At 45.5% G+C, this 144,179-nt stretch overlaps 1 protein-coding gene across 3 annotated transcripts; it reads left to right on the top strand.

Annotated features, from left to right (window-relative positions):
* The first annotated feature begins 23,590 nt into the window (after positions 1–23,590).
* On the top strand, positions 23,591–131,729 carry CYB5R1 (cytochrome b5 reductase 1). 3 transcript variants are annotated; one of them, XR_012750184.1, is made up of 11 exons: positions 23,591–23,782; positions 31,847–31,993; positions 75,750–75,822; positions 89,455–89,558; positions 91,790–91,919; positions 111,781–111,864; positions 113,193–113,278; positions 123,143–123,242; positions 123,850–123,928; positions 129,962–130,041; positions 130,962–131,051. XR_012750184.1 is itself a non-coding variant. In XM_075333835.1 (10 exons), exons 1-9 carry the CDS (start codon positions 23,768–23,770, stop codon positions 123,894–123,896), a joined length of 786 nt encoding a protein of 261 aa, XP_075189950.1. In that variant the 5' UTR covers positions 23,591–23,767; the 3' UTR covers positions 123,897–123,928; positions 130,962–131,035. The 3 variants fall into 3 exon arrangements, 2 of the variants coding, with proteins under 2 accessions (XP_075189950.1, XP_075189949.1); XM_075333835.1 differs by lacking the exon at positions 129,962–130,041 and having other exon boundaries at positions 130,962–131,035; XM_075333834.1 differs by lacking the exons at positions 123,850–123,928; positions 129,962–130,041 and having other exon boundaries at positions 130,962–131,729.
* Positions 131,730–144,179: the final 12,450 nt, after the last annotated feature.

Below are 144,179 nucleotides of genomic sequence, written 5' to 3'. Positions count from 1 at the left end.
CAGCGTCCATTAACAGGAAATGAGGTTGCACAGGTACAGGGTATATAGGGGGTCATTGTCCAAGGGGGCGGGGCCTGATCTTCGTGTTCCCTGAGCTAGGAGTCAGGTCTCTTGGTGTTTATGTGCCTGTACTCACCTATCTGTCTTTGTAGAGCCGTACCTGCCTCGCCATCCAGTCTGCCGTGTCCTGATCCCCGCACGCTGTCCGTCTGCCATCTGACAGTCCGTACCATCCCGGATCCCTGCGGTGACCCGTCATCTTGCTCCAGAGGTTCCGGACCCCGCCTGATATCACCTCGGCCTCCGAACCTGAGCTACGTCACCAAGACCACCTTCTGTGATTCCGTGGTCCCTGGGACTCCTCCGCTGCCTTCACTTGCACGGACTGTTCTACTGCCCATCAGTGCTTCAGCTGCCGGACTCCCTACCACCATCTCAGAGAGTTCGGTCCAGTGGATCCACCTCCTGGGTCTGCCCGACCGCCCGGCCGTGACACCACTCCACTTGATTTTAATTGAGATCATTTTTAATAGCAGCTTGTCATCATGTAAGTGTGCAAATCACATATGAATGACTGGTCTCATGATGACCACCCAAACCGCTTGGAGGGGCGCCAAACTGAATTTTTACCCTGGGCGCTGGAAAGCCTAGATACACCTTTGATTATGGCATTCAAAGTGTTCAATTTTGGCCTTAAGCGGGCTTTACACGCTACGATATATCTAACGAGATGTCAGCGGGGTCACGTCGTAAGTGACGCACATCCGGCATCGTTAGTGATATCGAAGCATGTGACAGCGACAGCTATGAACGAGCAGAAATACTCACCTTCTCGTTCATCGTTGACACGTCGCTCATTTTCTAAAAATCAAACGTCCCGTTGATCATTGTTCCCGAGGCAGCACACATTGCTCCGTGTGACACCCCGATCGCACGACATATTGAAACGTGTAAAGCAGGCTTAATCTGAGCACACTATAGACTTCTAGTATTCAAGGGCTTGTAAACCCACTTTAACATGTTTTTGTTCAGCAATGGAATCTTCCATTGTGAGTGTACATACATGCCAAGGAGACTGAGTGCATTCTTTGAAACAATTGTACCTGCTGAATCCAGGTGCTTCTAGCTCTCTGTGGCACCTTTTTAATGATTCACCATTTTATAGGCCATCAGTTGAACCAGCTGATATTATTTTTAAATAAGTGGCAGGATGCTTTCTAACTACTGATTGATTTCAGTTGGTGTTATGATATTTCATGGGTTTTTGCACCTCACTTTCTTCATGTGTTCAATACTTTTTGTTTCATTTCTCATTATTACACATAACTAAATTTATGGACGTCTATGATTTGATTTCTTTTCCTGTGTGGCCTGGATTTATTCTTACCAACATCTGGTGAGAAAATCATGTCAATAGCACCTTTGGAAATACATTTTCTTAGAAAATTGGTGACGTGTTCCATACTTATTTCACCTGCTGTATATACAATGCTGCCAGCAGTTTTGAGAGCGCAAAACTGCAAACAGATGCCATTTAAAGTGAATATTTGTTTGTTTGGTTATCTCACTAATAACACAGTACATAATAGTACAAACATCCTCTAAGTACCATATTTTTTGGACTATAACACACACCAGACCATAAGTCACACCTAGGTTTTCGAGGAGAAAAATATAAAAAAGTTTTTTAGCAAAATTGTGGTCATGACTCACTGTTAAAGGCGGATCAGCTGAAATACTGTTATGTGGGTAATGTCCCTCAATTCTGTTCTATTTTCCCCCAATTCTGTGCTAATGTCCCCATCCTGGTGTATATGTCCTCCATCCTGGTTAAATATGTGTTCCATCCTGGTAAATATGTGGTCCATCCTGGCATATACTGTATGTCCACCATCCTGGTGTATATGATCCCCATTCTGAGCCCATTATAGTATATATGATCCCCATTCTGGTATATATGTCCCCCATCCTGGTATTTATGATCCCCACCCTGGGCCCATCTTGGTATATATGTCCCTCATCCTGGTATATATGTTTCTCATCTTGAAATATATGTTCCCCATCAAGGGCCCATCCTGGTATATAAGCCTCTTGTTATGCCACACACAGAAAAAAATAAAAGATTCTACTCACCTTCCCTCCACTTCCCTGCTGCACGTCATCCTCTTCTGCTGCCGGCAACTGACTTTGGCGTGTAAGTGACAGGCAATGCATGACATCACTGCCATGCGCCCCCAATCGCATTTTGACGTCATCTGCTTACTAATCCAAAATGAATATTCACTATGGGAATGGGGGCAGTGAATATTCATTCTCTTTAGGAGAGGACATAAGTGATCGCCCACTGCAGAAAGCCAGCTGCTGGGGCAATCACGTGTATCCGCTATTAATGAAAATGAATATTCACTGCTCCCCACACACTAAATCCCGCCCACCTCTTAGTAATGGCTTTAGTGTCCTGGTGGTCAGGATTACAGGCATGGGGACCAGTGAATATTCCTTATCTTTAATCGCGGATACACTGTGTCCCACTCGCCCCAGCTGCCAGCTTTCTTCAGCGACGTCCCTGCTCCTGCTTCGTGTGACCTGTTCCTCTGCCGCTCCCGCCCCCTCACGACAGCGAGCCAGATGCATCTGGATTATAAGATGCACCTCCTCACTTTCTTCCCAAATTTCAGGGAAAAAAAGTGCATCTTATAGTCTGAAAAATATGTTAGTAGTTTTAGGCTGACAGAATTTAAATTCTATGTCTATCTGTATCTATATACAGTAAATATTATTTGAAGCTCTATGTTAGAAAAAACAGTTCTGACTACAGTTATAGAAAAAAATATCTACATATATTTCTGTACATAAAAATTACAAACGTCTGAGAAGGGGAATATTCACTTGATGTTCTGGCTAGAATACTGTTAGAATGGCAGCATTATTTTATAAATCCCCTTCTTGCTGCTACAAGAACATGAAAGCAGTAGATATACAGAGGAAACAATATTACTAATTATAGGGAGTGATGCAAAGCAAAAAGATCAATGTATTATTAAAATGTAATGCTTCTGTTAATTACTTTGAATTGATTGACTGACATAAGCATCGTTTTAGGGCATCTCGTATTCCGGAACAGCCAAAAATTCCATTTATACATTTCTCTGAACAATTAATACAGAAACTAAAATACTCTTGAACAGGATGAGAAAAGCTCAGTTCCATGGAGACAAAGATTATCTAATGGATGAAGATCATGTTCAAGGAACATTACTAGCTCAATCCAGTTGTTGAGCAAAGTTTGCTATTATTAAATCATAGAAATATTCTTGAAAACATGCACAATCTGATTTACAGTATCTACAAAGATCATTTTTAGTAATATAAAAATGTTACTCACCTTTCAATATGTCCATATGTAATATAATAACTTATTTTAGCACCAATTTGTACTAGTGCTGGTATTCAGATGGTGGTGCCACCGCAACCGATTCCATGGCATCAGAGGCCTGACACTGGTCCTATGTGTACACAAAAATTCATCAAGGTAGTGAATGAAAGCCTTCATATCATAAACTTCCTTGACTACATACTCCAACAAGGTGCTAAACGTTTTGAAATTAGCGCAGTATAATTAACACCCCATTGGGAGACAATGGTCTATGAAAAAACTCCTTTCCCAAAAACAACCCAACAAGTGTACAGTATCTGGTTGCACTGTTAACGTCCTGAAGCCACCTTAATATCTATTAGTTTCTGCCAGCAAAGTCCCACTTCCGAATAGCTGAATCCACTCGATTGCTGGTTCAAATGACGTGTAAACCACTCAACATAACCCGGATCAATGTCATCATTTGCTGAAGTACCCTTGAGAAATGAAAAATGGTGTATCAACTGACATTTATTAGGTTTGCGGGGTTTCTTTGGCTCCACCCCTAGTGGTGACACACTAAGATTTTGAAACAAAGCCAAGGCAAAATATCCCACCATTCTCCCTAATTATTTCTCCTTATACAATTTTTCAGAAACTATTTCAGTAAACTGTAATGCCAAACTCGAGTTTTTTACAACTTAACTTTACCATCAACAAACGGAATCTTAAAGCCCTCTCTAAGCCATTTTCTATTAAAACAGTTGCCATCCTATCTGGGTATCTACTTACATAAAACATTCCATTTCTGCCAGTTGAACTGGTGTCACTCCTTTTCTCAGTGCTATCTCCCCCTTTTGGTTTTCCTCCCAGAAAGCATTTTGATGCATAGTGAATCCCAACGCAACAGGAGCATTCAAGCTTGAATTTGCATTTGGCTCCAAACTTACAAGCCCTTTTGTTAAATAAGAAGCACAATCTTTTTTGCATAGTCAACAAGTGTCCTGACTGTCCAGGACCGCCAGTATTCCCTGGAAAGGACTGACCGCCTTGACCCATTCTAATGGGAGCCATAACCCTTAGCCATAAGTTGATAATTTTCTGATCCAATGAATGTTGAAGTACACCGGCTTTTGCTTTCACAAAATTGTTCTTCATATCACGTCCACCCCTGGCCTTCATACACCCTGCTGACTTCACCGATTGCATCCATGTAGCAAAAAAGAGCGAAACCGTTTTTGGGTGCCTTCTCTCCAGTCACACTAGCCAAAATGGCAAATTCTTGCAATCAATTAGAGAAAGTATATTGAATTAGATGGTACCTCCCATTCTCCTCGTCCCCTTTTATAGTGTCATCTTTTTTGCCCTGTCCAGATTAAATTGCTCCAGAGGTAAATGTGAAAAAATATCAACGTACTAACTTTTCTATATTTTTCTTTTACTTCCTTTTTCAAAATGAATCCCCAGCGTCTCCTAAAATAAACCAAGGGAAGCGGGTATTATCTCTGCCGTTGATTCCAAATGAAGATCCAGGACAATGTTTAATGAAAGTGGATTATTGTCAATGTGTTTCAAAATCAATCTGACTCCTTCCTCAGGATACCCACATAAATTGTTTTATATGTGGTTGTTCTGAGGAAGGAGTCAGATTAACTTTGATATACATTGACAATAATCCACTTTCATTAATCATTGTCCTAATTCTTCATTCGGAATCAGCGGGAGAGATAAAATCCGCTTCCCTTGGATTATGTCTATGCAAAATCATGGATACTGCAGTGGCTGGTATATTCTTTTGACAATTGTTGTGTCTCACACAACACTTTAAGGTGAGCACATCCCTGCCTTTACTCCCCAAATCATACATTGGATAAGACCCTATAGCGCTGTGTGCTCTTGTCTTTTCCAACAGCCCCTCTAAGCACACATACACCTCCCCTTTTGCTGAATCTTTAAGACTTACTGTATCTTCTTTCTCATTGTCTTCCCCCACCGTCTTGAACAGAAACTGAAACCCTATCACCCACGCTAGCCGCTTTTTCCCTGAAACCAAAGTGGCACTACAGACCCTATTACAGACCCAACACCCCCCAATCCTGAATCTAAGTTCCCCAACCATGCAGCTGCAGGGGATATCTCTCTCTGCAGTCCCCTAGACCCTAATACTGCCATAAAATCTCAAAACTCCTGCAACAACCTTCCCATGCTCTCACCAACCCTCCCTGAAAAATCTCTTCCCCACTATTGTCAGGGGCAGGTATCAATGACCCACATGAAAACATTGTGAAAACTCTCCTATCTGCCTCGTGCTGTTTCTCCAGCAACTGTCTGTCCATAACCCAGAAGTCACCATCCATCAAGTGATCTAGAAAGATGGCTCTCTATGGGTCTAGCAGAGCTCCCTCTACCAGGAGAAGGGCTAGATGGGAGTACAGCCATACTTTGGTTGTTGGCGGCAGGGCCAGAAAATTACTGCCCACTCATCTCAGAGGGGTTCAATGAGAGCATAGCCATACTTTGGCTGTTGGGGACATCAGGGAAAGTGATGGCACGCAGTGAGGGCCCCTCGCAATAATCCTGACCTTTTAAACCCCATCCTCCTCACAGTGGCCCTCCCAATCTGATATCACCCCTTACTCACGCTCTTTCCATTAACCCTTCATTCCCCTGAATCCTCATGTTCACTATATTCATGCCCCAACTCTGTCATGTCAGCCTCCCTTTAAAGCCAGTGGCCCACTACTACCTCTCTTGATAGTAAATGACTACTTTATGTGGTGCTTTGCTCCCCTACAATATGCAGAGTCAGACGGTGGTAACACATGTAACATTATTGACTGCAGTAGCGTGTCAGATGAGCATATGCTATGTGAAGTGGAAGGAATGTTGCAAAGGAGAAACTGTGGATGAGACAATATATTTATCTTGACACCAGAAAAGTCTCTATATGGTGCTATATATGAGGAATGGGCAGGCACTGAAGGAGGGAGTGTCTGATTTGTGGGACAGATAAAGCTCTGCCTCTAAGGAAATGTAGTCTAGACACAGAGAGGGAGAGTTCACGATGTAAACAATAGCAAACCCCAAATTTAATTGCAAGCAGCGAAAGGGGGGCAAAATAATAAAAGGAAGAGTAACAGGCCATTTAGAGAGTCATCACAGGGATAGCCAGATTTATTTTATTTTTTTCCAATTTTTTTGTACTTAGAAAACCCTTTTAGCTCTTCCATTCTACCTTATTCTAAATAATATGTATACTTTTGTTAAGCTTGATGTTCATTTAACCTATAATCTATATTTACTGTAATTAGTGGCTTGGAATGGGAATACTGATCTTACTAGCGGATAATTATCTGAAATTGTCATAAAAGCTAAGAATTCAAAAAGGGAGCATTAAATTACGGTACTTATTAACTATATACAGTTGAAACCAGAAGTTTACATACACTATCTAAAAAGACACATCTGCATTTTTTTTTCACTATCTGTCAAGAAATCAAAATAAACCTTTCCCGTTTTAGGTCAATTAGAAACCAAAATCTAATATATAAAGCTGAGTGTATGTATGTATGTATGTATGTATGATTGTATGATAGCTAAAGGAATCCACACCGTCGCATTTACAATTACAAAATTTTGCACAGACACCTTATGTGACTCAGGGAACATCATAGACTATGTTTTGATGGGAACATTTAACCCTGCCCTTTACAGTTACTCTCCAAAAAACCTGACTCCATTAAAGTCAATGGAGGTGCAGGCCACAGATTAATAATAGCAGCTCTGATTGGTTGCTATAGGAACGAAAGACATTCATAGTATAAGAAGCTTATGCGTGAGGTGATAAGATGTCGGTGGGGAGACGGATAGAGACAGACATAGACAGACAGACATAGGCACAGACAGAGTAAGAGGCAGACAGGGAAAGAGACAGACAGAGACAAGGAAAGAGACAGAGAGAGAGACAGACAGACAGACGAAGAGACAGAGGCAGAAAGACAAACATGGAAAGAGACGGGGAAAGAGACAGATGGGGAAAGAGACAGACGAGAAAAGAGACAGACGGGGAAAGAGACAGAAGGGGAAAGAGACAGACCTGGAAAGAGACAGACAAGGAAAAAGACACAGAGATAGAAACAGACAGAGACAGGTAGACAGGGAAAGAGACAGACAGAGATACAGACAAAGACAGACAGGTAAAGAGAAAGGGAAAGAGACATGGAAAGAGACAGATGGGGAAAGAGACAGACCTGGAGAGAGACAGACACACAGGCTGACAGGGACAAAGACAGGCAGACAAAGAAAGAGACAGACAGAGAGACAGAAAAAGACAGATGGGGAAAGAGACAGATGGGGAAAGAGACAGACCTGGGAAAGAGACAGACCTGGAAAAAGAAAGACCTGGAAAGAGACAGACCTGGAAAGTGACAGACTGGGAAAGAGACAGACGGGGAAAGAGACAGACGGGGAAAGAGACAGATGGGGAAAAAGACAGACAGGGAAAGAGAGAGATGAGGAAAGAGATAGAGAGAGACAGACAGACAAAGAGATAGAGAGAAATAGACAGACGGAGATCGAGAAAGACAGAGAGACTGATACAGAGACAGACAGAGAGATAGATACAGAGACATAGACAGATACACAGAGACAGACAGGGAAAGAGACAGACAGAGACTGGGAGAGAGATAGTGACTGTTACTATCCCAGGCAATGCCGGGTACTACAGCTAGTTATTTATATTTGCCAAATGCCAGAATAATGAGAGAGAGAAAATGTCTTAAAGCATTTTTACTACTTTCTGCAAAGTCAAGAGTTTACATAAATTTCATTAGTATTTAGTACCATTTTCCTTAAACTGTATGACTTGGGTCACAAATTTTGGATATCCTTCCACAAGTTTCTCACAATAGTTGGTAAGAATTTGGGCCCATTTCTCTTGACAGAACAGGTGTAACTGAGACATAGGTCGACTTGCTCATACCGGCCTTTTCAGCATTACCCATAATTGTTCAATAGGATTGAGATCAGGGTTTTGTGATGGCCACTCCAAAACATTGACTTTTTTATCCTTAAGCCACTTTGTAACCAGTTTTGCATTATGCTTTGGGTCATTGTCCATTTGGAAGACCCATTTATGCTCAAGCTTTAAGTTCTTGGCTGATGTCTTCAGATGTTTCTTCAGTATTGCCACATAATCTTGTTTCCTCATGATGCCATCTATTTTGTGAAGTGCACCAGTCCTATGTGCAGCAAAACATCCCCACAACATGATGCTGCCACCCCCGTGTTTCACAGTTGGGATGGTGCTCTTAGGCTTCAAAGCTTCTCCCTTTTTCCTCCAAAGATAACAATGGTCATTTTAGCCAAACAGTTCAATTTTAGTTTCATCAGACCACAGGACATCTCTAAAAATTAAGGTCTTTGTTCCTGTGTGCATTTGCATTTGCATTAATCTGGCTTTTTATGTCTCCTTTAGAGTAATGGCTTCTTACTGGCAGAGAGAACTTTCAGCCCATGTTGATACAGTGCTCGTTTCACTGTGGCTAATGACACAATCTTACCAGCTTCCGCCAGCATCTTCACAAAGTATTTTGCTTTTGTTCGTGGGTGGATATGTACATGCTGACTAAGGCCTCTGACACACATCCGTGAAAAACACACATGTGTGTTACGTTCCGTTTTTCGGGTCCATTTTTCGTTTTTAAGTCCGTTTTTATGGTACGTGTGCCATCCGTGTGAATTGCGTATGCTAGCCGTGTGTGCGTGTTGAATGTCCGTGTATGCGTGATATACGTAAGTGACATGTCCGTGTGTTGCCCGTGTGAAATGTTCTGTGTGTGATGCACAATGACGTTGATACATGTCGGCTGACAGCAGACAGCGATGCGTGCTGAGAATGAACTCGGGTGAACTTCACCCGACTTCAATGTCATACCGCGGCTCTGTCTGTGTCGCGTACTGATTAGCGGTCACCTGTGAAGGACTCACCGGTGAATGCTAATCCCCTGAGTAACTGAAGTGAGCAGCGCGATTAGCGCTGCCGTCACTCAGGTTACCCGCGGCTAGCTGGATCCTCCACCCGTGACCGCAACTCACCTGTGACTTCATCGCTGTCACTCAGGTGACTTGCAGTCACAGTTAGAGGATCCAGCGGTGGCCGCGATTGACCTGACAGACGTCATCGCTGATCGCACTTCTCACCTCAGTTGCTGTGTGGAGCTGACAGGAGCGGCGGTGTTCTTCTGCAGCTCTTGTCACCTTCATGTAGCAAAGCTGAGAGCATCGCGGCACCTCCGTGGATTACGCCGGACATAGAAGGCTTTTTCGGGCTTAAAAAAGTGGTGAACGAGGGCATTTGTTAGTGTTTATTATTCCAAATAAAGGATTTCTTCAGGTGTATGTGTTTATTTACTGTAACTTACAGATCAATCATGGAAGGTATCGCGGGTAGAAGCCTGACATGATTAATCTTGGACTTAGTGGCAGCTATGGGCAGCTGCCATTAACTCCTTATTACCCCGATTGCCAACGCACTAGGGCAAATCGGGAAGAGCCGGGTAGAGTCCCAGAACTGTTGCATCTAATGGATGCGGCTATTCTGGGCGGCTGCTGGCTGATATCGTTAGGATGGGGGGCTCCCCATAATGTGGGGCTCCCCATCCTGAGAATACCAGCTTTCAGCCGTTTGACTTTACCCTGGCTGGTATGATAATGAGGTGGACCGCACGTCGTTTTTTTAAAATTAATTATTTATTTATTTTACTGCTCGATATTGACACGCCCAACGGCGGTTGTGATTGGTTGCAGTGAGACAGCTGTCACTCAGCGTGGGGGCGTGTCTCACTGCAACCAATCATAGGCGCCAGTGGGCGGGGAAAGCAGGGAATACGAGATTGATTAATGAGCGGCCGGCTTTTTCAAAATAGTAAAAGCCGCCGGAGTTTTTTTAACAGCCGTGCAGCGCCGCGCCGGTGATCGGGAAACGGTGACTATGAGAGAGGGGGGAGACTGACCGACAGACTGTGAGAGGGACAGACAAGACAGAGAGACCGACCGACGGACTGAGGGAAATTGACCGACATACACAGAAAAAGTAAGAATGACCGATATAGCTAGAAAAAAGCACAAAACGTACACGGAGCATACGGAAATGCATCCGTGTCACGTACGTGTGCTCACGAACCCATAGACTTCCATTGGGTTCGTGTGTGCGTGTTCCGTGCAGAAAACGGACATGCTTCCATGCAAAACGGATACACATACGTATCAGAAACACGGACACATGGACCGTATGGAATAACGCACGTGTGACCTCACACATAGCATAACATTGGTGCACATTTGTCCGTGTCTCTGGTATATATGGAAACGGACCAAACACGCACGTGTTTCACGGATGTGTGTCAGAGGCCTAAAGCACCTTCATCTCTGGTACAGAAATCCCACATCCTTCCTGAGTGGTATGATGGCTGGACATTCCTATCTTGTTTGTACTTGCGTATAATTGTTTGTACAGATGAACAAGGCACCTTCAGTTATTTGGAAATTGCACGCAAGGATGAGCCAGACAATTCTCTTCCTGAGATCTTGGCTGATTTCTTTTGACTTTTCCACATAAAGAAGCAGTGTGTTTCAGATGTGCATTAAAATACATCCATAGGTGTGTCTCTAATTAATTCGGATGTTGTCGATAAACCTATCAGAAGCTTCCAAAGACATGACATCATCATATGGGCTGTCCCATATTGTTTAAAGGCATAGTACTCTTAGGGGTACTTTGCACGTTGCGACATCACTAGCATTGGCTAGCGATGCCGAGCGCGATAGTACCCGCCCCCGTCGCATATGCGATATCTTGTATCTTGTGATAGCTGCCGCAGCAAACATTATCGCTACGGCAGCATCACACGCACTTACCTGCTTTGCGACGTCGCTCTGGCCGGAAACTCGCCTCCTTCCTAAGGGGGCGGGTCGTGCGGTGTCACAGCGACGTCACACAGCAGGCGGCCAATAGAAACGGAGGAGCGGAGATGAGCGGGACGTAAACATCCCACCCACCTCCTTCCTTCCGCATAGCTGGTGGAGGCAGGTAAGGAGATGTTCCTCGCTCCTGCGGCTTCACACACAGCAATGTGTGATGCCGCAGGAACAAGGAACAACATCGTATCTCCTATTGATGCGACATTATGAAAATGACCGACGCTACACAGATCACCGATTTTCGACGCTTTTGCGATCGTTTATCGGCGCATCTAGGCTTTACACGTTGCAACGTCGTTACCAGCGCCGGATGTGCGTCACTTTCGATTTGACCCCGACGATATCGCAGTAGCGATGTCGCAACGTGCAAATTCCCCCTTAGTGTATGTAAATATTTGACTTTGCAGAAAGTAATAAAATGCCTTAAAACATTCTCTCTCGCTCTCATTATTCTGGTACTTCGTAAATAAAATAATTTTGGTAATCCTAATTGATCTAAATTGGGAAAGGTTTATCCTGTTTTCATGTCAGATAGTGAGTCTTTTAGATATTGTATGTAAATGTCTAGTGTATCTGCTCTTAATATAGTAACTAATCTCAATACTGCTCTGACTTTTTTTGGAATTAGAGTCCTACAGCGGTGTCCAGCTGATTGCTTCCAGTAAATAATGCAGCTCTATCATTTTATGATACACTTGTTACATATAAATTTAACCATAAAAAATTGAAAATTAACGGTCAAATTTCTTTTCTTTTCTTTATGTGGTTTAAAATCAATATCATAATGGTTGCATTGGCTTCAAATCAATAAATTATAAGAAATCTCCACCAAGAGTTAAATAAAACCAAACTTTCTGGTGCTGCCGTACACCCACTTATATAAGGTATAAATCTCTGTGTTTCTAGTTTTTATATAAACCTGTGTTTGGAAACTATTATAAATCAATATATACAACAATCCTACTTTTGTGCCGTTTGCTATGGTAGGTTACAAAAGTAAATAAATAAAGGCATGCCTTATTATAACAATAATTAGAATTAGAATTATTGCTTAATCAACTTACAATCTCTTAACTTTGGAAGTGTGGTTTCATTTTAATTGTTTTTGGTTTTAATTAAGAAGACATACATATTTTCACCTCAGCACAATTGCACATTAAGTAAATTTCTAGCTTTTCAGTGAAGAGACTGTTATTATTCATTAATGAGCAATGTGATTACGAGTATTCAATTTGTGAGTAATGGGGAAGCTGCTAAAGTATTATTAAAAGCATTTAGGAAAATCCATTTAGCATGCCAGAATATTTAATGGAAACAGACCACTTAGTGAATTCTTTTTGAGATTCTCTCTAAAGAGATGTCAATTCCAAAAATGTACTATTATTCTATCTCTGACTAAAAAATCCCTTGTGTTTATAGTTATACTGTATACACTCCCCTCTCCACAAAAATGTATACACTGTGCTGTAAATATATACAGTACAGACCAAAAGTTTGGACACACCTTCTCATTCAAAGAGTTTTCTTTATTTTCATGACGCTGAGAATTCTTTTTATATCGCGAGAATTCTGTTGTATGGCACCACCCCTGACGCAGGCATCTGCCGAAACTGACGTCCGTCGGGTGGGGGGCCTCGGTGAGTGTTATATGGTGTTATGGTGGGTTTCACATGTAATATCGTCTGTGTACTATGACTTGTTAGGCCAGCTGATGGTGTGGTGGTCCTGTGGTAACCCTGGACAGTTATATGTGTACTATACCCCATGATAGGGGATCTAATATGGATATTATGATCATTGTCTGCTGGGTTTCCCAGATACCCCCCACCACCAGTGGTCCCATTAAGCAATAGTTGCATTATTGTAAATGATTGACACCACCGTTGGATGCCCTCTGTTATGCCTTTTCCCATGCCATGCACTTGTATAAATAATAACAATAAAATATATATTAAGTTGCACTGGATGTCTGATCGCGCTTTTTCCTTGTTTGTTGTTTGACGCTGAAAATTGTAGATTCACATTGAAGGCATCAAAACTATGAATTAACACATGTGGAATGAAATACTTAACAAAAAAGTGTGAAACAACTGAAAATATGTCTTATATTCTTGGTTCTTCAAAGTAGCCATCTTTTGCTTTGATTACTGCATTCTCTTGATGAACTTCAAGATTATTCATCACGGACTGAGAAGGTCGTCATTGGTAACAATCAGAACCACACTCAACCAACACATAACACGGGGGTTCTATCACTGGAACTGAGCTAGGGTAGGTGCTGGGGTAGCCATCACGAGGAATGGGACTTCATGCCCACTAGTTCAGGGACCTGGGAGGCCGGGCGCCCACAGGGGAAGTCAGGAACCATCTGACACACTAGAGGCAGTTAGCACCGGAGGGCACCCGAGTCAGGTCGGACTCTGGAACAGACAAGCAAGCAAAGACATGGAAAGTTCGGGGCCCGTGGTCTGGAGCCGGAGGTTCCTCCTGGGTTCTGAGTCAAGAAGGGAAATCCCAGGGTTCACGGGGAGTGCAGAAGGCACTCGTGACCCGTTCCACAGCCCAGGAGCTGGGGTGGGGGGAAACCATCGAAGGGAGACACACAGAAGGAACCACCGACCACGACCTCTGAAGTATCTGGGATCGGGTGAGGCCCATCAAAGAGTAGCCAGTAGCCAATGGCAGTGTGTGACCAGTGAGTAAAACACCTTGAACTGTTCCGCCTGTGTCATCCTGTTACTGCCGGCGCCCTCTCTATCGCGCCACCATACTCCATCAGCACCTGAAAGACGACTCCCACCATCATCCTCCCTGGGGCCATAGCTCTGCCTGTGGAGAGCTGAACCATCCGAGCTGCGTTGTTATCCACCCCAGTAGAGAAGTTTCGCAGCGGCGGCTAATACAGGCTGCACACCACAGGTGGCGTCACAAACCACTACCCCCATCATCCCAATACCCAGCCTTAAATTGACACCCGGGGTCACAGAACTGAGCAAGGCCACTGCGGCATCGCAGGAGAAGCACTGCGGCCCTTTCCCGAGTAACTCCCGACCCCGTGAGCGCATCAAGTTGGCGTCACGAACAGGATTCCGTGCCCGCAACCCCGGGTACTGTGCGCCTTCAAGAACGGTGTAAAATGTATTTATTGAAAACATTGACCGCCATTAACAATTTGGCGTGGGAAGAAAAAGGGGTGTAACATAGTGGGCGGAACCCAAGCAAAGCGCGCAAAAAGGAACCTCGTTGCCGAAAACTGACAAGAAACGCCATGCCTCCAGGCAAGGTTGGGAAGAAAGAACATGTCCACTGAAAAGGAAAAAGAGACAGACTGGGTTGGGTGCGAGCCATGGCAAGCAACAACCTAGAGCCCGGGGTAGAAGCAATATGCTCCCCTGGCTGTTCAGCTGCAATGCAAGTAACACGACCCACACCAAAACCGGAGCTCATCATGGAGGAGTTCAGACCAAAGACTATGTTCTGCGACCAGGAGACTCAGACCATGGTGACCATGTCTTACTTGCGGCCCCAGTAAGCTTCATTGGAACTGGAAATATGGAATCACCTGGTCCCTGTAAATAGTTTGATTAAAAGAACTTCAAAGATCTGATAAGTGTTAAATTGACAGCTGGGCCATCGGACTTGGAATGGCCAGGACATTTGCTTGTAAATAGTTGCACCTGTTGTGCACTCTACCAGAATTAGTAAGAAAAAAAAAAACAGTCAGTGTGCTGAAGAGGAGAAGAAGGGTCCTGAAAGCTCTGAGCACATCCAGAGCCCACGTTGGGGGTTCAGGGCAGGTCACCCATGCAATTGTTATTCTTATGTTGCACTTAATTGAAAATGTTTTTTTCATATCAATTGAAAAATGTAATGTGATATGCAAAGTGAAGGTTTTAATTGCACAAGTGAAAGCTCGATGAGAAAGGAAAATGTTTATTGCCTAAAAGTGAATGTTTTATAACGATGTTTTTTGCATTTACAGTGTCAACCGCTTCCATGTGACAAATGTGAAATGTGTAATGTTTGTAACATTTAAGAGTCCATACCTCCCATAAAGGGAAGAAAAGTTGTTACTATGTAAACCAAATTTTGCAGTATCCACTGTATCGGCTATTTACAGCCCGCGGATGTGCTGTGATTCGCTGTGGGGGTGTGTGGCGCCCCTGCAGCCTCAGGTGCCACAGGGTACTGCACCTCACCCGAGGTGCAGTATTCATCATGGATACGCAGGAGGTTGTCACTGGTAACAATCACAATCACACTCAACCTACACATAACATGGGGGTTCTGTCACTGGGACTGGGCTAGGGTAGGTGCTGGGGTGGCCATCACGAGGAATGGGACTTCATGCCCACTAATTCAGGGACCCGGGAGGCGGGGCACCCACAGGGGAAGTCAGGAGCCATCTGGCACACTAGAGGCAGTTAGCACCGGACGGCTTCTGAATCAGGTAGGACTCCAGAACAGACAAGCAAGCAAAGACACGGAAAGTTGGGGGCCCGTGGTTTGGAGCCGGAGGCTCGACCCGGGTTCTGAGGAAAGAAAGGGAATGCCAGGGTTCGTGGGGAGTGCAGAAGGCACCCGTGACCCGTTCCATGGCCCAGGAGCTGGGGTGGAGAGCAACCATCGAAGGGAGACACACAGAAGGAACCACCGACCATGACTTCTGAAGTATCCGGGATCAGCTGAGGCCTATCACAGCATAGCCCGGTGCTCCAACTTCAGTGTGTGACCAGTGAGTAAAACATCTTGAACTGTTCAGACTGTGTCGTTCTGTTACTCCCGGCGCCCTATCCATGGTGCCACCGCGCTATCAGCGCCTGAGAAACAACTCCCACCATCATCCTCCCTGCGGCCATAGCTCTGCCTGTGAAGAGCTGAACCATCCGAGCTGCGCTGTCATCCGCCTCAGCAAAGAAGTGCCGCAGCGGCGGTAAAAACTGGCCACACACCACAGGTGGCGTCACGAACCACTACCCCCATCATCCCCATCCCCGGTCTTAAATTGACACCCGGGGTCATGGAACCGGGCAAGGCCACCGTCCCAGGAGAAGCACCGCAGCCCAGTGACGAGTAAACCCCGAGCCCGTGGGCGCGTCAAATGCAGTTGAATGTATGATGCGGGGGACAGCATCGACAGTGTCAGTGCTGGCATAGACCTAATAGCGGCTGTTTGGTCCGCCGCTATTGGCGGTATAGCATTGCCAAGGACTGCTAAACAAATGAGTAAATAGAATCAGGGGTGTACACAGAAATCATGGGGCAGGCTCCATAGCAGAAGTTCTAATTTGGCACCTCCCGTCCAAAGAAAATAATCTATATATATAATTGCCTTATTCTGTCTGTCTGTCTGTCTGTCTGTCTGTCTTGCTCCAAAATTGTGTCCTTACGGTGACAACCGTCTGATTGGCCGCTGGCTCGGCCTGGCCCCGCCCCCCCACGGATTGGTCGCTCGCCTCAGCCTGGCCCCGCCCCCCCGCACGGATTGGCCGCTGGCCCCGGCCCTCCGCACGCATCGCCAGACATAACCTTGCGCTGCTGGGATCGTGATGGAGCCGGTGAACGCTGGTAACCATTATACACATCGGGTAACTAAGGTCCCTTAGTTACCCGATGTGTATCATAGTTACCAGTGTACACCGGCTCCCAGCGGCCTTGCCCCGCCCCCCCCACGGATTGGTCGCTCGCCTCGGCCTGGCCCCGCCCTCCGCATGGATTGGCCGCTCGCCCCGGCCCTCCGCGCGCATCGCCAGACATAACCTTGCGCTGCTGGGATCGTGACGGAGTCGGTGAACGCTGGTAACCATTATACACATCGGGTAACTAAGGTCCCTTAGTTACCCGATGTGTATCATAGTTACCAGCATACACCGGCTCCGTCACGATCCCAGCAACGCCAGACATAACCTTGCGATGCTGGGATCGTGACGGAGCCGGTGAACGCTGGTAACCATTATACACATCGGGTAACTAAGGTCCCTTAGTTACCCGATGTGTATCATAGTTACCAGCGTACACCGGCTCCCGGTACACATGTGCAGGGAGCCGGCATTATACTCCTCTCCCCCCAGGACTACTCCTCCTATTATAGTCCTCCTATTATACTCCTCTCTGAGTATAATAGGAGAACTATTATAGCATGGGGGATGGAGCACGATGGGGAGTGCGCAGCATGGGGGATGGAGCAGGATGGGGTGCGCAGCATGGGGGATGTAGCACGATGGGGGTGCGCAGCATGGGGGATGGAGCACGATGGGGAGTGTGCAGCATGGGGGATGGAGCACGATGGGGAGTGTGCAGCATGGGGGATGGAGCACGATGGGGGGTGCGCAGCATGGGGGATGGAGCACGATGGGGGGTGGGCAGCATGGGGGATGGATCACGATGGGGGGTGGGCAGCATGGGGGATGGAGCACGATGGGGGGTGTGCAGCATGGGGGATGGAGCACTATGGGGGGTGCGCAGCATGGGGGATGGAGCACGATGGGGGGTGCGCAGCATGGGGGATGGAGCATGATGGGGGGTGGGCAGCATGGGGGATGGATCACGATGGGGGGTGGGCAGCATGGGGGATGGAGCACGATGGAGGGTGTGCAGCATGGGGTATGGAGCACGATGGGGGGTTCGCAGCATGGGGGATGGAGCACGATGGGGGGTGAGCAGCATAGGGGATGGAGCACGATGGGGGGTGAGCAGCATGGGGGATGGAGCACGATGGGGAGTGCGCAGCATGGGGGATGGAGCACGATGGGGAGTGCGCAGCATGGGGATAGAGCACGATTGGGGTGCGCAGCATGGGGGATGGAGCACGATGGAGGGTGCGCAGCATGGGGGATGGAGCACGATGGGGATTGCGCAGCATGGGGGATGGAGCACAATGGGGAGTGCGCAGCATGGGGGATGAAGCATAATGGGGAGTGCGCAGCATGGGGGATGGAGCACGATGGGGGGTGCGCAGCATGGGGGATGGAGCACGATGGGGGGTGGGCAGCATGGGGGATGGATCACGATGGGGGGTGGGCAGCATGGGGGATGGAGCACGATGGGGGGTGTGCAGCATGGGGGATGGAGCACTATGGGGGGTGCGCAGCATGGGGGATGGAGCACGATGGGGGGTGCGCAGCATGGGGGATGGAGCACGATGGGGGGTGGGCAGCATGGGGGATGGATCACGATGGGGGGGTGGGCAGCATGGGGGATGGAGCACGATGGGGGGTGTGCAGCATGGGGTATGGAGCACGATGGGGGGTTCGCAGCATGGGGGATGGAGCACGATGGGGGGTGAGCAGCATAGCGGATGGAGCACGATGGGGGGTGAGCAGCATGGGGGATGGAGCACGATGGGGAGTGCGCAGCATGGGGGATGGAGCACGATGGGGAGTGCGCAGCATGGGGATGGAGCACGATTGGGGTGCGCAGCATGGGGGATGGAGCACGATGGGGGGTGCGCAGCATGGGGGATGGAGCACGATGGGGATTGCGCAGCATGGGGGATGGAGCACAATGGGGAGTGCGCAGCATGGGGGATGAAGCATAATGGGGAGTGCGCAGCATGGGGGATGGAGCATGATGGGGGGTGCGCAGCACAATTGGGGATGGAGCACGATGGGGGGTGCGCAGCATGGGGGATGGAGCACGATGGGGGGTGCGCAGCATGGGGGATGGAGCATGATGGAGGGTGCACACCTCCCCCCAAAACACACACACACCGCCACACACGCACTGCACAACACACCACACACACACTGGGAACCACAAACACCGCCCTACACAGACACCCAACACACAAACAGCGCGGCACACACAAATATACGCACATGCCGCACAACACACACATTGCACAAAACATACCTCCCACCAAAACACACACACACACCCCACACCCACACAAACCGCGCAACACACACACACAGCGCTCCACAAACAACGCAACACACACAACGCAACACACAAACAACACCGCTCTCACCCCCCGCCACACCCAAACAACACTCAGAACATGTACAGTGCCCTACACAAACACTTGGTAACTACACACAACAACATCTATATATATATAACAAAAATCATACATTAACTACACAATACGTAAATTCTAGAATACTCGATGCGTAGAATCGGGCCACCTTCTAGTAATTAATATTTGGCTGTTTCACAGAAGAGCATATCATAACTTTGCAGCCCTTAAAAAGTAATTTTCCTCCTATTGAAGCACCTAGAATTCCTTTTGATTTCACCAATAACCATGTCAACAAAAGTGCCCCACAAACGCTGTATGATACCACCACAGTGAATTCCTCTGTAGTGCCCTCCACACACACAAGATGATCCTACTTTACCTCCCTCAACTACCTCAGCAAAGTATGGCGACCCCAACACAGTATGATTCCTGTACTGTGACCCCCACATAGCCTTCCATGCAGTATAATCAGATTACATGCAGTATAATGACCGCACACCTCTTCACACTATATAACAGCATAAAAGCCCTCACACAGTCCTCCGCACAGTATGACGGACCCTGCACAAACATTTACACTGTATAATTGCTTGCATATAGTATAATTGCCCTCAAATATCCCTCCATAATGTATAAAGGCTCCCTCATTGCCCTCTAAATAGTATAATTGCCTTCACATAGCCTTCCATATTGTATAATGGGCCCCCCATGGCCCTGCATGTAGAATAATGCACACCCCATAGTTTTCCATATACTATAATGCACACCCCAAAGCATTCCATATAGAGTAATGCACATCCCATAGTCCTCCATATAGTATAATTCATACCCCATTGTCCTACATATACAATAATGTGCCCCTATGGTCCTCCATATAGAATAATTCACCACCATAGCCCCCCACCTGGAATAATGCATACCCCATAGTCCTCCATATAGTATACTGGACCCCCAGAGTCCTCCATATAGAATAATGCACCCCCATAGTCCTCCATATAGTTTAGTGCACCCCATAGTCCTCCATATAGAATAATGCACCCCATATCCCTCCAAGTAGAATAATGCACCCCCATAGTCCTCCAAGTATAACAATGCATCCCATATTCCTCCAATAGAATAATGCACCCCCATAATTTTCCAAGCAGAATAATGCACCCCCCAGTCCTCCACATAGAATAATTCACCCCCATAGTCTTAAATACAGTATAATGCACCCCCATAGTCCTCCATATAGTATTATTATTATTATTTATTATTATAACGCCATTTATTCCATGGCGCTTTACAAGTGAAAGAGGGTATACGTACAACAATCATTAACAGTACAAGACAGACTGGTATAGGAGGAGAGAGGACCCTGCCCGCGAGGGCTCACAGTCTACAGGGAATGGGTGATGGTACAATAGGTGAGGACAGAGCTGGTTGTGCAGTGGTCTACTGGACTGAGGGCTATTGTAGGTTGTAGGCTTGTTGGAAGAGGTGGGTCTTGAGGTTCCTCTAGTATAGTATAATGCAAACCTCATAGTCTTCCATATAGAATAAAGCACCCCCATAATCCGCCATATAAAACAATGCACACCCCATAGTCAATTGTATACCAGTGTACTAAATAATTTAAAAAATACTGTACTCCCATTGTTCCCCCTGTGCTCTGATCTCTTTGGTGCGAGGTCTGTAGCTTTACCCATCTCAGCACAGCAGTATGCTTTAGTAACATTATTGTGCTCACTGTGCTGAGAAGTCAGCCGCTGAGGGAGAATAATGGAGGGTGGAGCGACAGTGGAGTGCTCCCTCTTTCATCATTGCTTTTAACTGGATGCTGATACAGTTTAATAGGTGGGCAGGGGGAGCCCAGTGTTGGCATGGGCACCTGGCTACCCTTTATTCATAAGTTCCATAGCGACAATCAGGTTTGCTGCCATTGGCAGTTTGCCACTGAATAGAATAGAGAGAATTTTACTTAAAGCACTCCAGCACTTTGGTTTGGTTTGTTTTCAGGGCAGGAGTGGAGCTTTAAATGCAAGTTTTTCCTCCCAAACTTATACTCACCCTCTGGTGGCTTCATTGTATTTCGGTGCTGTTCCGTCCTGTGGTGCCATTTTGTGCCCTTAACTTCTGACTGGCCGGAAGTCAGAAGATACATCTCAAACACTCAATTCAACTATATGGGAGCTAGAACTAGGCCCTAATAGAATTGTATTGATTTGTAACCTTCTGCACGTTACATGAACTCTAGAGTTACAGGAATATCACAAATCGCTGGAAACCAACAGAAGCAGTGCTGGAAACAGATTAAGATACTGGAGGGTGAGTATAAGGCAGTGGGCAGGAGACTTAGATTTAAAGCACCACTCCAGAGGTGTAATAAAAATAACCGCTGGAGTGGTGCTTTACAGGGAACTTGTTGTGTGAAAAACTACTTATAACCTTCAGATTTGGGGTTAATCTGCAGGTTAATAGTTTACAGAACCTGCCCAGTGCCCGCACTATGTGGCCCACTGCCAGGAGGAAATTACCTTTATTCCTCTCTGCAGTGTTCGGCTTCCAACCATAACGGTGGTGGCTGTGCGGGTTTTAATCGCCGCTCAGTATACAGTGAGCAGCATTAGAGCCAGCCGTCACTCAGTACTTGGGGCACAGTTACAGCCGCTGCTCACTATACACTGAGCAGTAACTGAACCAGTACCACCCCTATAACTGGAAACTGAATGCTGCAAGAGAAATAAAGGTTATGTCCTCCAGGCAGCAGGACTGTAAGTGTGATGCCCTGGCAAAACCAGGTAGTCACACAGGTTGTACAAATCTCTTAGGTACAAGACTCCATCCTCCTTGGCTTTCCAACACAAAACCCAAACCCAGGTGCACAACACCAGCCAGTAAAGCCTAGTCACCCCCCATGACAATAGGGACACACCAGTGGGCAGGACCAGGAGGATGGGAGCACCCACCTAGGGGTCCTGAGGTGTTTTGGGAGGGAACACAAGAGTCTGGAGCAGAACAGTACTGACAGTTGAGGAGAGTGGAGTGTGGCGTGACAGCGGAGTCAGGGGTTGGGGCCCCTGGACTACGGGACTAGGTGGCAGACGGCAAGCAGGACAACAGGCGACGGTCGCAGGGAACCTTAGGTAGACCGGGGCAGGGTTGTAGCCTGCCGGTGCCAACAGAGGGGATCCGGTCCGGAGAACCGTTTCAAGCGGACTAGTCCAGACAAGAGAGAGACAGACAGAAAGTGCAGAAGAAAGGGCCCCTGGCTATATATCTGTGTGTAGGACCCGAATGCAACCGCCGGAGGCTACCGGTCACTGGCAACTTGGTTTACAATACGAACTGTGTGTGTTTACTGACCGTCCAAATCAGCACCAGCTCATCCAGCACCACGACAACAAACTGTGAGTTGCCTGCTCCCTACAATCTCTCACCATCCTCTGGGCCCCGGGACTACACTTCCCCTACCCGTGGAGGGGATCCCACCTTGCTGCCCCGCTCCATCAGCCCTGGGCACCCACATACCAAGGCAGCGGCGGTGTCACTATCCCTCACTGCAACCCACGGGTGGCGTCACTGACAAAGACTCTGTCCCCTGTAAATAACCCCTTTTCACTTGTGGGCGACGGACGGCTACACAAGCCCCGGATCCGGCTGCCACTCGAGCATCAGCCACCGCCCGAGTCCGAGTGCCTCGAGCGGCCCCCCGGATGTGGTCTGTCCCTCGCCCGCAACATAAGTGTGGGCCCTGAGCAGATTCAGAACACAATTAATCTGCAGATTAACCCCATATCTACATGTTAATAGCATTTTTTGACATGACAGGTTGCCTTTAGGGAAAGTTCTAGGGAGCTCTAATACAAAGTGTTTGGAGTTGGCCCTCTATTATTCTTATATAATTTATATCTCTTTCACTTCGTAAAAGTTGTGAGATATGTACAGAAGAACAACAAAGTGGTTTTCTTGAACAAAGGTATCACTTTAATCTATATTACAGCGCCATAACAGCCATGTCTTTACTTTAGGTTCTAAATTCGCTCTGACAGATCCTCTATAATGTAATACAGCTATGAGAACAACATAAACTGGATGATGTTTGCAAAAACATGTGTATTGACAACTTAAAATCACAGAAATTCATTATTACTTGCACTACTTACATTAAAAACATAATCATAAAAATAGAAAGCCAGAGTGAATACTCGGTGTATCTATTTGTATTACAGAGATATAAAATGTGCGCACTATGGGACAGTGGAAGGAGGAGCGTTAGCCGTGCCAGACAACTTAGCATGTTAGTCAATCATCTAATGCTTTCATTAAATCAGATGTCTTTCTTGAGAACACAAGCTGTACCGGGTGCACTGACATGCCAGCTCCGACCCTTGCCAACACATTATACACTTTCTTTCAGTTAAATATCCTCATCATAATCTAGTTAGTTAAATATAAATCACAGTTTACAACCTGATTTGTCCTCCTAAACTATGGGTTTTCTCCAGGTAAGTAAATTTAATTTTACATTATTTTTCATCTTGTGTTAAGTGCTGTCTGTTTAGTTCTACCTGCTGGTGTGCGTTTGGCGATATGTGAATATATCTTGAACACGTTATTTTGATGTATGTAGGGTTTCTCAGGGTGCTTTTGCATTGTGTGTTTTGTAGTGAAAATTTACACTTGAAAAACATTTTGCAAGTAGTTGGCATTAAAGTTTTAAACAAGTATTAGAGACTTAGGATTGTTTATCACTCAACATTTATGATGCATTTCTTTTATCATAGTATGTTTTAATAAATTTTATGAAAATCAATGGAAAATAGAATAATTAGGCCACGTGCACAAATTGAGTATTTGGTGAGTTCTTTATCTCAGTATTTGTAGCAAACACCAGGACAGGAACAGAAAGAGGAAACGTATAATAGAAACACAGGCACCACTTCTGTAATTTTTACCCACTACTGGTTTTGGCTGGATTTGGTGCGGTTTTGGTAATAATTTCACCAAATACTGAACGTGGCCTTAGCGTATGGTAACAAGAAGGGAAGATCTGTTGCATAGACCTGAATTTAGCTTTAAAAAATCAAAGCTCTTGCAACGAAAACAGTCTCATTTAGGCTATGTTCACACGTAGTGTTTTTGCTGCATTTTGTCTACAGCCCAAACCTGCTCTCTTGTCGGTAAAAACACTGCATTTAAAATGACCATTTTCAGTATTTTTGTGGCTTTTTTAAGCATTTGTGACACATTTTTTGCAGTGTTTTTCAGGTGAGGATTACATGTGAGCTTTGTCTACAGTACATGTTCAATAAAGTTAGTTTTATTAAAGCAAACTGCTAATAAAATCAGGAAAACAGTGAATAAACACTTGCATTTTGCAGCTTTCTCGTTACTATGTGTGAAAAAATTTTGAAAAAAAACCACTCAAAGAATTGACTGCAGATGTTTTTGATGCAGATGTCAAAATGCTGTAGTTTTCCAAATCAGTTAGGAAAAAAAGAAATGTGGGCATGATAATCCTGAAGTCTCATGTCTTTGGCTGTTGCAGCTTTTTATTTGCATTAAAATACCTTAAATAAAACCATCGCAAAAATAGATTTTATTCATTACTGGCTAATCAATGCTTGTGATTGTTGTGGTTAATCGTCATTTACAGCACCATGATGTCCATACTTGATACAGCGATGGAGCAGGCACAGGAACTGTGTGAGCCAGCAGGAACCAGCTGTTACATATAGCTGAGTTCCGTCTGCAATGTCCAGGATCACAGCTACAGTATGCGTGATCTCAGCCATTTTAAAAGCTTGGCTATTTATGTGTCATCTAAGGTGTTCCTCTGTCACTCCAATGCAATTGGGGACTGCTCATGTCATCCACATAGCTCCCAACTATCCCACTTTTCACTGTTCTTGTCCCAACTACTCCTCCTCACGGTGCAGTGCATAAATTTAACATTCTCCGCTGTTCCTCCTCCTCACAGAGCCATGAATAAACTAAATTTTCCTCTGCTCTGGTTTCCCCAGGACAAAAGCTCATGAACTCAGTCAGACCTCAGGAACTATTTGTCCATAGGCAGCAGCCCAACCATTGAGTCACTACCTGGACTGAGATGTATAGGGGGATTTTGTCACCTGGATCTCTATTGCAGGCAGTGAACCCGAAAGCAGATTTTTATATATATATATATATATATATATATATATATATATATATATATACAAATATATATAGTGGTCCAAAGGTAGGTGGACAGAAAATAATATTTATTTTGATCTATATATAAAATGATATCTGCTAACACAAGCATAACATTGACAATTACATTTTATTCTGAACAATAATATAAAATACATTTTATCAACGCAGGTGCTCAAACTGTTTTCCATTACAATTTGCACAGCTTTGAAGTCTGCCTCTTAGGCTTCGACAAACATTTTTGCACAAGTATCTTTGGGTATCAATTTCTTGAAATACATCTCTTATGTAATTTTTCAAATCACTGACACTTTTTGGTTTTCAACTATAAACTTTGTCCTTGAGTACTCCCCAAAAGAAAAAATCCATTGGGGTCAAGTCTGGTGAACGTACCGGCCAATCCAGTGGGCCTCTTCAGCCAATCCATTTATTAGGAAATGTTTCATCAAGATACTCGCGGACTACTTCTTGAATAATGTGGAGGGGCCCCATCTTGTTAGAAATAAAGGTCATTTGAATTAGGCTGTTAATGTAACTGGGGAACAACTTGATTCATTAGAATTTCAAGATACTCATCTCCTGTGACTGTTCCATCAAAAAATATTGGTCCTAAAACATCAAAACCTGAAATACCACCCCAAACATTGACACCAGGCTCATTTAGTTGTTGCTCTAATGTTAAATGCATGTTCTCATTATACCAGTAAATACAATTATGTCTGTTAATATGGCCAGATAATTTGAAAGAAGCTTCATCACTCCACATAATGTTATCTAAAATTACTGGATTTTCTTCAATTTCGTTAAGCATAATCTCACTAAATTGCAGCCGCCTGTCTGGATCATTCTCCAATAAAACATGAATTAGACGCATGATAGAAGATCGTGAAATTCCCAATTCTAAAGAGACTCTTCTGGTGGACTTTTTTGGACTCTGAACAAATGTTTCAGCAACAAGTTGTTTATTAATTTTGTACAGGCTGTCTTTGGTCGACCAGTTTTTGGAGCATTAAGGATTGAGCCAGTGTCATCAAATTTGTCACGAAGGCGGTAAATGGCTTGTCTCTTTGGGGCTTAAGTACCAAATGTTTCAACCCAATTTGCTCTAACGGTTTTAGCATTTTGACATTTCCAATACTCTTTTAAAATCCATTTTCTTTGATTTGTATTTCAATTATTTGCCATTATGGTTTATCTGAATTATCTGAAAAGAAAACAGATTTGGGGGAGATTTATCTGTGAAAACTGGATCTGTGAAACTGACTCAGTTGACCTTAGCAACCAATCAGATTCCACCTTTCATTTTCCAACAAGTTTGTGAAGAATGAAAAGTGGAATCTGATTGGTTACTAAGGGCAACTGAGTCAGTTTCACTTTACACCAGGTTTGATAAATCTCCCCCTTCATAACCCTGGTACAAGCAAAAGAGGGAGTATGCACAGCCGCAATAGTGACAAAAGATATAAGGGTGCACTATTGTCAAGCAATGGCAACAGACAAGGGAGAAAAAGCGCTTGACAAAATATGGCACTCACTCAATGAATAAAAATTACAAAGTTTTATTAGTGCATAATTAAAACCATACAGCAATACATAAAAATTGACACCACCATATAAACCAAGGGCCCCTTATGCACCCAAGTTCCTTAAATATATAATAGTATAAATCTTGCCAAAACCAAATAGCAGAGAAGGCAACTAATAGAGTACAAGAAAATATAGGGGAATATCTCAATACTATCAGAGAATGCAAGATAGGACAAGGTCTACAAAACAACCATATAAATATATAGAGGTGAAGCACACCAAGCATATAATATAGCTGATATACAGTGTATTCCCACTATAACCAGATAAGGTATAGAAAAAGCCTAGCTTGTGTCAAGATTAGCAGAACCCTATTTCACATACTGTCCACCTGCTTTTGGACCACCCTGTATATATTTAAAGTAATACCTTGACTTACAAGTTTAATTTGTTCTGTGAACAAGCTCTTAACACAGTTTGCTCTTATGGCAAATTAAATTTCCCCATTAAAATTAATTGAAATGCTATTAATCTGTTTCAGTCCCTACTTATGGCCCCCATCCTGGCATATTATCCCCATCCTGGTACTGTAAATATGATTCTCCAACCTTATACATGGCTCACATACTGGCATATATGATCCTTATCCTGGTACATGGCCCACATCCTGTTATATATGATTCTCTATCCTGGTACATAGATCTTTTATTCTGGTGCATGGCCCCGCATCCTGTTACATGCAATTCCCCATCCTGGTACATAGCCCCCATCCTGGTACATATGATCACCCAATCCTGGTACATAGCCCTCCATCACCTGTAGCTGAATGTCTGATTCATAGCCCAATATCTTGGAAACACCTTCTGATGGTTTATGTAGACCAGGGATCTCAAACTCAGCTGGGTGTATGACGGGTACATAGAAAAAAAAATTTGAGGGGGCCGCATTCTTTGCAGGACAAAGTGACATTTTTAATGATTTTATGTTTTTTTTCTACACACCTTTGGATCACTTTTTTGAAAATGTTTTGCTTGTTTATAACAACAAACCTATACTTTTTTGTTTAGCTAAGAATATAAATAAAAAACATTTTTAGTGGCAAAAAAAATTAATGCTTTATTTTGATTTTTTTTTTACATTTTATCAGCTTCTTGTAAGATTGTTTTACAATTACAGCATCATATAGTAATCTAATCTTAGCCAAGATCTTGTAGTAATGTCCCTCCATCCTTGTAGTATTGTGCCCATCCTTGTGCCGTGTAGTTTTGTGCCCAGTAGTATTGTGCGCATCCTTGAAGTATTGTGTCCATCCTTGTGTCCTTTAGTATTGTGCCCATCCTTGTAGTATTGTGTCCATCCTTGTAGTATTGTGTCCATCCTTATTCCCTGTAGTATTGTGCCCATTAGTATTGTGCCCATGACACGCCCAGCTCCAGGGCCGGGGGGTTCTTGTTATCGGGCCGGACTAGTTGGGTGATGTAGCATGGTTCCGTGACCCTGGCGGTGTCTTTCAATAATAAAGGGATGATGATTATGATGATGGGAGTTGTAGTTAAAAGTAAAGGTTCATGACACCACCTGTGGTACTGCGGCTATGTGGGCCGCCGCTGCGCTGTGTATTCCCCGGGGCAGATGATGATGGCGCAGCTGAGGTGATATTGCTCCCCACAGGGTGGAGCAGGACCCCGGAGCAACCATTGGAGAGTCTATTTCTGGGCAACCGGTGGGCTTCAGGGTGCAGGGTAAAGGAATGTGGACAATAACGGACAAGGACTGCAGTTTCGTTACCTTTCACTTTACTTGGTAACCGGTGAAGAAGTCCTAGGAGACTAGTACAGGTGGTAATGATGGTGGTCCGAATAGCCTGGAAGCAGTCAGGGAAGCCAACCTGGCCAGGTGAGTGTGAGGCCTACCCGCTATGCTTTTTCCTGGTTTTCAGGGCCCACCCTTGTAGTATTGTGCCCATCCTTGTAGTATTGTGTCCATCCTTGTGCCCTGTAGTATTGTGCCCATCCTTGTAGTATTATGCACATCCTTGTAAATTGTATCTATCCTTGTTCCCTGTAGTATTGCGCCCAGTAGTATTGTGCCCATCCTTATAGTAATGTACCAATCCTTGTAGTACTGTGTCCATCCTTGTGTCCTATAGCATTGTGCCCATCCTTATAGTATTGTGCACATCCTTGTGCCCTGTAGTATTGTGCCCATCCTTGTAGTATTGTGCCCATCCTTGTGTCCTATAGTATTTTGCCCATCCTTGTAGTATTGTGCCCATCCTTGTGCCCTGTAGTATTGTGCCCATCCTTCTGCCCTATAGTATTCTGCCCAGTAGTATTGTGCTCATGTTTGTGCCCATTCTTGTAGTATTGTGCCCATCTTTGTTCCCATCCTTGTAGTATTGTGCCCATCCTTGTGCCCTGTAGTATTGTGCCCAGTAGTATTGTGCTCATCCTTGTGGTATTGTACTCATCTTTGTGCCCTGTATTATTGTGCCCAATAGTATTGTGCCCATGCTTGTGCCCTGTAGTATTGTGCCCATCTTTGAGCCCTGTAGTATTGTGCCATCCTTTCACCTTTCCTCCATTCCCTCAAGGCTCCGCCCACTATCAGTGTTTGCAGCATTTTAGATTCAGCATGTTTCAGCAACGTGCAAAACGCTGCCAGCATAGTGAATGGGATTACTAGAAATCCCATGCCACTATGCGTGTGCGACCTGCAGCAAACAGTGACCTTTAGTACAACTTTCAGAGGCCGCAGCATATCAATTGTTTGCTGCGGAGTCGCATGCGCCCTCCGTAGGGAGAACACAGCTGCGGTCTCCTGCGTTTTCCTCAGAGGACACTTGTCCTCATCATGGGCATTTCCCTTATCTGCTTGTTGCAGCCCACAGACCCTATGATGTTTGCGGCCCTATACCGGGGTTCAGCGCCAGCAGGGCTTTACTACAGTTGAATCATTTGCGGTGTCGCGCGCAAATGAGCTGGCCAATCAGATGCAAGGAGGTGATGTCATACAGTCACTTCACCTCCTTGCATCTGATTGGTGGGCAGCAGCCATTGGTATAGTGCAGACAGCTCCTCTGCGAGGCACCGCAAATGATTCAACTGTAGTAAAGCCCTGCGGGCACCGACCCCCGGCATAGGGCCGCGATGGTCACGGGGTCTGCGGGCCGCAACAAGCAGCCTCAGGGGCCGCATAAGGCCTGTGGGCCGCGTGTTTAAGACCTCTGATGTAGACACTGTTCGACACCTGAGTCTTGGAATGTTATTAATTTCACTTGCAGTATAGAATGGATGACTGCACTTTATTCTTCGAATTTGAAAAGATCACGTGGGTAATGCCATAAAAAGATTTTCACAAAAGAACATCACAATGGTCTTACTTCCACTCCCAGGTTTATGATGTGGAGTGACAAAATTTAAGATAGCTGTACTCCTCTCGTTTTCACTCTAGCTACACTAACAACTTGACATCACATTTATTTGGTCATGGAACCAGTGATCCCCAAAATGTTGTTGGTTCTGTTATTAAACAACAACGCCTGGCCTAAACATACTAACATGAGCAGGACATATCTTCTATGGAGCACATCAGGGACATCATTAGTCATCAACTAGCAGCAGAGAATTTTGATGGTTTGTGTGCCCAACTGCATTCAGCATGGTAGAACAGTCGTCATATACTGCGTGCAGCTCATACTTGATGGTAAATAATTCAATATATTTAAAAAAGTTTGCTTTCATATTTTTCATCATTTGCACATCAAGTCTGTGTATCCTCTGACTTCCATAATCGTATGACTTATCCTTGCAATTGCAATGTTATAGAGTGTATACAGTGTGTCCACCCATATCCTTTCCACCGCCATTAACTTGAGAACGGCGGCAGCTATAAGCATAGAAGTAGTGTCTAGGTATAGTAAAGTAGCCATGCGCTACGCAATGAAACCACCTATAGAGCCACCTGGTGGAAAACAACGGAGTTAGCATTTTTGTCTCAAAAACAGAACGAGATAGAGAAAAAAAGTGAATTAAAAACTTGTAGGGCATCATCAATTCAATATGAATCGACACCTTGCATACAGAAATGTTATGATTAGAACATGTAAAACTCACAAGGCTGCGGACGTGAAGCGATACCTCATGGAGACCTTCCTACAAGTCATTGGGTATGGTGGCTGCGTGGAGTGGCCTCCACGCTCACCTGACCTGACCCCATTGGACTTCTTTCTGCGAGGTCACATCAAACAGCAGGTGCATGCGACCCCTCCACCAACATTGCAGGACCTACAACGACGTATTACAGATGCTTGTGCAAACGTGTCACCTACCATATTGCACAACGTGCAGCAAGATACAGTATGCTGTGCAGAGTCCAGATGTGCATTGCAGCTGACGGTGGCCACTTTGAGCTTCAAAGTTAAATGAGCGCCATATGCGTGACCAGCATTCAATGTTTTGGGGGGTCATGGATTTAACATCATAGCATTTCTGTATGCAAGTTGTCGATTTGTATTGAATTGATGATGCCCTACAATTTTTTAATTCACTTTTTTTCTCTATCTCGTTCCGTTTTTGAGATAAAAATGCTAACTCCGTTGTTTTCCAACAGGTGGCGCTATAGGTGGTTTCATTGTGTAGTGCATGGTTACTTTACTAAAGCTAGAAACCACTTCTATGCCTATAGCTGCCACCGTTCTCAAGCTAATGTCGGTGGACAGGATATTGGTGGACACATTGTATAAGCTTTTACATGTTTTACTATTTTTAAATTCTGTTTTAATCTTTTGTGGTTAATCTAGATATCATAGTTATCTTTATTTGGGTGTTTTTGTTTAATTTTTCCAGATAAAAGGGGCATTTGTTGCTATAGGCATGGTCTTGTTAACTATGTTTGGTGTGGCTGCTGGAAATTACATGATCAATAAAAAAAGGAAATGTGTGACACTTCAGGATCCAAACAGAAGGTACAAGTTCAGACTCATAAACAAAATAGTAAGTATTTTTCATCTATAAGCAACTCTGCCTATTAATAGATGTCATATTTGCAATTAAAAATGTATCCTGTTAATAAGTAGAGACTTCCTATATTTGAGAAATGAATCCACGCTCCTATTAAAAGTATTTAGAATGTGAATTACAATTTTCTGGAACCATGAAGTTTTTTACGTAGTGAAACGTTGGAGGATTTGTCGTCAATTTGTAAACAAAGGAGGGGAAAAAATACAAGGTCACTATCTGAATTGATACTGAAGAACACTCGTTTGACATTAATTTTACAGACAGACAAATTTTCAATGAACAAGCAAAATAATGATCTTTTGTGCAATGCAAATTATCATCTCCCCCCCATATAAACATGACTTTTGGATATGGGATGGAACCTTATTCATTAGCAACCTGCACTTACTGTATGGCCCAACGAAATAAAACATGAAACAAGGTATTTTGAAATGAAAAAGACAACAGCTTTATTTAACCCCTTGACAACCAAGGATGCACTATGTCTGGCCTGCAGTTATCCCCGCACATGTCTGCTGATCTGATTAAGTAGATTAACTCCTTATTACCCAGATTGCCACCGCACCAGGGCAATTCGGGATGAGCCGGGTAGAGTCCCCGGGACTGTCGCATGTAATTAATGTGGCAATTCCGGGCGGCTGCTGGCTGATATTTTTAGGCTGGGGAGCTCCCCATAACATAGGGCTCCCCATCCTGAGAATACAAGCCTTCAGCCGTGTGGCTTTACTTTGGCTGGTATCAAAATTGGGGGGGACCGCACGCCGTTTTTTGAAATGATTTATTTATATATTGTACTGCACGATATAGACCCACCCACCGACGGCTGTGATTGGTTGCAGTGAGACAGCTGTCACTCAGCATGGGGGCGTGTTTGACTGCAAACAATCATAGGCACCGGTGGGCGGGGGAAGCAGTGAATAAGAGGTGGAATAATGAGCGGCTGGCATTTTCAAAAGAGGAGAAGCTGCCAGAGCAGTGTAACAGCCGTGCAGCGCCGCGCCCGTGATCGGTGAGCATGAGAGAGGGGGTGAGGGGGAGACCGACAGAGAGAGTGAGAGAGACACCGACCAACCAACAGATAGAGAGAGAGAGACCGACAGAGAGAGAGAGACTCGGTGATCACGCCAGGCTAGTTTCTGCCCAACAGGATCCTGTCTATCAGCATGCCAGCATTCACATGTGTTTGTGTGCAGTATAGTCAGGATCCAGTGACAAACAGTATTTGGACGCAGCTCAAAAACGCTACAAGTAGCGTTTTTGAAAAATGTTAAAATACTGCAACTCGCTGGATCCTCACTATACCGCATGCAAACGCATGTCAACGCATGTTGACGTGCGTCCATTGCAAATGCATTGAAATAAAAACATATTTGCACTGGATTCACTTTTGCTGCAAAAAAACGTTCAGGACGCATGTTAAAAAAACGTAGTGTGAAAGCAGCCTTAGGCCCCCCTTCACACGCACGAGTCTCCGGTACGTGCTAGTTCCGTGCCCGCATGTACCGGAGACACGGGCACACATAAACCCATTAAAATCAATAGGTTTATGTGCACGCACGTGTGCAGCCATTGGCCCGTGCCTCCGTGTGGAGCAGACATGAGCCCGTGTGATCCACACGGATGCATGACCGTTTTTCTCCCGCAGCACGGGTGTCACGCGGCCCGCACACGTACCACACGGATGTTGTGTGGATGCGGTCTCGTGTGACACGCGCCGGAGAAACACACGTGTCAGAGAAAAAAAATAACAAACCTTTACTCACCTTCTCCAGCCCTGCTGTCTCTGCCGCTGCTGTCACTTGCTGCCGACCGCCGCTCATTATGCTCATTTAATATTCACTTCACTGCGGCAGAAGCAGCAGCAGCGGGGAGTCTGCAGGGCTGGAGACCGAAGATCAGCACCATGGACAGCGATGCCAGGGACAGGTGAGTTGAAAGTTCTCGTTCTCCGTGTGTTATCATGAATAACACATGGAGAACACACGTATAAACACGGCACATGGAGGGGAAAACGCACCTTTGACACGTCCGTGAAACACGTGCATGATTTTCACGGACGTGTGAAAGAGGCCCTGTGCGCACTAGTGCGTTTTACCCGCGGATTTATCCGCGGATTTGCCACGGAAATTTCTTGAGAAATGTCTGCAATCTTTGTGCAGACATTTCCCAGCAAATCCTATGTGAAAAAAAATAGCTGTGCGCACGCTGCGGATTTTTCTCAAGAAATTTCCTTGAGAAGAATTTTTTGAGAAAATTTCTTGAGAAAATGAGCATGTCCATTATTTTCCGCAGGTACCTGTGGTATACCCCCGGAATTTCACTCCATTAACTGTAATGTAATCGCGAAATTCCGGGGGTATACCGCAGGTAGCAAATGATGTGCGGCATACCCCCGGTATAGCCGCGATTTACCTGCGGTAATGCTCATCGTTGCCTGCGGTTTTGCAGGAAGCGCTGTCATTATGCCAGGAAGAGGAAGCGGAGCAGAGTAAACACACACTTCACACTGCCTGGACGCCGCACAGAAGCACTTCCGTGCGACCTCCAGGTGCCCGTGCAGTCTGTCTCCCGCTCCAGCCTTGCGGCTGCCCGCCCTGTAGTGTCAGTGTCTGCCCGCAGTATCAGCAGCTTGTCACGCTGCAGCGCAGGCAGACACTGACACAGGCAGACACTGACACTGCACTGCAGGGTGTCAGTGTCTGCCCGCAGTGTCAGCAGCCTGTCACGCGGCAGCGCAGGCAGACACTGACACCCTGCAGTGCTGGCAGCCGCGGGGATGACGATCGCTGCTGTCAGGAGGTGAGATCATTACCTGCTGTGATGATCTCCTGCCTCCTGACGTCACCGCGGTCACTGCTGTCTATGCCCGTCTCGCGAGCGGCCCGAGACTGTCACTACCGGTGACGTCATGGGCTCTCGCGATACTTCTGACAACGCGGCGGGCATAGAAGTCAGTGACAGTGCTGATGTCAGCAGTACAAGAGATGATCACAGCAAGTAATGATCTCATCTATCCTCCTGGCAGCAGCGCTCGGCATCCCATGCAGTGACCTGGGCTATTGATGTTAGCTCAGGTCACTGCATTGCTCTCCCAGCCAATGGGGAACATTCTGTTCTTCATTGACTGGGACAGCAACTATGGTATGGATCGCCGTGGGACCACCCCTTATTGGATTACGCCGGACGTGGAATTGATTGTTCTTTTCAATAAATTGGTGAAAGAGGGAATGTTTTGGGGAGTGTTTTTTCAAATAAAACTTTTTTTGTTGTCTATTTTTTATTTCTTACTGACTGGGTTGGTGATGTTGGGTATCTGATAGACGCCTGACCTCACCAACCCCAGGGCTTGATGCAAGGTGACATTACACATCTGGCATCAACCCCATATATTACCTCGTTTGCCAACGCACCAGGGCAACGGGATGAGTTGGGGCGAAGCGCCAGGATTGGCACGTCTAATGGATGCGCCACTTCTGGGGCGGCTGCGGCCTGCTATTTTTAGGCTGGGGAGTGTCCAATAACAGTGGACCTCCCTAGTCTGAGAATACCAGACCACAGCTGTCCGCTTTACCTCGGCTGGTGATGCAATTTGGGGGGGATCCCACGTCTTTTGTTTTAAATTATTTATTTAATGTAAAATAACAGCGTGGGGTGCCCTCTGTTTTGGATTACCAGCCAAGGTGAAGCTGCCAGCTGTGGTTTGCAGGCTGCAGCCGTCTGCTTTACCCTAGCTGGCTACAAAAGATGGGGGGCCTCACGTCGGTTTTTTTTTAAATTATTTATTTATTTTATGGCTAAATACAAGGCTAAGCACCCTTTAGTGCTACATGAAAGTCACTAAAGGGTGCCAGCTTAGAAAATGCAGGGAGGTGGGACATTATATAGGTCTTTCTCATCTATCTATCTATCTATTCATCTATCCATCTTTCCCTCTATCCATTATCTGTCTATCGATTATCTATATTATTTATTGCAAAACCGCAGGGACCAACCTGCGGTAAACCGCAGCAAATCCGCATGCGTTTTTCCCGCTGATTTTTCCGCAGGTGCTGAAATCTTCAACTCCCAGAAGTTTGTCAAGAAATTTTCTTGAGAAAAATCACTTTTCTAGTGCGCACATAGCCTTAAAGAGGAAACACCCGACCTAATACCATCAATACAAATATAGATAATAACAACCAAAGAAGTTGATGCTCCCACCATTTCTACAACAGTCCTGGATTCAGCAGGACTGTCCTGATTTGAGCCCACAGTCTCGCTGTCCCAGCAGTCACTGCTTCACTGCACTTGTCCTGCCTCCTCCTCCTCTCAGTGCACTGCAGAAATTAAATATTCTCTTCTGCTCTGACCAGGTAAAGAAGTTATGAGTTGTTTATCTATAGGCAGCAGAGCTGTATCATTGATCCACTGCCTGAATTTAAAAGTATAGGAGAAGTTGGTCATCTTGACCTGTATTGCAGGCAGGGAACTCAGAAGCAGATTATTCTGTTACATAGAGATACATTGTAAATATAGCTCCATGTCACTAGAAGTGAAGAAAAAGTCAGATTTTATGTTCCTAAAAAACAACTACAAATATAATGACAAAAATGTCAACTTTGCATATTTTCATCCCTAGCTGGGACTCGAATCAACAACATTCAAACGTTTTAGCAGGAGCCCTTATCTTTGAGTCTCAGATTCTGATGATGTCATAGCGAGAATTTAAAGTACTTGAAGCTGCAGTGCAGCCTCTGACTCCACAGGCAGATTGCACTGGACATAGCGATCCATTAATACAGAGCAGTGCATCTCTATGTGCTGTAATCTAGAGGGAGAATAAAAATCTTTTTTTTTCTATTAAAATTAATAAAAATAAAAAAAATGAATAATGTATTTTTGAATGCGCTTTTTTACAAAAAATAATAAATGTCACAAATCAGCAAATAACATGGACATCTTTGGTATCCCTGTAATCGTAACGACCTGCACAACACAGTGATCAGTTAGGGATTGGTAAATGGTGTAAAAACATGGTGTGATAGACTATTTTTCTCTACTAAACCCATAAAAATAGTAATAGTAATAAAAATGTAACAATGACGCTGTGTTCACATGTAGCATAAATGCTGTGGGGTTTTTTCTCCACGTGTCTGCACCAAACAACGCAATAACAATTTCTCCAATTATTACACCTTTGCTGTGATTTTTTTTTTATTCGTTTTTACTGATATTTGATACATGTTTGATGCAGATATGAATCTGAGATTGTTAATGCATTTTAATACTAGAGAAAAGATATGATACTGTATTTAAAAAATAAACTGCATTTTTTTTGCTTGCGTTTTTTTCAGGTCCACATAAAAACCTCTGGAGAGAAAAAAACAAGTTCAGGAGTGTCTTTAGATGCTCAGTGGGTGGAGATTTCATGAAATCACATCCATTTTGCTTGGACATTTAGTCCGTGTTCACATGTAGTGTAAATGTTGCGTTTATTCTGCTGCTTTTCTCGCACAGAAATTCTGTTCTAACAAGCAAAGTGGATGTAATTTCATGAAAACTTCACCTGCTGTGCATCTGTGGAACTCGGCCTTGGTGCTTTTTTTCTCTAGAGGCTTCTATGTGGAACTAAAAAAATGCATGTAAAAAAACTGCAGTAAATTTTTTAAGTACAGAATCAAAGCTTTTCTGTAATATAAACACACAGGTTCACATCCACCAAAAACGGATGAAATAATGGGGAGAAGCATAAAAAATACAGCAAAAATGCAATAACCGGAGAAGATTGTTATTGTGTAGTTTGGTGCAGGCTAGTGAAGGGCGAACCCGCAGATATCCAGATTGGAGGATCCAAACAGATTTTAAAAAAGAAACAGGTTTGGGCCGGAATTAATCCTGGATATCTGCCCGGATGCCGATCCCCATATAAGCATATGGGGACCCAAATCATGCATTTTAAAATGGTGGTAGTAAGGGCTACGGGGATTAGAGCAGATGCCGTCTCCACTCAGCTGGAACACTACTTCTGGGACCGCTCATTATCCTCATGCATATGCACTGCTTCCCCGCCCACCGGCAGTCCTGGCATCTGTGATTGGTTCAAGTCAGACCATGCCCCCACCCTGTGTGACAGTGTGTCTCACTGCTTGGAAACTCAGACACTGTGTGATTATCTATAGTGATATAAAACTAAGCAAATAAATAAATTGGCAAAGGATCCCCCCATATCATGATACCTAGCAGAAATAATGCATATGGCTACAGGCTGCAGCCCCTAGCCGTGTGCTTATTTTGGCTTTATATCAAAATAAGAGGGATCCCATGCAGGTTTTTTTAATTATTGAAATAATTAATTTTAAAAAATGGCATCCAGTCCCCCCAATTTTGATACAAAGCTATGATAAAGCCAACTGATGGAGGCTGGTATTCTCACGCTGCAGAGGCCCATACATATAATCCCGACACTTTAACCAACTCATCCCGATTGACCTGGTGTGGTGGCAATCAGGATAATAAAGAGTTAATGACAGGTCACAGCTGCCACTAAACCCTAGATTAGTAATGGGAGGTGTCTCTGAGACCCCCCCATTTCTAATTTGTAAGTGAAAATAAACACAAACACCGAAAAATAAAAAATTATTGGAAATAAAAAAAAAACAACCTCCTTCATCCTTTTATTGACCCCCAAAACACCCAGGTTCAACGTAATCCTTCCAAGGTACCACTATGGTTCCAGTTCTGCTACATACTGAAGTCATAGAGCATGGGCGCAGAACATATCCGCGCACTGTGGGCTTCAGGCAGAGACTGAGCTGCTGCAATGAGCAGTGATGTCACTCAGGTTATTTGCGGTCATAGGTGGAGAAAATAAACTTAATGACATCACTGCTCACAGCTGAGGCTCAGTCAGTCTCTGCCTGAAGCCCACACCATGCGGACATGTTCTGTGCCTGCGCTCTGTGCCTTCAGTATGTATCTAGCAGAGCTGGAATCGTCGTGGGACCTAGTATGGATTTAGTTGGACCTGCAGGGGTGTTTTGGGGGTTAATAAATTGGAGAAAGAGGGTGGGTTTTTTTTGTATTTTATTTACAATAAAGGATTTTTTTTGGTGTTTGAGTTTTATTTCTCTTCAGTTATAGATTACTAATTAGGCGCATTCACGAGGCTTAGGGGCACTTTGCACACTGCGACATCGCAGGTGCGATGTCGGTGGGGTCAAATTGAAAATGACGCACTTCCGGCATCGCATGCGACATCGCAGTGTGTAAAGGCTGGATGATACGATTAACGAGCGCAAAAGCGTCATAATCGTATCATCGGTGCAGCGTCGGCGTAATCCATGATTACGCTGACGCGACGGTCCGATGTTGTTCCTCGCTCCTGCGGCATCACACATCGCTGTGTGTGAAGTCGCAGGAGCGAGGAACGTCTCCTACCGGCCTCACTGCGGCTTCCGTAGGATATGCGGAAGGAAGGAGGTGGGCAGGATGTTTACATCCTGCTCATCTCCGCCCCTCCGCTCTGATTGGCTGCCTGCCGTGTGACGTCGCAGTGACGCCGCACGACCCGCCCCCTTAACAAGGAGGCGGGTCGCCGGCCACAGGGACGTCGCACGGCAGGTGAGTGTGTGTGTGAAGCTGGCGTAGCGATAACTTTCGCTACGCCAGCTATCACCACATATCGCTGCTGCGACGGGGGCGGGCACTATCGCACTCGGCATCGCAGCATCGGGCTGCGATGTCATAGTGTGCAAAGCCCGCCTTAGGATAGTGCACCACAGGGATGCTTGTGAACAAACTTTTAGTACCTTACTCTTTACACACAGATCTTCTAAATAAATTACATGATTCTGTCTTGGCCGGTTACCCAGGTTTTTCTGCCACTTTGGAGAGCTATTTTGAGGGCTTTTTGGTGGCAGAAGGTTTGTAAAGATGTTGCTGAATATGTCCGTAAATGCAAGATTTATGCCATGGCTAAAGCTTTTCACCAGTCCCTGGCTGGTTTTCTTATACCTAATGAGGTCTCAGCCATGGATGCACTTGTGCATGGACTTTGTCAATCATCTACCTATTTCTGGTGGTAATGCTGTAGTAAGGGTGGTGGTGGACCATTTCACCAACGTGGTTCATTTGGCTCCTCTTCAAAGATTGCCTACGGCTAAGAGTCTCGCATATTGTGAAATTACATGCAATGTCAAAGAACATTCTTACTGATAGAGGTAGAACAGTATTTAAGATATTTTGTTTCATTTAATCAGGAGGACTGGGTGGAGTTTGCTCTCAATAATCACACCTCTACAGCTACCAATGTCTCCCCTTTCTTGTGCTGTGGAGGGTTTTATTCTGTTTTTGCAAATTTTTCCAGTTTGCAGTCCTCTGTACCAGAGGAAGTGAGATTTTGTTCACGTTTGATTAAGCTATGGAGGGAAGTGGAAAAAAGTCTTATGGTAACTTGTGACCAGAACAAGAGAACTGCAAACCACAAACACAAGAGGGCTCCTGTCTCTAGGGAGGGATAAATTGTTTGTTTATCCTCAAAAAAATCTAGACATTAAAGCACCATCTAAGAAATTTTTTCCCAAATTTGTTGGTCAATATAAGGTGATTAAAATCTTTAATCTTGTGACGGTCATACTCCAACTCCCAGTGGTATGGAGGATCAATAAGTCTTTCCATTCCTCTCTCCTTAAAAGGTTTGAGGGGACACTGGGACATAATTGAGGTGGATTTGGAAGAGGATCGGGAGTATGAGGGGGAGCCAGTATTGGATGCCAGATGCATCAGACGCTGGTTGCAGTATCTTGTTAAATGGAAGGGTTACGGTTCTGAGCATAACTCCTTGGTAAAAGAGGAAGATCTGCATGATGATCTTGTAAAAGAGTTTTATCAGTTTGAGGATAAATTGTTTGGAGAGTTCGGTGGCCCATCATGGTGGGGGGGTACTATCATGCCTCAGATTTGATCCAGCAATCTACTGTGCTGTGGTCCTACTCGTCTCCACTGAGCCATAGTCAGGTCCAGTCACTGACCTGGATCTGATCTGTTTGTATTCATTGCCTTTCTGCCAAAAATCAAATAAACAAAAAAATTTTTTTCAGCCTGCCATTCACTATACGACCTTTTCATCCAGGTGCACGGAAAGAAAGAAGGAGGGCAGTCCACCTCCACAGGAAAATACAAATACAAAGAAGGAATTCCAGCACCTGCAGTCCAATCTTCAATTTAAATAAAACATCCTTTTATTGGAAACTTGTTAAAATATACATGTATAATAGGAAATCCTTACGCGTTTCAGGTCATGGTGACCCTTACTCATAAGTAATATGTTTGAAATAAAGTAGACATATATACAAACTTTGAAGAGGGAAATACAATTCACGTTGAATGAATAAGTTTCAACAGCTGTGTTCTGCCAAAAGTGTTTCCAATGCTGTAATTCAGTCTACACTATCACCTGGTGGGTGTAATTATTTAAAGCTCTCTCAGGCTTGCACTTCCCGCTGGTGATATTTTTTATTTGGACCCTGCTTGGAATTACAGCCTGTTTGCCAAGTGCTTTCCTGGCAGACTTTTGTCTGTCTGTTACTTTTGTTTACCTTATTTTTTACTCAATACCTTCCCCCGGATTCTTAAGGAGGTACGTGATAGCCTCAATTACTGCTTAGGAAGCAAAGGTCTGCTGTAGCGCCTGGTCCCAGCGTGTCTTCCCCGCACGCCCCCACTCGCAGGCTCCAATGGGGTGCCCTCCCTCTCATCTGCCCGGTCTCAGGACAGTATCCCTGCATGCTCCTGCTCCCAGGCTCCAGTGGGTGCACCTTCACTCTCACTTGCCCGGCGGCTCCACTTGCTTCTCTCCTGCTCAGGGGTCTGCTGCAGCCTCCTCCTGCCTCCAGGCTGCGCGCAACCCTTTTGTGTGTGTCCGTAGGGTGTGCATGGCCATGCCTCCTTTCTTAAAGGGCTGACATTCCATTACCCAGAAGCGATCTCTGAAGTCACCTGTTACCTTAAAGCTATTTAAGACTGCCTCCCCTTAGGAGGTGCTTGAGAAATGTTGCCTATCAGTTAGTGCGTTGCTAGTTCTCAGGTCCCATTACGCTAATGTGTCTAGTTTTGCTAATTGTGTCCTAGTACAAGTCTTGTGTTCCTAAGCTGTGTCTCGTCCTAGAGCCCGCTCTTTACCACCACCTCCATGCTGCCATGTCTGAGCCATCACCTCTGTGCTGCCATGTCTGAGCTACCCACTCCATGCTGCTACGTCTGAGCTACCACCTCCATGCTGCCACATCTGAGCACACCAGCACCGAACATTAAGAGACTCTACCAAGTCCATAAGGGCCGACCACCACTGGTTCCTGTCAGTCGTGCATGTAGGTCTCCTGTTGCTGCGCCAGACAGTCCCTGTATAGGAGTTCGCTACTGGTTAGAACCTTCTGGGGAGTCCGATGTACAGTCCAGGGGATACACTCCTGGACACTCGCCGCTCCTCAGCGACTGTAACATCTGATTAGTCATCTTTGATATCCATTTAGAGTTGTTTAAGTCTGAATATTCACCAAAGAGTTACCCACCAATTTATATTTTTACTGGTAACTAAAATCAACATATCAATTTAACAACCACAGAGATGAGTATATTGTACCAACATTTTGAAATAGAAGTGTGGCGCCCCTGGGGCTTCAGTTGCCACAGGGTACTGCATCTCACCAGAGGTGCGGTACTCATCCCAGGTAAGGAGGAGGTCGATGCCAGTTCCCAACATACACAACCACACATAAGCCAGTTGCTCTCTCACCGGGACGGGGTTAGGGTAGGGTCATTTAGGATAGTCACCATATCATCTGGTGCCTCTCACCCACTAACTCTGGGGCTTGAGTGGGCGGGGCAACTGATCTGGGGAGCAGGAGCCACGCACACACTTATTCAGTCCGGGAACCAAGTGAGACAAAGGAGAATACAGTCGCTGAGGGTGCATATCTCAGAGTGCGGAGCTCTAGGCTGGTGGGCACTTCAAGGCCTGCCAGCAGAATCCACCAGGCAGACGATTCCATGTCGTCCTGCCCACAACTGCAGCCGGAGAAAAGCAGCATATAGAGCCAGGAGCCATGACCATAGGGCGGCCCATCAACGGACTTGCGCTGCCTGCTAAACGAGATAGGGAACAAAACCACCCCAAAGGACAGAGGTCCCTGTGTAGCTTCAAGTCACAGGGACTCACACAACAGAGTGAAAGGAGGAAGGACTCACGAAGTATCCCTCTGGTACCGGACCCTCGAACTATCCGGGATCGTCTGGAGCCCATCACAGCGGAGTCTGGCAATCCAACGGCAGGAGCAACTCAGTGAGTAAACAACTTAAACTGCAATCGCTGTGTCGTCTGAGTCTTACCGTGCCCCACGCTTCCCACACTGGGGTGGACAACTACTCTCAACATCCTCCCTGGAGCTCTGCTTGTGGAGAGCTGCAACATCAGAGCTGCGTTATCATCTGCCCCAGCTGAGAGATACCCTGCGCAGTGGCAGCTCCCATTATAGCCGCATACCGCAGGTGGCATCACGAAAGACAACTACGCCCTCCATCACCACCATCATCCCCACCATCCCTCATCATTCTTGGTTGACACCGCGAGATCACGGAGCCGGGCCAGGCCACTGTGACAACCCAAACTCCCCCAAGCACCGGCCCAGTGACGAGTAACCCCCAAGACCCCACGAGTACGTCAACTTTGGTGTCACGAACAGGATTCTGTGCCCGCAACAACAGGTACTGTGCGCCTAAGACTGGACTGTAAAAATAAATGTATGCTGGTGGCCATTAATAGACGCCATTTGAAATCACCTAGTCTGGATGTATGCGCCCTTCGTAGGCTGGGTTTAAATAGATAGATAAAACAAGCGCACTATGAGAAGCACCCGTGGAATCCTTTTAGCGTTTAAAATATTAGAATTGCTCACCTTTGTTGGTTGTGCGCCCCCGCACAACTTCAGTGTAAGCTTATCAGTCTGGAGTTCCTCCGAGCAGATCCTGTAACCAGGCTTCAGGAGTCCAGATTTGGGGTAACGTTGTCAGCTACTGATTTCCACCGGCACCATGGAATTCAGGTTTTTTTTCCTTCAATCCTCCAGCTACCAGCTGGATTTTTTGATATGTCAGCAGGTCCTTTGCAGCTATTACCGATTCCCAATGGGGAGGGGGTATATGAAAAAATTCTTTCGGTCTAATATAGCGCAATAAGGATATATGCTGATATTAGTTATTTAAACTTTATTAATTAGGCGCTCCTATTATTACAACGCGTTTCAGCGGAATTGCTTTCATCAGGTGCTCCTATTTTACCTGATGAAAGTAATTCCGCTGAAACGCGTTGTAATAATAGGAGCGCCTAATTAATAAAGTTTAAATAACTAATATCAGCATATATCCTTATTGCGCTATATTAGACCGAAAGAACTTCGTAGGCTGGGTAACAGTTTGGCACCAAGGGCTGCAACCGCCCCCTACAGCAAGGGACCAGAAACGAAACGTAGGAGTAAATGCAGAAGTCCCGCCTCCAAAAATCCCGTAAGGAGATGGGATAACTGGGCAGTCAGCGACAGATCTTAGAGGAGGCAGCAGCAACTGGAGCCACCCGGAGCACAGGGGCCACAAGATGATGTCCCCTGGCTGAGCCGAAGGCAAACCGGAGCTACTCACCATGATTGATGCCGAGTATCTTCAGGCGGAGGTAGGGCGGCTGAGCCGGAGGCCAGAACAGATGCAGTTGGATGCCATCCAACTTTGGTAGGCGTCCATACTGGGAGAGGTGGAGGAAATGAGTGTCCGCCAGCGGGAGGCAACGCTGACCCCAGAGGAGACCGCTGCCGAGGTAATGCCAGATCTTGTTGCTCCGGTAGCTGGTGATGACTTAGGGGAAATCCCTACCTGTTCCCCTGCATCCAACCCTGACCTGGTAGCCGACGACCCCACACCTCGCCCGGCAGTTGATGACACCGAGCTGCCCGATCCTGGGGCTCAGACCTGCGTGGCTTGGGGGGATAGTTGCCCTTCCTCGTCAACAACCACCATGTCCCAGAGCATGGAAGATGGGAGCAGCACCTCCTAAAAATGGCAACCATGCGACGTGCCAGACCATGATGGCCCAGCCGGTAGAGGAGGAACGGCGACGGGTCCGCTGGGAGGTGATGGAGGCCCGGAACATTGTCGCCAAACAGCGGATCCGCAAGGCCTGTCTATCAGCCCGGGGACTACTGAGAAAGGGGATAGTCATCCAATTTGATCTCCAGAAGGGATGGAGCTTCATTTCGGAGAAGGGACTCTTAAAGGAGATCTTTGTCTCTCGCCAGGATGTGGAATCCCACCTGGACAGAGGAAAACCGGGATGTGACCTATACTCCGGGGACGCGGTGATCTATACCCAGCACCAGGGGAGCGGGGCTGGTATGCACTGGATGTAGGACTGTGTCGCCCGGAGGTGGCTGCCTTGACACAGGAACCTGCTCCAACTCCTCGCCAGGAACCACCCCCCCACAGTACGCACTAGGTGTGCAGTGGTTAAATGTACCCAAACCCTGGGGGCAGACTCTGGAAAGCTGAGTGGTCCAGGGTTCCCATACCCCAAGTGAGATGCTTTTGATCCTTTGGAGTTAAAATATTGTGTTTTGTTTGATGGACAGCCAGCTCACTGAGCTATGGGTGGCTGGAACTTTACTTGTAAATATTTGCACCTGTTATGTACCCTATCAGAACTAATGCGACTACAGGGCCCAAAACCTGTCATGCATACCCAAGCAATGAAGCATGGTCAGGAACGCTCTGCTGAATGCTAACAGCCTATGTTGGGGTGGCAGGTCCCTCAGTTCCATATTGTGGATGCCGCATTTGTTGCACATCATGGGAGCAGTGCAAGGAAACCTGGCACTGTGGACTCCAAGGAAAAGTGCAAATGCAAAATGTCCAAATGCCAAATTCTATGAAAAAAAAATGAAAAAATGTTTTATAGGAGTGTAAAGCCAAGTTTTGTAAGTCTTTACTATGCCAAAAGTTTTATTGAAATGCCAATGCTAAAGGTTTTATTGATATGACAGAGTTGCAAGTGTTTGTAACGTTCAAAAGACCATGCATCCCATAAAGGGAAGATATGTTATTCTTTACAGCATTTCAAAATTTTGCAGAACATGCCATTGTATTGTCTTTCTCTTTCCAGCTCGCGGACGTGCTGGGATTCGCTATGGGGGAGTGTGGTGCCCCTGGGGCTTCAGTTGCTACAGGGTAATGCATCTCACCAGAGGTGCGGTACTCATCTTGGGTAAGTAGGAGGTCGGTGCCGGTTCACAACATCCACAACCTCACATAAGCCAGTTGCCCTCTCACCGAGACAGGGTTAGGGTAGGGTCATTTAGGATGGTCACCATATCATTTGTGGCCTCCCACCCACTAACTCTGTGGCTCGAGTGGGCGGGGTGACTGATCTTGGGACCGGGAGCCACGCACACACTTATTCAGTCTAGTCACCACCAGAAACCAAGTGAGACAGAGGAGAATACGGTTGCTGAGGGAGCTCCCTCAGGACCGGCGCACATCTCAGGGTGCGGAGCCCTAGGTTGGTGAACACTTAAAGGCCTGTCAGCAGAATACGCCGGGCAGGGGATTCCATGTCGTCTGGCCCAGAACCATCACAAGAACCTCGTGACCATAGGGCGGCCCATCAACGGACTTGTGCTGCCAGCTAGACGGGATGGAGAACATAACCAGCCCAAAGGACAGAGGTCCTTGTGTAGCTTCATGTCACAGGGACTCACAAAACAGAGCGCAGGGAGGAAGGACTCACAAAGTATCCCTCCGGTACCGGACCCTCGAACTATCCAGGATCGTCTGGAGCCCATCACAGCGGAGTCTGGCAATCCAACGGCAGGAGCAACTCAGTGAGTAAACACCTTAAACCGCAACCGATGTGTGGTCTGGTTCTTCCCGCGCCTCGCGCTTCCCACACTGTGGTGGACAACTACTCTCAACATCCTCCCTGGGGCCTAGCTCTGTCTGTGGAGAGCTGCAACATCAGAGCTGCGTTATCATCCGCCCCAGCCGAGAGAGACCCTGAACTGCGGCGGCTCCCATTATAGCCGCATACCACAGGTGGCGTCACAAAAGACAACTACTCCCTCCATTACCACCATCATCCCCACCATCCCTCATCATTCTTGGTTGAAACCGCTGGATCACGTAGCCGGGCCAGGCCACTGTGACAACCCAAACTCCCCCAAGCACCGGCTCAGTGACGAGTAACCCCCAAGACAACGCGGGCGCGTCAGAAGTATTATTAAAAAAATCTTATTTATGGACTATATGTCCATTTTATGCACATATTTATATATGGTTAACATGGACACTATCTGTCTTACGGACCATATGTCCGTTTTATGCACATATTTACATACGGTTAATATGGTCACTATCTCTTTAATTACTATGGAATCTATATGGTCAGTATCCTAATATAGACTATCCAGTTTATATCCTTGATTCTCAATGCAGTATAATTAATGATTAATTAAGATATTTGATTCAGCTGTGCAGTGTGAATTGTGTTTTCATTAATTATTCCACTACAAATCCTGTTAATCTATAGGTAAAAACATTTTCTAATCTTGCTCCTTAAGGATGTTGAGGTTATTAAATGTGTAGTGCGATCTAATTAGTAGTCTCCACGTTGTAAAGATCGCATGCTTCGGTTTACCTCATTTAGCGGTGTTCATCTCGTATCCAAGCAGAGCCAGAGCACATAAATTTGGGTGGCCGGTCCCAGGATCTTCTGATGGTGGCAAACCCTGAAACGTCCTCTTTCCAACGGCCACTCTTACCCTGGCGCATTTGCCGATACAGGCTCTGTAATTATGCTCCTATATCGAGTTAGTAAGCTTGGTTTTGTTCATGAACCTTTCTAATAAACTTGGTTCTGCTCATATACCAACATAGTTACAAACCTCAATTAGATTATTTCTCTCACCATAAGGGTATATATCAATATAAACAAAAAAAGCCCCTTATAAAAAATATATATACTTTATTAATATTCTCAGAAATCAGTGCAAGTTAAAAACTGTGGGTGCATAGATTATGGTTCAGGTATGGGTTCATGGGCTTGTTCCCTGGTCTCCCCCTTCCTGACCGTGGGGGTCGACACCCTAGTATAGACGCTATGGTGCCCCCACTCAAACCGTAGACTGGCCCTGGATGTCCCTTTGCTGCAAACTTGTTCGTGCTGCTATGCTAGAGTGAGGATCTATCTTACAGGATATATAAGGTGATACACATTCATGCCTCTCACAATCTTGGTCTGTATGGATCAGGTGTGCTAATGACACACTTCTCTTTCTGTTTCCCATAAACAGACATGTGATTCTCAATGCTGCAAATTGAAATATAATTTTTTGAGATACAAGGAACTAGTCAAGGGTACAGTCCATTTGCTATGCAGCCTCATATAGATATGTCATCACAAGTGTCTTGGCTCAAATGGCCTGTCCTTTGCCGTCAACTGCGGCTCTCTGCCCAACGCGTTTCCCCTCCAGGACTTCCAATAAAAACGGAGGTTCCTCAGGGGCTGTCCAAATGGGATCAAAAACATGATTTGCTGAAACAACAATTTGTCTTAGTCAATACTTAGACTGGACTTAATTATACCTAGATTCCAGAATTTCTCCCCAGTGCATCTATACTCACATTTTGTTTATAACATCATTGGATAGGATTGACCCTTCAATGAGGTTTTTTCTTTGATCACTGTGAACACACACATGTATATATAAAAATTACTTTGGCGTAGTGTTGGGGCTCTAATGCATTGATCAATTCAGTAGCTAAATTTCTCTTGATTCATATGTTCATGGCAGTAATGCAGATTCCATATTTCACATTTTCACTCTTGCATATAGCTATTGGATTTTTCAAGTCAGTATTCACACAGCAGTTTCTGCTATTTCATGTATTCCCCTTACATAGTCACTGGTGTGCATACCTTATCTCCCCATAGTGATGTTTTTTTAGGTTTTTGCACCCAGTTCGGACTTAGAATGGTGTTCCAAACGTTATTCCTATTTGCCAGTCCTTTATATTGACCACACATGTATTTATACATATAAATGAGATCTCCTCTGAGACGTCTTTTTTCTAAGCTAAACATATCTAACTTTTTCAACCTGTCATCATATGGGAGGCCTTCCATTCCTTGTAGTAGTCTAGTTGCCTGCCTTTGAACTGACTCTAACTTCTGAATGTCCTTTTTAAAATGTGGAGCCCAAAACTGAATCCCATATTCCAGATGTGGCCTTACAAGTGATTTATAGAGGGGTAACAATACGTTTGGATCACGGGATCTAATCTCTCTTTTTATACACCCTAGCATCTTGTTTGCTTTTGCAGCTGCTGCTTGACATTGAGTGCTGCTGCTCAGCTTATTTGTAATGAGAATACCCAAGTCCTTCTCCTGTTCTGTAGTCCCGAGTTTACTTCCATTTAATGTATACGCAGTTATAGGATTACTCCGTCCTAGGTGCATTACTTTACATTTATCAACATTAAATCTCATTTGCCAAGTATCTGCCCATTCTGACATCTTATCCAGATCTTTTTGTAATATTATACTATCAAGGTCAGTTTTTAATATCCTACATAGTTTGGTGTCATCAGCAAAGACTGACACTTTACTATCAATCCCATCCACAAGGTGATTAATAAAGAGATTAAAAAGAATTGGTCCTAGCACAGATCCCTGTGGCACCCCCCTGCTGACTATGGCCCATTTAGAGAATGTTCCATTTATGACTACTCTTTGTTTCCTATCTTTTAGCCAATTTCTTACCCAGTTGCATATAGTTTCCCCTAGTCCTTGCTTCTGGAGCTTTAGTATAAGGCTATTATGTGGTACAGTATCAAATGCCTTTGCAAAGTCCAAATAAATCACATCAGCTGCATTACCAATATCCAGGTTTGCACTTACCCCCTCATAGAACCCCAACAGGTTGGTTAGACACGATTTATCTTTCATGAATCTATGCTGTTTGTCAGTTATTATATTATTTTCTGCAACATATTTTTGCATGTCATCCCTTAAAATGCCCTCAAAAACTTTGCATACTACTGATGTCAGGCTTACTGGACGGTAGTTTCCTGGATCTACCCTCTTACCTTTCTTAAATATCGGTACCACATCAGCAATCCTCCAATCCTGAGGCACCAACCCTGTTACAAGCGAGTCTAAAAAGATAAGATACAGCGGTCTGTCAATTACGGAGCTCAATTCCCTCAATATTCGTGGATGAATGCCATCTGGCCCTGGGGATTTGTCAATGTTTAATTTACTCAGACGTAGGCGTACTTCTTCTTGTGTTAAATTAATTATATCGGGTGGTGAACTTTGATTTTTCACTTGTTGAATGATGCCTGGTACAGTCAGTTCCTTGGTGAACACAGAAGAGAAATGCCTATTTTATATCTCAGTCTTTTGTTTGTCCTCTATAACTAACTTGTTATTATATTTTAAGGGGCCAATACTATCCTTTGTTTTCCTTTTGGCATTAATGTATTTATAAAAGATTTTGGGATTTATTTTAATGTCATTGGCGATTTTTGTTTCAGTAGCTAGTTTTGCTTGTTCGATTTATTTTTTGCATTGCCTATTGATATCTTTATACTCCTGAAATGCTATTTCTGTATTCTCAGCCTTCAAGATTTTAAACACCCTTTGTTTTTGTTTTATTATACTTTGTACAGTCTTATTTATCCATAGTGGTTTCTTTTTATTCCGGGACGTTTTATTACCAGAGGGTATAAGTTTTTTACAGGACTCTAGCAGTATATCCTTAAACTTTCCCCATTTATGTTCAGTATCCCCAATTACCATGACTTTGTCCCAATCTACACATTTAAGCTCTTCCCTTAATTTGTTGAAATCAGCTTTCCTAAAATTCCAGGTTTTAGCATTTCCCCTTTGAAATGTTTTATTGAATATTACGTTGAAGCTTACCATATTATGATCGCTGGTGCCCAAGTGCTCCCGGACCTGTAGATCTGAAATTGTATCCGGTCTATTTGACAGGACCAAATCTAGCAAATTATCTCCCCTCGTCGGTTCATCTACCATCTGAGAGAGGTAATTGTCTTGAATGGTAGATAAGAATTTACAGCTTTTAGCACAACCAGAAGTTTCTATGTCCCACTGTATGTCTGGATAGTTGAAATCCCCCATAATAAGAACCCGATTATTATTATTAGCTGCCTTTTCAATTTGTTCCAGCATTTCACCCTCTATTTGTTCAGGTATGTTAGGAGGCTTATAGCAAACTCCAATTAGCATTTTTCCATTATTCCCCTCCTCATGTACATTTACCCATACTGACTCTACATTGTTGCAGTTCCCCCCAATGTCATCATTCAACACAGGTTTTAGGTTAGATTTGATAAATATACACACCCCACCACCTTTTTTGTCTTTCCTGTCCCTCCTAAATGTACTATAACCCTGTATGTTTGTCACCCAGTCATGGCTTTCATCCAGTCAGGTTTCCGTAATGCCGACCACATCATAATCCATGGTTGACATAAGAGTCTCCAATTCATTCATTTTGTTTGCAAGACTTCTTGCATTTGCCAGAAGACATTTAATCCTATTAACACCTTTATTACTCCTAGCCTCCCTACGTTCCTTGCATGTCACATCCCCCCCAATCCTTCATTGACCCCTACCATCTCACTGTCTCTATCTGCTCTATCTATCCCCTTTTTTGCTCCACTACCCTCCCTCCCCCCAGATCCTAGTTTAAAAGCTCCTCCATCCGTCTGACCATTTTCTCCCCCAGCACAGCTGCACCTTCCCCATTGAGGTGCAGCCCGTCCCTACCGTAGAGCCTGTAGCCGACTGAGAAGTCAGCCCAGTTCTCCATGAACCTGAACCCTTCCTTCCTGCACCAATTTCTAAGCCACGTATTTATCTCCCTAAGCTCCCGCTGTCTTTCTAGTGACGCTCGTGGCACTGGTAGTATTTCTGAAAACACCACCTTGGAGGTCCTGGACTTCAGCTTCTCTCCTAGTTCCCTGTAATCATTTTTAAGGACCTTCCACCTGCCTCTAACTTTGTCATTAGTACCAATGTGCACCATGACCGCTGGGTTTTCCCCAGCCCCACCCAGCAATCTGTCTATCCGATCCGTAATATGCCGAACCCGAGCACCCGGCAGACAACACACTGTTCGGCATTCACGGTCTCGGCGACAGATGACCCTGTCTGTCCGCCTAATTATAGAGTCCCCTACCACTAACATCTGTCTGGGCTTTCTCCAAAAGAGAGCCTCAGCACCACCAATGAATAATATGAAAACCACTGTGCCAAGTATCTAACAAAACATTGGAACAACAATTGATACAAAAAGGCACCAGGGTTCAGGATAATAAATAACAACTTGGCATGGACCTTGATTAGTGCGAATAGTATAAATTTTATTATACATGGGGTGAAAAAACACTCACATTTAAAATCATTTAAAAACAGACATACAAAATACTGTTTCCTGCATGGTTCAAACCTGGCACATGTTCAATAATTCAGGGAAAACATATACAATCCAAGATGAAGAATGGACTCTGTCCCCTAGGGAACTCTAAGTACTCTATATATGCATCCCATATACAATCAAGTGTGCCTGCATTGCACCTACTGGTTTTGAAAAGCCCGAAGACTACCACCAAGTAATATAAATCACAGCTGAAATAGCCAGATTTAAGTCTAAATAACGACTATACAGGATTACCCAGGCAGCAATGCAAGGTGCAGGAAGCTCAGTACAGGACCCGACGCGTTGCGCCAGTCAAGCTGGCTTCATCAGGAGAATATCACCCTCCAGTGTTCCTGGGGCTATATATATATCAACCCCATATAGCATTCGCCCTATCAGAGCACAGGAGTAATAATTATAACATAGAGCACAGGTGTCCTACCAGCCTACCTGGTAGGAAACCTGTGCTCTATGTTATAATTATTACTCCTGTGTTCTGATAGGGTGAATGCTATATGGGGTTGATATATATATATAGCCCCAGGAACACTGGAGGGTGATATTCTCCTGATGAAGCCAGATTGACTGGCGCAACGCGTCGGGTCCTGTATTGAGCTTCCTGCACCTTGCATTGCTGCCTGGGTAATCCTGTATAGTCGTTATTTAGACTTAAATCTGGCTATTTCAGCTGTGATTTATATTACTTGGTGGTAGTCTTCGGGCTTTTCAAAACCAGTAGGTGCAATGCAGGCACACTTGATTGTATATGGGATGCATATATAGAGTACTTAGAGTTCCCTAGGGGACAGAGTCCATTCTTCATCTTGGATTGTATATGTTTTCCCTGAATTATTGAACATGTGCCAGGTTTGAACCATACAGGAAACAGTACTTTGTATGTCTGTTTTTAAATGATTTTAAATGTGAGTGTTTTTTCACCCCATGTATAATAAAATTTATACTATTCGCACTAATCAAGGTCCATGCCAAGTTGTTATTTATTATCCTGAACCCTGGTGCCTGTTTGTATCATCTGTCTGGGTTTGCTGCACTCCTATTTCCCTCCTTCCTACAGCAGTTGTTTTCCTGGTTGCTAGGAGCAACGTCCTGCTGTAGTGACCCTAGTCCTGGCCCTTCATTCCTAATATCAGCCAAACAGGCATATTTACTAGGTTGTGCCAGGTCAGGACTAGGCTCCCTGACACTTTTCACCCTACCTCTTCTTCTAACTGTTACCCAACTACCTACCTCTGGGTCCTGATCTTCCCCACCTCCACCCTCCTCCATATCACTGGCCCCAGGCAGAGAAAGCTCAGTGAGCTCTAAACTCCTCTCCAGGTTTGCAATGCCCCTGAGTGTTGCAAGCTGCTTATTTAGATCAGTTACCTTGGCTTCCAAATACGCAACATGCTTGCATCGATTGCAGACATATTCACCCTCGAACGGCTGCTCAAGGCATGGATACATCTGACAAGATACACACCTGGTAGCATCGTCCATGGAGCACCTATTTAATGGGGATAAACGTTAAAGTAAAAAAACAAGAGGAAAAAAAAAACAAACAATGGGAACGTATAAAGATAAATTCAAACTATGTTCTTGTGTCAAACTATGTAATTGTGTTGAAACTATGCCAGACGGTTTGGTCTATTGATTTGCCATGATGCCGTCTATCTTTAGTAGAGATTGTTACATTATCTTAGATCTGGTCTATTTACATTTATCAATTTATTGTATGCACTTGCACTTTTATTTAGTATGGTTATCACATTCTATTTTATATAAAAAATATGTTTGTTAATTGTATATTATTTGTTTCTTCATCATATTTAAGTGTTATATGCTCTTCATCATCATTATTTTACAGAATTTTGCATGTGCGGTGGCATTTTTGGGTTTGAACATACATAATAGGGGTATAAAGGTGGGAGGTATTCCCTTTTGTGACTGCACCTATGCACCGTGACCCCACCTACTCCACCATATATTTTTTTATTTTCAGGACGGGGTTTGGGGTGGCTCAATTCAGACTTTTGCCATGTGTGTGTACCGTATGTGTGCATATGTGTTTGAAGAATGTGTGTATGTGTTTAAGTAAATGTGTATATACAGTGCATAGCATAAATGAGTACACCTCTCAGTAAAATAAGATTTTCATCAATATCTTACTGAACAGAAAACCATTTTACAAAACTTTGACAAGATTGAGTTTCATAGAATAGTTTTTCAAACGATAACATAAAAGTAAGTTCATAGTATAACTTTCATTACAAAATCTTCAGTTCTACTCAAAATATTCGATGCATAAAGGAATGCATGCAACATCAAAAACTTACGTTTAGTATTTTGTATGACCTCCATGATGTTTATGAACAGCATCAAGTCTTTGAGGCATGAAATGAACAAGTTGGCGAATGTTCCTTACATATACATTATTTGTTTCTTCATCATATGGAAGTGTTATATACACTTAATTATTTCTATTTTAAACTATCTTTTTGGTTATTTTAGGACCTAATTTTCAGGGCTTATATTTCATTTTATTGTATCTGTGTCTTTTGGATGTCAGTGTTGTATAAACTTTGCTTTTAATTGGTTTTAATTGTGGAGTGTCTACTTATCACCTATAATAAAATATCTATTGTATAGTGGTGTACTTATCAATAATGTATGGCTTTTTCTTCAGTTAATTGGTTCAAAATATTAGCAGTCTAACATCACTAATGTGTTTAGTTTTTTTGGTTTTGGCAGAAAAAATCATACAACATGGGAAAAAAATCATGAGTAGGTGTAAGTGAGTAGTGGGCAACCAACAGAATCAACTTTCATGACATGTACACTGCTAATTGGGTGTAATTGACTCATTTAATGAAAGGAGAGTGTTCTAATTAATAGCAGTGCAGAGTTCAATTAGTGAGAACATTTGTTCTCTGAAGAAACAGGTGTCAAATATGGCCCTTATTTAAAGAAGGAGGGCAGCAAATGTACCTGCTGGTTTTAATCCTTGCTCAGTGAGTAAAATGGATCATTCCAGACATTGCATGAACAAGGAACAAGTAGTTAATTGGAGAGGAGAAAACATATAAATAAGTGCAGAAAATAATCAGCTCCTCAGCTAAAAGGATTGTAAATGCTTTAAAATGGCAAGCAAAACCCAAAACGGGGTAGAAAAAAAATACTGCCATCCGCATAGATCAGAGAATAACAAGAATGGCAAAAAAGCATCCAATCATCAGCTCGAGGGAGAACAAAAAAGATCTTCAGCTAGCTGTGAGTACTGCAACCCTCCGACACCTTGTGTGAAGGCAAACTGTTTGCAAGAAACCCTTGTAAGTATCATTGCTGAAAAATATACAGACTGAAAAGGTTGCAGTTTGCCAAAGAATACTTTGCCTGGCCTAAAGAGATGTGGCACAACATTCTATGGACAGATGAGAGCAAGATTGTTCTTATTGGGTCTAAAGGCCGCAAACATTTTTGAGATGACCCATAAACACTGTATTCAATTCACAGTACACTTAAAGACTGTAAAATATGAAGGTGCAAGCATAATGGTTTGGGGATGGTTTCGGCCCTTATATCTCATCCCAGGACCCATGGACCAGTTTGAATGTATCAATATACTGGCAGATGTCATATAGTCATATGCTGAAGAAGAAAAGACCTTGAAATAGGTGTTTCAGCAGGACAATGACCCCTAAATACATCACCCGTGGGCAAAATCTTCGTTCCAGACCAACAAGATTGATATTATGAAGTGTAGAAAGGGAAAAACGACAGTTCTGGAGATATGATTGGTGCCAGGACAGGGTCCAACGCTGTAAAATTAAATTAAAGAATCTGCCACTCAAACGTATTGGATGAAAAAAAGATCCCTTTAATGGGTGGCACCATACTAAGTGTATAAAATAATATGACATTTCGGTGTCACTGACCTTTATAAAAAAAATACACTGTCATAAGTGCCCACAATGGATGATGGCTCTGGCTGTGAACGGTGCACAATGTAGGGATCGCGGTGGCGTGGATGAGAATGCGATGATGCCTAGGTAATGCATCTCAATGCTAGGGAATAAGGCATATGACTGAAATGTTATATTTTTTTATACACTTTGTATGGTGTGACCCATTAAAGGGATCTTTTTGATCTTAGGAAGTGGCCAGCCCAATGCCCAGACCTCAATCTGATTGAGAATTTGTAGTGTGACATCCAAAATGCTGTTTTTGATACACCTAATAATGCAAAAGAACTGTGGAATATAGTCCAGTCCTTCTGTGCTTGAATATCTCTCTGTAAGTGTCAGATGTTGGTAGACTCAATGCCACACCGATGGAAAGCAGGTATCAGAAATATAGGTTACACAACTAAATATTAGTCCAGTGATTAACAGAAAAGTTAAGTCTGTAAACAGATTTTAGTTTATACTGAAAATTCTCGAGTTTGGAAATGAAAACGCAGACACTGCTATTTTTTTAACAGCCTATCATTCCTTTTTCTTCATTTCCAGTTTAAAAAAAATAGGTTTTTTTTTTATTAAGTTTTTAATTTGGAATTGAATATGGAAATAAATGCTTTCATGTGGATTGAGCTTTTTCTTAGTTGTTTTAAACACACTGCTATTATTTTTCACATAACTGTGTTTAAACTAGGAATGAGTAGGTTTATGACTTTATTATCTGATATTTATTTTTTCATATATTATATTAATGAATACATGATTTTGATTTTTTAACTTTTTTTAAATAAAGAATTTTTTCGGTGTTAGTATTTACTTCTTTTCACTTACAGATTAGTAATGGGGTTTCTCATAGACACTTCCCATTACTAAATTAAGCTTTACAGGCAGCTGTGAGCTGTTATTAACCCATTATTACCCCGATTCCCACTGCACCTGGGCAATCGGGAAGAGTCGGGTAAAGTTTAATGGATGCAATAATCCAGGGTGGTTGCAAGCTGCTATTTTTAGGCTGAGGAATCCATTAAGTATGGGTCACTACAGCCTGAGAATACCAGCCCGCAGCTGTCTTGCTTTATCTTGGCTGGGTATTAAGCTAAGTTTTTTTAATTATTTATTTAATATTTATTTATTTTAAAAGCCGCATGCAGTTCCTCTTATTTTAATACATAGCCACGATAAGCACACAGCTGGTGGCTGCAGCCTGTATCTGTGACTTTCTCTGTAGTGGTATCAATACATGGGGACCCTATGCCAATTTATTTATTTAGCACCAGTATAAGGACACAGACAGAGTTTGTGATTCCAACCAATCACAGACGCTGTCTAAGAGGGTGGGGGCATGGTCCTACAGCAGCCAATCAGAGACGCCGGTGGAAGGGGAAAACAGTGAATACGTATAAAGGATAATTAGTGGACCCGGAAGTAGCACTGCAGCACCAGGTAGACTCAGTAAGTATGTACTGCTTTAACCCTTTTTTATTTTCTTTTACAGCCCCCCTACACGATTTTAGAATACATCACTTTTGCCTCTCATTGAATTTAATGGGTTTGTCTAGGATCAACGATCAGATCAGCTAGGAACACCAATCTGATCGGCGATCTTAGGCAGGATCAGCGATCATGAGCCAATCTGATCCTTGGCAGGATCGCTCATCTCTTGTAGTGGGCAAATCAGAAGATGACAATGCTGTTACTGAATAAAATACACTATTCAAAGACAAAGAGCAAGACCGATATTACTGCCATTTAGCGATTTTATAGTGGTAGGTACAGATCCTCCAGACACCCAAAATTGAACAAAAATTATATAGCCAAATAATAAAGTAATAAGAAATTTGATTTGAAAATTATTAAAATACAAGGTACAAAAGTGATTGCAGCACGGCAGGAGATGAAACAACAAAAGGATAATGATTACATATTATCTTATGGTAGAGTGACCAAGTAGCAAATACTAAATATACATATAAAGAAGGGGGATTTGAATGTATAACAGCACAGTGCAAATGCACATATAGTGCAATTAGTGCACATAGTCATAATAGCATAATTAGGTAACTGAAAGTAGTGGGAGTAGTACCTGATGACATCTCCTCTCTCCCCTTGCTGGTGCTGGTGCCTGGTCTTGAGGCGCGTTTCAGTGCGTGGCCTTTGTCAGGGGGCGAGGCAGTAGACCAGCAGGTAGCACGTTAAATATGATGGACAGTCAATGGGAAGGCAGACATCAAATTAGGTCGTAGTGGGTGTGCCGCGCATGTTCCCAATCAGAAAGAGGCCGAGATTGGTCAGAGCCAGGTGATCAGGACACACCCACTCCAGGGCCGGGGGTACTCGGAACCGGGCCAGACTAGTCCGGGGGTGTCAACGGTGGCGGGGTCCGGCTCCATGACCCTGGTGGTGTCTTTTAAATAAAGGGGAGGTGATGATGGGAGTTATAGTAAATATTAAATAAAGTAGGTGATGCCACTTGCGATGTGCGGCTATTATCAGAGGGAGCCGCCGCTGCGCAGTCTCTCACGGCTGGGGCTGTTGGTATTGAGCAGCTCAGCTGTTATGGCCCTCCGTAAGTAGAGCTAAGCCCCAGGGAAGAATGATGATGGTTGTATTACAGTGAAAGTTGGTGATGCAGAGGTGCGGGAAGAATTCAGATGACACAGGGACTGCGGTTCAACTTATTCTTTACTCGCTGGTTCTGTGGTACTGCCACCCGCGTGGTGCTGGTCTCTGCCAATGTGGGTCTCATGTGATCCTTTGTTCCTTTGATCCCGATGCCGGTGTTATCACCTGGTGAGCTCTTCCTTCATACTGTCACGCTCCCCGGGTCCCGACGTCGTTTCTCACTCACCGCTCCGGTCCCCGGGTCCCCTGCCTCCAGCCACACGTCCTCCTCAGCACCGCTCCCTGCTCTGGCCTCCGGCACCCGGGCTTCACGCATGTGCATTAGGGCGCGCGCGCGGTCACTGACTTCCTCTTAAAGGCCCTGCACTCCCTAAACAGGATATTACATCAGTCAGGGTCAGGTATATTAGGAGCTCCCTGCCTGGAGGGCGTCGCCTGTTCGTCAAGTTCTGCAAGCTAGGAGTCCAGGTCCCCATGTGCCTTGCCTGTGCTAACTCTGTCTCTTTCGTAGAGTCTGCTCTGCCTCCGTAACCGGCTCCTGAATCTGGGTTTGCCTAGAGGTCCTCCGGTGTCCGTCAGCGGGGAATCCCACCACCGTTACATCTGCCTGTGCCTGTCTGTCTGTGATCCCCGGCTTCACCCGGATGCCTCCCCGTCACATCCAGCTAACCCGGATCCCGTCTGAGCTTCCTAACCAGCACCCGTACCAGACTCCCTTAATTGTCTCCAAGAACTCTGTGGTTCTAAAGACTCCGTTCTTCCCGTTCCCTGAGGGACGCTATCCCGGTCCCGCTAGTACTCCGGCTACCGTGTACCTAGGCCCTCTGGTGGGGTGACCGGACAGTCCCTGTATAGGGGTTAGCTCCAGGTTGCCTCACTGGGGGAGTCTGGTGCACGGCCCAGAGGATCCACCATCACCCGGACCTAACAGAACGAACAGGCCATGGATCCCGCCGAAGCACTAGCATCCCAACTGGCCGGATTGCAGCAGGAGCTGGTACGTCAGCGAGAGACCCAATCCCGTATGTTGGCCTTCATGACGTCAGTGGACACCCGCCTGAACACACTGCAATCCACAGCCACGTCCCTGTCCACTTCCGCCACATCCACGGCTTCCGTAGGGACAACTTCTGCGACCTCGCAACTGAGACTAGCCTCTCCGCCTCGGTTTGCCGGGGACCCCAAGAACTGCCGTGGGTTCTTGAACCAGTGCTCGCTGCACTTCAAACTGCTCCCACATCTTTTCGCTTCCGACCAAGCTGAGGTTGCCTTCGTCATGTCTCATCTGGAGGGTGAAGCACTGGCATGGATGAACCCCTTGTGGGAGAGGGAAGATCCAGTAACCACCAACATCCAGGACTTCCTGCACACCTTCCGCACCGCGTTCGATGAACCCGGACGTGCTTCTTCATCCGCCTCATCCCTCCTCAGGCTACGCCAAGGAACTTTGACAGTTGGTCAGTATGCTATCCGGTTCCGCACGCTGGCATCTGAGTTGGGGTGGAACAATGAAGCCTTGACTGCCGCCTTCTGGGAGGGGCTTACCGGTTGTATCAAGGACGAGCTGGCCGGTCGAGACGTCCCCTCCACCTTGGACTCCCTGATCGCCCTCGCAACCCGGATAGACCTCCGCTTTCAAGAAAGGTCTAAGGAAATGTCCCGCGAGCGGCGCCCTGTAAGGCACTCCGCTTCTCCACAGAAGCCTACCCTCTCCTCATCCGGGCTCTCTGGCTCCTCCATCCATGAGCCCATGGAGTCCATGCAAGTGGACCGGCTACGGTCCTCCGAGCAGCGTCGAGCGGAACGAGCCACCAAGGATCTCTGCTTCTATTGTGGAGATGGCACACACCAGGTGCGTGCCTGCCCAGCGAAACCGGGAAACTCCAAAGCCTAGGGTTGGTAGGAGAGGCCACCCTAGGTACTGGGAAGCTCTCTGACCCAGTGACATGGACTGTACAGGTGACAACAGGAGAAACCTGCTTCACGGCAGAGGCATATCTCGACTCCGGGGCAGCGGGTAACTTCATCCACCAGGCCACAGTTGACAAGTACCAGTTACCTGTCACCCCGCTGCAGACACCGCTTGTGATAGCCTCTGTGGATGGGAAACCCCTCTCTGATTCCGTCCTGTTCGTCACTAAACCTGTGAAACTGCGTATCAGTGCGCTACACACCGAAGAAATCGCCTTCTATGTTCTACCACGCATGTCTCATCCGCTTCTGCTGGGTTTACCCTGGTTACGGGTACATGAACCTACGGTCAGCTGGCGTACTGGAGAAATCATCCGCTGGGGCCCGTCTTGTCATGAGAACTGCCTCCAGTCAGTCCAGCCCGTCCGTCGTCCTCCGGCCCCGGACTCCTTACCTGGTCTTCCTCCAGCCTTTTGGTCCTTCGCGGATGTGTTCGATAAAAAGGAGTCGGAGGTATTGCCTCCACATCGACCCTACGACTGTGCCATTGACCTTCTGCCGGGAACCACACCCCCTCGGGGACGGATATACCCTTTGTCCCCTGCTGAGACTCGGGCCATGTCTGAATACATCACCGAGAACCTGGCATGGGGGTTCATTCGCAGGTCCTCGTCCCCGGCTGGTGCGGGCTTCTTCTTCGTCAAGAAAAAAGAAGGCGACCTACGGCCCTGTATCGATTACCGGGGACTAAACCAGATCACAGTGAAAAACAAATATCCCCTGCCTCTCATCCCTGAACTCTTCGATCGGCTCCGGGGAGCCCGTATATTCACCAAATTGGATTGGGGCTTACAACCTGGTTCGCATACGCTCCGGGGACGAGTGGAACACCGCCTTCAACACCCGGGACTGGCACTATGAATATTGCGTGATGCCCTTCGGCCTTTGCAATGCTCCGGCAGTCTTCCAGGAGCTGGTGAACGACGTGTTCAGGGACCTCCTCTATGTCTGTGTAGTCGTATACCTGGACGACATCTTAATCTACTCCCCAGACCTACGTATCCACAGAGAGCACGTGCAAATCGTGCTACAGAGGCTGAGGAAGAATCGCTTATACGCCAAACACGAGAAGTGTGTGTTCGAACAATCATCTCTCCCCTTTTTGGGCTATGTAATATCGGACACCGGACTGCAGATGGATCCCGGGAAGGTCTCTGCTATCCTCGACTGGCCTCCTCCTTCGGGACTAAAAGCCATCCAACGTTTCCTCGGTTTTGCTAACTACTATCGCCAGTTCGTCCCTCACTTCTCGACCCTAACTGCTCCGCTCTCCGCCCTGACCAAGAAGGGGGCCAATCCGAAGGCTTGGACACCCGAGGCCGAAGCCGCCTTCTGCTCTCTGAAGCGGTCCTTTGCTTCTTCTCCCATCCTTCACCGTCCTAAGTTGAACCGCCAATTCACCCTGGAGGTTGACGCCTCCTCCGCAGGGGCAGGAGCCGTACTTATGCAGAAATCCGCCACCGGGAAGATGGTCACCTGCGGCTTCTTCTCCAAGGTCTTCTCAGCCCCAGAACGCAATTATACCATTGGTGATCGAGAGCTCCTGGCCGTCAAGATGGCGTTGGAGGAATGGCGATATCTCCTGGAGGGAGCGGTTTACCCGGTGATTATCTATACTGACCACAAAAACCTGGAGTATATACGCTCCGCTCAAAGGCTGATTCCGCGCCAAGCACGTTGGTCTCTCTTCTTCGCCAGGTTTGATTTTCGGCTACACTATCGGCCTGCGGACAAGAACGTACGAGCAGATGCCCTGTCTCGGTCCTTTGTTCCGGTAGACCAAGAGGAGGAGCCAAGCCAGCCCATCATCTGTCCTAGAAAGGTCATCCCGGTGGCTCCCGTATTCCTGGCACAGATTCCTCCTGGGAAGACGTACGTCACGGAGACCGACCGACTCAAGGTCCTCCAATGGGGACACTCCTCGAAAATGGCCGGACACACCGGCCAGAAGAAAACCTGGGGCGTCATCGCCCGTCACTATTGGTGGCCGTCTCTTCGTACGGATGTCACCGCCTTCGTCTCTGCATGTTCCTCCTGTGCCCGGAACAAGACGCCTAAGCACCTGCCCTTTGGCCCTCTTCTCCCTCTGACGACTCCTTCCATTCCATGGCAACACATAGCCATGGACTTTGTCACGGACTTGCCCTTGTCCTCCGGTCATACGGTCATCTGGGTCGTGGTGGACCGATTCTCGAAAATGGCTCATTTTGTTCCTATGGCCGGATTGCCCTCTGCTCAAGAGCTTGCGGACGCCTTCATACAGCACATCTTCCGGCTGCATGGCTTTCCTGCCCATATCGTGTCCGACAGAGGAACCCAATTTACCTCACGCTTCTGGAGGGCTCTCTGTGAACACCTGGGGGTGTCTCTGGACTTTTCCTCTGCCTACCACCCTCAGTCAAACGGACAAGTGGAACGAGTCAACCAGATCATGACCACCTTCCTTCGTCACTACGTCAATGTCCACCAGGACAACTGGTCCTCGCTCCTTCCTTGGGCTGAATTCTCTCATAACCACCAGGTCAGCGAATCCACCTCCAGTTCTCCCTTCCATGTTGTCTATGGTCTTCAGCCTTCTGTGCCGTTACCAGTCTCTCCAGCTTCCGATGTACCTGCAGCAGATGCCCTGGCCAGAGACTTCTCCGCTATATGGGCCTCAGTCAAGACCTCCCTGGGACATGCTGCTGCACGAATGAAGAAACATGCGGACAAGAGACGTCTTGATCCTCCTTGCTTCTCTCCTGGGGACTTGGTCTGGCTTACCTCCAAGTACGTCCGACTCAAGATTCCTTCGTACAAGCTGGGTCCGCGGTACATCGGTCCCTTAAAGGTCCTCAGGAAGATCAACGAGGTGTCCTACAAGTTGCAGCTACCACCCTCCATGCGGATACCCAACTCCTTCCATGTGTCCTTGCTGAAACCTGTTGTCCTCGGTCCCTTCTCCTCTGATCCCTGTCCTCCTCCTCCCATAGCCGATGATGACATCTATGCATTAAGAGATATCGTGGCCATGAAGACCGTCAGGGGACGGCAGTACTTCCTGGTCGATTGGGCAGGTTATGGTCCTGAGGATAGGTCCTGGGAACCCCGGGAGAATGTGGGTACTCCTCTGATTCGTGCCTTTCTGTCCCGGTTGCGGGGAGGGGGGCCTGGGGGGGGGGGGGTACTGTCACGCTCCCCGGGTCCCGACGTCGTTTCTCACTCACCGCTCCGGTCCCCGGGTCCCCTGCCTCCAGCCACACGTCCTCCTCGGCACCGCTCCCTGCTCTGGCCTCCGGCACCCGGGCGTCACGCATGTGCATTAGGGCGCGCGCGCGGTCACTGACTTCCTCTTAAAGGCCCTGCACTCCCTAAACAGGATATTACATCAGTCAGGGTCAGGTATATTAGGAGCTCCCTGCCTGGAGGGCGTCGCCTGTTCGTCAAGTTCTGCAAGCTAGGAGTCCAGGTCCCCATGTGCCTTGCCTGTGCTAACTCTGTCTCTTTCGTAGAGTCTGCTCTGCTTCCGTAACCGGCTCCTGAATCCGGGTTTGCCTAGAGGTCCTCCGGTGTCCGTCAGCGGGGAATCCCACCACCGTTACATCTGCCTGTGCCTGTCTGTCTGTGATCCCCGGCTTCACCCGGCTGCCTCCCCGTCACATCCAGCTAACCCGGATCCCGTCTGAGCTTCCTAACCAGCACCCGTACCGGACTCCCTTAATTGTCTCCAAGAACTCTGTGGTTCTAAAGACTCCGTTCTTCCCATTCCCTGAGGGACGCTATCCCGGTCCCGCTAGTACTCCGGCTACCGTGTACCTAGGCCCTCTGGTGGGGTGACCGGACAGTCCCTGTATAGGGGTTAGCTCCAGGTTGCCTCACTGGGGGAGTCTGGTGCACGGCCCAGAGGATCCACCATCACCCGGACCTAACACATACACCCTTCTGTAATTGGTGGATCCCTGTGGCCTGAAGCGTTTTGGGGTCTCCTCCTGGTCTCACAATCCTGGTCCATATGGCAGGCAGCTTGAATCTCTCAATTGGTTGGACTTCTGCCCCAGTTCCCAGGTTCCCTCATTGCTGCTGTGCCCCGGACTCTAAAGTCAATCAGGAACCTTGATGATCCCCTCACCTGGCAGATTTAACAGGTGAGCCTAAAGCATCTTCCTGTACTAGGTCTCTGCACCCCGTCCGTGCTTGGTCCTGTGAGTACTGACAGCATACTCTCCTGGCAACCGTACTCCTTTTGTCCCACTGAAGTCACTCCGTCAGCCGGTCATCTCCTTCCTCCTCAAAGTCCCCCGCTGACTGACTTTTCAAACTCCCTCTAATAGTTCTTTAAACTCCTCCCACTCCCTGAGGACTCTTCCTCCCTGATCCTGAGTCCCGGACCCAGTGGGTTGGGAGTCCCTAAGTGCAGTGGCACCACATAGATCCAAACGCTGTGGTGAACCCCTTAGTGACCCGACCCCGGTCCCAGTCCCCATTAGGGAAGGAAGTCTGTAGGGTTTAGTTTATGGTGTGGTGTAGATCTGGCACTGATCACCCAGGAATCCGGGATGAGTACAACACCAAAATTAGGTGTCGTACCCTGTGGCGACTGAACCCTCATGGGCGCCACAATCAGGAAGGCGAAGTGGGTGATATGTGAATTTTTATTTTTTTTTAACTATAAGCAAATTAAACAATATAAAAAAATATCTATATAATATAGCAGAGAGTTCAAATAGAAATATTCTTAATGTGGTAAAACATTTCGCCAGTTTTTATAATGAAACAAATAATAGTTTTGAAGTTTTGCTACAGAAATAATGTATAAACATTTTTAGGAGATGATTATGAACAGTTGTTGTGAGATGATTTTTTTCATGTGCAGCGGGTTGAGATCATTGATATTTCCATCATTTTTGTCCATTTAGCTGGTATTTTATGAAAAGTTTTATTTGTTCATGTTATGTGTTTTTTCTGTGTAGGCTGTCTCTCACAGACGTCACTAATTTCTTATAATGAATGAGATTCATTTAAGTTGGTGGGGTGACCTATTCACATACTCACCAAGTCTAAGATCTTTTTCTGATCGAAACGCGTCTGTTTCTGATCAAAACTCCTGTCTTTTTCTTGTGAGATTCACTATTTTCTATGATTTTAAAGAATCCAATAAAGAAGCAGATTCTATTAAAATTTTTCCCAGAAGCTGGTTCCTTTTTCTCACTTGTTGATTAGAGATGAGCGAACTGGCCGTGGTTCGGCTCGAGTTCGGTTCGTCGAACGGAGGTCTCGTTCGAGTTCAGTTCGGCGAACGTTCGACGAACCGAACTCGAACCAATAGGATATAATGGGAGGCAATCACAAACACATAAAAACGCATTATAAATGTACACATACAGTTAATAAACATTGCCATAACACTTACCGGTCCCCGCGATCCCTCCTGCACTCTGTCTCCTGCCGCTATTCCATCCGATGATCGCTGAATCCTCCCGGTGACCAGCACTGCCAGCAGTGATGCAGGACCTATCGTGACGTCAAAATAGCCATGTGACCAGTCACGTGGCTATTATCTCATTGGCCACAGACTGGTCACATGACTATGACGCGTCATGTAGGAACTGTCATTGCACTCTCCGGTACACGGTGAACATTTGTGTATCGCCGTGTTCCGGCGACATGCTCTAGCACACGGTCGACTCCCCGTTCCGTTAGGGACCGGCTGTCACAGCCGGTCATTAACAGAGATCACCGTTGCCATAGCAACGCAGTTAGCGGTGATGTCACCGCTAACCGCGGCTCCGGGAATCACATGATCGGAGCCCTGTTGCTATGGTAATGTGTCTGTCACCGCCAGCAGCCAGCAGCACTGATCTCTCACGGAGTGAAGGCTGCACGCTGCTTCCCGTGCAGCCTTCACGGAGTGAAGGCTGCACGGGAAGCAGCGTCTTCCCCCATGCAGCAGTGATGGAGCAGAGCTGCATTTGTTGAATGAGAAAGACAGAAGACCATGGATCGTGGAGGGCTGACAGGGGGTAATAAAGATGGAGTCTCTAATGTGTCTGTGTATTTATTTCTATTAAAGTATTTTTTCTCTGTGTGGTGTGTTTTTTTAACCCTTTATTGGAGATTCTTAATGGCCGGGTCAAACGTGCCTGACATTAAGAATCTCTGGCTTAATACTGGCTAGTAAAACAAAGCCAGTATTAACTCATGATTACCCAACAAGCCACCCGGCTCCAGGGCTGTTGGAAGAGTTGGATACAGCGCCAGATGATGGCGCTTCTATGAGAGCGCCATTTTCTGGGGCGGCTGCGGACTGCAATTCGCAGCAGAGGCGCCCAGAAACCTCGGGCTAACCTGTGCTGTGGATTCCAATCCCCAGCTGCCTAGTTGTACCTGGCTGGACACAAAAATGGGGCGAAGCCCACGTCATTTGTTTTTTAATTATTTCATGAAATAAGTGAAATAATTTAAAAAAACGGGCTTCCCTATATTTTTGGTTCCCAGCCGGGTACAAATAGGCAACTGGGGGTTGGAGCCAGCCCGTGGCTGCCTGCTGTACCTGGCTAGCATACAAAAATATGGCGAAGCCCACGTCATTTTTTTGGTGGGCAAAAAACTTCTGCATACAGTCCTGGATGGAGTATGCTGAGCCTTGTAGTTCTGCAGCTGCTGTCTGCTCTTCTCCATACAGACAGACAGCAGCTGCAGAACTACAAGGTTCAGCATACTCCATCCAGGACTGTATGCAGAAGTTTTTTGCCCCCTGAAAAAATTATGTGGGCTTTGCCATATTTTTGTATGCTAGCCAGGTACAGCAGGCAGGTACGGCTGCCCCCAACCCCCAGTTGCCTATTTGTACCCGGCTGGGAACCAAAAATAAAGGGAAGCCCTTTTTTTATTATTTCATGAATTTCATGAAATAATTAGAAAACAAATGACGTAGGCTTCGCACCATTTTTGTGTCCAGCCAGGTACAACTAGGCAGCTGGGGATTGGAATCCACAGCACAGGTTGGCCTGAGCTTTCTGGGCCCCACTGCTGTGAATTGCAGTCTGCAGCCGCCTCAGAAAATGGCACTTTTATAGAAGCGCCATCTTCTAGCGCTGTATCCAACTCTTCCAGCACCTGCCTGCTATACCTGGCTAGCATACAAAAATATGGCGAAGCTCACGTCCTTTTTTTGTAGTTTTTTGGCAAAAAAAATAAAAAATGCTTCCCTGGATTTTCCATTGCCAGTGAAGGTAACACCAAGCAGTGGGGGTTAGCAGCCAGTAGCTGCTTGGATTACCCTTAGCTAGCAATACAAAAAATGCAGCGGGAGCCCATATATATTTTTTTTAATTATTTATTTAAATAACTAAAAACAAAATGGGCTTCCCTGTATTTTGATTGCTGGACATCACAGTGCTGTAAAAATAAATCTTTAAAAAAAATGACGTAGCACTCCGCGGTATTTTTGATTCTCAGCGCAGATAAAGCAGACAGCTATGGGTTGCCACCCCCATCTGCCTGCCGTTACCTTGGTTGGCAATCAAAATACAGGGAAGCCCATTAATTTTTTCTATTTAAAAAATAGTTAAAAAAAAATGACGTTGGGTCCCCCCATTTTTGATAGCCAGCTAGGGTAAAGCAGACAGCTGTAGCCTGAAAACCACAGCTGGCAGCTTTGCCGTGGTTGGGGATCCAATGTGGAGGTCCCCCCAGGCTCTTTTTTTATAATTATTTTATAGATATTAATAATTACACAAAAAAAGTAGGGTCCCCCCCAAATTGGATCACCAGCCAAGGTAAAGCAGACAGCTGTGGTCTGGTATTCTCAGGGTGGGAAGGTCCATAGTTATTGGGCCTTCACAGCCTAAAAATAGCAGGCCGCAGGCACCCCAGACATGGCGCATCCACTAGATGCTCCAATCCTGGCGCTTCACCCCAGCTCATCCCGTGCCCTGGTGCAGTGGCAAACGGGGTAATAAATCGGGTTGATACTAGCTGTAAAGTCACCTGAGATCAAGCCCAGCAGTTTGTGATGTCATGGCGTCTATATAGATCATAAACTGTCAGTACTAACAAAAAAAAAACCGACAACAGAAATTTATTTGAAAAAACAGTCCCCAAAACATTTCCTCTTTCACCAATTTATTGTAAGAAAAAAAATAAAGGGGTCCCACGACGACTCTGGACCATCTAGAATATGGGGGGGAGACACTCAGGGAACGTATCCCCCATTTTCTAGGAGTGCAGACCCTTCATGTGAGGAGTGTGGGTGCAATGAATCTTCACTCACTCTCCCCGGGTCCACAGCAGCAGAGTCCATGTCGTAATGGTTGCTATCAAAGCTGCAATGCCCTGCTCATGAGGTAAGGGCATGCCTAATCAGGAGAACTATTCTACATTTCCAAATATTGGTATTTGCTGATATTATTGCTATTCCACCTACTATATATTGGGGATAGGATCTTGGAGATGGAATACCCCTTTAAGTCCAGTTATCCAGCTGAATGAATACTTAACAACAGAGCTCGCTATTTAGATGTGTGTTCTTGTGGCGTATAACGGACTCTCATGTTTGGTAGTTGTTCATAATAATAATAATAATCTTTATTTCTATAGCGCCAACATATTCCGTAGCGCTTTACAATTCAGGAGGATCATATACAAACAAGTAACAGTTATAGAAATACAATATTTAGAGGGGAAAAAAATACAACCCTGCTCGTGAGAGCTTACAATCTACAATGAGATGGGGGGAGAGGCAAGGTTCAAGTGCTTATTTACAATGACAATCCAACCATCTCACGGAAATGGGGCTGGATAATGGTTTCCTGGACCAGTGGGCCCGAGCCTTGAGATGCCTTTGGGTGCCATGGAGTTTGATGTGGAGCTATGTTGTGAGAGGTTGTAGGGGGACTATGTGAATCGAATCTGATTAGGGAGTGTGATAGGCCGCCCTAAAAAGATGCGTCTTTAGGGTGCGTCTGAAGCTGAGTAAGTTGTGATTTGTCCTAACTTCTTGGGGTAGAGCGTTCCAGAGGGTTGGTGCAGCTCGGAAGAAGTCTTGGATCCGGGAGTGGGAGGTTCGAATTAGTGTGGATGTTAGTCGAAAGTCGCTTGCAGAGCGTAGAGAACGGGTGGACTGATAGACAGAGAGGAGGGTGGAGATGTAGGGGGGTGCTGCACTGTGGAGAGCTTTGTGGGCGAGAACAAGCAGTTTGAATTGGATCCTATGATATATGGGCAGCCAGTGCAATGACTGGCACAGAGCAGAGGCATCCGAGTAGCGGTTAGCCAGATAGGTGACCCTGGCTGCTGCATTAAGGATTGACTGTAGAGGAGAGAGTCTAGTTAGGGGGAGACCAATTAATAGAGAGTTACAGTAGTCCAAGCGAGAGTGGATCAGGGCCACGGTGAGGGTTTTTGTCGTTTCCATTGTGAGAAAGGGGCGGATTCTAGAGATGTTCTTGAGGTGCAAGCGGCAGGTGCGGGCAAGAGATTGTATGTGGGAGGTGAAGGAGAGATCAGTGTCAAGTATAACCCCCAGGCAGCGGGCTTGCGGCCTAGGACTTATCGTTGTGCCACACACAGAGAGGGAGATGTCAGGTTGAGGAAAGTTGGAAGATGGAGGGAAAAGAAGAAGTTCAGTTTTGGAAAGGTTAAGTTTCAGATAGAGAGCAGACATGACATTGCAAACTGCAGTCAGGCAGTCACTGGTGTTCTGTAGTACAGCGGGGGTGAGCTCAGGGGAGGAGGTGTATAGCTGTGTGTCATCAGCATAAAGATGGTACTGAAAGCCAAATCTGCTGATGGTCTGACCAATTGGGGCAGTGTAGAGGGAGAAAAGAAGAGGGCCAAGGACTGAACCTTGAGGGACCCCAACAGTGAGAGGAAGAGGAGAAGATGTGGAGCCAGCAAATGATACACTGAATGAGCGGCCAGAAAGATAGGAAGAGAACCAGGAAAGAACAGTGTCCTTTAGGCCGATAGAGTGGAGCATAGAGAGAAGGAGATGGTGGTCAACAGTGTCAAAGGCAGCAGAAAGGTCAAGAAGAATAAGCAGAGAGTGGTCACCGTTACGTTTTGCTGTCAATAGCTCATTGGTCACTTTGACAAGGGCAGTTTCTGTTGAGTGTAAAGGGCGGAAGCCAGACTGTAAAGGATCTAGAAGAGAGTGAGAGGAGAGGTAGCGGGTGAGGCGAGAGTAGACCAGGCGCTCCAAGAGTTTAGAGATGAAGGAGAGATTGGAGACTGGTCTGTAGTTGCTTGTGCAGGACGGATCGAGAGAAGGTTTTTTTAATAATGGAGTAATGATGGAGTGTTTGAGGGAGGAGGGGAAGATACCCGAAGAGAGAGAGAGATTGAAGATTTTAGTTAGGTGAGTGGCGACAACCGGAGAGAGGGACTGGAGTAGAGGTGTGGGGAAGGGATCAGTAGGGCAAGTTGTAGGACGAGAGGAGGATAGGAGCCTGGAGACTTCCTCCTCTGTGACTGGGTCAAATGTGGAAAGTGAGCTGGATGGAATATGGGGAGGGATGGGATTCACAGGGCAACTATAAAATCAAATACCTCCATTTGGAAATGTAGTATATAGCTCTCCTGATCAATTATGTTCCTTACCTCATGAGCAGGGCATTGCAGTAATAATAATAATTTATTCATTTATATAGCGTTATTAATTCCATAGCGCTGTATGTCTTTGGAGTGTGGGAGGAAACCGGAGTGCCCGGAGGAAACCCACGCAAACATGGGGAGAACATACAAACTCCTTGCAGATGGTGCCCTTGGTGAGAATTGAACCCAGGACCTCAGCGCTGCAAGACTGCAGTGCTAACCACTGAGCCACCGTGCCGCCCATTTAGCTTACAGCTGCATAACCACCACTCACTGTGTCTGAACACAGGAAGCTGAGCTGACAGCCGCTCTGTGCATGCGGCAGCGTCTATTGTGAAGGAGAGGGCCGTGGGGGGATCAACGCTGCACAGGTACCGTGGGACACCGGGGAACACTGGTGTGGTTATAGGGGGTGACCTGGCAGGGCCTGGGGAGGAGTTTTCTGTCGCATGTGTCATGGCGTAGGGTTCCCCCTATTTTTGTAGCCAGCTAGGGTAAAGCAGACGGCTGCAGCCTGCAGACCACAGCTGGTAGCCTCACCTTGGCTGGTAATCCAAAACTGAGGGCACCCCACGCTGTTATTTTAAATTAAATAAATAATTAAAAAAAAAAAAACACGTAGAGGTCCCCCCAAAATTGGATCACCAGCCAAGGTAAAGCAGACAGCTGGGGTCTGATATTCTCAGACTAGGGAGGTCCATGGTTTTTGGACTCTCCCCAGCCTAAAAATAGCAGGCCGCAGCCGCCCCAGAAGTGGCGCATCCATTAGATGCGCCAATCCTGGTGCTTCGCCCCAGCTCATCCCGTGCCCTGGTGCGGTGGCAAACGGGGTAATATATGGGGTTAATGCCAGATGTGTAATGTCACCTGGCACCAAGCCCTGGGGTTGGTGAGGTCAGGCGTCCATCAGATACCCGACATCACCAACCCAGTCAGTAATAAAAAAAAATAGACGACAACCACATTTTTATTTGAAAAAACACTCCCCAATACATTCCCTTTTTAACCAATTTCTTAGAAAGAAAAACAAATCCAGGTCTGGTGTAATCCAAGGGGTTGCCATGACGATCCAAGAGCAGGATGTTCCCCATTGGCTGGGAGAGCAGTGCAGTGACCTGAGTTAACATCAATGGGTCAGCCCAGGTCACTGCAGGGGATGACAAATGCTGCTGTCAGCGAGGTACATTACCTGCGCTGATCTCCTGCACTGCTGACAGCACCTGTCACTGAGTTCAATGACCGCCACCTTCACAGCCAAGTATCGCGAGCGGCCCGTGACGTCACTGCTAGTCAGTCTCGGGTCGGAAGCGAGAGAAGGTGATGTGAAAAAGCGGCGGCCATGGAGGACAGTGACAGCGCTGAGGTCGGGATTTCATCACCGCAGGTAAGCCGAGCGGGACCATGTGTGCAGAGTGCCAGGAGGACGTCAGTGTCGTGGACTGCATGGCTGGGGACGTGTGTGTGTGTGTGTGTGTGTGAGTGTGTGTGTACATGCCGCGTGCAGGAGGGGGCGGAGTGAGCTGAGCGGGGAAGTGTGGGCTTCCTGCACGTAGCTAGGATAAACATCGGGTTACTAACCAAAGCGCTTTGCTTGGATACCCGATGTTTATCTTGGTTACCAGCTTCTGGCAGACTGACAGCGATGGCTCCTGCACACTGTAGCTGTAAAAAGCCCTGCTTTTTGCTGCTAGAACCGTTCTCGAACGTATGTAGAACTATCGAGCTTTAGCAAAAAGCTCGAGTTCTAGTTCGATCTAGAACAGCCCCCAAAATCACTCGAGCCGCGAACTGGAGAACCTCGAACCGCAAACCGTGCTCAACTCTATTGTTGATCCATACGCTGATAACAGCAGTAGGATCCCACGCTTCCATGGTGTTGGAGGATTAAGCACAGAAGTATGAGCTGGACTATTTCTATTATAATCACTAGAGCAGACTCGTCTAATGCGGAGGAATTGACCAGTCGGTGTACCTTTAAATGTCTGTGGAGGATGAGAGGATTCAGCATGAAGAAATAGGTTAACTGATGTTTCTTTCCTATGGATGTCTGTTTGAAGTTGGTTATCTTTATCTTGTTTTATCACCACATCCAAAAAGTCAATTTGATAGACATCAGACTTAAATGTGAGGCGGATGTTATAGATGTTTTTATTCAGTTGGGCAAAAAAATATTCCAACTCACAATTGGAACCCTTCCATATAAGGACATATAAAACATTGTCTATGAAGCGTGTCCGAAATATGACATGTTCCATAGGCAAAGAGGAATCCTCTATAAATAGTTCCTTCTCCCACAGCCCCAGAAACAGGTTGGCATAGGACAGGACACAGCAGCCCCAATCACTGTCCCGTGGAGCTGCATGTAGCAGGAGCCATTAAAGGTAAGGAAGTTCTGGTATACAATAAATTCCAATAGTCAGAGGATGAAATTCACCTGCAGACAGTTTAAGAGATTACAGTATAGTTAAACATGTAGTGATTTACATATGATATCCTTTCTAATGGAGTCGTTCAATTTCCCATCTTTTCCATCTAGCTCAGTCTGACATGACAGCTTCTTCCAGCCATTATTTTGCAGATGTCATATGAGTGTAGTCCAGTTTACGAGTAAAAAGACAATAGAGAAGATGGAGAAATGATATTCTCCATTTGCTCATCTGTGCTCTGTTTTTCTCATGCAAGAGAATCATATCATAGAAAATGACACTTAGCTTAATCTGTGTTCATGAGGGAGCATACGCTCATGTGACTCCAGCCTCCTTAATATTCAATTCCTTCCTGACATATGAAGTACAGCAACATGATATGTTGGGTCCATTTCTTTGAGAAAACTCAGAAACTAAGCTTGCATCACTGATGGCACATGCCTCTAACACTAACAGCTGTTGTTAACCACTTAAATGCCCCTGATCGCTGACACTCGTATTTACAGTAACTGGCAGGGGGCGTGCCTTTCCACATGACCCATCTGCCTCCTCACAATGTAATTGTGAGATACCGATAGGTTGCCTTGAAGCCTGGAGTCTACAGAAAACCCTTTTACTTTTATGATGGAGCACCATTAGAATTTAGCTACTACTGGGTTAACATCCCTAATGGGCACTTGAAAATAAAGTAAAAAAAAAAATTGAAAAAAAATATTGAAATAAATAAAAAAATAGACAAAATTGAAATTACTTCCTTTTTCCACCTCTAAAGAATAGAAATTGGAATAAATAAACATACATTATATTGCTATGTCTGTTAGGTCCAATCTCACAAAATATTATACTAATTAACATGTTTGGTAAACATTGTAAAGAGAAACAACATTTCTTTTGTCGCAAAAAAAGGTGCAAACAAAATGCAATAATTAGTGTCAAGTCTACCCCAAATGGTATCAATAATAATATCAGACTGCAAAAACCAAACCCTCATACAGCTCGATTAATGGAAAGTTGAACATTTTATGGGTCTACGAAAATGGTGACACAAGTAAATATTTTTTTTTTTTACAAATTTTATTTCGCCATTTGAATAAACTAAAAAATATAAACAAGTTTGGCATCTTTGTAAAAATACTGACCTCAAAAATTGTGTTACAAGGTCATTTTTACAGTACCATGAGCACAGCAAAAATAAATCCCTCCTAAAAATAGAATTATTGAGCAACTTCACCGTACATGGAATTTTTTGTTTACCATTTTCCATTACACCGGATGGTAAAATGGTATTATTGAAAGGTAAAATTATTCTATGTGGGGGCAATGGCCCCCTGCTCTACCAAAACTTAGTTAACAGTTGGCTTTGGTCCAAGTGGTCCCCACCAACGTGCCCTTCTTGCCTTCTTGGTAGTTACGCTTCTGATGTAGGCCAACACTTGTATGTTCATTTTCTTGAATAGTTTGTGTTCACTTTATCAAATTAATGCTATAATACCTTACCTCAGCCTTCACTCATCAAGCAATGATATTGAGGGCTGTCATATCCTCTTCCAACAGCTGACAGCATATTATATGATTGCAATAATCTAATTGTTATGTCCTTCCTAGCATCTTCTGATCTACTAAAACCTTTACTACATATTAACTATAATTTGAATTGCAGGCTATAAATCATAATACACGGATATTTCGATTTGCTCTTCCATTCATGAATCATACATTGGGACTTCCACCTGGTAAGCATGTTAATCCAAGAATCATGTTTTAGAATTATCTATCCTCAGGATAGGCCATAAATATTACATTGTGAGGGGTCGTAGTGCTCAAGCATTATTCTGTACTTCATAGTACCTTAATTTTCTCGTTGGCAGTACTAGGTATTGTACTTCTGTTCTATTCACTTGAAAAGGACAAATATTATACTGTGGCATATAAAACTTTGGGCACCCCTGGTCAAAATTACTCTTATTGTGAACAGTTAGGCAAGTTGACGATGATATGATCTCTAAAAGGCATGAAGTTAAAAATGACACATTTCCTTTGTATGTTAGGCAAAAATATTGTATATATACAGTATTTTCATTGCATACATTTTAAAATTAGCAAAAAAAGAAAATAGGCCCATGCAATAGTTTGGGCACCATGCATTTTTAGTACCTATAAAAAGGAAAAGGACAAACGATCAAAAAGCCCATATACTGCAAAAGATTAAAGTTTATTGACAGAATAAGGTTGATAAGTAACAAGATTTGAGTGAATGTGCAAAATCAAACAGAATTTACATTAAAATCAAGAATCTGGACCTATCTACCATATAAGGCAACGATATATAGTTGTAAAGAAACAATCAGTTGCATTATATATAGTCACCACTGCTGGTTGCCAAACACATGGCAGATGAAACTTGTGCCGCAATATAGCTACCATTCCATATAAAGGTAACTAGCAATTGGCTATACACCCATAAATTAGTATATAGCGCACAGATCCAAAAACAGTTCCATAAAGAGAAAGATTATAGCTGGGGCAATGTAGCAGACCAGGTCCAGAAGCTTCAATCCTACGTACGTTTCGGTAACGTAGATTACCTTTGTCAGGGGGCATGGTTACTGGGGCATGGAGGGAGTTTAACTACTCCCAGGATTCAATCAGCGCGCAGCACCCAGGATGATGCACACGTCATCATGGCGATATTCTGACGCCCAGCTGGCCACCATATCACCAGTCAGCTGTTCCCAGGTAACATGTGACCCGGCACCAAGAGACCAGGAGAGATACAGCGGACCAGACAGGCATCGGACAACCACTGATGCACACGCGTACAGGTGCATACCGCAGACCAGATACCAAACACACGCATAGCATACCATTATATCCAACTCAGTGGCTCAGCAAGGACGTAACTCTGCCCCACTACAACTTACAATATATGCTGCACTGGATATCACGGTTCGATGTCCAGTGTCTGGGAATCTGACCCCACTGATGTTTCGTTATGTACTCCTGAGCCCACAGTTGTAAATTACTTTTCTCTCTCAGACCCCGAGAGAGAGTGGGTAGGGATTATAATCTCTTTGCTTAGAGTGGGACTTCAGACTTGGGCCTTTTCATTACCCCTGACAGCCCATCAACGTACATCTATTGACAGATTTTTTTATGTCTCTGAGACTAATTTATGACGAACTGGACCAGGTCATGGTAGTGGAGGACATGATTATGGGTCTCTCTCAGGGTAAACGCTCTGCTGAGTGTTACTGTTCCGAATTTAGACAGTGGTCTACAGAAGTACACTAGAATGACTCTGCTTGCGAAGCCAGTTTAGAAGAGGTTTGTCACCCCTTCATCCTCCCCCCCAGTTCTTTGGAGGAGGTCATGACTCAGGCCGTGCGGATGGATTGGAGACTTCATGAGAGGAGTGACCCAGCGGGAAATCTCTTTGTGCCCAGTAAATGCCGAGGTTGTTCCTCTTATGGAGCCTATGGAGGTCGGTGCAACCAGTACCAAGGAAAGGGAGTGGAGACAACGGCGAGCGTTAAAGTTGTGTTTCTACTGTGGTTGTCCAGGATATTGGAGGAAGGACTGTCCAGCTTACTTTCTTCCAACAAGCCATCTGGAAACGCGTTAGTCTGGGTGATAATCGATAAGGTCACCCAGACTTCCAGGAACCCTTTTTGCCTCCAGTAAAGTTCTTTTGAATGTGTAACTACAATTCAGGAATTGCTGTGTCTCATCTTCTACTTTTCTGGATGTGTATCTTTCATGAACTTTATTGACTCTGGTTTGGTTGCTAAAGTTAAGTTAGGGACAGTTAGGCTTGAGACTCTGGTTCATATTATCGCCATCGATAAGACACCGTTATCACAGAATATTTTAAAGTTTATTTCTGAGGAGTTTACTCTCAGAGTGGGATGTCTTCATGCGGAACATATTTCCTGATATTTTATGGATAACCTCCCAGCAGGCCTGGTTTAAGTTTTTCCTTGGTTACAAGTACACAATACTATGATTGATTGGGGTTCTTGTGATATTGTAAAATGGGGTCCCAATTGTTATAAAGGCTGTCTTAAAACTGTCTAAGTGTTCTCCTCCAATCTGGAGGGTATTCCGGAGTACCTGAAAGATTTTGGAGACGTGTTTTCGGAAAAAGGGGCTGAGGTTTTGCCACCACATCATCCCTATGATTGTGCTATTAATCTCGTTCTGGGTGCTAAATTGCCCAAAGCCCAACTATACAATCTTTATGGTCTGGAATGTGATGCCATGAAAAACTACATCGCTGATAGCTTATGTAAGGGGCATATCCATGCTTCTGTCTCGCCTGTTGCTGCTGGGTTTCTTTTGTTAAGAAAAAGATGGTGGCCTACACCCTTACCTCGATTTCCAAGAACTTAATAAAATTACAGTAAGGAATACCTATCCCCTTCCATTCATTAAGGATCCCTATAACCAGTTGTCTGGGGCAAAATTGTTCTCCAACCTCAATCTCAGGGGAGCTTATAACCTCATACGGATCCGTAAGGGTGATGAGTGGCAGATGGGGTTCCTTACCTCCGAGGGTCTATTTGAAAATGCTGTCATGGCCATTGGGTTGACCAATGCACCTTCTGTTTTTCAGAATTTCATGAACAAATGTTTTTCTGATTTTATTGGGCGCTTTGTTGTCATTTATTTGGATGATATTCTCATCTTTTCATCAGATAAAGACTCTCACATTGATCATGTGCGTTACGTATTAAGCAGGTTAAGGGACAATTTCTTGTTTGCAAATCCTGAAAAATGTACATTCCTAGTACAGGAAATTTCTTTCCGTGGGTTCATTTTGTCTACTGATAGGTTTAGGATGGTTTTTTGTTTTTTTGTCCTCTGAATTTGAAGCTGCGATTCGGGGAGCACAGTCATCTGTTTCATCCTCCGTACCCACTACTAAGTTATTTTTTTCCATTCATCTTATGTTGCGAGTACTTCATGAGTTTTACAATTCTGCTCTCAGTGGGCATTCTGGTATCTTAGCTACTCATAAAGCTATAGCTCGATTATTCTGGTGGCCCTCCATGTACTCTGATGTCACCACATTTGTGTCTGCATGTATTACTTCTGCACATGCTAAAGTTTGTCATAACCAGCCGGCTGGTGAGTTGGTTCCTTTGCCAATTCCGGAGATGCCATGGACTCATGTGGCCATGGACTTCATCACTGATCTGCATGTTTCTAATGGTAAGACTATTGTCTGGGTGGTTGTGGACCGGTTTAGTAAACAGGCGCATTTTGTTCCTCTGGCTGGATTGCCTAATGCTGTCTAAATTGTTTATTGAACAGGTGGTGAGGTTGCATGGCATTCCTATGAGTATCGTGTCTTACAATTCATTTCGAAATTTTGGAGGGCATTTTGTAAAAGGTTTTGTATTGAGTTAACTTTTTCTTCCTCTTACCATCCCGAGACCAATGGGCAGACGGAGAGGACCAATCAGTCTCTTGAACAGATATTGTGTTGTTTGGTTACGTCTCTGCAAGATGATTGGTGTTCTTCATTGCCCGTGGACAAGTTCGCCTTCAATAGTCGGGTCAATCAGTCCACGGGTACCACACCTTTTTTCTGTAATTATGGATTTAATCCTCATTTTATAAAGTTTTCCAGGCTTGATTCTGGGTGCCTAGGGCCTGATTCTGCTGTTCAACGGTTGAGCAAGATTTGGAGGGAGGTCCGGAAAAACATTGGGGTGGCCCAAGGACCACATAAACGTTTCGCCGATAAAAGACGGTCGGTGGGGCCTAATTTTCTTGTGGGGGACAAGTGTGGTTATCGGCCAAAAACATCAGATTGAGGATTCCCTCCACTAAATTTAGTCCCAAGGTTATCGGTCCGTACGAGATCATCGAGGTGGTCAATCCGGTGGCTTTTCGTTTACGACTGCCGAAGTCATTACATCTCCCCAATGTTTTTCACAATCCTCTGCTCAAGCCCTTTATTCTTTCTAGTTTCTAACTCTCTAACTCCTCCTCCTTCCGTCTCGGTGGATGGTCAGGCTGAATATGAAGTCAAGCGTACTATCGATTCTCGGAGGGTCCATAACTCGCTTCAGTACTTGGTACATTGGAGGGGTTATGGACCAGAGGATCGATCCTGGGTCCGCAATGGTCAGTTCACGCTGATCAACTTGTTAGTGCCTTCCATAGAAAGTTTCCTGGGAAACCTGGCAGTCTGGTGGCCCACCTTGAGAAGGAGGTACTGTCATGATCCATGCCTGGCTGAGCAACTGCTGAGCCATTGCTGGTGTCTTATCTCAGGGTTAAAATTCATGGGATGGGTTAATTCCATTTTGCCTCTTTCAGGAGGACAGGCCGCTATATCCTGGCGTTGCTCCTCTGGAACAGCACCAGTAATAGTTCCTGCTCTGCAGCGTGCGTGCCTGGCTCCCATGAGTTAACCTGATCTGTCCTGACTCCCTGCTATGTAGTCCTGACCCACGTCCTCCTCTGTTCGTCCGTCCCTCTTTCTTGACACACCATTCCTGTCTGTAGTTGTTGTCCCAGTCCTGTACGCTACTTTGACTCCCCGGCCTCTGACTTGTCTCCTCATTCCCAACCTCGGGTCCGTCTCTCCCTTTTGCTGTATACGTGACATCCTGGCTCCTGACCCCTGGCTATCACCTGACTATGATTTGTTTACCCCTGTACTATTGACAAAACCTCCTGTTACAGACCCGGGTTGCAGACCACTCTGTCGCCCTCTTGTGGGTTATTTGCTAACTGTACTTTGGCGATCTCTTTCCATTCTGTCTCAGTGCCTCTACAAGCGAGCGTGACAGTTTGCTTGGTATTCAAGACCTTATCTTCACCTTCACTGTTCATGTTAACTGCCATTTCGAACTTAGGAAATTGCAACTTAAAAATGCTTTGCTACCTTCTTATAGCCTTCTCCTGCTTTCTGGGCCTTCACTGTTTTCTTTTTCAAACTGCTAGGCAGCTGATTAGAAGGGACCCATTCCTGCAGTTTTTAGTTATAAGGTTAGAGGAGGCTGGCTTTTTATAAAGCTATGAAATTTGCATCACCTGGTCTTTAATAACGATAATAGTGAACAAGCTATAATCCTAACAGGCTAATTAAGGTTTGAAACCTTGGTCAACGTTATCTAAACACACAAGTCTCTAAGGGTGCCCAAACGTTTGCATCGGCCCATTTTCCTTTTTGTAAAATATTTAAAATGTAAAGGATCAAAATTTTTTTTTTTTTGCTTAAAATATAAACTAAATGTGTCATCTTTAACTTCATGCCTTTTAGAGATCATTTCATCAACTTGCTTAACTGTTCACAATACCAGTAATTTTGGCCATAGGTGCATAAACTTTTACATACCACTGTATATGTTAGGATGAGTAAATACTGTGGGCCATATTTTCTAACATTGGTGCACTGAATTCACAATTGAGCATGATTCAATATTCCTCAACATGGTACTTATTTTATGCCACATTGCATGCTACTTTGACTTCATCTTCCCTTATTTTGCCACTTTGGTGTTGTCAGACAAAATGGTGCTGTTATGTCTCATCTGGTAACATTGATTTATTAAGGCTGCTTTCACACATCCGGTTTTTGCTGTGCGGCACAATCCGGCACTTTGCAGAAAAAACGCAACCGTTTTTTTGCCGCCGGTTGCGTTTTTTCCGCATAGACTTACATTAGTGCCGGATTGTGCCGCATGGCCTTGCGTTCGGTCCGGTTTTTGCCGGATGTGGCATATTTAGCCCATGCGGCGGCCGGATAGAACGTTGCCTGGCACGTTTTTTTGTCCAGCAAAAATAAACGCATCGCGCGCTTTTTACAATGCATGCCTATGGATGCCGGATGCGGCGCGATGCGGCAAAAAACGCATCCGGCCACCGCATGCGTTTTTTTTTGCACTGCGCATGCTCAGTAGCGTGCCGCAATCGGCAAAAACCGAACGGGACGCATGTAAAAACTTATGCAAAGGATGCGTTTTTCTCGCTGCATCCGTTGCATAGGTTTTAGAGCCGGATTTAGCCACACTGCTAAAACCGGATGTGTGAAAGCAGCCTTAAGGTGTATTCCCATCTCCAAAATCCTAGCCCAATATTAAGTAGGTGTAATAATAACATTAGCAAATACCTCCAATTAGAAATGTAGTAAAGTTCTTCTGAAAAGCTGTCACTTACCTCACGTGCAGGGCCAGTGGCAGACATACCACCGGTGAGAGCCGGTACAGTTGCACTGGGCCGGGAGGTTGCTAGCTGGTTAATAATGAGGGCAATCTGACCTGTTGTCTGGAGCTCCAGGCTAACCCTAACCCTGGCCAGATTGCCCTCATCACATGCAGAGTGCCGGGCAAGGAGTAATCCTGCAGCTCCGCATAGTGCAGGCAGCAAAACACAGGTGTCTGGCCTCTGCTCCCTGCCTGGTACTTTCTCAGTACGGCACGCGCGTCTGTCATTTGAAAAATACCCAGAAGGAAAAGAAGCATCGCAGTGGGGGCCCGAGTGGACAGGTGAGCAGTGACTTTTTTTGTAATAGCCTGAGGATGGGACATTAAGGAGGGGGTGGTGAGTGGTGACTAATAACCTGAGGAGGGGAAAGTGAGTGGTGACTAATAGCCTCAGGATGGGACAATGAGGAGGGGGAGGTGAGTGGTAACTAATACCCTGAAGAGGGGACAATGAGGAGGGGAAGGTGAGTGGTGAGTAATACCCTGAGGAGGGGAAAGTGAGTGATGACTAATACCCTGAGGAGGGGACAATAAGGAGGAGGAGAGTGGTGCCCAGGCAAAATTTCTTGCACAGGGGCCCCAAATTGTCAGTGTCCGCCCTTGTGCAGGGCATTACAGTAGCTTAGATAGTCATGGTTACAGCCATGTGTAGCACCCACTGGGCAAGGGGTTAACTTTACTTGTCGCCGGGCCTGGTGATGTCGGGTCAGGGGGATATCACGAGTGACTGTACCGGCTTTGTCGCCCCAAGGTGTACAATAAAGAGAAGGGGGGGTGATGATGATGGAGATGATTTGTCTTGTGACGCCATCTGCAGTACACAGTCAGGGAATAGCCGCCGCTGCTGTCGCTGTCCTCCGGGGCGGATGGTTGTAGCAGCTAAGATATTTCTGCTTCCCACATAGTCCTGGTTTACCCGGGAGATTCCGGTCATCGCCGTGATGGGCCCCAGTCGATCCCAGATCCATGGGAGGTCAGAACTGGTATGGTGGTCGATGAGCCCTTCCTCCTTGCGCCTCTAGAGGTGGATCCTCATGGCCTGAAACTACTTGGGGACCCCAGTTCTTGAAAAGTGAACTTCCGTCCCGTATGCAGTTACCACAAATCCGTGATCAGGCCTGACTTAGATCACGACCCCGGACCCTATGTAGCACTGTTCTCCGGGAACTGTGGTGGCTGGAGGGACATAAAATCTCCCTGGCCTGCAGATTTTGGTGATACAACTTGAAGTATGTTACACCCTAGGATTCTGCACCCTGCACTGTGCCGGTCCTGAGGGAGCAATGAAGCTCTCCCCTCGGCGACCGTTTTAACTCCTGCGTCCCACCAGAGCCACCGGTAAACCCATTTGCTCTCTTCCTCTCCTGTTGGAGAACCCAACTGTCGTGTTGACTCCTAACTCCCCCTGGTGGCTGCTCCTCCCCGATTCCCTGTCACTAGTGGCTAACAGCCCACCATGTTTGGTGACTACCTTAAGACCCAACCCTAGCCTGGTCCCCACTGGGGAGGGCAACCTATTGGTGTGTATGAGTTGTGTGTTGTGAAACCGGTACCTACCTCCTCTGAATCCAGGATGAGTACCGCACCTTATGTGAGGTGCAGTACCCTGTGGTGACTGAAGCCTCAGGGGTGCCACATTCCCCCACAGCAAATGGCAGCACTCCCGGGCTGCAACCAAACAAAGTTAGTACACCGACATTTTTCGTATGCATATAAACAAGTAAATATTCTTACCTTTATGGGAGGCACCATACATTAACATTTCAAATATGTTAATTCTGTGCAGTTCACTGTTTCAACATGATAATTAAAACGTTTTTCAAGTACTGGTTATTAGCAGAAAAAGAACACCGACATTATAAAACTTGTTCGAGTATCAAACACATAAAACATTTTTGTCAGCATTATTAAATTTGTTCACATGTAAAACTTTCTTACTATGACACGATACAAGGAAGTTTAACGACGGAGTCCATCTGTGTCACCCGTCGGTGCACCGCTCCCGGCTAGCAGACATCCTCTGTAGAATCACAAGTCACCCTAATTCTGGTAGGGTGCACAACAGGTGCAACTTATTTACAATTCAGTTCCAACCACTCACAGTGTCGTGGCCCGGTTGTCCATCAAATGCAAAAATCAACCGATCAAAAATAAAACACAATTACTGGGGGTATGGGAACTCCTGACCGGCCAGTCTCAGGAAACTTTCCCCCACTATTTGGGTGCATTTGTCCTGCTTTCCAGGTGTACAAAGTTCTTGGCGGGAAGTGGGAACTGGGTCAGGACGTACCTCTGGAGTGGGTTCCGGTGCTGCAGAGGCTGCATCTAGGTGACACAGTCCAACGTCCACGGCATACCAGCCTTGCTCTCCCTTGTGCTGGGAGTATGTCACCTTGTCTCCCTGCAGATTCCGTCCAGGGTGACCATTACGGAGGCGGGACTCCACATCTCGGCGAGACACAAAGACCTCCTTGGCCAGTCCCTCCTCAGATATGAAGACCCACGCCCCCTCCAAATCAAATCGAGTGACGATGCCCACCCATAGCGGTCCCCGGTCCAATGGGTTGATCTTCCGGAGCTGCTGTTTAGCTGCCAGGTTGCAGATCTCCATTTCCACCATTCGGGTCTGGCGCTTCCGTTCCTCGGCAGCCAGCTGGGCAATAGTGGCCGGGCACACAGTCCGCGGGCGGTCTCCCACACCACTTGGCACAGTGGAGGGGAACTCAGGAACGGCATGGCACTCCCGCCAGGTTATCCCCGGGAGAACGCCTTCTAGCTCACCGGTTTGTGTCCCAGTCCCTGGCTCCAGGTCAGAGGCAGCCAGGCTCAGGGCCACTGGAGCCTCCACTCTCCATCCACTGTTGGCTGGTCCTTCAGCTCCTCTTTGCATAGTTTTGTGTTATAGGCCTTTGACTGTTGGGGATCCAATAAAGTCAAATTATTGTGGTTCCACACCCTGTTATAACGCCTGCCTGGTTCCACAGACTCAGACGGCTGTAATCAACAGGCTAGAGGGAAGCGACTCACCAAGCAGGACCCCTAGAACCCTGAAACCCTTTAACTCCTATACAGGGATTTGGAATTACACAGGGCCCAAGGTGATCACCAACTGTGGAAGGTTTCAGTCTGAGAGAGTAGTAGTCAGGCAGGGTCAAACCAGGAATTGCAGAACAGGGACAGAATCAGCAGGCAAGGACGTAATCAGAAACAAGCAGAGGTCAAATTCGGATCGGGCCGCGAGGTACAAAAACAGCAGGCAGGAGACGTAGTCAGGAAACAAGCGGTAATCAACACACAAAATCACAGAACAGGACGGAACAGGAACCAGAATTTTCAGAACTATCTCTGGCAGAGGTCAGCAGACAGGAGGGGCATTAAAAAGGGTGTGATGTCTTCCCATGGGCTGTAGCTAAATGATGGTACTTCAGCTGGGAGACACCCGCCACCTACAGTCAGCCCGTGGCACTGCAGATGCCCAAGAAACCCAGACAAGTGGATGAGCGGAGCTTGCGCCCACCAGCGCCGCTGGCATCGACTCCTCTCCCATCACCAGCACTATCCACGGCAGGAACACAGCTTCGCCTGGCGATCGGAGTAGAAGTCGATGGAGCGAACTCCGGTGGTGACATAACACCAGTGTTGTCTGAGTAGTGTTCTGCCCACGGCTACGGAGTTCGGGCATTCAGTTGGGATGAGCCCTAGTCCATGCAGTCTTTCTCAAGGCGGCTTGGCCAGTGGACGGCAGCACTCACTGACCCCGGTGTCTCCACAGGGCACATTACTACAGGATGGAGATCTGGATGGGCAGATTACTATGGGGACAAGGATGGGCACATTGCTACAAGAAGGTGAGCATGATGGGCACATTGCTTCAAGAAGGTGAGCAGGATGGGCACGTTACTACAAAAAGGGGAGCAGGATGGGCACATTACTACAAGATGAGGACAAGGATGGGCACATTACTACACATTACTACAAGAAGGGGTCCAGGATGGGTACATTACTAAAGGATGGGGACATTACTACCAGATGAGGACCCCATAGGAAAATAACCACGAGACGTTGAACAAAATTAATATATAGTGCAAATTGTAAAACAAGATTATTTACAAAAAGGGGATAAAATGTAAAAAAAATTATAAATGATAAATCATAAAAAATGATCCTAAGTTGAATAGAAAAAATAATATGGTATTACTAAATATGTCACTTTGTCCTGCAAAAAATGCAGCCCCACAAAAATAGAAATGTTTCTATGTGCTGGCCATATACCCAGCCGAGTTAGAGACCCCTACCTAGTCTAGCTCCTTAAACAGATTAGGGTCCAGATAAGCAGATTTCCTGAATATGGTACTCTTTCCCTTACAACTTTTTCTCATAAGAAAGATATATACTGCTGTTTAGCAAGATAGATAGATAGATAGATAGATAGATACAGAAGGTACGGAAAGTATTCAGACCCCTTTAAATTTTTCACTCTTTGTTTCATTGCAGCCATTGGGTAAATTCAAGAAAGTTCTTTTTTTCTCATTAATGTACACTCTGTACCCCATCTTGACAGAAAAAAACTGAAATGTAGACATTTTTGAAAATTTATTACACAAAAACTGAAATGTCACATGGTCATAAGTATTCAGACCCTTTGCTCAGACACTCATATTTAAGTTATTATTATTATTTTTTTTATATTATTATAGCGCAATTCCATGGCGCTTTACATGTGAAAGGGGTGTACATAATAGGGACAAGTACAATAATCATAAACAATACAAGACTCAGACAGGTACAGGAGGAGGGCTCACAGTCTTCAAGGCATAGCTGAGGATACGTTAGGTTAGGGTAGAGTTGATTGTGCAGCGCTGTATCAGACTGAGAGTTATGGCAGGTTGTAGGCTTGTCAGAAGAGGTGGGTCTTCAGGTTCCTTTTGAAGCTTGTCAAGGTAGGCGAGAGTCTGATGTGTTGAGGCAGAGCATTCCAGAGTATGGGGGAGGCATGGGAGAAATCTTGGATGCAATGGTGGGAAGAGGAGATGAGAGGGGAGTAGAGAAGGAGATCTTGTGAGGATTGAAGGTTACGTGCAGGTAAGTACCGGGAGACTAGGTCACAGATGTAGGGAGGAGACAGGTTGTGGATGGCTTTGTATGTCATGGTTAGTGTTTTGAACTGTAGTCGTTGGGCAATGGGAAACCAGTGAAGGGATTGGCAGAGAGGAGAGGTCGGGGAGCAGCGGGGGGACAGGTGGATTAGCCGGGCAGCATAGTTTAGAATAGATTGTAGGGGTGCGAGACTGTTAGAAGGGAGGCCACAGAGCAGGAGGTTGCAATAATCCAGGCGGGAGATAGCATGTACTAGGGTTTTTGCAGCTTCTTGGGAAAGGAATGTACGGATCCGGGAAATATTTTTGAGTTGGAGGTGGCAGAAGGTGGAGAGGGCTTGGATGTGTGGCTGGAAAGAGAGATCAGAGTCTAGGATTACTCTCAGGCAGCGAGCACGTGGCACTAGGGAAAGTGAGCAGCCATTGACATTGATGGATATGTCAGGTGGGGGGGTTGAGTGAGGAGGAGGAAAGATGATGAATTCTGTTTTGTCCATGTTCAGTTTTAGGAATCGAGCAGAGAAAAAGGATGAAATAGCAGACAGACATTGTGGGATTCTGCATGTCACATGCTGTCCATTTCCTTGTGATCCTCCTTGAGATGGTTCTACTCATTCATTGGAATCCAGCTGTGTGTAATTAAACTGATACGACTTGATTTGTAAAGGCACACACCTGTCTATATAATACCTCACAGCTCACAGTGCATGTCAGACCAAATGAAAATCATGAGGTCTAAGGAACTGCCCAAGGAGCTCAGAGACAGAATTGTGGCGAGCCACAGATCTGGCCAAGGTTAGAAAATAATTTCTGCAGTACTCAAGGTTCTTAAGAGCACATTGGCCTCCATAATCCTTAAATGGAAGAAGTTTGGGCCCACCAGAACTCTTCCTAGACCTGGCCATCCAGCCAAACTGAGCAATCGTGGAAGAAGAGCCTTGCTGAGAGAGGTAAAGAAGAACCCCAAGATCATTGTGGTTGAGCTCCAGTAGTAGGGAGATGCGAGAAAGTTCCACAAAGTCAAGTATCACTGCAGCCCTCCACCAGTCAGACCGTTATGGCAGAGTGGCCCAACAGAAGCCTCTCCTCAGTGCAAGATATATGAAATCCCGCATAGAGTTTTCAAGAAAACACATGAAGGACTCCCAGACTATGAGAAATTAGATTCTCTAGTCTGATGAGAAGAAGATAGAACTTTTTGGAGATAATTCTAAGCGGTATGTGTGGAGAAAACCAGGCACTGCTCATCACCTGCCCAATACAATCCCAACAGTGAAATATGGTGGTGGCAGCATCATGCTATGGGGGTGTTTTTCAGCTGCAGGGACAGGACGACTGGTTGCAATTGCAGGAAAGAATAATGCAGCCAAGTACAGAAATATCCTGGAAGAAAACCTCTTCTAGAGTGCTCTGGACCTCAGACTTGGCCGAAGGTTCACCTTCCAACAAGACAATGGCCCTCAGCACACAGCTACAACAATAAAGAAGTGTCTTCAGAACAACTCTGTGACCATTCTTGACTGGCCCAGCCAGAGCCCTGACCTAAACCCAATTGAGCATCTCTGGATAGACATGAAAATGGCTGTCCACCAACGTTCACCATACAACCTGACGGAACTGGAGAGGATCTGCAAGGAAGAATGGTAGAGGATCCCCAAATGCAGGTGTGAAAAACCTGACGCATCATTCCCAGGAAGACTCATGACTGTACTTGCTCAAAAGGGTGCTACTACTCAATACTGAGAAAAGGGTCTGAATACTTATGACCATGTGATATTTCAGTTTTTCTTGTTAATAAATTTGCAAAAATGTCTACATTTCTGGTTTTTTTCTGTCAAGATGAGGTGCAAAGTGTACATTAATGAGAAAAAAAAGAACTTTTTTGAATTTACCAAATGGCTGCAAAGAAACAAAGAGTGAAAAATGTAAAGGGGTCTGAATACTTTCCGAACCCAGTGTAGATAGACTGTTGTCTATTTATGTATATAATTTACGGTATTTATTTATGAGATGTTTTGACACAATTCTTTTTTTCTGTATCTTCTCACAGGTAAAAGTGTCTACATATCAGCTAAAATAAATGGCAATCTTGTGGTGAGACCTTACACTCCATTGTGCTGTGATGAAAAAGGATATTTTGATCTGATAGTAAAGGTAATGTCATATGTGTCAATTACAAATTAAGTCTTACTTTATTTACAATATTCAAATGGCTTAAAATAAATTTAAAAATGTGAAATTCATGTAATTGATTCAGCCTGTTTTATTATACTATTTATTTAATTTATTTATTTACTATATTAAGTTATATTGTTTATTTTACCAGATAGTAATTTTGTTTGGTTTTTTTTCAATAGGGGGTGGGGATTAATTAATTAAATATATGGTGAAATTATTTCTGAATTTTATCTTTTTCCTCTCTTCAGTTGATGCTCCGGTGCCTGATTGCTTGATTTCTTTTACTTATTGTTTGCGCTGTGTACAGACGTCTATTTTTGGCTGTAATTCCTTGTTCACGTTTCTTCCAGCTCCATTGTGTTTTAGCCCAGACACCTGATATCCATGGTGTAAACATATGAATAATAGAGTTACTTGTAACACCTTGCCAACATTATTGCTAGGAAGTGGCAGAGGCTTTTTAACCCTTTCACTGACAGGTTGTTTAGGGATATTTTGCATTGGGCTTGTTTTTTGCAGTACGGGTTGTACTTTTGAATGACACGATTCATTCTGCCACATATTTTACTGAATAACTGGAAAAACTTCCAAGTGCGGAGAATTTGCAAAAAAGTGCAATTCCACTATTGTTTTTTGGGTTTTTACTTACCATGTTCACTATATGGTAAAACTGACCTGGCATCAGGGCCGGGCTGGGACTGAAAATCAGCCCTGGCATTTGAGAGCAGACAGGCCCACCTACTATGAAGTGAATGTGAAGTATATTTGTTTGTTTGCGGCTTGCTTGAGGTCTATAGCACAATTACAGCGTCCAAACTACTGTAAAGCCAGAATTACACTATATGTAATTCAAGTCTCAATGGTCTATATTAGATGTTGTCAAAAAACAATTGCAGATATGTTGCCCCCTCCCTACACACATACTTCCTAGAGGTCTTTATTACAATTATGACTACAAACAACCAGTCAAATAGATCTGGCAACATTAATCCAGCATACTCATCATAGGACAAAAAAGGAGTACAATGAGCACTAATTGACCACTTGGAGAAAGTGGAGCTAAACCTTCAAATAGAAGACATAGCAGAGCCGAATGTAGAAAAAATAGGTGGCCCTCACCCCGATCCATAAAAGTCGTTTATTTTATTTGCTTAAAAATCATGGATGCAGGAGGACGAAGCAGCGCTGCCCGCATCCTCCTCCATCTCTGGTTTTTAAGCAAACAAAATAAAGGACTTTTATGGATCGGGGTGAGGGCCACCTTTTTCTTCTACACTCGGCTCTCTTTTATTACAATTATAGCCCTATCTGATGTTAGAGCAATGTCACATTCAGCTCTTTACAACTCTTGGGCTGGCTGAGAACGGTGTCACTGTTCCTGTCATGGGCATGCACAGTAAATCAATGAAGCTGGTGAACTTACAACCTCTCAGGAGCCACTGGCTTACAGTCATAGGCAGGGCTGGACTGGCCATAGAGCAGTTCTGGCAAATGCCAGATGGGCCGGTGCCTGCAGTGGGGCGCTTTCTCACTCACTCCAAGGATGCACATGCAGCTCTTTTATCAGAGGCGGGCTGGGCCGGCATGGCATTTTCCTCTGGGGCCGGTCCTCCAGCAGCTATTTAAGACTGCAGGGCCGCTGGCTCCTTTAGTTCCAATCCACCTGCACTGTGCCTTTGTGAGGCTGCAGCTGCTGATGTCACTACGCAGCTTTCGGGCTGGAACAGGGGAAGACGGCATCTGATGTCAAGTTGGCAGACGGGTCACTCACAGAGAGCTACCCTCTCTCTTCCTGCACTCATTTAAGTGATCGGCGCAGAACAGGGGAGGAAATGTACTGGACCAGAACGGAGGCTGAGGTGAAGGACCTGTCAGGTCATGATCACATGACCGGTGAAGTGGCAGGTCCTGTTGTTCAGCTGCTGCAGCCTCTGTGCAGCTCCCAGTGGCTCCTTTACTGCTCTGCATCTGCACCGATCAGGAACTGCAAGATGTGGTAATCTATAGTGTGTGTAACTGTGCATATTGTCTGTCTGTCTCTGTCAGTCTCTCATTACCTGTCAATCTCTCTCATTCCCTGTCTGTCTTTCTTTTTCTCTCATTCCCTGTCTGTCTCTCTCATTCAAGGTGTATATATTATATATATAAATACAGAATAAAATATAATGTCATATTTATCTTTAATATTTTTATTTTTTTTATTAAAGGTTTACTTTAAAGGTCAAAATCTAGAATTTCCAGAAGGAGGCAAGATGTCCCAGTATCTGGACAATCTTTCCATAGGAGAAGCTGTTGAATTCCAAGGTCCAAAAGGACTGTTTTCATATGAAGGAAAAGGTATTGTACTTCTGCATGATAATAATTTTAAAAAAAATAATGTACCTACATATTATTTGAAAAACTGTGATTCATTTCATGCGGGAAAAAAATGTATCCACATGTATACAGCAATATACAGAATAGAGAACAAGAGTTTTTAAAGTGCAAAAAAAGTACAAAATTTTATTAACAAGACAGGTGATCATCCAATTTGATTAAAATCATGTTAAAAAATACCAAGACCGTACCTCACAGGGGGCAATATCAACAAGTACAAAATATACTGTAAGAACACAGAGCAATTAATACAATTTTGACATATCAGCATAATGTATCACCATTAGGTTTGTACCAATATGTGTAATGAGAAACCCACATGTCCTTTGAACAGACACTTATAAAACAGCATTATATTGTCAACCTGTCATATCTCCATATTGGAGTGTGTTTGCAAACGAATATAGAGTCCCGCAGTAGATGGAGAGCATACCAAGATGAGTTGCTGTAGTAAGGAGTACAGTTAAAGCAAGATGAAAGGGATCACCGAGGTCGGTCACTGGATGGAAACCTCATGAAACACCCAACGAACGTTTCGATGTATGATGTTGCATCTTCATCAGGGGAGAGGCACCATGCTTGCATCCCCTAACATGCCGGGTAGAAATAGTAGCGGTGGTTGTCAACAGATTCGGAAGTCACGAGTCGGCGCATGCGCCGATACACCGAACAAGTCACACGAGAGACCACCTCTGTCACGTAATCTCGCACATGCGCGAGAGTGAGGACACGTCACCATGGCTCCCACGCATGCGCGCAACGTATAGACGGCGGCGGCCAAACAAGCGAGACCAGCCAGCGGATCAGCACATGCACACCAGACAACCAGATCACGTAGCATAGAACTCAAAATGCCCACTCACTGCACAAATATAGAAAATAGATTTAAACTAACAGCATACAGCACAAAGTGAAAATTCCATAAGATATATCTAGTAATCAGAAGGTTTTTTCTTCATATGTGTCCATTCTCTAATGTATATCCCAATGTGAGAGTATTATTGCCTAAAAGGTAAATAGACACACAAACCCAGCATTATTAAAGGACCAAGGCCAATGTAAAAGAATTTTAAAAAACACAAAAGGAAACAAGTAGCATGGAGAAGACAGTGCCACAAATTCTGCTGAGAACCTTGAGTACCAAAAATAGTATGTGTGTAGGCATATATAAACATACCAAAAACACAAACAGTGCCAAAAAGAGCCAAAATAGGGGGTGGTCACTATGCGAGGTCCCAAAATAAGGGCTATCTCACAAGAATGAAGAATAACTTGTAGATTTTTTAAGTCCCCTTGGGCCCAAGGTGTCCAATGTGATAATCCACTTGGTCTTGCATTGTGCTAGGCGCTTCTGAAGTGCCTAGGTAAGGCCTTTTATAGGGTCACATCTACCTCGGACTTGGCTGCCGCAATGTCCCTAACGTGCTCCCTGACCCTAATGCGGAGATCACGGGATGTGAGTCCCACATAGGTCAGGGGGCAAGTACATGTAGCAAAATACACCACGTCTGTTGTGCTACACATGATGTATTGTTTGATGTCAAAGTTTCTCCTTCCATCCGAAGATTGGAAAGAGGTACTCCTAAGGACATTGCTGCAGGCCAAGCAATGTGCACAGGGAAAGCAACCCTGTAATGGTTCGCGGGAACCAAATGGATTAACCCTCGGAGGTACATAATGACTCTGGACCAAAAGGTCCTTCAGATTCCTGGCCCTCCTAGATGTCATCATGGGGTTCTGAGTTAGTGTCTCTGCTAGTGCAGGATCCGTAATGAGAACAGGCCAATGCTTTTTTAAGATGTTCCTCTTTGTCTCCCACTCCTGGTTGTATGTTCCGATGAACCTCACTGCTAAAGGGTGCTTTACACGCTACGACATCGCTAGGTATAGCTAGCAATGTTGTGTGCGATAGCACCCACACCCGTCGTACGTGCGATATGTGGTGATCGCTGCCATAGCGAACATTATCGCTACAGCAGCATCACACGCACATACCTTGTCAGCGACGTCGCTGTGACCGTCAAACAATCCGTCCTTCAAGGGGGAGGTGCGTTCGGCATCATAGCAACGCCACTGCGGCACCACTAAGCAGCCGGCCAATAGAAGCGGAGGGGCGGAAATGAGCGGGCCGAACATCCCGCCCACCTCCTTCCTTCCTCATTGTCGGTGGGATGGAGGTAAGGAGATGTTCGTCGCTCCTGCGGTGTCACACATAGCGATGTGTGATGCCGCAGGAACGAGGAACAACATCGCTACTTACGTGACAACGATTTTTTGTTAATAAACGACCTCTCCAAAGCAAACGATTTTTGTCTGTTTTGCGATCGTTTTAGGTCGCTCCAGCCTGCCACACGCTGCGACGTCGCCAACGACGCCGGATGTGCGTCACAAACACCGTGACCCCGACGATATATCGTTAGCGATGTCGCAGCATGTAAAGCCCCCTTTAGTCTTTAGAGTATCCTTGCAGAAAACATTCGTTTGGATCGACCCCCTGTCATCCACCATAATCAGTAGATCCAAGAAATCGATCCTGCATCTACTACTCTTGTAAGTCAATATGATGTTAAATTTATTTGAATTAAATTATCCCATAAACTAATCGAGTTGCTCCGCTAGGCGCTGCCATGCAAAAAGAATATCATCAATGTAACGTAGCCAACACTGCATATGGGCGCTAAGTCCGACCCCCCCGTCGCCAAATACCAGCCTCTCCCAGAAACCTAGGCTGGCATCTTTATGGATTTTTGGTATCTTAGGGTATTTCTTGCAAAGCCCATCCAACATTTTTGTACTTTTTTTGCACCCACACTTAGGCGGCCTTTGCACGCTGCGACATCGGTATCAATGTGTTACCGACGCTGCAGCGATAGTCCTCGCCCCCGTCGCAGGTGCGATATCTTGTGATTGCTGCCGTAGCGAACATTATCATTACTGCAGCTTCACATGCACTCACCTGCCCTGCGACGTCGCTCTGGCCGGCGAACCGCCTCCTTCCTAAGGGGGCGGGTCGTACGGCGTCACAACGACGTCACACGGCAGGCGGCCAATAGAAGCGGAGGGGCTGAGATGAGCGGGACGTAAACATCCCGACCCCCTCCTTCCTTCCGCAGAGCCGACGTGAGACGCGGTGACACAGGTAGGAGATGTTCCTCTCTCCTGCGGCTAATCACACAGCGATATGTGCTGCCGCAGGAACGAGAAACAACGTCGTACCTATCGCTGCTGCCAAATAATGGAAATGTCAGACCCGACCCTGATATGATAACGACGCTTTTGCGCTCGTTAATCGTATCAAAAAGGATTTACACACTATGATATCGACTGCGACGCCGGATGTGCATCACTTTCGATTTGACCCCACCGATATCGCACCTGCGATGTCGTAGTGTTCAAAGCCCGCCTTAGATATGTATGGTAATACGGAGTATTTTTCTCATATTTGTCTTTTCTGTGTTCATTACATATAGTTCCAAAGAAGTTAGAACATACAACATACACGGGTTATGGAGCCATGCCATAGTGTGTACATGGATAGAGCCATATACAGAGCATAAATGCAGAAAAAGGAAGAAAAGCTGTACAACGGCAATTTTGTGAAATTAGAAAATGAGTTTATTGAGTAATTAATATAAACAAGAAAATTGCATAAAAGGATTAAAAAAGACTTTGGTGAGAGGACCAGCAGGTGGCGTACTCACTCCACAGCTCAGTAGTATTGTAAGAAGAAAATAGAGTGAGAGAGACATAAAATTGCAGCTAGACAAAAGCACCATACAAAAATGTCCACCAGCCACCACTTACAAAGTTAATAGTGATGAGCGAGCATGCTTGTAACTACTCGGTACTCGCACGAGTATCGCTGTACTCGGGCTGCTCGGCGGGGACCGAGTAATCTCGCGATACTCGTGCTGTACTCGTGGTCTTCATCCCTGCATGTTGGCGCTCTTTTGAGAGCCAGCCCTCATGCAGGGATTGGCTGGCAGACCACTGCAATGCCACAGCCCTGTTAGTTGTGGAATTGCAGTGATTGGCCGGCCTGCACAGCGTGACCGAGCCTTTATACCGGCCGGCGCGCTGTGCTCTGCTCACAGCTATCCAGACAGTGAGTGCAGGGAGAGTGTCGCTGATTCAGGGAAAGCTTTGCGGCCCTTTATAGCTTTTTCAGTTGCAGGGCTGCAAACAGTGTGACCAAAAGTCCTTCTCAGGACTATTCTAGTTGTATACAGGCAGGCAGGGTATAGCCAGGTCGGAGTACAGTAGCAGAGTCCTTCTCAGGACTATTGTTGCTATATACAGGCAGGGTATATCCAGGTCTGAATACAGGCTAGTGACCAGAAGAGTCCTTGTCAGGACTATTGTACCAGTATACAGGCAGGCAGGCAGGCAGGGTATATATAGCCATTCCTAGTGGTGACCGTATACCAGCCTTCATCATATCTGGGGCTGGTGTACACAGTCTAAAACAGTCCAGATAGTGTCTGACTTGTCTGTAATTGTCGCTCCCCAAAAAAACCTGTTAGGTTCTTATTGCGTCCGTGCTTGGTTTTTAAAACCGCACGTGTGTGCCTGTCGGTGGCAGCGTACAGGTGCACTTGTGTGCAATTTCCACAAACTTTGATATAACGCACAAGTAGTGAATATACACGTCAGCACAGCATTGCAAAATGCGCAAGGGCATTGGCAAGGAACAAGGAAGTGGACGTGATGGTGGTGCAGGCAGAGGCCGAGGTCGTGGGCAAGCTCTAATTTCGCCACAACAAAGGGCCACATCTAGTCGCTCGCACGTCCTGTCCCAAATTCTTGGGGACCGCAGCAGTACACCGCTCTTGAACCAAGACCAGTGTCAACAGGTTGTTAGTTGGATAGCAGATAATGCTTCCAGTCAGATTGGCACCACCACAAACACTCTGTCTTCCACACGGTCAAGTGTCAGTAGCCGTGATACTGCACCGCACATTTCTGAACCTGATCCTCCTTCCTACCACCAGGCTGAGTACACGTCCTCCTCGGACATTAATGATCCCACACTTGGACACTCGGAAGAGTTGTTCACGTTTCCATTCACACATTCTGGCCTCTCGCCAGCTCATATTGAAGTGGGTCATGAGGAGATCGTCTGTACAGATGGCCAAATATTTGAGCAGCCATGTTCTCACGAAGTTGGCAACGTGTCTCAACAAGTGGTGGACGATGATGAGACACAATTGTCAGGAAGTCAGGAGGAGGAGCAGGGTGCGGAAGAGGAAGACGACGTGGTGGATGATCCAGTAACTGACCCAACCTGGCAGGAAGATATGCAGAGCGAGGACAGCAGTGCACAGGGGGAGGGAGGCGTAGCATCACAACAGGCAGTAAGAAGCAGGGTGGTGGCCCCAGGCAGAAGTCAGGCAACCGTTCCCCGGAACAACACGACGACACAAGGTGCCTGTACAAATGTTAGGTCTTCCCGAGTCTGGCAGTTTTTTAAGTTGGATCCAGATGATTCTAAAAAGGCCATTTGCAACACCTGCCGTGCCAGCATCAGCAGGGGTACCAAAACTAGCAGCCTGACCACCACCAGCATGATCAGGCACATGTCAGCCAAGCACCCGACTTTGTAGGAAGTACAACAGAGTCGAGGAGCAGTGCTTGCTGATGTCACTGCTACGTCTTCGCTGGTTGTGCATGCGAGCCAATCCCCTGTCCATGCTGCCTGCGAACAAGCCTCCTCCACTCCTGCACCTGCAGTTGCCTACGCAGAAAGAACACCATCATCAAGCACGTCCTTGTCCCAGCGCAGCGTTCAGTTATCCATTCAGCAAACCTTTGAACGCAGGCGCAAATACACTGCCAACACCCCACATGCCACAGTTCTAAATGCTAACATTTCGCGACTGCTTGCGCTGGAAATGTTGCCTTTTAGGCTGGTGGAGACAGAAGCATTCCGTGACCTGATGGCGGCAGCTGTCCCACGTTACTCGGTCCCCAGCCGCCACTATTTCTCCCGGTGTGCCGTCCCCGCGTTGCATAACCACGTGTCACAAAACATCACACGTGCCCTGAACAACGCTGTTTCACCCAAGGTCCACCTAACCACAGACACGTGGACAAGTGCTTGTGGGCAAGGCCGCTACATCTCGTTGACGGCACACTGGGTTAATATTGTGGAAGCTGGGACCCAGTCTGAGCGAGGGACGGAACACGTCCTTCCCACACCAAGGTTTGCAGGCCCTACCTCAGTCAGTGTTTCACCCACACTCTACAGCTCCGGAATGTCATGCTCTTCAGCCTCCTCCTCCTCCTGCGCATCCTCATCCACTGTACCCTCCACACCAGTCACAAGCTGGAAGCACTGCAGCACTGCCTCGGCGAAGCGGCAACAGGCTGTGCTGAAGCTAATCTGCATAGGTGACAAACCCCACAATGCAGAAGAGCTGTGGACAGCTCTGAAACAGCAGGCAGATCACTGGCTCACACCTCTGAACCTTAAGCCAGGAAAGGTCGTGTGTGACAATGGCCGGAACCTGGTGGCGGCTTTGAGGCGAGGCCAGCTGACACATGTTCCATGCGTGGCCCATGTGCTCAACCTCGTGGTTCAGCGGTTTATAAAGTCATACCCAGAGCTGTCTGATCTGCTGGTAAAAGTTCGCCGCCTGTCTGCACATTTTCGAAAGTCACCTACTGCTTCAGCCGGCCTTGCCGGCTTTCAGCGCAGTTTGCATCTTCCGGCTCACAGACTGGTGTGTGATGTCCCCACGCGTTGGAATTCAACTCTGCACATGTTGGTCAGGATATGTGAGCAGAAGAGGGCAGTTGTTGAGTACCTGCATCACCTAAGCCGTCGGGAAATGGTTCAAATTCCACACATAACACCTGAGGAGTGGAGATGGATGTCAGACCTATGTACCATCCTCCAAAACTTTGAGGACTCCACCAAGATGGTGAGTGGTGATGACGCCATTATTAGCGTCACCATACCGCTACTCTGCCTTCTAAAACGGTCTCTGCTGAAAAACAAACATGATGCATTGCAGGCGGAGCGCGATGAGTTGCAGCAAGAAACAGTAGTGGGTGTGGGTGATAACACACAGCCCAGCCTCGTCTCATCACAACGTGCAGTGGAGGACTATGACGAGGAGGAGGATGAAGACATGGAACAACTCTCCGGCCAAATTGAGGATATGACATGCACACCAGTCATATCCTCGGTTCAGCGTGGCTGGCCAGAGGACAGGGTAGATGAGGAGGAGGAGGAGGAGGAGGAGGAGGAGGAGGACAGCATGTTCAGTCATCTTGTTGGTCAGGCTACTGAAGTCCTGGCTGTTAAGAGTCTGGCGCACATGGCTGACTTTATGGTAAGCTGCCTGTCTCGTGACCCTCGCGTTAAGAACATCTTGGCCGACAATCATTACTGGTTGGTAACACTGTTAGACCCACGCTACAAGGAGAACTTTTTGTCTCTTATTCCCGTGGAGGAGAGGTCAACCAAAATGCAGCAGTTCCGGAAGGCCATAGTCACGGAAGTAGGCAAAGCATTCCCCTCACAAAACGCTAGCGGCATAGGTCAGGAATCAGTGGACAACCGAGGCGTACAGCCGAGAGAGGCACAAGTCCAATCCGCCAGAGGTAGGGGAACAGTCTTTAAGATGTGGGACAGTTTTCTCAGCCCCTCACGTACCACAGCCCCTGAGGTGCGGGGTAGTGCCACAAGAAATCCTAAGTTTGCCCAGATGCTTAAGGAGTACCTTGCAGATCGAACAACTGTACTCCGACATTCCTCTGTGCCTTACAATTATTGGGTATCCAAGCTGGACACGTGGCATGAATTGGCTCTCTACGCCTTGGAAGTCCTGGCCTGCCCTGCTGCTAGCGTTTTGTCAGAGCGTGTTTTTAGTGCCGCAGGTGGAATCATTACAGATAAACGCACCCGCCTGTCAACTGAAAATGCTGACAGGCTGACTCTGATCAAGATGAACAAGGGTTGGATTGGGCCAGACTTCACCACACCACCAGCAAATGAGAGCGGAATTTAAAGTTTGCCATGTACCTCCACTCACCCATGGGTACACACTTCTGGACTTTGGATAATCGCTGGACTGCTCCTCCTTCTCCTCATGCGCCACCATGATGACCGTTACAAATTGCAATACTTAGGCCTTTGTTTCAGGTATACCCCCAGTGGTAAATTTTTTCGCCCATTCTTTGCAGAATGGACATTACAACGACAGGAGACCCGCTCCTTTGCAATGGGAACAATGTTTTGAGGCCCTCATGCACGTCTCTACCCAGGGACAACGTGGAGCCTCCCAATTTTTGGCTGCCCTGCCTAAGGGCTATACTATAATACACCCACTTCCTGACAATGGACACTTAATGTTTTGAGGCCCTCATGCACGTCTCTACCCAGGGACAACGTGGAGCCTCCCAATTTTTGGCTGCCCTGCCTAAGGGCTATACTATAATACACCCACTTCCTGACAATGGACACTTAATGTTTTGAGGCCCTCATGCACGTCTCTACCCAGGGACAACGTGGAGCCTCCCAATTTTTGGCTGCCCTGCCTAAGGGCTATACTATAATACACCCACTTCCTGACAATGGACACTTAATGTTTTGAGGCCCTCATGCACGTCTCTACCCAGGGACAACGTGGAGCCTCCCAATTTTTGGCTGCCCTGCCTAAGGGCTATACTACAATAGACCCACTTCCTTCCAATGGGCACTTCAGGTTTACAGGCCTTCATGCACGTCTCTACCCAGGGACAACGTGGAGCCTCCCAATTTTTGGCTGCCCTGCCAAAGGGCTATACTATAATACACCCACTTCCTTCCAATGGGCACTTCAGGTTTACAGGCCCTCATGCACGTCTCTATGCAGGGGCATTGGTGAACCTCACAATTTTGGACTGCCCTGGCAAAGGAAAATACTACAAAGACTCACTTCCTCAAAATGGGCACATTAGACTCAAGAGGCCTTCATGTACGTCTCTTCTCAGGGACATCGGAGTGCCACACAATGTTTTCACGTAAAATCTTTCATGTATTAATCTCAAAAAGTAACATACACCAGCTCTATCTCACTATTGGGTATGTGCCCTTAACATTTCTGCCATGAAAAATCATTTTGGGGTCATTTTGGAAGGTTTTCTGGTGAGTCCGTAAAAATGGCGTGAAACGCGGACAAAATTGTTCACAGCTGTGACTTTTGAGTGATAAATGCTTCAAGGGGTCTTCCCCATGCTGTTGCCATGTCATTTGAGCACTCTTCTGAGACTTTTGTGACATTTTTAGGGTTTCTACATGCTGCCGGTGGTCATTTCACAAAAATACTCGGGTCTCCCATAGGATAACATTGGGCTCGTTGCTCGGGCCGAGTACACGAGTATCTTGGGAGGCTCGGCCCGAGCTTCGAGCACCCGAGCTTTTTAGTACTCGCTCATCACTAAAAGTTAAATGTAAAAGGCTACTGCCACATACCATAGAAATTAGGTATCCAAGGTTAAAAAAATTGTGGTATTTGGAGGACATCAAGCAGGTGCAATTGAAAAAAGCAAAAAAAACTCTCACATTCAGTAATAATATAACATGAAATGAAAAAGGAGAGGGCGCTCCTGTGTGGAACCTTAAAAGCACAAGATTTAAGTGGTGTGAGATACACACTCACCTGATAGTGTTGTACAGCAGGTACAACACTGTATGATGCTGAAGGGGGAATCCTGGTTCACCGCTCCTCATCAGCGGGGATCCCATCCTCTATGACCCGCAGGAATCTGCTCACACGATCGGAACTTCCACGTGTAGTGTGAAGCCGCCAGACCGGCGTCTGACAGCAGCCCTTCCTCCGAGACGGAAGGTCCCGTGATCCCGGTAGCAGTGATTCACCAGCCCCTTGCATACACATCAAATGGATCGCAGGATCCTGATCTGGCTGCAGCAGCCCCGTGAGCTCCCAAAGGGAGATAATTTAGTGGAGAGCAAAAAAAAAAAAACACGAAAAAAAAAACACGGTATCGGCCGCGCTGCTCAGAAGAAGGTAGTGATAAGATTATTGATGAAGATTTATTAAGGATTACTATGCCACTATGCGTTACGGGGGTACATCCTCCCCCTTCCTCAGGTAGCCTGAGGAAGGGGGAGGATGTACCCCCATAACGCGTAGTGGCATAGTAATCCTTAATAAATCTTCATCAATAATCTTATCACTACCTTCTTCTGAGCAGCGCGGGCGATACCGTGGGTTTTTTTTTCGTGTTTTTTTTTTTTTGTTTGCTCTCCACGTAATAATATAACATATACCGTGGGTCGTGGAGTGAGGATCCAAGAAACCCCAACCTATAGGTTTCGATCTAATGCCTTATTCCGGGGGTGGCCTCATGTGCAGAGGAAGTGCCTTTTTATACCAGAATGCAATAATGGGACAGCGGAAAGGAAGCACCAATCAAACCGGTCCTTAAATCAACCGGTATATCAGAATAAAAAGCTGTCTCACCATTGGTGTTTCAAAAGGGTGTGTAAGCCCAGTGACGTGTTGCAATGTCATGGCAACATGGAAACTGCATCACAGCGTCTATACTCCGCCCTAACTACAAACGTCATGAGCAGGGAAGCAGTGTACATAAATAGACCAATCCAGTTTCCAGTTACACTCGGAGTACAATCTTTAACTCCAAAACCGCCCCCCGTTGGTACATTCGGGTGGATGTAATCAAAAGAATACTGAAGGGATGTAGCTAGATGCCCAGCGGACCGCCAGCAAATCAGTCTATTACAGTTGCATGTATTGCATATAGCATGAAACTGCTCACAGCTGGAGGTTTGTTACAGTTGCAAGCATTGCATATAGTCTAAAACTGCTCACAGCTGGAGGTGTGCTACAGTTACATGCATTGCATATATAGTCTAAAACTGCTCACAGCTGGTAAATTATTTAACCATTTCTCCTTACATGTACAACCTTGTTACAGTGTGGGTTGTGTGATGTGATGCCTATGTGCTTCTGCCATTTGATGCTTTACCTTGGGCACTGGCATCTCATCCTTTTCCCCCCACACTGTACTGCTTTTTTGAACCATGTTTTTCTTCTCCTTTCCTGCTCACATAATACGGTATGGTTAACATGGAGTCCTTGTCCCCATATTATGTTTATATCTACATGTGACACTGTTTTTGCTTGGTTTTCCTGCCTTGTGGCTTTACGCTTTATATCTCTACCCGATGTAATTAATAAATGAGTTTTTGTTTGACCTTTAATCTGTTTTTGTAGAATTTATTTCTATCTGTTTGGTGCCATGCATTGCATATAGTCTAAAGCTGCTCACAGCTGGAGGTTTGTTACAGTTGCATGCATTGCATAAAGTCTAAAACTACTCACAGCTGGAGGTTTGTTACAATTGCATGCATTGCACATAGTCTAAAGCTGCTCACAGCTGGAGGTTTGCTACAGTTGCATGTATTGTAGGTAGCCTAAAACTGCTCAAGGCTGGAGGTTAGAAAAATTAACATACAGCAGCTCGTTCAGCAACCTAGCAGCGTCCCTCACCCGAAGTGGCGCATGGACGGATGCCCCAGGGCCCGGCAATCCCCATGAGCACGTCCAGCCGCCACCATGGAGACAGCCACTCCCACAAGGAGAGTGGGCGCCACCAGGGCGGCGGCACAGAGGACGCGCCCAGGGAGAAGCCGAGCTGTACGGACAAATGCGCACAGACAGAGGGAAACTGCCAGGGAAACGCTGATACTGCACAGTAAATTAGATATCCGGGGACCCATAGCGGCATCCAAATGCATAGAAAGCTGTTCAGTATATCATAGAGAGGTAACACCACATCAAATATGTGCAATAATAGGATACAAGTGGCACCTATACTTTCCAAAACAATTGCATATGTTACAATTGGAAACATATATGTGGCAAATAAAGGTGATGCCAAGGTTTGTGATGAAAACTGTTTTCTATTCATATCTCCAAAATGATGTTTATAAATATAGAATATTAGTCCAATCTGGATGAAGACTCAGCATCATCACTCCCTATACATATCTCCAAAAAATGATGTTTTTGTGGGCGTGCATTCCTCAGTGTAAATCAACATGAATCTGTTCTTAATGCATAAGATATCGGTCCAATCCGGATTAAAGACCAGCATCATCACTTCAGGGTAAAGAATAGCCAAAAAAGGCACACACTAAAATATAAAAATAATTAAAAACAAATTAAAAAAGAGGCCAATGGCCAATTTAACAGTGAAACAGAAGGTTAGAGTACATTACACACATATATACATATATGTGCAGGCATACATCTATACAGAGGAATTTACAGAAATGGAACAAAACTCATACATTCGTTTAAACTCAATGGATGTAGGGTTTTAAGAGTCCAAATCCATTTTGTTTCCCGTTGCGCGAGAAGGCGGCTGACATTACCCCCCCCGAATGTTCATTACTATCTGGTCAATCCCACGTACCCTCAAAAGTTTAGGGTTGCACTCATGGAACAACTTAAAGTGTTTGGGTAGGGTTTTTAAGCCCTCTTCGTATTCTTCATCATTTGCAGCCAGGATATCGCGGACATGTTCTCTGACACGGACCTTAAGGACCTTAATTAAGAAGATCTTACCATCTGAAGAGGCGAAATCGCTAGCAATCTCAATATTGGGACATGCTACGCATGACCCACATGGTGAGCAACCACTGCTATTGTTGCGCGTACTAGGAGCGAGGGAGGGAAAGGGAGGAGCAGGTTTGTCATGCTTATCATAGTGACTCATGGTCAATAGGTCTTTAAAATTCCTTGCACGCCTCGCAACAACTGAGGGTTTCTGAGGGACATATTGTTGTAGAATTGGGTCAATGGATAAAATAGACCAGTGTTTGGACATTACATCCATCATTCTGCCCCAGTGAGAGTGATATTGGGTAATCATTCTTACAGTGTTATCAGATGTTTTGGTTTTCCCTCCAAACAATAGATCTACCCGTGAGGCGTTCTTTGCCCTGTTGTAGGCTCTCTTGATTGACCGGTTGCTGTAGCCGCGGTCTTGAAATCTTTTTTTTATCTCCAAAGCCCTCAATTCAAAGTCAGATTCTGATGAACAGATGCGCCGAATGCGCAAGAATTGTCCCACTGGGATAGCCCGCACCATATGGGCAGGATGGGCAGATGTAGCGTGGAGTACAGAGTTAACCGAGGTGGATTTACGGTATAAGTCTGTTTGTAATAAACCATTTCCGTCGCGTCTGACCAGCACGTCAAGGAATTCTAGGGACTCACCGTGAAACTTGTATGTCAGATGTAGATTTACCTTATTATTATTCAAGCCCTGAAAAAACAAATCTAAATCACTGGGGTTCCCCTGCCAGATAAAAAAGATGTCATCGATGTACCGTGTCCAAAAAGGGACGCGGTCCATCGATGGCACCGAATCTGACAGGAGAAGGTCCCTCTCCCACAGTCCCAGGAACAGATTTGCATATGAGGGCGCAAATGCCGCCCCCATTGCTGTCCCCTGGAGCTGTAGGTAGAGGCACCCCCCCAAAAAAGAAAAAATTATGAGTCAGGGCGAATTCCAAAAGGTTCACGATGAAGTCCCTTTCCTTCCTGGACATGTTGGACATGGACAGAAAGTATGACACGGAGCGTAATCCATCACGATGTCGAATGCTGGTGTACAGCGATTCAACATCGCAAGAGACCAGCATAGAGTCGTCACTTACATGCAAGGAATCGACTTTCTGCAAAAAACTACTGGTGTCCCTCGTATATGAGGGGAGAGTTTCAACTAGAGGTTTAAGCAGGGAGTCTATATAAATACAAATCCGCTCCAGGAAGTTACCCACACCGGACACAATGGGTCTACCTGGAGGTATGTTACTATTTTTGTGTACTTTAGGCAATAGGTACAGTGTCGGTATCGTCGGCTCCAAAACCACCAGGGAATCAAACAGAGTCTTATCAATAATACCCTCATCCAAAGCACCTTTTAAAAGGGTGTGCAACTCCCTAGTAAATTTGCTCAAGGGGTTGAAGGTAAGTCTCTGATATCAATAAGGATTTACACACTACGATATCGACTGCGACGCCGGATGTGCGTCACTTTCGATTTGACCCCACCGATATCGCACCTGCGATGTCGTAGTGTGCAAAGCCCGCCTTAGATTTGTATGGTAATACGGAGTATTTTTCTCATATTTGTCTTTTCTGTGTTTATTACATATAGTTCCAAAGCCAGCATGAACTTCAGGGCCAGGGATAATACCTGGCAGTCTCAAATTGATAACGTCTTGAAGATCAGTGGTGCAGCGAGTAGTGAAGCTGACAGTGCCCTTTCAGACGAGACCCTCACTTTAAAATACAGAGAGCTGTTAAAAAATAGGACCAAATTGTGGTGGAATAGGGCATTCTTAGGGAAATACCTAGAGCAGGAATTGGTACCACGTGGCCTCCGTATACAGGCATTTCCCTCTTTTGCCTTGGAGGATGACAGGGGGTCGGTCCAAACGGACGTTTTCCGCAAAGATACGTCCGTTAATGCAATACTACATGCTTCATCCGCCCATTACCCTTCTGCCATTCGCGCCATCCTGACTGGACAATTTTTGAGGATGAGGCGAATTTGCTCATCTGATAGTGATTTTGAGGCTCAGTCGGCTGGTCTTAGGGACCGTTTCTATGATAGGGGTTATAGCGGCACGTGCGTCCGATTTAGTTATAAAACGGGCCAAGAAAATCTCTAGGATGCAGCTGCTGACATGTGGCCCTAAAAGACAAGAACAAGACTTAGCAGTGAGGTTCATCGGACCATACAACCAGGAGTGGGAGACAAAGCGGAACATCTTAAAAAAGCATTGGCCTGTTCTCCTTACAGATCCTGCACTAGCGGAGACACTAACTCAGAACCCCATGATGACATCTAGGAGGGCCAGGAACCTGAAGGACCTTTTGGTCCAGATTCATTATGTACCTCCGAGGGCTAATCCATTTGGTTCCCGTGGACCATTATGGGGTTACTTTCCCTGTGGTCATTGCTTGATCTGCAGCAATGTCCTTCAGAGTACCTCTTTCCAATCTTCGGATGGAAGGAGAAACTTTGAAATCAAACAATACATCACGTGTAGCACAACAGACGTGGTGTATTTTGCTACATGTACTTGCCAACTGACCTATGTGGGACTCACATCCCATGAGCTCTGCATTAGGGTCAGGGAGCACGTTAAGAACATTGCGGCAGCCAAGTCCGAGGTACATGTGACCCTATTAAAGACCTTACCTAGGCACTTCAGGTCTCACCACTCCTGTGATCCCTCCAAATTGAAGATTAGTGGCATTGATGCCATAGATGGGGGTATCAGGGGTGGTGATCTCAAGAAGCGCCTAGCACAATGCGAGACCAAGTGGATTATCACATTGGACACCTTGGGCCCAAGGGGACTTAATGAATCTACAAGTTATTCTTCAGTCTTGTGAGATAGCCCTTATTTTGGGACCTCGCATAGTGACCACTCCCTAATTTGGCTCTTTTTGGCACGGTTTGTGTTTTTGGTATGTTTATATATGCCTACACACATACTATTTTTGGTACTCAAGGTTCTCGTCAGAATTTGTGGCACTGTCTTCTCCATGCTACTTGTTTCCTTTTGTGTTTTTTTGTTAAATTCTTTTACATTGTCCTTGGTCCTTTAACAATGATGGGTTTGTGTGTCTATTTACCTTTTAGGCAATAATGGTATACTCTCACATCAGGATATACATTAAAGAATGGACACATATGAAAAAAAAACCTTCTGATTACAAGATACCCTTATGTAATTTGCACTTTGTGCTGTATGCTGTTAGTTTAAATCTATTTTCTATATTTGTGCAGTGAGTGGGCATTTTGAATTCTATGCTACGTGATCTGGTTGTCTGGTGCGCATGTGCTGATCCGCTGGCTGGTCTCGCTTGTTTGGCTATATGTTGCGCACATGCGTGGGAGCCATGGTGACGCGTCTTCGCTCCTGCGCATGTGCGAGATTACGTGACGTAGGTGGTCTCTCGTGTGACTTGTTCGGCGAATCGGCGCATGCGCCGACTCGTGACTTCCGGATCTGTTGACAACCACTGCTACTATTTCTACCCGGCATGTTAGGGGACGCAAGCATGGTGCCTCTCCCCTAATGAAGATGAAACATCATACATTGAAACGTGCGTTGGACGTTTCATGAGGTTTCCATCCAGTGACCGACCTTGGTGATCCCTTTCATCTTGCTGTGACTGTACGCCTTACTACAGCAACTCATCTTCGTATGCTCTCCCTCTACTGCGGGACTCTATATTCATTTACAAACACACTCCAATATGGAGATATGACAAGTTGACAAGATAATGCTGTTATTATAAGTGTTTGTTCATAGGACATGTGGGTCTCTCATTACACGTATTGGTACAATCCTAATGGTGATACATTATACTGATATGTCAAAATTGTATTGATTGCCCTATGTGTTCTTATAGTATATTTTGTACTATATGAGCCCCATTGGTAATATTGTCCCCTGCGAGGTACGGTCTTGGTATTTTTTAACATGATTTTAATCAAATTGGATGATCACCTGTCTTGTTAATAAAAGGTTGTACTTTTTTTGCACTTTAAAAACTCTTGTTCTCTATTTTACATTATGCTTTTGAGTTTGTGCCATGTGTGGGGGTTGGACACAATCCGCACCCACACTCAGATATGTATGGTAATACGGAGTATTTTTCTCATATGTATACAGCAACGTTTTATTTTCATTAAAGGGTTTGCACATATTTATTTTGATGAATGTGTTAGTGACATGATGTGGTAGAAATTACTATATATAAGCACTACAGGTTCACATCCTTTGTTAGTGTATCCTTCCTCCCTGTAGAGCAGGGGTGGGGAACCTCCGGCCCGCGGGCCGCATGCGGCCTGCCATGACCTTTTATGTGGCCCTCGGGCAGATTCCCGGGGGAGGCAGTGCTGGTGCTGTCACCGCGGTTTGCTGCCGCCGGCCCTTTAAATCCACACATTGCTGTTTGTGCTGCAATGTGTTCTCCCGTCGGCCAATGTCAATTGTGGGCAGGTCCACAGCAGCCTCAGCTTCCAGCCTTGTGTGTCCGCCCCCTGCCCTCCGGAGATCAGTGCCCGCCTTCTCCTTCTGATGCAGTGTCCGGCTCCTGCACTCCGGTGATGTGAGTGCAATGCTGCTGTGAGTCCAGCGCCGACCCTCTGCTGCTATGTGCTCTGCCCAATGCTTTGTGCCTCCCCACATCAGTTCTGTAAACCTTCTCCCCCAGAGTTGCATGAAACTCAGCGCAGTGTGCCCCCCAATGTCCTGTGTGCACCCCTCCCCCAGTCCTGTGTGCAGCCCATCACCCAGTAGTCCTGTTTGCACCCCCCCAATCCTGTGTGCACCCCTCCCTCAGTCCTGTGTGCAGCCCCCCAATGTCCTGTATGCACCCCCACACAACCCCACACAATCCTATGTGCAGCCCATCACCCAGTCCTGTGTGCACCCCCAAGTCCTGTGTGCACCCCCCCAGTCCTGTGTGCACCCCCCCAGTCCTGTGTGCACCCCCCCAGTCCTGTGTGCACCCCTCCCCCAGTCCTGTGTGCAGCCCTTCACCCAGTAGTCCTGTTTGCACCCCCCCAATCCTGTGTGCACCCCTCCCCCAGTCCTGTAAGCAGCCCCCCAATGTCCTGTATGCACCCCCACACAATCCTATGTGCAGCCCATCACCCAGTCCTGTGTGCACCCCCCAGTCCTGTGTGCACCCCCCCAGTCCTGTGTGCACCCCCCCAGTCCTGTGTGCACCCCCCAGTGCTGTGTGCACCCCCCCAGTCCCGTGTGCACCCCCCCAGTCCTGTGTGCACCCCCCCAGTCCTGTGTGCACCTCCCCAGTCCTGTGTGCACCTCCCCAGTCCTGTGTGCACCTCCCCAGTCCTGTGTGCACCCCCCAGTGCTGTGTGCACCTCCCCAGTCCTGTGTGCACCCCCCCAGTCCTGTGTGCAGCCCCCCCCAGCCCTGTGTGCAGCCTCCCCCAGTCCTGTGTGCAGCCCCCCCCAGTCCTGTGTGCATCCCCCCCCAGTCCTGTGTGCATCCCCCCCAGTCCTGTGTGCCTCCCCCCCCCAGTCCTGTGTGCATCCCCCCCCAGTCCTGTGTGCATCCCCCCCAGTCCTGTGTGCAGCCCCCCCCAGTCCTGTGTGCAGCCCCCCCCAGTCCTGTGTGCAGCCCCCCCCAGTCCTGTGTGCAGCCCCCCCCCAGTCCTGTGTGCAGCCCCCCCCAGTCCTGTGTGCAGCCCCCCCCAGTCCTGTGTGCAGCCCCCCCCAGTCCTGTCTGTGCCTCCCCCTCAGTGATGTCTGTGCCTCCCCCCAGTGATGTCTGTGCCTCCCCCCAGTGATGTCTGTTCCCCCAGCCCCTCCAGTGGTGTCTGTGCCCCCAGCCCCACGTGTGGTGTCTGTGCCCCCAGCCCCATGCCCCCAGTTAATTAATTGCTTCACCCAATATAGCAGGGTCATTTAAACATTAATAATTTTGTGTGGACCCCGAACATTGGTAGAAATTTCCAAATGGCCCCCGACAGAAAAAAGGTTCCCCACCCCTGCTGTAGAGGCAAAGGACCACCCCATCCATTATACTCCTATCAAAAAATCGCTTTCTCATTCGCAGTGTACCCCAAAATTTGTTTCTCAACACTTTTCTATGAAAGAAATTTTCCCTGAAAATCTGCAACAAATCCACCATGTTTGAACTTCACCTAATAGCCCATTAACTTGAGCCCTAATTGATCAAAACTGACGATTTGTATACCAGTATTGATAAAGCATGCTTGGAGTAAAATGTCTTAGTGTTTCTTGGGCATCTTTCAGCTGCCGTGCCAGAAGAATAGAAAAATTCTCCACTCAGGGACTGTTGCAATTTGCACCTCTTTTTTGCATAAATTATGATAATGATAAACGATAAATCTCCAAGGTCAATAGGTTAGTCCTTGCTAAAATACAGGATTATGAGAAATCACATGGGTTGGGATCACCATATAAAAATATGAAAACCGTAGCTACATTAGTGTCAATTATGACAATTTGTAAAGGAGCATTCTATAAATTCACAAAACCAATTATGCAATGTAAATAGAACAGTACAAGTACATCCAAAAAATTGAATATATAGACATAACTAATAACAGCTGAAACAAAAAAACAATTTGTGTACAAGACATGCATGGGCAGCATTAATTGTAAATATTCTAAACCGTAAATTGATGTCCAAGCCAATGTCCACACGAGACGCAGCTTGGTCCACTATGAAAATCCAACAGCTCCCATATATCTAAATCCAGGTAACAATAGGAATAGGAATATTGCTGAAAGGGAGTGACGACAATCTGTCATGGAGCTCCGTCCTGCAGCGCCCATAGTATCCACATGTATACGGTCCGAAAGACGGTGCATAACGTCCCTCACCAAAGGGAGCGGGTGAACCAAAAACTGGATTCTTGAGGTTCTTGCTTTACCTGATTCATCCATCCAGACTGCAGTTCCTTCAAATAGCAACATCACCTTTAAAAAGTTGCAATTTTTTTGTGCAAATCCAAGTTATACCCCAAAAAAGAAATTGCAAGCAGTTTTCCATCACAAAACTGCTTAATACGTTGGGGCCATAATGTTCAGTTGTGCTGCATCATACCTATTTTAACTGGTAGGAATACTGCAATGCATTGGGCAATTATGGATAGCAGTACCAAACCAAGTCTCATAAGGCACAATGGAAAAAATCTAGAAACACAAACTTCTATTACATATTAAACATATGACTTTATTTGCTTCTTTTTATGAGGTTACTTTGCTGTTCAACCAAACAAGACATCTGTAGCTGAGAAAAAGTTTGCCCGTCAGGTTGGAATGATAGCAGGTGGAACAGGTACGCAAACACATTGGGGGGCTTCTTCATATGCAGTGTGTTTTGTAGTCAGTTTTCCGGAAGCAACATAGGATAAAATGTTACAAAATTATCAAAATGGCATCAGGGAGTTAATATATTTGTCACATCTTTAAATACATCTAGAATTTTATCCTATTTTTTTTTATTATTTCTGTGCATAATGAAATAACACAACATTTTTTAATATTTAAAAAAAAATACATTCATAAATAAGTCTAAATCATGACCACACAACAATCCATACTCACTTTTCACTCCAGTTTTCATTAAAGCAGCATTCCAGCCTTTATTATTATTATTATTATTATTGCAGCGCTGGAGTGGTGCTTCTAATCTAAGGTCCCTGACCCTAGTATTACACTTACCATATACTTCTCCTTCTATTTCCGCCACTCAGGTTGCTCTTCAGCAGGCTGTGACCTGCCAGATCTCTTCAGTGTTCACTGCAGCGATCTGGAAATCACAGCTTAATGAAAGTCTATGAGAGCCTCAGTCTGGCTCTCTCATAGACTTATATTGAGCACATGTGACTAGTGATGAGTAGAGATGAGCAAACCCAAGGTTGAGTGTTCGTATGAAACAAATGTAACAAAAAAATAGAGTTTGGATTCAGAGTTCGGATGCTTTACTTATGCAAACCACTTGTGTGAGCATTGCTGTGCTTGGGTACACTCAGTGATTAGCCCAGTGCGAGCCACTTGCAGTGATTGAATTGCTCACGCTGGGGGTAACAACAGCCTGATTGGATGTAGTGTGTACTCACAAAGAAAAAAGGAAAAACTCTGTCCACCCTCCCTCGGAATTGTTCTGTTTATGGCTGGTTGCATGTGAGCGGAGACCCGAACTGCCCAATTAGGAACTTCCATTGGGGTTCAGGTCAAGTGCACGGCCCAAACCGAACATTATCTAAAGTCCAGCTGAACCAGCTGGAAAGAACTTCAATGGATCCGCTCATTTCTAGTGATGAGCAAATACTTAATATTTGGGTTCGGGTTATTCGTACCGATATCTCAAGAACTTCTGCAAATTTTAATAAGCAGTAAATTCACAAAGTACTTCTTTTAACAAGCAAGTTATGAATCTTTGTACTATACTTAATTATCTTAGTTTGATTCATTCTATCTTTAATATCATGCTGAAATTGCTGGCTTTCCTAGTTCATTCTGTCTTAATAGCTGAAATAAACGGAAAGTCTAATTAATATCCATACTCAGAGAGTGATTTTCTCTGTGTAACCTCAAAGATGGAACCATTGTACATTTAAAGGAAAACTACCATCTGAAAGATATCTATATATTTTTTTTCAGGTGTTACCCCGATGCTTCAGGTAATCCAAGCTATACTAAATGACCCAGAAGATGAAACTAAGTGTTTTTTACTGTTTGCCAACAAGGTAAGTGACACATACTTTCTTCTGCATAGAAGAAATACTGGGCATACACTGTGTGCAGAATTATTAGGCAAGTTGTATTTTAGAGGATTTTTTTTATTAGTGATCAAGAACTATGTTCTCAATCAACCCAAAAGACTCATAAATATCAAAGCTTAATATTTTTGGAAGTTGGAGTGTTTTTTTTTTTTAGATTTGGCTATCTTAGGAGGATATCTGTTTGTGCAGGTAACTATTACTGTGCAGATTTATTAGGCAACTTAATAAAAACCAAATATATTCCCATCTCACTTGCTTATTTTCACAAGGTAAACCAATATAACTGCACAAAATTTAGAATTAAACATTTCTGACATGCAAAAACAAAACCCAAAAAATTAGTGACCAGTATAGCCACCTTTCTTTATGATGACACTTAACAGCCTACCATCCATAGATTCTGTCAGTTGCTCGATCTGTTTACGATTAACATTGCGTGCAGCAGCCACCACAGCCTTCCAGACACTGTACCGAGAGGTGTACTGTTTTCCTTCCCTATAGATCTTACATTTTATGAGGGACCAGAGGTTCTCTATGGGGTTCAGATCATGTGAACAAGGGGGCCATGTCATTATTTTTTCATCTTTTAGACTTTTAAGCCCACTTTACACACTTCAATATATCTCACAAACCGTCGTTGGGGTCAAGTTGTAAGTGACGCACATCCGGCATCGTTCGTGACGTATTTGCGTGTGACACTTACGTGCGATCAAGATTGAACGCAAATACGGTGATCGCATACACGTCGTTTATTCCTCATACATTGGACGTTTTGTTGTACAAACCTAGTCAATTGAAACGTGTGACATCCCTCATACGATTTTGATGTCTGAGGCTATGTGCGCAGGTGTGCGCTCTGCACCGCAGCTTAAAAAAGGTCCGCTTCAGAGCGCAGCTGAAAAGCTGCGTTCTGAAGCGCCTCACAATGTCTGTCACTCACTAATCTCTGTCAGTCGGTCACTATCTCTGTCCCTCTCTCTCTGTCCATGTCAGTCTATCCCTCTTACCCCATCTCTCATACTCACCGATCCCCGATCTCCGGCGCGGCGCTGCACGGCATTCACACTGCTCCAGCGGCTTTTACTATTTTGAAAAAGCCGGCAGCTCATTAAACAATCTCGTATTCCCTGCTTTCCCCGCCCATCGGTGCCTATGATTGGTTACAGTGAGACACGCCTGCACGCTGAGTGACAGGTGTCTCACTGCACCCAATCACAGCAGCCGGTGGGCGTGTCTATAGTGTGCAGTGAAAAAAATAATTAAATAGTTTTAAAAAACGGCGTGCGGTCCCCCCCAATTTTAAAACCAGCCAGATAAAGCCATACGGCTGAAGGCTGGTATTCTCAGGATGTGGAGCTCCACGTTATGGGGAACCCCCCAGCCTAACAATATCAGCCAGCAGCCGCCCAGAATTGCCGCATACATTAGATGCGATAGTTCTGGGACTGTACCCGGCTCTTCCCGATTTGCTCTGGTGCGTTGGCAAATCGGGGTAATAAGGAGTTAATGGCAGCCCATAGCTGCCAATAACTCCTAGATTAATCATGTCAGGTGTCTCCCCGAGATACCTTCCATGATTAATCTGTAAGTGACAGTAAATAAACACACACACCCGAAAAAATCCTTTATTAGAAATAAAAAAACACAAACATATACCCTGGTTCACCACTTTAATAAGCCCGAAAAAGCTCTCCATGTCCGGTGTAATCCAGGATGGTCCAGCATCGCTTCCAGCTCTGCTGCATGAAGGTGACTGGAGCTGCAGAATACACCGCCGCTCCTGACAGCTCCATGCAGCTAATGAAGGGAATAGCGCGATCAGCTGAGCTGTCACTGAGGTTACTCACTGTCACTGGATACAGCGGTGGCTGCGGGTAACCTCAGTGACAGCTCAGCTGATCGCGCGGCTGTCTTCAGTTGCTGCGTGGAGCTGACAGGAGCGGCGATGTCTTCTGCTGCTCCTGTCACCTTCATGCAGCAAAGCTGGAAGCGACGCTGGAGGTCCATGGATTACGCCAGACATGGAGGGCTTTTGCGGGCTTATTAAAGTTGTGAACCAGGGTATATGTTTGTGTTTTTTATTTCTAATAAAGGATTTTTTCGGGTGTGTATGTTTATTTACTGTCACTTACAGCTTAATCATGGAAGGTATCTCAGGGAGACGCCTGACATGATTAATCTAGGACTTAGTGGCAGCTATGGGCTACCATTAACTCCTTATTACCCCGATTTGCCAACGCACCAGGGCAAATCGGGAAGAGCCGTGTACAGTCCCAGAACTGTCGCATCTAATGTATGCGGCAATTCTGGGCGGCTGCTGGCTGATATTGTTAGGCTGGGGGGCTCCCCATAACGTGGATCTCCCCATCCTGAGAATACCAGCCTTCAGCCGTATGGCAAAAGAGCTTGTGAAGATGCTGACGGAAGCTGGTAAGATTGTGTTATCAGCCACACTGAAACGAGTACTGTATCAACAGGGGCTTAAAGGCCTCTCTGCCAGGAAGAAGCCATTACGCCAAAAGAAACAAAAAAGCCAGATTAATGTTTGCAAATGCTCACAAGAACAAATACCTTAATTTTTGGAGAGATATCCTGTGGTCTGACAAAACTAAAAATGAACTGTTTGGCCATAATGACCATTGTTATATTTGGAGGAAAAAGGGAGAAACTTTGAAGCCTAAGAACACCATCCCAACTGTGAAAAACAGGGGTGGCAGTATCATGTTGTGCGGTTGTTTTTTTGCATGATGGACTGGTGCACTTCATAAACTAGATGGCATCATGAGGAAAGAAGATGGCAATGCTAAAGCAACATCTCAAAACATCAGCCAAGAACTTAAAGCTTGGGTGGAAATGGGTCTTCCAAACAGACAATGACCTGAAGCATACTGCCAAACTGGTGTCACAGCACTGACTTGGGGAAGGTTTGACTTGAGGTAAAACACACAACATACAAGGGTTTTACCAAGACAAGCAAAGGGTACACCAGGGACACATTAACAACAGTGGGCCCTGATGCTAGTGAGAGGGAAGATGGACATCTCCTCCACTTATCTGCCACTGTATCCTGCACTCCTAGCCAGTCCCTATACAAGTTCCTGTCCTGTCGCCAAGCAGGAACCTGACGCCCTGAGAGACCCTGCAGTAAGCCTTGGTTAGTGAGTGGGAAGGTAAGGATCACTAGTCCCACCATTGCACTAAAACAACACACCAAGGGAAGGTAAGAGAGGCAAGGGGGAAACATATCAACAGATTGCTGTAGTCAGCACCAAGACTGCAGCCTACACAGCAACTTGCAGAGAGAGCTCCACCAGCTCCTTCCAACTTCAGGTCAAACATCCAAATGAGAGTGAATAACTGGCACCCTCTACTGGGAGCAGAAGGTATATATAAGGACTGGGAGTGGTCCAAACCGGAAACACCTGGGGTGGTAATGAGAATGGTTGCTGGCAAGGAATACTTACATTAACCCTCTCCTCCCCAAAGGAAAGGAAACTACATTTAACTACAGGGATGAGCATGGCAATGTCTTTCAAGCCCTGAAGCTGTTACAAGTCTCAAATGCCAAGAGACAGCCATGACAGTTGGTTACGAAGTGGCTTAAGGATAACAAAGTCAATGTTTTGGAGTGGCCATTCCCAAAGGCTTGATCTGAATCCTATTGAAAATTTATAGACACAGCTGAAAAGGCAGGTGTGTGCGGCGACCTACAAACTTTGCTCATTTACACCAGTTCTATCAGGAGGAATGGGCCCAAATTCCTACTAACTATTGTGAGAAGCTTATGGACCTAAGTCTTCCAGTTTAAGGCTATGTGCACACGTTGCGTTCTCTGCAGTGCAGTAAAGAACACACCCTCTGGCAGACTGGACACTGTGCTTGTAAAAAACAATGCATCCACAACGAATGCATTTTGGATGCTTTTTCCATGCATTTCGCATGTGTTTTGGATGCATTTGTGACAGTGCGTTCCCCCGGCAATTCAGTTCTGCTACATTCCCGCTGACAGCACACACAGACAGAGTTGCGCGATGAGAATGAACTCGGATGAACTTCACCCGACTTCATTGTCATACCGCGGCTCTGTCTGTGTGTCACGTCCTGATTAGCGGTCACCCGTGAAGGACTCACTGGTGACCGCTAATCCCCTGAGTGACTGAAGTGAGCAGCGCGATTAGCGCTGCCATCACTCATCTTCACCGCACACATCCCGACACTACCACCTACATCCCCGCACACATCCCGACATTACCACCTACATCAACGCGCACATCACCGCACACATCCTGACATTATCACCTACATCCCCGCACACATCCCGACATTACCACCTACATCACCGCACACATCCCGACATTACCACCTACACCACCGCCCACATCACCGCACACATCCTGACATTACCGGCTACATCACCGCACACATCCCGACACTACCGCCTACATCACTGCAGACATCCCGACATTACCACCTACATCACCGCACACATCCCGACATTACCACCTACATCCCCGCACACATCCCGACATTACCACCTACATCCCCGCACACATCCCAACATTACCACCTACATCACTGCACACATCCCGACATTACCACCTACATCACCGCGCACATCCCGACACTACAGCCCTCATCATCCCCGCACACACCCCGTGTTTATTTACTTTCACTTACAGGTTAACCATGGAATGTGTCTCATAGACGCCTGCCATGATTAACCTAGGCCTTAGTGGCAGCTATGGGCTGCTGCCATTAACTCCTTATTACCCCGTTTGCCACTGCACCAGGGCAATTCGGGATGAGCCGGGTAGAGTCCCGGGACTGTGGCATCTAAAGGATGCGGCAATTCCGGGCAGCTGCTGGCTGATATTGTTAGGCTGGGGGGCTCCCCATAACGTGGAGCTCCCCATCGTGAGAATACCAGCCGTCAGCCATGTGGCTTTACCCTGGCTGGTATCAAAATTTGGGGGACTGCATGTCGTTTTTTTTTTTTAATTATTTATTTATTTTACTGCACGATATAGACCCACCCACCGGCGGCTGTGATTGGTTACAGTGAGACAGCTGTCACTCAGCGTGGGGGCGTGTTTGACTGCAACCAATCATAGGCGCCGGTGGGCGGGGAAAGCAGGGAATACCAGATTGAATAATGAGTGGCCGGCATTTTCAAAAGAGGAAAAGCTGCCAGAGCAGTGTGACAGCCGTGCAGCGCTGCGCCGGTGATCGGGGATCGGTGAGTATGAGAGAGGGGGAGAGACTGACCGATTGACAGGGAGAGGGACAGACAAAGATAGAGACCGACGACAGAGAGAGAGACAGACAGAGCGACCAACTGACAGAGAAAGAGACCGACCGACAGACAGAGGGAGATTCACCGACATCCACTGACAGAGATTGACCGACATTGAAGACCTGCGTTTTGCTTGTCAAAAAAGCATGCAGAACGCAACAAGAATGCAGTCCCAGTGCATTTTGGTTGCGTTTTGACCCACATCATTGATTTCAATGGGTGGAGAATGCAGCTACAACGCACAAAAGAAGTGACATGCTGCTTTTTTTTCCGCAGCGATTTTGGGCATCGAAAACGCTGCGTTTACAAACACAGCGTGTGCATTGATTTTTCGGCTTTCTCATAGACTTTGCTGGAGAAGCTGAATGCATGTAATTTGGCACTGAAAACGCTGCAGTTCAAAACGCAGCGTTTCTGCGGAAAAAACGCAACGTGCGCACAAAGCCTAAGAGCAATGGTACCTAATACTAATAAAATGTATGTAAACTTTTGACTTTGCAGAAAGTAATAAAAATGCCTTAAAACATTCTCCCTCTCTCATTATTCTGGCATTTGGCAAATATAAATAATTTTGGTTTCTAATTGACCTAAAATCGAAATGGTTTATTCTGATTTCATGTCAAATAGTGAGAAAAACATGAATATGTGTCTTTTTAGATAGTGTATGTAAACTTCTGGTTTCCTCTGTATATATTTTATTCCACTCTTCAGTCACTATTATACCTGTGTGGAGATCAACATGAAAAAAATTGTGAAAGGTTCTCTTTAAGAAACAGTCTGCCTCTTTCTTACTTTTTTTAGCTTCTCGGAACAGCATGAGCATATTCAAATACTTTTCAGCATAGCTGATATGGAAGACATAGATATGTGTTACTACTTCTCATTGTTCAGTTTTTTAGGAAAGGAAAAGAAAATCTCCAACCACAAGCAGATCCTGCAGCTCCTATCCTGGAAGAAAGGGCATCAGAATTGTTTCTGTAGAGAGCTGGTAGTTGAGCAAAGGTGGAGGTAGAGAAGAGTCGCCAAAGGATAGAGAGGATTTTACTGCCAGAACTGGGGGAATTAAAATGCTGCAGACAGGAGAAAGGACTTTCAGCACTGAACATGAAGCACTTGACGTGTGAAATTAGGTCATTTTATTATTCCGGCATAAGAGGATGACAGACAGTAGCCCAATATTTTGGCAGACAATTTTCCTTTCTCAAGGGTATCTGTGGGGTGCCACTGGTATCATCCAGCATGGGTTGCTGGGATCACGTTCAGTGTTGAAGGTATCTTTGTTATTTGATATTCTTTATCCTTCTGGGCAAGACAACTTAATTCCTGAATGCTAAACCTTTATAATAGGAGAAAGGACTTAGCAGCCAAGTAAAATGTGCCAATTACACTATACTGGGATTTTCTTATATATTCTCCTCTGGTTATGATATATACGGTATGTACTATTTTTTCGATGGATATCTTTGTTATTCAGAGCGTTACTGCAGAATAGAAATGAACCTAAACCCCTTCGGTTAAATATGCTCCAACTCAGGGTAAACGACGAGTGGGCACTAAAGCGGATCTGCTATCAGCAATACGCTGTACCCTTCTGATCCCAGATCCCCCACCCCCAAGATCACTTCTGGCCGTAACACACTCGTAACATTACCTCACAGAAACCACTAGCTGTGATCCCACGCTGTCCTGTCTGTATACTCTCTGTTTGTTTCCCTGCCCAGGAGCTTTGGTATGATCAGACCATGTCCCTGTATGGTCAGACACAACTATTACACAGTACATAGCAGGGCATTTATAAGATTATCTCAGCACAAGAATGTAATAACAATTATTATTCCAACATTTATTGATTAAAATGTATTTTGTTTGTGGGACAACCCTTTAGGCACAGCAAATTCAACTAAACTTTTACTACTGACTTATAATGCCACCATTATGCCACAACCTTTATTTAAATTTTCATGCTTCATAATCCAAGTTAATAATTAGAAAAAAACGTAGCCATAAAGCAGCACTCAACCCACCAGGAAATATAAAAAGATATAAGTTGTATTGAAAGTGTAACATTAAAACCACAAAAACGGTCCATCATATAGCTAGGGAACCACTAAAATGACACCATTTGTTTGTTATTCCTGGGGGAATAACAAATAAATACAAGAAAAATAAAGAACAAAGATCCAAAATCTCACAAGAGCTGACAAGGAGTCCATATTCAGGTACAATGGTCCCAGAAAAAGCAGAACTAAATAGGTAGCAAAGCGTATAATCACATAGCAAGATGGAATACCAAATCACCCAACCCTGGGTAGTTATTTGTTATTCCCACAGGTCTCACATTTAGGTTATTGTGCTTACTGACACCATTCTCACTTGTGTATCCAGGATCATATTTTGTCATGTATGTCATGTACTTATTTCTCAGGGATCATTTATATTATCTCCTATTGATTGTTTATTGATGCTTGTTTGGAGTGTATTATGGTGTCATTTTGGTGGTTCCCTAGCTTTATGATGGACCCTTTGTTGTGGTTTTAATGTTACACTTTCAATAAAATGTATATCTTTTTATAATTCCCGCTGGGTTGACTGCTGCTTTATGCCTACGCTTTTTTTCTAATTATTGACTTCTGCTGCTTTGTATGCATTATCCACCCTCACTTCATTTATTTGGTTTATTTATTATCCATGTATTTGCTGTGCATTCCTACCATGTTTATTTATTAGTCATATTCCAAGTTAGTGATTTCTGTTGCAACATTTATTCCAGAGATTAACAAGATAATTGATAAACATTTACAGTATTATGCAAAGGTTTTAGGCAGGTGTGGAAAAAATGCTACAAAGTTAGCATACTTTAAAAAATAAAAGTGTTAAGACCATGTGCACACATTGAGTATTTGGAGAGTTTTTGACCTCAGTATTTGTCAAAAACAGGAGTGGAACAATCAGAGGAAAAGTATAATAGAAACACGAGCACCACTTCTGTATTTTTCACCCACTCCTGACTTTGACTTGAAATATGAGGTAAAAACCAAGATCACCAAATACTCAATGTGTGCACGTGGCCTAATAATTTATCATTAGGCTACGATAAACTTGATAAATTTTCTTGGTAGACAGCTGCTCGTACGGTCCTCAACGTTGCCTTCTGCTTAGACACTTCAATGCTGAGAAGTACTGTCAGATACTTCTATAGTTCAGTACCTTCAGGGAGGCGTCTGATTGGTTCCCAATACATTCTAAAGGTTGAAAGATGAGCACAAACATACAGCCAAATTCATTAGGAACTATCTTCAGCATGAGGCTGCAGACACATTAGTGTATGGCATCCGATGCGAGAGCAATGGATCCGATATGCTAATGACCCCCGGCTCGGGCTCTGCTGTGGGCGTGAGCCGAGTGTCATGCGACTGTGACCGGATCTTGCGATCGGGTCACAGCTGCGAAGGAGAGGGAGGGGTTAATCCCCCCATCTCCTCCATTGTCAGCTTGAACGTATATCGCACTGCACTGGGATAACATCCGAGTGCAGTCCGATGTTTCTCTCACACCCATTCACTTGAATGGGTGTGAGTGATACGGCTCCTGCAGACAATCGCAGCATGCCGCGATTTTTTTCCTAACTCAGTTTAGGGCTGAGAAAAAAATTGCTGATCTGAGCTGCAGCATTGTCTAACATGGGGCCGAGTGCAATGCGAGATTTTCACGCATTGCACTCGTCTGATTTATACGCTCGTGTGAACGTACCCTAAAGAAGAGCAAGGAGTCATAGCCTTAAGGGGGCTTTACACGGTAGCGATATCGCTAGCAATTTGTAGCGATAGCAAGCGTGTAAGTACCCGCCCCCGTCGCGCATGCGATTTTTTGTGATCGCTGCCGTAGCGAACATTATCGCTACGGCAGCGTCACACATACTTACCTGGTCGGCGGCGGCGCTGTGACTGCCGAACAATCCCTCCTTCAAGGGGGAGGGACGTTCGGCATCACAGCGACGTCACCACAACGTCACTAAGCGGCCGGCCAATCAAAGCGGAGGGGCGGAGATGAGCAGGACGTAACATCCCGCCCACCTCCTTCCTTCCGCATTGTGGCCGGCGGCAGGTAAGGAGACGTTCCTCGCTCCTACGGTGTCACACATAACGATGTGTGCTGCCACATGAGTGATAAACCACCTGGATAAACAACCCTTACCGATTTTTGAGTTTGGGACGACCTCTCCATGGTGAACGATTTTCACCATTTTTGAGGTCGCTTAAGGTCGCTGGTCAGTGTCACACGCTGCGATATCGTTAATGATGCCGGATGTGCGTCACTAACAACTTGACCCCGACGACCAAACATTAACGATATCGTAGCGTGTAAAGCCCCCTTTAATCTCATTATTAACATTTCTAATTTGGAAGCTTTGTTACTTTTAAGCATTTTTTCTATACCTGCCTAAAATCTAAAATACAGTAGTGTAAATAAATAAAAAGAATAGCAAATTCGTAGTTTCTGAAATAAGGAAAAATAACAATTCTGTCTCCTTCTAGTCAGAGGATGATATACTCCTCCGTGATGACCTTCTCAGGTTACAGGATGAGCATTCGGACCGCTTTAAGCTCTGGTTCACTGTGGATAGTGCTCCAGAAGGTAAGTACAGTGTGATAAAACCAGGATTAGACTAAAGGTAAATTAACACAATATGACAACAAAAATTTGTACAATCGTTTGGTGTCCATAAAACTAAATATTGTCAAAAGTACATTCTCTATTTACACGTGGAGAGGTGTTGTTAACAATGATTTTTAGGCCCACATAAAACATTCCATCAACCGATAAAAGACTGATCATTTATTTGTTGGCTGGTCATTGCCTAGTTTTAGCTGCGTTCATGTAACAGGGTGAAAATGTACATAAGATAAACTTGCATGTTTGTTAATGTGTATATATATACATATATATATATATTTATGCTATAACTTAAATGGTCACTAGGTGTCACTAGAGGGCAGTCACACTGCTAGACAGTAAGGAGTTACATTAGGTTTCCCTGGTAACGTAGACACAGAGAGACGGTTGAAAAATTTTCAGTCAGGATCTGAGGGACTGTGCAAGAGAAAGACGTCTGTCATTTTTCCGTGTTCGGATTTGTAGGATTGCCTGTTTTTTTTTTTCTTTTTATGGACTGTTTACTTGTTTTTTTTGAGCTCCTACTGCCCCTGACAAGGGGAATTCATCTAAGTGAATTTTTCTCCAGAAACTGTTTGGACAAAATCAACTAAGAGTGAATCAGAAGCAGTCTGAGGGGATGGACGCCATCTTGGGTGAAGACTTCAGTGAGTAACAATTGACCTGAGACCGATCGGTGTATAATAGTCAGTCAGGGACAGACAGATATATTGCTTCATCACACTGTCTGGGGCAGTGAGGTACCGAATATTGAATAGAGGTACAGGTATAAAGGTACATGTACATATATTTACTTGTTGCTGACTGTATATGGGAAGGTGGCCGGGTACCCTGATTCAATTGTAAACATAAGGGGAGGTGGTTGTAAGATTATATCCTTGGAGGGATCACGTGCCATTATCTGTAGTAGTGCACCCGGGTAAGCCCCCATTAATAGATAAGGGAGGGATCGGTATAGTGGGGGGAAATATAGTCCAGTTCATCCCTACAGACCGACACTTGAAGTCCTCCGAGTTGCATAAACTGTCATTGTTTATTCCGGGCTGTTGTGGCCCATACATTGTAAGAGAACTGTTTTGTTACAAAGAAAATTGTTATCCCCCATCTTTGTGTCCCTGGGTTTTCCATAGTGCCATCGTATCTTAATAGTCATAATAACTGGCATTCAGTCGTTACATATTTGGCGTAGTCGGCAGGATACGGTGCTCGCTATGGATAACCCCGATCAGGTGGGAGACGTTGTAACACACCCTGTAGTACTTCACCCCCCTTTCCCCTTGGTGACCAGCAGTGAGCGGCTAATAGGATGCTCTGCAATGGGCGTGCTGCTAAATCACCTGGCTAAATTCGATGGGTATAACTTACCGTTCAGTGACTGGGTGGGCCGGCTGAAGAACGCCATTGCCTTGCACAGCGTACACCCCAAACTGCAACCCGAGGTCGCACTGAATGCTCTGGAGGGGGATGCCCGCAAAGTTGTTCTGCTGAAACCAGAAGGTCAGCGAAAGACAGTGGATGAAATAATTCAGGTCTTGGAAAAGGCTTTTGACCATGTGGCAGCGGCCGGACAACTGCGAGTACAGTTTTTCGCTCGTAGCCAGAGGACCGGAGAAAGTCTGATCCAGTATGGCATTGCATTGGAAGAATTGCATCAGGAAATTAAGAAGAAGTCAAATGTAACGGTGGGCGCTGAGGCCGAGGTTGATCGCATTTTACGGGATGAGTTCATTGAGGGGCTCCAAAATGAGATGTTATGGAGTGAACTACTACTGAAGGCAAGGAGTACCCCTGGTGTTACCTACGCTGAAATACAAGAAGAGGCAGTGGTGCGGACCCTGGAGGTGAAGCCTGCCCCGAAATGGAGTAACATGCAGGTGGTTGACACAAGGGAATTGAGTCGAGACCCTGTCCAGGTACAGCTAGCAGCCTTGCAGAAGACTGTGGAGGGTCTGGCGGAACAGATGCAACAAATGCGGGCTCAGGGGATGCCTCTGACCTACCCAGCATCAATGGACCCCTGTACTCCCATGCCTGGACAAATGCTGCCTCCTATTTTGGAGATGCAGTCATGGCGTTATACACAACAAGGAACAGCGGCCCGTCCCAGATCAGAGGCAGCAAGAAGTGGGATGAGAGGGCCTATCCAGTGTTGGAGATGCGGAGGGCTTGGACATCTGTAACGAGATTGTCAGAGGGGCAGAACAGAAGAAACTGATGGCAGTAAAAGGGAAGCCCTCGCTGTAGCCGGGCATACAGCGAGGCAGAACCCAGATCCAATGTCCAAAATCTGCTCAGAAGATCTGATTGCGGAGAGTCCTGTACTGGAGGTACAGTTTGCTGGGAAGAAAGTTGTGGGTCTGGTAGACACTGGATCAGAGGTAACAACTATGCCGGTAGAATATTTCCAGACGTACTTCAAGGAGGCTGCTAAACCAGAATCGGGGCATTTATTAAAACTGAAAGCGGCTAACAATGAAGAGATTCCAGTAGCAGGTATCGCATGGATGAAGGTGCAGCTGTGCGGACAGGAGCTGGGAACCAAGGGAGTGATACTCGTGAAGACGCAGGCAAGGCCAAATCTCCCGGTGGTCCTACGGATGAACATCCTGAGGGAACTGGATTCTCTTCTGTTTGAGCGCGATGGCCCAGGATACTGGAAAAGAGCAACAACTCATAAGGTCACGCAGAGAGCCCTACAGCAGGTGGTCCGTTCGTGTGGTATACAGAAGAGTTCAGCAGAAGGAAGAGCAGTGGGAGCGGTGTACGTCCCACGTGACCCCGCTGTAACTATCGCTCCGGGTCAAGAGAAACTGGTGTTGATGCCAGTGGGGACCCATAGGAAGCTGAACAGTGTGGAAGTAATTTTGGAGCCAGTGAGACAGTCTGAAAGCATGGAAGGCTTCATGATCGCAAAGACGCTGGTCACTGTACAAAATGGGAGGGTGCCGGTTAGGTGCCTGAATTTGCAGAGCCATGAGGCGACTTTGGTGGCGGGCTCAAAACTGGCCGATGTGTATGTGTGCAGTGGAGAAGTTCTCCACAAGAATCAGTTCACGTTGAAAGCGAATCGCCAGACTGCTTGGACTCTGTCAATGCAGGCAGCAGAAGAAGAGTCACCCACGCCCATGTGGAATGGTAAGAAGATCATAGAGCTGATGGGGATGGATACAACTCAGCTAACGCCGGAACAGGTGCACCAGCTACAGACTACCCTATGGGAATACCAGTCTGCCTTTTCCAGGAGTGATGAAGACTTTGGCTGCACAAAGGCAGTAGAACACGAGATACCCACAGGGGACTTGGCCCCAATTCGAGAGAGATATCGCCAGATTCCCCCGAATCTTTATCAGGAGGTCAAGAGTATGTTAGCGCAAATGTTGGATAATGGCGTGATCCGCCCGAGTCAGATTCCCTCGGCTTCGCCAGTTGTACTGGTTCGGAAGAAGGACGGGTCTATACGGTTTTGTGTTGATTACCGCAAGCTGAACGCGCAGACCGTGTGTGACTCATACCCATTGCCAAGGATTGAGGAGTCTCTGTCTGCTCTGGGAAAGGCAAAATACTTCTCCACATTAGACCTGGCTAGTGGATATTTGCAGGTACCCATGGCAGCTAAGGATCGTCAAAAAACAGCTTTCATCCTTCCAATGGGACTCTATGAGTTTAATCGAATGCCTTTCGGACTGACTAATGCCCCGGCCACATTTCAGCGACTGATGGAGTACTGTCTAGGTGATTACAATTTTGAATCTGTGTTGATATATCTGGACGATGTAATTATATCTGGAGATTCGTTTGAGGATCACCTTAGGAAGCTCCGGCAAGTGCTACACCGGCTAAAAGACAATGGCCTCAAGATCAAACCCAAGAAGTGTCGCTTATTCCAGACTCAGATTGAATATCTGGGACATGTGGTGTCAGCGGATGGGGTGCGTCCGACCGAGAGCAAGATAGAGGCTATCCAGGAGTGGCCCACTCCCAGGACTGTGAGAGACGTGCGGGCCTTCCTTGGTTTGGCCGGATACTATCGTCGGTTTGTGAAGGACTTCGCTAAGATGTCTGAACCATTGAATGAGTTATTGAGGGGGACATCTCAGGGCCCCAGGAATCAGCCTATTCGATGGACCGACCGACAACAACAGGCGTTCGATCAAATTCGTGCCGCTCTCGTACAGGCACCTCTGTTGGCGTATGCTCGCTTTGACCGACCCTTTACTCTGTATACAGACGGAAGTCTGCATGGGCTGGGAGCAGTGTTGGCCCAAGAGCAAGAGGGACGGGAGAGGGTTGTCGCGTATGCCAGCCGGTCCTTACGGGACACTGAGCGCAACCCTGATAACTATAGTTCATTCAAATTGGAGATGTTAGCCCTGGTGTGGGCCATGACCGAAAAATTTGCTGAGTATCTAGCAGGGTCAGAGGTTCTTGTAATGACAGACAACAACCCGCTAGCTCATCTTGAGAACGCCAAACTGAGAGCGTTAGAACAGCGATGGGTGGCGCGAATGTCCAAATTTAATTATCGGATTCGGTTCCGGTCCGGAAAAGAGAACTCCAACGCAGATGCCCTGTCACGGGTAACGCGAGATGCGCCAGGGCGTGAGGTAGATGAAGATCTCGAGGATACCGAGATTCCTGACCTGAGGCGATTACCTGAATTTGTAGATCTGGCACGTTCAAGTGGGGTGGTGATAGGAGTAGCCAGATTGCTTGGGATGACTCGTCAAGAATGGGCTGATCTACAGAACGCAGACCCTGGGCTGTCACAAGTAAAGGGGTGGGTGAATCAGAAAACTTGGCCTGATGTGAAAACTAGAGCTCAGCTAAGCTCGGAGGAGCAAAAGTTGTTACGGCAGTGGGACAGACTGACAATAGCGGAGGGAGTGTTGTATCGCTGGATCTACTTGCCGGCTGAGTTAGGATACCGATGGCAGGTGGTAATCCCACCTTCGGCAGCTCCAGACATTGCTCGCGAGGTCCATACCCAGGGTGCTCACCTTGGGCCTGAGAAAACGTATCGATGGTTGCACCGATTTGTATACACTCCTGGCTTAGAAGAAGTTGTAAGGGAGGTGTGTGCTAGATGCCGACCCTGCGAGTTGAATAAGTCCCCTGAACAAAGGGCCCCTGTTCAAACCATCGTGACATCCGCCCCGCTGGAGGTGTTAATGGTAGATTACCTGACAATTGGGTATTCTAGGAGTGGGCATCCTTCGTGCCTGGTGATGACTGACCACTTCACAAAATTTGCCGTGGTTGTCCCCACCAAGGACCAAACCGCTGAATCCGCAGCGGAAGCAATCTGTAAACATTTTATCCCGACCTACGGGTGTCCACAACAGATACATTCAGATCAAGGGGCTTGCTTCCAGGGTAAACTCATAACTGAGTTTCTGCAGGTCTATGGCATCAAACAATCGCGAAAGACACCCTACCATCCGCAAGGAAATGGGGCCTGTGAGCGGTTCAATCGCACGCTGCTACAGATGTTGAGGACGCTTGAACAGCATCAGAAGGCGAGGTGGACTGAGTTCATCCCTGAACTTGTGTGGGCTTATAACAATAGAGTCCATAGCACTACCGGGTTTACCCCTTACATGATGATGTTTGGGCGGCCTGGGAGGGAGGTCGAGGAACTCAACTTGTCAGTACCTGGGGAACTCGAGTATCGCACAGCCAGTGAATGGGTTCAGAGTCACCAATGGAAGCTGCGGGAAATCCACAGGATAGTGAGGGAACGAGTACGGGACCATCCCCATCAAGATCGTAGACTGGTGCATGCAGATGAGTTTCTAGTGGGCGATAGGGTGCTTGTACGAGTTACTCGCCCAGGTGGAAAGTTGGACGATCAGTGGGAGGCTACACCTTACACTGTGGTGGACAGACCATTTACAGGGGGAAGTGTGTACACTGTGATCCCTGAAGCCTGTGTCGGGCCACGTCGTACGTTGCACCGGAACTGGTTGAAAAGGTGTATCTCCGACACACCTACATGTCCACCTGTCTCGCCTGATCCACCAATCACAGGTCGACCAAATAACCTTGTGTGTGACTGCTGTGAGGATTTCAGCAACGTGGCACCAGATGACCAAGATCCGGCATTGCAGATTCCAGTTGCTCCAGAGCTACCTCCAAGTGTCGTTGCTCCGCCAGACATGGAAATCGCCCCCCACGAACACAACAGGCACTGAATTACGAAGATCTGAAAGGAGTACGGCTGGTGTTCCTCCGATACGGTACAACCCTGAAGAATATGTACTGCATGTAAGATGTAGAAATTGATTTGTCGGGGCGCCAAATCTTAAGTGGGGTGGAGTGTAACAGGGTGAAAATGTACATAAGATAAACTTGCATGTTTGTTAATGTGTATATATATACATATATATATATTTATGCTATAACTTAAATAGTCACTAGGTGTCACTAGAGGGCAGGCACACTGCTAGACAGTAAGGAGTTACATTAGGTTTCCCTGGTAACGTAGACACAGAGAGACAGTTGAAAAATTTTCAGTCAGGATCTGAGGGACTGTGCAAGAGAAAGACGTCTGTCATTTTTCCGTGTTCGGATTTGTAGGATTGCCTATTTTTTTTTCTTCTTTTTATGGACTGTTTACTTGTTTTTTTTGAGCTCCTACTGCCCCTGACGAGGGGAATTCATCTGAGTGAATTTTTCTCCAGAAACTGTTTGGACAAAATCAACTAAGAGTGAATCAGAAGCAGTCTGAGGGGATGGACGCCATCTTGAGTGAAAGACTTCAGTGAGTAACAATTGACCTGAGACCGATCGGTGTATAATAGTCAGTCAGGGACAGACAGATATATTGCTTCATCACACTGTCTGGGGCAGTGAGGTACCGAATATTGAATAGAGGTACAGGTATAAAGGTACATGTACATATATTTACTTGTTGCTGACTGTATATGGGAAGGTGGCCGGGTACCCTGATTCAATTGTAAACATAAGGGGAGGTGGTTGTAAGATTATATCCTTGGAGGGATCACGTGCCATTATCTGTAGTAGTGCACCCGGGTAAGCCCCCATTAATAGATAGGGGAGGGATCGGTATAGTGGGGGGAAATATAGTCCAGTTCATCCCTACAGACCGACACTTGAAGTTGCATAAACTGTCATTGTTTATTCCGGGCTGTTGTGGCCCATACATTGTAAGAGAACTGTTTTTTTATAAAGAAAATTGTTATCCCCCATCTTTGTGTCCCTGGGTTTTCCATACTGTCATCGTATCTTAATAGTCATAACAACTGGCATTCAGTCGTTACATTCATATACAAAAACACATTATTTTACTGTTCTTCCATTTTTATTGGATTTTATTCTATTTTTAAAAAAGAAATGCAGTCCTGCATTTATTTTTACCCCAATTTTGCTTATATTTTTTTAATGTGGTTTACCTTCTACTATTGCGTAGTGCAAGTTTATCATACTTTTTAGTTTTACCACTTTTTGTAATTTTCAGTATTTTATTATATTTTACCCAACATCGAAGTCAATTTGTTTACTTCAAATTATCTTCACAGATGAATGTACACTCAAAATGTATTCTGAAATGCAACATATTTACGACTAGGAAATCACAAAAGTCCATAGTCTGACTAAACCTACTTCTGCCCAATTACTAACTTTCCTTTTCCTTTCTGTTTTTTTTCTGCTGGTGTTAAGACTGGGAATACGGCAAGGGCTTAATTGACTTGAAGATGATCGGAGAGCACCTACCACCACCTGCTGAGGATGTCATCATTTTAATGTGTGGTCCTCCTGCCATGATAAAACTGGCTTGCAAGCCAAATCTAAACATATTAGGATATCATAGAAATATGTGTTATGTTTTCTAAATATTACAAAAAATCAAACATGATTCTAATTTCTATTAAAATAGTAGGAAGAACCTAAGAATATTTTACAGTCAGAATATGTTTAGAATTATTTTCTCTTTTACCTTAAACGCCTTTCTATATGCAATTTTTCTTTTACCAGATTTTTTTTACTTACTTTATGCATTTTTCAATTGTATATAGTTTTAAATGTTTAACAGTCAGGAAAAAATATACCTACCTATAACTACTAGCTACAAGATGAGTGAAATGGGTAAAGAGAAACATTTTTATGTATTGACATCAAACATTAAGAAATGTATAAAACATATAATATTTCTTTGTGACCATCCCAGAGAGTCTCAGGGATGCTGAGGTCTCATTGGAGGCTATTCCATCGCTATTTGGTTTTCTTGCTTATACTTTTATGACCTTGGCCATGCAGGTCTTTGGGCTTATTGCTGGTTACCAACAGCCTCCTGCTAAATGTTACCGTGCCAATTCATAGCCTTGTGCCATAGTGCGCTGTTTGTTTTATGTGCTCATTTTAAACTTATCTACAAAATTGTTTCATGGGACCATTTTCTTTTTGTGAATAAACTGGATAGCAATTTTGAAGTGATGATAGTCTTGTGTACTGTACCTCATGTTTGCTGCACGCTGAACAATTTTGTTTCTTCGGAAGAACAGGCCAACTAGAAACACATAGGGCCTACAAGTCTCTCCTTTTTAGAGACGTTGTTAAAGGGAATCTGTCACCAGGTTTTTGCTACCCCATCTGAGAGCAGCATAATGTAGAGACAGAGACCCTGATTCCAGAGATGTGTCACTTACTGAGCTGTTGCTGTCATTTTGATAAAAATCAATATTTGCTCTGTTGCAGATCTAGCAGTTATACAAAGCTCATGAATATGCTGGACTACCTGGCTGCATTAGTCCTCCAATGATAATCTCTTGCTGATTAAATAGTGATTTTATCAAAACTACACTAGTAGCCACGTAAGTGAAATACTGTAGGAATTAGGATCTCTGCCCCTATATTATGCTGCTCTCAGATTATGTTGCAAAAACCTGGAAACAAATTCCCTTTTAAGATGTTGTCCACTGCTTTAACATTAATGGCCTATCCTTAGGATAGGTCATCAATGTCTGATTGGCTGGGGTCCAGTACCCAGCACAACTGCCAATCAGCCATTCTAGGTGCCTGTGGCAGCAGGTGGTCGGGAATACTCAGTTCCAGAGCTGCATTGTCTTCTGATAGCACTCAGGGCTAGGTACTGCACCCCGGCCGATCAGACATTGATGGCCTATCCTAAAGGGGGCTTTACATGCAGCGATATCGAAAGCGATATCGCTAGCGAGTGTACCCGCCTTGTTGTTTGTGCGTCACCGGCAAATGGCTGCCCGTGGCGCACAATATCGTTAGGAGCCGTCACACGAACTTACCTGCCTAGTGACGTCGCTGTGGCCGGCGAACCGCCTCCTTTCTAAGGGGGCGGTTCGTGCGGCGTCACTAAGCGGCCGCCCAATTGAAGCGGAGGGGCGGAGATGAGCGGCCGTAACATCCCGCCCACCTCCTTCCTTCCTCATTGCCGGCGGCCACAGGTAAGCTGTAGTTCGTCGTTCCCGAGGTGTCACACATATCGATGTGTGCTGCCTCGGAAACGAAAAACAACCTCTGTCCTCAACAATCAACGATTTTTTGAAAATGAACGACGTGTCAACGATGGACGATTTGGTGAGTATTTTCCATTGTTAACGGCCGCTCGGTGTCACACGCAACGACGTCGCTAATAATGCTGGATGTGAGTCACGGAATCTGTTACCCTGGAGATATATCATTAGATACGTTGCTGCATGTAACGGGGCCTTTAGGATAGGCCATCAATGTTAAAGTAGTGGACAACCTCTTTGAAAGAGTTGTCCACTACTTAGACAACCCCTTCTTGATTACTGTGTATCCCCCAAGTAAAATTCTAACAGTTAATCTCACCTCTGGTGCTGGTGCCATTCTGAGGCCTAAGCCACACAGCGAGAAAATCGGTGCGAGTGGAGTGCGATAAAACATCGCATTCCACTCGGACCAATTTTAGCCTGTGTGTCAGCACACATGAGCGATTATTTTCTCAGCCCTAATCGGACCAAGAAAACAATCACAGCATGCTGCGATTGTAATGCGAGACTCTTTTCTCTCGCACGCACTCAAGTGAATGGGGCGAGAGAAAAATCGCACTGCCCTCGCGGTACAGCGGTGTACAGGCGCATGCAGAGCGAGAATCGCAATAGCCGGCAACAGAGGAGAGAGGGAGAGAAATCCCTCCCTCCCCTCCTCCGTGCCAGCCCGCCCCCCCCGCAGCTGAGGTCCGCTCGCACAGTCGGACTTCAGTCGCAGGGATACTAGCATGACACTTGGCTCCTGCTGTGCTGCCAGCGCAAGACGAGTGTCATGCGAGCATCGCACTAGTGACCTGTGTGGCCCCGGACTAATGGTGTTAAACCTGGCTCTCCCAGAAATTACGTGACATTCTGTCACGCGATATCTGTATATCTGTAGCAGTAAACAACCGCTTAACTGTCACCTTTTTTAGACAAACAGTTGAAACCAGAAGTTTACAAAAAAGACAAATCTGCAGGTTTTTCTCAATATCTGACATGAAATCAGAATAAACCTTTCCCGTTTTATGTCAATTAGGATTACCAAAATTATTTATATTTGACAATTGCCAGAATAATGAGACAGAGAAAATGTTTTAAGGCATTTTTACTACTTTCTGCAAAGTCAAAAGTTTACATACATTTCATTAGTATTTGGTACCATTGCCCTTATACTATATGACATTGGTCTCACAATAGTTGGTAGGAATTTGGGCTCATTCCTGCTGACAGGTCTGGTGTAACTGAGCCATGTTTGTAGATCATCTTGCTCGCACCTGCCATTTCAGCTTTCTCATAAATTTTCAATAGGACTGAGATCAGGGCTTTGTGTTGGCCACTCCAAAACATTGATTTTTTTTATCCTTAAGTCACTTTATAACCAGTTTGGCAGTGTGTTTTGGGTCATTGTCCATTTGGAAGACCCATTTCCGCCCAAGTTTAAGTTACTAGCTGATGTCTTGAGTTGTTGCTTCAGTATTGCCACATAATCTTCTTTCCTCATGATGCCATTTATTTTGTGAAGTGCACCAGCCCCTTCTTGCAGCAAAACATCCCCACAACATGATGCTGCCACCCTCGTGTTTCACAGTTGAGATGGTTTCTTAGGCTTCAAAGCTTCTCCCTTTTTCCTCAAAATGTAATAATAGTCATAATGGCCAAACAGTTCAATTTTAGTTCCGTCAGACCACAGGACATGTCTTCAGAAATTAAGGTCTTTTGCATTTGCAAACATTAAGCCTGCTTTACACGCTACAATATATCTTACGATGTGTCGGCGGGGTCACGTCGTAAGTGACGCACATCCGGCATCATAAGGTACATTGTAGTGTGTGACAGGTACGGGCGATTGCGATTGAACGTTAAAACGTTCATCGCATCCACGTCGTTGAATCCTGACAAATTGTACGTCGGGTTGTTCAATGTTCCCGAGGCAGCACACATCGCAGTCTGTGAAACCCCGGGAACATTGAACAGATCTTACCTGCCTCCCGCGGCTCCAGCCAGCAATGTGGAAGGAAAGAGGTGCGCGGGATGTTTACGTCCCGCTCATCTCCGCCCCTCCGCTTCTATTGGCCGGCTGCCGAGTGAAGTCGATGTGACGCCGAACGTCCCTCCCACTCCAGGAAGTGGACATTTGCCGCCCACATCGAGGTCGTATGGACGGGTAAGTGCGTGCGACGGGGGTTAATCGTTTGTGCGGCACGTTCAACAAATTGAACGTGCCACACATACGATGGGGGCATTGCAAATCGCATACGATATCGTATACGAAATTGCCACATGTAAAGCAGGCTTTAATCTGGCTTTTTTTATGTTTCTTTTGGAGTAATGGCTTCTTTCTGGCAGAGTGGCCTTTCAGCCCATAATGATACAGTACTAGTTTTATTGTGGATAATGACACAATCTTACAAGCTTCCTCCAGCATCTTCACAAGGTCTTTTGCTTTTGTTCTTGGGTTCATATGCACCTGTCTGACCAAAGCATGTTCATCTCTGGTACTCAGAACCCTTCTTCTTCCTGAGCGGTATGATGGCTGGACAATCCCATCTTGTTTGTACTTGCATATAATTGTTTGTAAAAATGAACAGGGCACCTTCAAGTATTTGGAAATTACACTGAAGGATGAACCAGATTTGTGCAAGTCCACCATTCTCTACCTGAGATCTTGGCTGATTTCTTTTGACTTTCCCATGATGCTATACAAAGAAGCAGTGTGTTTCTGATGTGCATTAAAATACATCCACAGGTGTGTATCTAACTCAGATGCTGCCAGTAAACCTATCAGAAGCTTCCTAAGACATGATATCATCATATGGACTGTCCCATATTGTTTAACCCCTTCATGACTGGGCGAATTTCCGTTTTTTTCTTTTTTGTTTTTTTTTGCTCTCCTTGTTCCGAGAGCCGTAACTTTTTTATTTTTTAGTCAATCTTGCCATATAAGGGCTTGTTTTTTGCGGGATAAGTTGCACTGTTAAATTAAATCATGAGTTTTCCTGTATAGTTTACTGAAAAATGACAAAAAAAATCCAAGTGTGGAAAAATTGCAAAAAAATTGCAATAGCACGATTGTTTTGGGGGTGTTTTATTCACCGTGTTCACTATATGGTAAAACTGATATGTTGGTGTGATGCTTCAGGTTGGTAAAAGTTCATAGATACCAAGCATGTATAGGTTTACTTTTATCTAAGGGTTTAAAAAATCTCTGATCACAGCTCTGATCAGCAGAAATGTAGCGTTCCTGTTAGAGCCGCTGCTCTGTCAGCTTTAACAGGAACTAAATCATGATAGCAACAGTAGTCATCACATGACCCGTTGCTACCATGGCAACCATCGGCTCCCCATGAATGCCTTCGATGGCGGCAGAGAAAGGCACGTTCCCTGCTGCAGCCATTTAGATCATGCTGTCATATTTTGACAGCGCGATCTAATGGGTTAACAGGTGCAGGTGCCATGCCTGTTACCCGCACATATCTGCTGTTCAAATCAACAGACATGTGAAAGGATCACCGTCAGCTCACCGCAGTAGCCAGCGGCAATTACCCCAATATGATTTAGGTCGTACCGGTACGTCCTAGCTCTTGAAGGGGTTAAAGGAATGATACTTTTAGTGAATGTAAACTTTTGACTGTGTAGAAAGTAAGAAAAATGCCTTAAAACAGTCTCTCCCTCTCATTATTCTGTCATTTGGCAAATATAAATAAATTTGCTAATCCTAATTGACCTAAACTGGAAAGGTTTATTCTGATTTCATGTCAGATAGTGAGAAAAACATGAATATGTGTCTTTTTAGATAGTGTATGTAAACGTCTGGTTTCAGCTGTATTTGGAATTGCTACATCCGCAGTAAACCGATCTATAAAACTCATGAAGAGACAACAAAAAGCCAGCTCACCACCAATATTCAATTCAAAGTTGGTCACGATCCTCCGCACAGAAGCACCCTGGCCAGTTCCATTAGATCCAAAGAGGAAGGAAAAATCCAGCGAGATCGTGCAGGTTTGGATAATAAAAAAAAACCTATAATTTATGGGACATACGTTTAAATAGTCTGCACTGGGGCGCATGCGTGGTACTCGATGGCAGAGGACGCATCCCCGTGAGCGCTGCACCACGAGCACGATATCGCCTTATATCAGCACCTTACTGGCTTTACAGTCGGTGAGCCAAGCAGCTAAACTATAGGAGATGACCCGGCACAAGAAAGGATCGGCTCCGGAGAAGGCGACCCGCACCATTTCTGAATGTACATGAGTACAGCAGCACATGAGATCAGTGATCAAAGTGAAAAATAATCATGTCCCACATTAGGATTAAGTGAAAAAAAATAAATAAAATGTGTAAAAAAAAAAATAGCTTAAAAACACAAAAAAAGCTCACACAAATCACAAAAACCTGTTTCAAAACTAAAAACACAACTTTTGTGTTCAAACAAAAATAATCAAAGAAACGTACACATAATTGGTATTGCTGAGTCCAGAACGACCCAATCTATAAAACTCTTATGTTATTTATTTCATATGGTGAATATCATAAACATAAAAATAAAATTAACATGCCAAATATTTTTTTTTTTTCATTATACTGACACACAAAAAAGTGAATTAAAAAAAGTCATATGTAAAAAAATAATAGAAATTAAAATAACAAACCATCCTGCTAAAAAAAAGCCTTTATTCGGCCCTCTTTGCCATGAATTTAAAAAGTTACAGCTCTCAGAAAATGGCATTGCAAAAACAAATTCATTTTTGTAAAATATAGATTTCAATGTGTGAAATTAGCAAAGCATAAAAAAGCAATATAATTGGTATTGGTACTGACCCAAAGATTAAATCGGTCTTGTAACTTTACTGCACAGTGAACATAAGCCCTTATTGCCCACTCCACAAAAAAATAAATAAGTTACAGCTTTCAGAATATTGAGATGTAAAAACCATTTATTTTATTAAAAAAAAAACATTTTTATAGAAGCAGAACAAAAAAACCCAATATAAATCTGGTATCGGTATAACTGCACCAACACGCAGAATAAATCCATGCTCTCACTAATACTGCACGGTGAACTAAACACAAATAAAAATAAGAACTATTCCTGTACTGCTGTCTGTTTTTTCATTCTGCATCTCAAAAATAGGAATAAGGCTCAGCTGACATTTATCCTGTGCTCTCCGCTGAGCATTTACGTTGGGGTTTCCGTGTAAATCCCAAAAATTGCGATTCAGACAAAACCCAGTTGGAATCAATAAACCCCATATAATATAAAAAAGCAAAAAAGAAAGAGCAAAAAAGAAGAAAAAAAAAAGCAAAAAAGAAAGAAGAAAAGAAGAAGAATCATCAATCAATAAACCCCCTAACTTGCCTCTCACAAACTCAGCTCCCACTAAGATCTATCATCTGTCACTGGTAATATCGGGGAGTCTCATGTTATTGGTAGAACAAAGACTCTGAAAAAGTGATAAGGCTCCCACCCCACAAATAAAATCCAGTGCAATCTGCGCTCCCAAATCTAAATGCCCTCCTCCTTCTGAGCCCCTATGTGCCTAAACCACAGTAAGCGGCCAAGTGTGTGCCATTATTGTAGTGGGGAGAGCGCACTTAACGATTTACGGGTTGCGTGTCTCCAGAAGCACAAGTTGGGCACAATGTTTGGGGGTGCTACAATATGTGGGGGCACAATGTATGGGCACTAAACTGACATATTTGTAATTCTCCAGAAAAAGAGTGTGGCGTGGATGCTACAAAATAGTCACTGCAGCCATAGATAAATTATTTGAGAGGCTCAGGCTCAGGCTCTACAATGGGGTCATTTTCTGCTGTTCTGTCACCTTAGGGGTTGTGCAAATGTTGCCCACCAACTATTTTAGCAAAATCTGTGCTTTAAAAAACAAATTGCGCTCCTTCCTCCTCAGCCTTGCCATCACCACATTCAATGGAAATTGCGCAAAAATTTGTGGGGTCCATTTTCACTTTTTAACCCTTGTGTAATTGACAAATATTCAGCTCATAAAAAAATTACATTTTACCACTAAAATATTATATTTCCACATCCCAATTTTATAATATTTTGTGAGGCACCTGTGGGTTCAAATTACTCACTACAGCCTTAGATAAAATCCTTGTGCAGTGACATTTCTACTATATGGTCACTTGGGTTTCTGCTGATCTGGCATCTCAGGGGCTCGGCTAATAGAGTCCCCATTCCACTCAAATGGAATCTGCGTTCTAAATACCAAGTCATGTTCCTTCACATCCAATCCCTGCTGTGTGCTCAAACAGTAGTGTACAACCACATATGTGGTACTGCCATATTCGGTAAAATGTGCATAACAAATTGTCATATCCATTTTCTCCTTTTACCCTTTGTTTGACTTAAAATGTTGATTATAAAATAAAATTATAGATGGAAAAAACTGCGATTTTCGTTTTCACGGCCCATTCTAATAAAATTCTGTGTAATTTGTGGGCTGAAAATACTCACCACTTCAATAGATGAATTCAATATGGGTTCAGTTTGCCAAATGGGGCCACATGTCGGCGTTTCTACATTTTTGGCACCTCAGGGCTCTACAAATGCAACATGTTGCCCAGGTTTGTGTTCCAAAACTTAAATAGCGCTTTTCGCTCTCCAAGCCCATCAATGTACCCATACATTAGTTTTTCACCATGTGTGGGGTATCACTGTGTTTGGGAATAATTGCGCAACAAAATTTAGGGTCCGTTTTCTTCTATTATCCATTGTCAAAATTACAAATCTTGGGCTAAAATAACATATTAGTGGAAAAAAATGTAACCATCATTTTCATACTCACATTTTTAAGAGCTCTTTGAAGTCCCTTTGGGTTCCAAATGCTCAACATACCACTACATAAGTTAATTGATGGGTATGGTTTCCAAAATCGGGTCACTTGTTGGGGTTTCAGCTGATTAGGTACCCTAGGGGCCCTGCAAATGCGACATGGTGCCCGCAATCTATTTCAGCCAAATTTGGTGTTTCAAATTCCAGTATTGCTGCTTCCTTTCGAACCCTCTAGTTTGTCCAAACAGACCTTTTTGACTACATGTGGGGTATTGACAGACTCATATGGAAGTGAGTAACAAACTGTGGGGACCACTTTTGGTGTTACTTCCTGCCAAAAGTACAAAATTCGTTGACAAAGCAACATTTTTGTGAAAAAAATGAAAAATTTCAAGATGATAATGTTATCAAATTCTCGGAAGTACCTGTGGATTCAAAATGCTCACTATATACCCCTAGATAAAATCCTTGAGGGATCTAGTTTCCATAATGGAGTCAAATGTGGATTTCTGCTGTTTAGATCCCTTAGGGGCCTCCTTAAAATTGCTCCTTCCATTCTGATCCCTCCCGTTTGTCCAAACAGAACTTTATGACTACACTAGAAGGTAGCCCGATTCTAACGCATTGGGTATTCTAGAATTTATTGTGTAGTTAGTGTATGATTTTTGTTATATATATAGATGTTGTGTGTAGTTGCCAAGTGTTTGTGTAGGGCGCTGTAAATGTTCTGGGTGTTGTCTGGGTGTAAGGGGTGTGAGACAGCGGTGTTGTTTGTGTGTTGCGTTGTTTGTGGAGCGCTCTGTGTCTGCAGCGTTGTGTGTGTGTGGTGCTGTGTGTGTTGTGCGGTTTGTTTGGGTGTGTGTGTGGGGTGCGTGTGTGTGTTTTGGGGGGAGGTATGTTTTGTGCAGTGTGTGTGTGTTGGAGGAGTAGTCCTGGGGAGAGAGGAGTATAATAGGATGAGTAGTTCTAGGTGGAGAGGAGTATAATAGGAGGAGTAGTCCTGGGGGAAAAGGTGTATAATAGGAGTAGTCCTGGGGAGAGAGGAGTATAATAGGAGGAGTTGTCCTGGGGGGAGAGGAGTATAATAGGAGGAGTAGTCCTGGGGAGAGAGGAGTATAATAGGAGAAGTAGTCCTAGGTGGAGAGGAGTATAATAGGAGGAGTAGTCCTAGGTGGAGAGGAGTATAATAGGAGGAGTAGTCCTGGGGGAAAAGGTGTATAATAGGAGTAGTCCTGGGGGGAGAGGAGTATAATAGAAGGAGTAGTCCTGGGGAGAGAGGAGTATAATAGGATGAGTAGTCCTAGGTGGAGAGGAGTATAATAGGAGGAGTAGTCCTGGGGGAAAAGGTGTATAATAGGAGTAGTCCTGGGGAGAGAGGAGTATAATAGGAGGAGTTGTCCTGGGGGTGAGGAGTATAATAGGAGGAGTAGTCCTGGGGAGAGAGGAGTATAATAGGAGAAGTAGTCCTAGGTGGAGAGGAGTATAATAGGAGGAGTAGTCCTAGGTGGAGAGGAGTATAATAGGAGGAGTAGTCCTGGGGGAAAAGGTGTATAATAGGAGTAGTCCTGGGGGGAGAGGAGTATAATAGAAGGAGTAGTCCTGGGGAGAGAGGAGTATAATAGGAGGAGTTGTCCTGGGGAAAGAGGAGTATAATAGGAGAAGTAGTCCTACGGACTTAAGGCTGCTTTACACGAGTCAATCCATCGTGCGATTTATTTGGCAAAGTCTTTTTTTTTTTTTTGTTTGTATCACTGATAGGTAGTTGTCCATGTGTCACACGTTGAGTGTTGTCAAACGACCACAAAGCGCTCATCGATATATTGATTGGCCATGGCGGACGTCCAAAAGGCTTCACACATGTTTTCCTTTGGTCAATCTGTCTTTTGTATGGGCGTAATTAGGCAAACTATACAGCCCTCCGTGACGTTGTCTGGATTGTTGCACGCCCTGAATTCTTCTGACCTGCTCAATCCAGTTCTGCTAATGTGGTTGATTGGTTACATCCCATATATATTGTTTCTCTTCTGCGTCTGTCTTTGTTGCCTCGTGTGTCCTTAGCATCATTCTTGTTTGTTGTTTGTGGTCTGGTTAATGTCGATTTTGATCCAAAAAGGAAAGATTGGCATATAACAACTTACCACAAAAAAGGGATAACAAGGAGTGAGGGCGGAAAATCCAGTGAACAAACAAACGTAAGAAAAATTAGGAGTAATGACCTATAAAACACTGTGCATGACGCCAAGGCTGAATGTTCACACATCATGACTACAGCTCCGTATTTTATAACAGTAATAACCAATCAAAAGGCATCTGCTACAACCAATCCGATTAGATTAGGTGTGATTATTTAAAACCACAAATACGGCCTGAATGTTTACTGACGTCACAAATAACTACGAGGATGGCCGATTACACAGTGTCACACTTTGCAATGTGTCGTTCATTAAGACTAAACTGACCGATTTTATGGAATTAAACGATGAGTACACGATGGCCGAATTTCAAACGATTAGGCATCGGTTGGACTCGCAAGGAGCTGTCACATTAGGAGATGTCGTTACGAATGACGGAAGTGCGTCACAAAATCCGTGACCCCAACGATGCATCGCACAATAGATCGACTCGTGTAAAGCAGCCTTTAGAATGGTGTTCCAAACGTTATTCCTATTTGTTAGTATTTTTTCGTTTGTGAACCCTCCCCAACCACACCTATTGCCAATCCATATCATACGCATAAATAGCCTGGGTCTCAGCTTCCCATACACGGTAGGTTTTTTAACTGCATGAGAGGACACATACAAGCTAGGGACCCCAACGTAGAGAAATACTTTGGCGTAGTGTTGGGGCTCTATTGCATTGATCAATTCAGTAGCTAAATTTCTCTTGATTCATATGTTCATGGCAGTAATGCAGATTCCATTTTTCACATATTCACTCTTACATATAGCTATTGGATTTTTCAAGTCAGTATTCACACAGCAGTTTCTGCTATTACATGTATTCCCCTTACATAGTCACTGGTGTGCATACCTTATCTCCCCATAATAGGAGGAGTTGTCCTGGGGAAAGAGGAGTATAATAGGAGAAGTAGTCCTAGGTGGAGAGGAGTATAATAGGAGGAGTAGTCCTGTGGGAAAAGGTGTATAATAGGAGTAGTCCTGGGAGAGAGGAGTATAATAGAAGGAGTAGTCCTGGGGAGAGAGGAGTATAATAGGAGGAGTTGTCCTGGGGAAAGAGGAGTATAATAAGAGGAGTAGTCCTGGGGAGAGAGGAGTATAATAGGAGGAGTAGTCCTAGGTGGAGAGGAGTATAATAGGAGGAGTAGTCCTGGGGGAAGAGGTGTATAATAGAAGGAGTAGTCCTGGGGAGAGAGGAGTATAATAGGAGTTGTCCTGGGGGGAGAGGAGTATAATAGAAGGAGTAGTCCTGGGGGGAGAGGAGTATAATAGGAGGAGTAGTCCTGGGGAGAGAGGAGGATAGTAGGAGGAGTAGTCCTGGGGAGAGAGGAGGATAATAGGAGGAGTAGTCCTGGGGAGAGAGGAGTATAATAGGAGGAGTAGTCCTGGGGAGAGAGGAGTCTAATAGGAGGAGTAGTCCTGGAGGTGAGGAGTATAATAGGAGGAGTAGTCCTTGGGGGACAGGAGGATAATAGGAGTAGTAGTCCTGGAGGTGAGGAGTATAATAGGAGTAGTCCTGGAGGTGAGGAGTATAATAGGAGTAGTCCTGGAGGTGAGGAGTATAATAGGAGGAGTAGTCCTGGAGGGAGGAGTCTAATAGGAGGAGTAATTCTGGGGGGAGAGGAGTCTAATAGGTGGAGTAGTCCTGGGGGAGGTGTCTAATAGGTGGAGTAGTCCTGGAGGGAGGTGTATAGGTGCCCAATGTTTGCGGGGAGCGTGGCCGAGCGGGAAAAGTGTGCGGGGGGCGTGGCTGAGCGGGCAAAGTGTGAGGGCGTGGCCGAGCGGAAAAAGTGGGGGGCGTGGTCAAGCGGGTAAAGTGTGGGGGCGTGGCCGAGCGGGCAAAGTGTGTGGGGGGCGTGGCTGAGCGGGCAAAGTGTAAGGGGGCGTGGCCGAGCGGGCAAAGCATGCGGGGGCGTGGCCGGGCCGAGCGGGCAAATTGTGCGGGGGCGTGGCCAAGCGGGCAAAGTGTGCGAGTGGCGTGGCCGGGCCGAGCGGCCAATGCGTGAGGGGGCGGGGCCGGGCCAAGCCGAGCGGCTAATGCGTGCGGGGGGCGGGGTCGGGCCGAGCGGCCAGTGCGACGGTTGTCACTGTAATGACGTCATTGTGGAGCAAGACAGAGAATAAGGCAATTATATATATAGATATGGGGTATCACAGCACTCATAAGAAAGTGGACAACAAATTGTGGTGTCCAATTTTTGATGGTACCTCTTGTAGAAGTGAAAAATTTGGTGCTAAAACAACATTTTTGTAGGAAAAAAAATAAATTTTCAATTCTGTGAAGTACCTGTGAGTTCAATATGCTCACTATACCACTGTATAAAGTACTGGATGCATGTAGTTTCCAAAATAGGGTCACTTGTGGGGAGTTTCGGCTGTTTAGGTATCTCACAAAAGCCCTGCAAATGTGACATGTTGCCCACAATCTACTGCAGCC

This window comes from Anomaloglossus baeobatrachus, chromosome 2 (genome assembly GCF_048569485.1).
Source record: "Anomaloglossus baeobatrachus isolate aAnoBae1 chromosome 2, aAnoBae1.hap1, whole genome shotgun sequence".
NCBI lineage: Eukaryota > Metazoa > Chordata > Amphibia > Anura > Aromobatidae > Anomaloglossus > Anomaloglossus baeobatrachus.
Note: the sequence above shows the minus strand (reverse complement) of the source record. Positions and strands in the feature narration are given on the sequence as shown.

What these genes read in the sequence shown, in the direction of transcription:
- CYB5R1 (XM_075333834.1), top strand. An exon ending in TCAGACTCATAAACAAAATA is followed by an intron (nt 31,994 to 75,749) that starts GTAAGTATTTTT and finishes TTTGAATTGCAG; the next exon opens with GCTATAAATCATAATACACG. An exon ending in AATGATAGCAGGTGGAACAG is followed by an intron (nt 111,865 to 113,192) that starts GTACGCAAACAC and finishes ATTTTTTTTCAG; the next exon opens with GTGTTACCCCGATGCTTCAG.